The sequence below is a fragment of the Phyllobates terribilis genome, unplaced genomic scaffold (assembly GCF_046119375.1).
Source record: "Phyllobates terribilis strain yellow unplaced genomic scaffold, ASM4611937v1 Scaffold_4__5_contigs__length_816908805, whole genome shotgun sequence".
NCBI classification, from domain to species: Eukaryota; Metazoa; Chordata; class Amphibia; order Anura; family Dendrobatidae; genus Phyllobates; species Phyllobates terribilis.
This window is the reverse complement of record NW_027362764.1, coordinates 80,743,821-80,857,648: the sequence shown is the minus strand read 5'-3', so window position 1 is coordinate 80,857,648 and position 113,828 is coordinate 80,743,821. Positions and strand designations below refer to the sequence as shown.

General features: G+C 44.6%; 2 protein-coding genes across 4 annotated transcripts; one reads left to right on the top strand and one right to left on the bottom strand.

Annotated features, from left to right (window-relative positions):
* Positions 1-25,697: 25,697 nt before the first annotated feature.
* Positions 25,698-71,951, bottom strand: YME1L1 (YME1 like 1 ATPase). The gene is made up of 19 exons (XM_073677562.1): positions 71,790-71,951; positions 56,339-56,470; positions 54,953-55,118; positions 53,775-53,867; positions 53,477-53,586; positions 52,786-52,936; positions 51,761-51,844; positions 51,355-51,437; positions 50,594-50,684; positions 50,063-50,215; positions 48,917-49,049; positions 48,247-48,309; positions 39,255-39,367; positions 37,680-37,835; positions 34,985-35,136; positions 33,814-33,940; positions 33,660-33,733; positions 28,221-28,307; positions 25,698-27,850 (listed from the first exon to the last, which is right to left on the bottom strand). Exons 1-19 carry the CDS (start codon positions 71,820-71,822, stop codon positions 27,707-27,709), a joined length of 2,145 nt encoding a protein of 714 aa, XP_073533663.1. The 5' UTR covers positions 71,823-71,951; the 3' UTR covers positions 25,698-27,706.
* Positions 71,952-80,101: 8,150 nt separating this feature from the next.
* MASTL (microtubule associated serine/threonine kinase like) lies at positions 80,102-106,181 on the top strand. Of its 3 annotated transcripts, none has more exons than XM_073677560.1 (13): positions 80,102-80,410; positions 86,060-86,197; positions 87,183-87,322; positions 88,234-88,322; positions 89,501-89,607; positions 96,227-96,368; positions 97,044-97,216; positions 99,123-100,283; positions 101,809-101,935; positions 102,093-102,107; positions 103,548-103,661; positions 104,803-104,904; positions 105,758-106,181. In XM_073677560.1, exons 1-13 carry the CDS (start codon positions 80,216-80,218, stop codon positions 105,913-105,915), a joined length of 2,661 nt encoding a protein of 886 aa, XP_073533661.1. In that variant the 5' UTR covers positions 80,102-80,215; the 3' UTR covers positions 105,916-106,181. The 3 variants fall into 3 exon arrangements, with proteins under 3 accessions (XP_073533661.1, XP_073533660.1, XP_073533662.1); XM_073677559.1 differs by having other exon boundaries at positions 102,042-102,107; XM_073677561.1 differs by lacking the exon at positions 102,093-102,107.
* The last annotated feature ends 7,647 nt before the right edge of the window (positions 106,182-113,828 follow it).

Sequence of the window (113,828 nt, the reverse complement as noted above, 5' to 3'; positions counted from 1 at the left end):
TCCCTCATCTGATGATGCCCATCGCCATTTCATCCTCCACTTCTTCCTCAACAGTTTCGCTGCTACAATGCGCCCTGGTTAATCCCTCTCCCCCACCCTCCCATGCCTGCCGCCTTGGTGCTGCCGACCGTCTGGACTTTGGAGATGTTATCCATTCCGCATACGACTCCTCCTCTACTTCCTCCACCTCCTCTTGTGCCACCACCTGACTCTGAATTCTGTTTAACGTGTGCTCCAGCATGTAAATCACCAGAATAGTCATGCTGATAACGGCATCGTCAGCACTAAACATCTTAGTCGCCATTTCAAAACTGTGCAGAAGGGTGTGTGGCGCCCCTGAGGGTTCAGTCGCCACAGAGGTACTGCATCTCTCCCAGAGGTGTGGTATCTCACCCTCAGGTAAGGAAGGAGTATGGCTCGGGACCCTAACACCTGCATCCAACACATACCCGCAGTGGGGGGTAGGGCGAGATTGCTCCTAAGGGAGAGCACAGTCCCAGGTCCCTAGCTGGTTTGAGGGTCCTATGTAGTGGGTGTGGGTGGAGAAAGCAGCTTAGGGGAGCACATGACAGGGAGAGTATTAATAGGAAGCCATCTTAGAAAGAGCAAGCCAGTCAGAGGAGGAGAAGTGACAGGAGCAGAGGCTCTGCATGAGCTCTGCTCCGGAAGCGGGCCTAGCCTGGGAGGCCCAGGACTGAAGGAGAGAAGAGACGAGTGGGAGCAGGAAGGCTCCAGGAACCGAATTGACCCTAGGGGTACGGGCTGTGCAGAAGGCCACTCGTACGCCCGCTGCTACCAGGAGGTAGAGGGGTCAGGCCAGATAAGGGGAACCGATCCCTCAACTAGCGGAGAAACAGCAAGGCTCAACTAGAAACCGGAGGCTGCAGCATTTCATGTACTGCAGGCCAAAGTCCACACCAGTCTCACTAAGAAGGTAGCCACATAGGACCCAGGGGACGGAACACACGTCGCCCGCCAAGGCCCGAGGATACCGGATAGAAGTGTCACTGGGTGTGAGGTGCAGGGAGAAGGCCAGAGAAAGGACACACAGAAGGGGGTCCTGCTAAGTACTCCGGAGCTATCTGGGGGGGGACTGAGCCCCTCACTGAGTACGCACAGCACGACGGGGGAGATTGCTCTGGTACCTGTAATCTGGACTGCAACAACTGTGAGTAAAGATCTTGGGACTGCATCACACGGACTCTGTGTTCATTACTGACTCCCTGCACTACAACCACCATCATCGACCCACACTGCCCTGAAGCTACACTCTTCCTGTAGGGAGTAATAATACCATTGCTGCAAAACCACCAGCTTCAGAGGACTGTTCCGCAGCGGCAGCCCCTTTGGCCGCACTCCATAGGTGGCGTATTCGGACATTATAAAACCCATATATACAAATTACCCTTGGATTGACCGCCCAGGGTCACGGACTGGGTCACCGCCACAGTGACTACAACCCCCAGCGTCTACTGGCCTGGCTCCGGGTACCCCACGGCCCAGGGGGCGCGTCAACTTCATAGGTCCCTGATCTGAGACCACTCTTGCAGCTTGATTTGCCCCACCTCTGGATCTCGTTCGCCCAGGCTATATGTCAGAACGTATTGCACCAGGGCTTGTCGGTGCTGCCACAGTCGCTGCAACATGTGCAGAGTTGAATTTCACCGTGTCGGCACATCGCATTTCAGCCGGTGAACTGACAGGCCCAACGACTTCTGTAGAGATGTAAGTCGTTGAGCTGCGGGATGCGAACGGCAGAAGTGAGCACACAGCGACCGTGCCCTCTGCAGAAGGCCATCTAGTCTGGGATAGTGGGCTAAAAATTGCTGGACAACCAGGTTCAACACGTGAGCCATACAAAGCACGTGTGTGACATTGCTCAGGCGAAGGGCCGCACTCAGGTTTGCAGTATTGTCGCACACGGCCTTCCCTGGTTGCAGGTCCAGTGGAGACAACCATTCATGAAACTGGGTCTCCAGAGCTGACCACAACTCCTCAGTTGTGTGACTCACATTTCCCAGACATTTCAAAGTAAACACCGCCTGATGCCGTTTATCCCTGCTGCCAGCATAGTAAGGAGACGTGCAAGATTCCTTCTGCGCAGTTAGAAAGCGGGTGGCATTACCAGACAGGCTTTGGGTGCAGGTGGAGGACCGAGAGGAGGTTGAGGAGGCGGAAGCAGTGGAGGAACTTCTAGATAAAGAGAATTGAAGTACAACTCGTGGGGACGGCAAGACTTGGACAGCAGCCCCTTGTCCTGCTGTCACCATAGTTACCCAGTGCCCAGTCAGCGACATGTAACGCCCCTGTCCATGCCTACTTGTCCAAGTGTCTGTGGTGAAATGCACCCTGTCACACACAGAGTTTCTCAAAGAAGCGGTGATGTTGTGTGCGACATGCTGGTGTAGCGCAGGAACATCTTTCTTTGAGAAGTAGTGCCAACTGGGCATCTGGTACTGGGGCACTGCGACGGACATAAGGTCTCGAAAATCCTCTGTGTCCACCAGGCGGAAAGGCAGCCAACAGCTTGCAGATGGTGAAATTCAACCTCAGCTTTGTCATGGCTAGGAGGAAATGGTCATTTACTTGTCCACATCTGAGGGACCAAGGGCTGGCTGTTGTGCTTAGACGGGGTTGAGTTGGGTGTCCCCGGCAAACTGCCGGTCTGTGAGGAAGATGCAGGCGGAAAAGTTAGGTTGCCTAGATTCAAAGGTGGTCCTCTCGATGTCGGAGAGCGCTCAACACCAGCTGGTGTTTCCACTTCCAAATGAAATGATGACCTGCCAATCACACTGGCTGTTGCGGGTAAAGAGGTGGCAGGTCTGTGTCCAAAAACATGTGTGACTGCTGTCCCCCCCAGTCACAGAGGATGAAGAGGCTGCGGATGCACACGATGGGGCAGACGTTGGTTGGCCCGGCCCGCTAGGCCGCATTGTAGCACAGTGAGCTTCCCACTGCAACTTGTGCTTCATATCCATGTGGCGGTTCATGCATGAAGTACTCAAACTATGGATTTTTTGGCCTTTACTTAGCTTTTGGTGACAAATATTACAGATTACACAAGTTGGGTCATCCTTATCGATCTGAAAAAATGCCCAGGCTATGCAAGGCTTAGAGCCCATGCGACCTGAAGAGCCACTACGACTTGTGGTCAGAGGCAGAGTTGTGGTTGAGGATGCAGTTGTTGACGTGCTTCCAGTACTCCGTCTCTGTTCAGGAAGGCGCAACCTAACCTCGTCGTCAATAGCATCTGTGACGCCCAGCTGAGCTTGGTATCACAGATCCTAGAAGAGTGCATTGATGGAATCCTCCACAAGAGGCCCCCATAAACATTCACACATCTCCACCTTCCACCTCAGACCAGCAGAGGGAGCCAGTTAGGGATATAAATAGGGAAGGTGGAGCTAGGCAGTTCATTTCCTCTGAAGAGTTCCTGCAATAGAGAAGCCTAAGAGAGGTCAGTCTGCAGTGGAGCTCAGTCTAGTCTAGAGAACTCAGTTAATAGTTCAGCAGTGGAGCACGAGGCTCCTGCTAGCTAGATTCAGGAAGCCCAGTTAGAGCTTAAGGTGTGCCGGCGCCATAAGATCGGTGAAGCGCGGCAAGCTGCCGTTAGTGTGTATAGCCTAGTGAGGGCCCGAATAGGCCGAAGGCGAGGGGAGAGTTAGTACATAGGGGGAAGAAACTTAACCAGCTCACGCCGAAGCATTTACCGGACACCGGATCCGAGCTTATCAGGATCTCTATGACCCAGTAAGGCATAACCGGAATCCCTGGAGAACTACAAGTCACAGGATCGCTAAGGTGCTGATACGTAACAGAGCCAGGAGACGCTTAGGCCCCGCATACTGGGAGCGTGAACTCCAAGACAACGCCCTACCACAAGGTCAGCCAGCGCAGGACAGAGACAAAAGTTAGGCCTAGCTCCAGGCAGGTCAGAAACTTACTACGCAGAGGCAAGAAACAGGAGGCCTTACACCCGCTCATTGGGGAGGATCCTGATATGCACCCTTCACCCTACAGTGCTCCGGGATGTGCCTGAATTTCCACCAGTAAAAGGTACTGAAGTGACTACCGTGTCCGTTCCCGTTCTTGCTCTGACCCAGCTGGGTCTCGCCTGTCCAGCATTCCCCCTGCATATGCTTTTCTGAGGCCTGGCTCCACCTGTGGGGAGCTATACCATCGAGCTGCCTTATCACCGGCCTCAGTGGACGGCTGCAGCGCTGGTGCTTCTCACCAGATACCACAGGTGGCGTCACGAACTCTTATAAAATTAACAATTATCCACCCTTTTAAAGAGTGACCCCAGGGTACGGGCCCGGGAGCCGACCACCTCGACATCCCCAAGGCCAGGCAAAGGCTCGGGTACCGAGTCATCCTCATCCCCTGGGCTAGTCACATCCTCCTCCACCTCCTCTGCTGACCTCATCAACTGGCTGACTGTGGGTTGACAGTAAGTGGGATTTCCAACTTCGTCATCATCACCCTGTGTGTTCTCACACCCTTCATCCTCAGAGCCAACCTCTTCCTGCCCTGACCGAAAAGTCAAGTTGTCGCTCCAATCAGGTATTTGAGTCTCATCATCATCTTCATCATTGTCTCCACAAACAGGAGTTACAGTTTGGGAACGAGGGTCTACATTATGCTCAGAACCTTCTTCATCTGGTCCTGGATCCGACTCAAAGATTCTGGGCATCAGTGCAGATCATTTCCTCGTCTGGATTAACAGAAGCTCTGGAGTAGACCTCCGTTTCACAGGCTATACTATGAGTAAACAGCTGTGCAGACTCAACCATCTGTGTTACCCCATACTCAGATGGGCAGCTGGAGTCTTGGGAGCTGTGAGGAAGCAAGTGCGATTGGGGTGACACCTCTGAGGACTGGAGTATTTGTGATGTTGAAGTTGAGGTGGAGGAGAGCCCACTTGAAGAAGCACTTGATATCCGTTGAAGCACCTGCTGTTTTTGTGCCTCATCTGGAATTTGTAGCGATGGGCGTGTCCGTAAGAAAGGGATCGTATCACATTGTCCACGAAAAGAAGTGCAGATGTTACCCGCCCCCACCGCGGGGGCTCTCGACCCACCAGCGGCCAGGCACCAGTATTGGGAGAGGGGGGCTGGCCGTCAGGGTCCACCGTGGCTCTGGCACAAACCTGGCGACACGGAGGTCGCACGGGCTGGAACAGACTGGCCGTGTCGGCTTGGCACTCCAGCGTAGTCCCTCTGCCCGCTCGTGCCCGTAACCTCGAAGGGATGCGCAAGCGGCTTTTCTTCCCAGGGCTGTTCCCCGCTCAGCAGGAACGTGGAGGAGCTCAGGTCGGCCTTCCACTCTACTCCCTTAACTCCCTCGCCCTCTTTCCTTCTTCCGTTCTCCATCTAACCCCTAGGCTCTGTGGTGTCCGCTCTCCCTCCAGCTCTCTCCTTCTCATAGGTGGACTACCGCGTGTATTCACACTGTGGCGAATATTTTGGGCCCAGGCATAAGAAGTTGTCGAGGTAATGGATAATATGTGTCCCCTTAGAAACGTCCATGACAACCCATTCGAGGAAGCAACTAAACGCCTCAAATAGTGAGCAGGATCTGGACCACCCCATGGGCAAACAGCGATCTATATAGTATGCTCCTTCCCAGAAGCAGTCCAATAGGTGGACACTATTCGGAGGCACAGGTAGTAAGTACCCGGAACACCGCATCAATGTCTGTTTTGGCCATTAGGGTGACCCTTGCCAACTTCTTGATCCGCCTGATTGCCTTGTCAAAGGATGTACAGTATATACTACTGTACTTGGTTCCGCATCGATGTTGTCGTTTACTGACCTGCCCCTTGGATATGACAAATGGTGGATTAGTCCGAATGTATTGGGTTCCGTTTTTGGCACAACTCACAACGGGGATACCATTACATCTTGAAAGGAAAGTGTTCTGAATGGAACTGCCATTCTACCTAAAGATATTTCTTTTTTTAATTTTCTTGTCACGGAGTCTGGGTGTTGGTAGACTGATTTTAGATTTTTACTCCAGCCTTTCTTGATTTTAGAAGGGCATGACATGCCTATATCTGTGTCTCCCCCTCCTATTACTCCTCCACCTCTTTTCTTTTCACATGACTATATGTACTTGTCACTTTTCCATGTGTTAGTTATGTCTTCTGAGCAGTTTTTCAGCTTTTGGACACCTTTGAAGTGTTTTCTATGTGTTTCTATGTGTTTTTGTTTGCCTGCCATTGGTTTTAACAGTGTTCGAAGGTGTTCGAAGGTGTTCGACGAACCGAACCGAACTCGAACACTACGGGGGTGGCTCAACTCTATTTATAATGCAATGTTGTGGCAGAAAAAAAATGTAATTCTGGTGTTTCGACTTTTTTTCTAGTTACGCAGTTTACCGATCAGATTAATTGATTTTAGATTTTGATACATCAGACTTTTACGAATGCAACAATACCAATTATCTGTTTTTCAATTTTTTAAATGGTTTTATTTTTAATGGGGGCAAAAGGGAAGTGATTTTAACTTTTGTATTTTTTTATTTTTCATATTTTTACATTTTTTTCAATTTTAACAGTATTTATTAGTCCACTTAGGGTACTTGAAGCTGCGATCATCTGATCGCTTGTGCTATACATAGCAGTGCATTAGAAAATCACGATCTCGTATGAACAGTTCCATGAAAAATACCCAAAGGAAAAATGCCCACAGTAAAAAGCCCATAGCTATAAATGCCCTCAAGAAAATTGCCCACATGGAAAATTGCCCACACGGACAAAATAACAACAGTTTATTAAACACATGGGTGCATGCCAGTACAGCCACGGTCACTTTGTACACAGGCTCTGGAGCGACATAACATATTACAGGTTGGGGTGGTGATAACGTTATATCAGTACAGCCGGGGTTACATTGTACACAGACTCCGCAGCAATATAACATATTACAGGTCGGAGGGGATGTGATAATTTTATATCAGTAAAGCCGGGGTCAAACCGTACACAGGCTCTGGGGCAATATAAAATATTACAGTTCAGGGGATGATAATAACGTTATAGTGGTAAAGCCGGGGGTCACACTGTACACAGACTTTGGAGCGATATAACATATTACAGGTTGGGGGGGTGATAACGTTATATCGGTTCAGCTGGGGTCACACTGTACACAGGCTGTGGAGCGATATAACATATTACAAGTTGGGGGGGTGATAACATTATGTCAGTACAGCCGGGGCCACACTGTACACAGGCTTTGGAGCGCTATAACATATCACAGATCGGGGAGTGATAATAGCGTTATATTGGTACAGCCGGGGTCACACTGTACACAGGCTATGAAGTGATATAACATACCACAGGTCGGGGGGGGTGATAATAATGTTATATCAGTACAGCCTGGATCACACTTACACAGGCTTTGAAGTGATATAACAAATCACAGGTCGGGGGGGTGACAAATTGTGTTATATTGGTACAGCCGGGGTCACACTGTACACAGGCTCCGGAGTGATATAACATATTACAGGTCGGGCGGTTGATAACTTTATATCGGTACAGCCGGGGTTACACTGTACACAGGCTCTGGAGTGATATAACATATTACAGGTCGGGCGGTTGATAACTTTATATCGGTACAGCCGGGGTTACACTGTACACAGGCTCTGGAGTGATATAACATACTGCAGGTCGGGGGGGTGATAACATTATATCGGTACAGCCGAGGTTACACTGTACACAGGCTCCAGAGTGATATAATGTAACAGGGGTCAGGGTGGTAGTCATGCCTGAGGGTGACCTGTTCTTTATCATCCCAGACCGCTACAGAAATATGGGGACCTTTAGGCCCTTGGGGTTTTACTGGGTGGTTGTGTGTTACCCTTTTTTCCGTCTGAGACTTCTCCCGTTCCTGGATGGTCATCAGCCCCCCGAGACTTCACAAGGAGACCAGACCAGTTCCATACAAACAAGTCTCTTTTACTAACAATTAAACTTGCTCCCAAGGAGTGACAGAAAAAGCATCTTCACATGAAACATTGATGCATTTCTTATGGTTAGGAACAGTGTTACAGTTGTAGAAATAGGGACTTTCACTGTACTGAAGTTTAATTCACAGTCCTCCATCTTCCAGCCCGCTTCCTGGGAACAAAGTAAGAATACACCTCTTGCTGTACCTTAGTTAAAGCGGACCTATCACCTCCACACATATTATGGTATATTACAGTAAGGAGACTGTAGATATAAATAAACATGAAATAAATTACCTTTGGAAGAAATACTTGTGTTATGAAATAAGAGAATCACAGTTATGGAGCGGCCATCTTGGGATTGGCAGCTCAGCGTGCTGTGCTCTGAGACACGCCCCCAGAGGCTGGTTGCTAGGCAGCGCCTCTGGTCAGCAGCAGCATAGTGACCCTAAGAGCTTATTTATCAAATGGTTGTAATAGAAAGGGGGACAATCTATATAAAGGGGTCTCCCGTCTATATATACTATGTGTAGAGCCAGCGAGAAGACTACAGAGTCGGACACCACCGCCGCTGCAGCTCTCTCCTATGGTGGCCTACATTTCTCTCATACCCCGCGACCTGACAACAGATCAGGTGGAGGTGCTGGACTGCTTCTTTCAACAAAATGTACTTTTCAGGTTATCCCCCCTGTACCCTCCCTAATCTTCCCGTCTTTTGAGGCCCACTCAGTCAGACTCTACCGGCCCTTCTCCCTGCGAGTGGCGGTTGTCTATCGCCCCCCAGGTCCCCCCTGTCAATTCCTGGATCACTTTGCTGCCTGGCTTCCAAATTTTCTATCCTGCGACATCCCCACGATAATCATGGGAGACTTTAACATCCCAATTGGCGATCCTCTTTCCCCATCTGCCACGCATCTTTTATCACTAACCTCCTCCTTCGGCCTTTCACAGCTTGCTAATTCTCCTACACATGAGGACGGGAACACATTGGACCTGATCTTCTCCCGGCTTTGCTCAGTACATGACTTTACTAACTCTCCCCTTCCACTCTCTGACCATAATCTTCTTTCATTCTCTATCAAGAACTGTGACTCTACTCAAGACACTCCCACCGTCCACACTTATAGAAATTTACGCGCCATTAACACCCAGAAATTTATAAAAAGGTTGCAATCATCATTGGCCCCAATCTCCTCCCTCTCATGTCCCGACTGTGCATTGAAGCATTATAACAAAATAATGCTATGCGCCCTGGATGAAGCCGCACCTCCTACACAAAGAAAAATTTGGCATAGACGGCGACAACCCTGGCACACGCCTCAAACACGTCTTCTCCAGAGGTACTCCAGGTGCACTGAACGGCTGTGGAGAAAATCAAATCTTCCCGAAGATTTCCTCCACTATAAATTTATGCTGAAAACATATAACTCTGCCCTTCACCTCTCCAAACAAACCTACTTTAACAACCTCATAATCTCACTTTCCAATAATCCTAAACGACTCTTTGACACGTTTCATTCTCTCCTCAATCAAACAACACAGGCCCCGACCACCGACCTCAGCGCTGATGAGCTGGCCAAATATTTCAAAGAAATTCTCTCCCAATCCCCAAATGTTATGCATGCTCCCGCCCGCCACATTGTATCCTGCTCATTTTCTGACTTCGAACCAGTCACGGAAGATGAAGTGATCAGGCTCCCTGCATCTTCTCACCCTACCACCTGCACCAGTGACCCTATTCCCTCACATCTCCTTCAGTCCCTTGCTCCAGCTGTCACCACTCACCTAACTAAAATTTTCAACCTTTCCCTCTCATCTGGTATCTTTCCCTCTTCTTTTAAACACGCCAGCATACAACCATTACTTAAAAAACCATCCCTCGACCAGAACTGCACGGCCAACTACAGACCTGTTTCCAATCTTCCCTTTATCTCTAAACTCCTGGAACGCCTGGTCCATTCCCGTCTAATCCGCTATCTCTCAGACAACTCTCTTCTTGACCCTTTACAATCTGGTTTCCGCTCTTTACATTCTACTGAAACTGCCCTCACTAAAGTCTCTAATGATTTACTAACAGCTAAATCTAATGGTCACTACTCCCTGCTGATTCTCCTGGATCTCTCTGCAGAATTTGACACTGTGGATCACCAGCTCCTCCTCACTATGCTCCGCACTATTGGCCTCAAGGACACGGTTCTCTCCTGGTTCTCCTCTTATCTCTCTGACCGCTCCTTCTCTGTGTCTTTTGCCGGCTCCTCCTCCTCCCTACTTCCTCTTACTGTCGGGATTCCTCAAGGATCAGTCCTAGGCCCCCTTCTTTTCTCCTTATACACCGCTCCTATTGGACAAACAATCAGCAGATTCGGTTTTCAGTACCATCTCTATGCTGATGACACCCAATTATACACCTCTGCTCCGGACATCACCCCTGCATTACTACAAAAGGCCAGTGATTGTCTTTCTGCTGTGTCTAACACTATGTCCTCCCTCTACCTAAAACTGAATCTGTCAAAAACTGAACTACTCGTATTTCCTCCCTCCACTAACCTACCTGTGCCCGATATTGCCATTTCCGTTTGTGGCTCAACCATTACTCCCCAGCAACAAGCCCACTGTCTTGGGGTCATTTTTGATTCAGATCTTTCTTTCACTCCTCACATCAAATCACTCGCTCGTTCATGTCATCTACACCTCAAAAACATCTCAAGAATCAGGACTTTTCTCACCTTTGACTCAGCAAAAACTCTTACTGTAGCTCTTATTCATTCACGTCTTGACTATTGCAACGCTCTACTAATCGGTCTCCCTCTTACTAAACTCTCCCCTCTCCAATCCGTCCTGAATGCAGCCAGGATCATATTCCTCGCCAACCGCTACTCAGATGCCTCTTCCCTGTGCTAGTCATTGCATTGGTTGCCCATCCAATATAGAGTTCATTTTAAACTTATCACGCTTACCCACAAAGCGCTCCATGCTTCAGTACCCCCCTACATCTCCTCCCTTGTTTCAGTCTACCACCCTACACGTGCCCTCCGTTCTGCAAATGACTTGAAACTAAAATCCTCCATAATCCGAACTTCCCACTCCCATCTCCAAGATTTCTCGCGTGCTGCGCCAATTCTCTGGAATGCACTACCCAGGACAGTTCGATTAATTCCCAATACCCACAGTTTCAAGCGAATCCTAAAAACACATTTCTTTAGACTGGCGTATCACCTAAACACACTCTGTCCATCCCAGCTTTCCCCCATATTAAAATCTTCTTCAACTTCGGGTTCAAACCAACCATGCACTCAATAGCCTCTGTCAGGACTGCACACATACTGGCTGGCGACCAGTCCATGTATTATTATATATCCTATTCAGTATATCAAGGCTGCATTATACAATATATGTACTTTTTACCTTTCGTGTCTCCCCCACTTCCTCATAGATTGTAAGCTCGCGAGCAGGGCCCTCACTCCTTTCGATATGAGATATGCTTATTCTGTATTGTCTGTATAAGTCCCCCCTAAAATTTGTAAAGTGCTGCGGAATATGTTGGCGCTATAAAAAATAAACTATTATTATTATTATTACAGAGTAACCACAGCATGTATCATATATCTCTCTACATCTATAGCAAAAAAACAGCAGGCAGCACTCCAAAAGGTCTTTGAAAAAATATGGACTTTATTAGCCCGATGTGGTGACGTTTCGGTTGCGGACAACCTTCATCACTGCACCGCAACCGAAACGTCACCACACCGGGCTAATAAAGTCCATATTTTTTCATAGAACTTTTAGAGAGCTGTCTGCCGTTTTCTTGCTATACTGTCTATAGTCTGTTTAGGGGCCTTGCACCCGATATTTTGAAGATATGGTGCTGTTCTAATTTTGACTCTCTATATCTATAGATTTATATATAGCGCAACTTTATGTAACTGCACATTATGGTTGAGCCCCTCCATCTATATATATATATATATATATATACACACGCACACGCGCACGCACACACACGCATTATATATGTACAGTACAGACCAAAAGTTTGGACACACTTTCTCATTTAAAGATTTTTCTGTATTTTCATAACTATGAAAATTGTACATTCACACTGAAGGCATCAAAACTATGAATTAACACATGTGGAATTATATACTTAACAAAAAAAAGTGCGCAACAACTGAAAATATGTCATATTCTAGGTTCTACAAAGTAGCCACCTTTTGCTTTGATGACCGCTTTGCACACACTTGGCATTCTCTTGATGAGCTTCAAGAGGTAGTCACTGGAAATGGTCTTCACTTCACAGGAGTGCCCTGTCAGGTTTAATAAGTGGGATTTCTTGCCTTATAAATGGGGTTGGGACCATCAATTGTGTTCTGCAGAAGTCAGGTGGATACACAGCTGATAGTCCTACTGAATAGACTGTTAGAATTTGTATTATGGCAAGAAAAAAGCAGCTAAGTAAAGAAAAACGAGTGGCTATCATTACTTTAAGAAATGAAGGTCAGTCAGTCCGAAAAATTGGGCAAACTTTGAAAGTGTCACCAAGTGCAGTTGCAAAAACCATCAAGCGCTACAAAGAAACTGGCTAACATGAGGACCTCCCCAGGAAAGGAAGATCAAGAGTCACCTCTGCTTCTGAGGATAAGTTTATCCGAGTCACCAGCCTCAGAAATCGCAGGTTAACAGCAGCTCAGATTAGAGACCAGGTCAATGCCACACAGAGTTCTAGCAGCAGACACATCTCTTCAACAACTGTTAAGAGGAGACTTTGTGCAGCAGGCCTTCATGGTAAAATAGCTGCTAGGAAACCTCTGCTAAGGACAGGCAACAAGCAGAAGAGACTTGTTTGGGATAAAGAACACAAGGAATGGACATTAGACCAGTGGAAATCTGTGCTTTGGTCTGAGGAGTCCAAATTTGAGATCTTTGGTTCCAACCACCGTGTCTATGTGCGACGCAGAAAAGGTGAACGGATGGACTCTACATGCCTGGTTCCCACCGTGAAGCATGGAGGAGAAGGTGTGATGGTGTGGGGGTGCTTTGCTGGTGACACTGTTGGGGATTTATTCAAAATTGAAGGCATACTGAACCAGCATGGCTACCACAGCATCTTGCAGCGGCATGCTGTTCCATCCGGTTTGCGTTTAGTTGGACCATCATTTATATTTTAACAGGACAATGACCCCAAACACACCTCCAGGCTGTGTAAGGGCTATTTGACCAAGAAGGAGAGTGATGGGGTGCTACGCCAGATGACCTGGCCTCCACAGTCACCAGACCTGAATCCAATCGAGATGGTTTGGGGTGAGCTGCACCGCAGAGTGAAGGCAAAAGGGCCAACAAGTGCTAAGCATCTCTGGGAACTCCTTCAAGATTGTTGGAAGACCATTTCTGGTGACTACCTCTTGAAGCTCATCAAGAGAATGCCAAGAGTGTGCAAAGCAGTCATCAAAGCAAAAGGTGACTATATTGAAAAACCTAGAATATAAGACATATTTTCAGTTGTTTCACACTTTTTTGTTAAGTATATAATTCCACATGTGTTAATTCATAGTTTTGATGCCTTCAGTGTGAATGTACAATTTTTATAGTCATGAAAATACAGAGAAATCTTTAAATGAGAAGGTGTGTCCAAACTTTTGGTCTGTACATGTGTATATATATATATATATATATATATATATATATATATTTATTACACGGTAATACACACACATTGCATATAGGTATAAACAATACACACACTGCACACATATATACACATGCTGAGCATATATACAGTATATATATACAGTGTATACAAGTAGTATTCAACCCCCTGCAGATTTAGCTGGTTGACGCATGCGGAATTAACTTGGCATTGTGACATTTGTACTGTAGATCAGCCTGGAAGTGGGAAATGCACTGCAGCAACTTTTGTTTTTGTTTTTTTTTGTTTTTGTTTTTTTAAAACGTTAAAAGTTAATTCAGAGTGTCATTTATTATTCAACCCCTCAAACCACAAGAATTCTGTTTGGTCCCCCTAAAGTATTAAGAAGTAGTTCAGGCACCAAGAATAATGAGCTTCACATGTGTGGATTAAAGATCTCTTTTGCCAGCCTTTTCTGACTATTTAAGACCCTCCCCAAACTTGTGAACAGCACTCAGACATGGTCAACATGGGAAAGACAAAGGAGCATTCCAAGGCCATCAGAGACAAGATCGTGGAGGGTCACAAGGCTGGCAAGGGGTACAAAACCCTTTCCAAGGAGTTGAGCCTACCTGTCTCCACTGTTGGGAAGCATCATCCGTAAGTGGAAGGCTTATGGAACTACTGTTAGCCTTCCACGGCCTGGACAGCCTTTGAAAGTGTCCTCCCGTGCCGAGGCCAGGCTTGTCCGAAGAGTCAAGGCTAACCCAAGGACAACAAGGAAGGAGCTCCGGGAAGTTCTCATGGCAGTGGGGACATTGGTTTCAGTCAATACCATAAGTAACGTACTCCACCGCAATGGTCTCCGTTCCAGACGAGCCCGTAAGGTACCTTTACTTTCAAAGCGTCATGTCAAGACTCGTCTACAGTTTGCTCATGATCACTTGGAGGACTCTGAGACAGACTGGTTCAAGGTTCTATGGTCTGATGAGACCAAGATCGAGATCTTTGGTGCCAACCACACACGTGACGTTTGGAGATAAAGTCCACATGAGACACCCAAAGAACCTAGATAACTTGGAGAAGATCTGCATGGAGGAGTGGGCCAAGATAACTCCACAGACCTGTGCCGGCCTGATCAGGTCTTATAAAAGACGATTATTAGCTGTAATTGCAAACAAGGGTTATTCCACAAAATATTAAAGATAGGGGTTGTATAATAATTGACCCACACTTTTATGTTTAAATTTTAATAAAATTCAACTGAGCAACATAACTTTTTGGTTTGTAAGATTTATGCTTCTGTTCATAAAACCTACTCCCGTTTGCAGTTTGAAGGCTCTAACTTATTTGCATCTTATCAAACCAGCTAAATCTGCAGGGGGTTGAATACTACTTGTAGGCACTGTATATATATATATATATATATATATATATATATATATATATATATATATATATATATATATATATATATACACAGTTATATGAAAAAGTTTGGGCACCCCTATTAATCTTAAGCTTAATGTTTTATAAAAATTGGTGTTTTTGCAACAGCTCTTTCAGTTTGATATATGTAATAACTGTTGGACACAGTAATGTTTCTGCCTTGAAATGAGGTTTATTGTACTAACAGAAAATGTGCTATCTGCATTCAAACAAAATTTGACAGGTGCACAAGTATGGGCACCCTTATCATTTTCTTGTTTTAAATACTCCTACCTACTTTTTACTGACTTACTAAAGCACTTTTTTTGGTTTTGTAACCTCATTGAGCTTTGAACTTCATAGCCAGGTGTATGCAATCATGAGAAAAGCTACTTAAAGTGGCCACTTGCAAGTTGTTCTCCTGTTTGAATCTCCTCTGAAGAGTGGCATCATGGGCTCCTCAAAACAACTGTCAAATGATCTGAAAACAAAGATTATTCAACATAGTTGTTCAGGGGAAGGATACAAAAAGCTGTCTCAGAGATTTAACCTGTCAGTTTCCACTGTGAGGAACATAGTAAGGAAATGGAAGAACACAGGGACAGTTCTTGTTAAGGCCAGAAGTGGCAGGCCAAGAAAAACATCAGAAAGGCAGAGAAGAAGAATGGTGAGATCAGTCAAGGACAATCCTCAGACCACCTCCAGAGAGCTGCAGCATCAACTTGCTGCTGATGGTGTCACTGTGCATCGGTCAACTATACAACGCACTTTGCACAAGGAGTAGCTGTATGGGAGAGTGATGCGAAAGAAGCAGTTTCTGCAAGCACGCCACAAACAGAGTCGGCTGAGGTATGCAAAAGCACATTTGGAGAAGCCAATTCCTTTTTGGAAGAAGGTCCCGTGGACTGATGAAACCAAGATTGAATTGTTTGGTCATACAAAAAGGCGTTATGCATGGTGGCAAAAAACACAGCATTCCAAGAAAAACACTTGCTACCCACAGTAAAATTTGGTGGAGGTTCCATCATGCTTTGAGGCTGTGTGGCCAATGCCGGCACCGGGAATCTTGTTAAAGTTGAGGGACGCATGGATTCCACTCAGTATCAGCAGATTCTTGACAATAATATTCAAGAATCAGTGACAAAGTTGAAGTTACGCAGGGGATGGATCTTTCAGCAAGACAATGATCCAAAACACCGCTCTAAATCTACTCAGGCATTCATGCAGAGGAACAATTACAATGTTCTGGAATGGCCATCCCAGTCCCCAGACCTGAATATCATTGAACATCTGTGGGATCATTTGAAGAGGGCTGTCCATGCTCGGCGACCATCAAACTTAACTGAACTGGAATTGTTTTGTAAAGAGGAATGGTCAAAAATACCTTCATTCAGGATCCAGGAAATCATTAAAAGCTACAGGAAGCGACTAGAGGCTGTTATTTTTGCAAAAGGATGATCTACTAAATATTAATGTCACTTTTCTGGTGAGGTGCCCATACTTATGCACCTGTCAAATTTTGTTTGAATGCAGATTGCACATTTTCTGTTAGTACAATACACCTCATTTCAAGGCAGAAACATTACTGTGTCCAACAGTTATTACATATATCAAATTGAAATAACTGTTGCAAAAACACCAATTTTTATAAAACATTAAGCTTAAGATTAATAGGGGTGCCCAAACTTTTTCATATAACTGTATATTTTACACACACACTGCATATATGTTTACATACAGTTTTCAAATGCACCATACACTCATGCATGCACTTTTCACATATATGTAGACATATCACGCATGAATACACACAATTATACATACACTGACCATATGAAAAAAATAACACACCTTCATTTCTGGCACATACAGGTGCATCTCACTAAATTAGAATATCATCAAAAAGTTAATTTATTTCAGTTCTTCAATACAAAAAGTGAAACTCATATTATATAGAGTCATTACACACAGAGTGATCTATTTCAAGCGTTTATTTCTGTTAAAGTTGATGATTATGGCTTACAGCCAATGATAACACAGAAGTCATTAACTCAGTAAATTAGAATAAATAACAAAATATACCTGCAAAGGCTTCCTAAGAATTTAAAAAGGTCCCTTAGTCTGTTTCAGTAGGCTCCACAATCATGGGGAAGACTGCTGACTTGACAGATGTCCAGAAGGCAGTCATTGACACACTCCACAAGGTCCCAGAGTCTGGAGGAAGAGTGGAGAGGCCACAATCCAAGCTGCTTGAGGTCTAGTGTGAAGATTCCACAATCAGTGATGGTTTGGGGAGCCATGTCATCTGCTGGTGTAGGCCACTGGGTTTTATCAATACCAAAGTCAGCGCAGCCGTCTATCAGGAAATTTTAGAGCACTTCATGCTTCCCTCTGCCGACAAGGTTTTGGGAGATGGAAATGTCACTCTCCAGCAGGACTTGGCCCCTGTCCACACTGCCAAAAGTACCGATACCTGGTTTACACACAACAGTATCCCTGTGCTTGATTGGCAGCAAACTCGCCTGACCTTAATCCCATAGAGAATCTATTATAGAGAATCTATGGGGTATTGTCAAGAGGAAGATGATGGACACCAGACCCAACAATGCAGACGAGCTGAAGGCTGCTATCAAAGCAACCTGGGCTTCCATAACACCTCAGCAGTGCCACAGGCTGATCGCTTCCATGCCACACCGCATTGATGCAGTAATTGATGCAAAAGGAGCCCCGACCAAGTATTGAGGGCATTTACTGAACATACATTTCAGCAGGGCAACATTTTGGATTTTAAAAACATTTTTCAAGCTGTTGTTATCAAGTATTCTAATTTACTGAGATAATGACTTTTGTGTTTTCATTGGCTGTAAGTCATAATCATCAACATTAACAGAAACAAATACTTGAAATAGATCACTCTGTGTGTAATGACTCGATATAATATAGGAGTTTCACTTTTTGTATTGAAGAACTGAAATAAATTAACTTTTTGATGATATTCTAATTTAGTGAGATGCACCTGTAGCTTCCTCAGCTTTTAGTTTCAGTTGCTGGTAACATCTTTCTCCTCAGCCCGCTAATGGTGGCAGTGGGGGAGGGTCACAATCACTAACTACTCCAGCAGGCTTCAATGCTTGATAATGTGAGCATGGGAAACCGGAGGTGAAGGAGGAAACAGGAGAGCAGTCTCCAGCTCACTGCCTGGTGAGTTATGGAGCACAATCAGCACATACCCAGAGCTGCACGCTGGACTGAACACATCCAGTTCAGTCACTGTGCCTGCTCTCAGACCGGCAGACTGCAGTTCACTTTCCTTGATGCACTGCATCATGGGAGAGTGAGGTCAGCACAGCAGAGAAGGGGGAATCCCCTGCGTGACTGCAACTTCAGCTGAAGTCGGCTCAGTTGAATCAGAGGCTCCTGCCAAGAAAGGGAGTTTTTCTCCCACTTGGTATATGCCTTGTTTATAATATTTTGGTCAAATTCAAAATGTTATTACATCTGCATTTAATTTAAATAATAAACATTTTGGTGATGGGGCACTTAAAGCGCACCTCTGTCTCGCTGTTTTCATCTTCCTGATTGCAGCGTTTCAGACCCGGCTGACACAAGCGTGTTCCCCCCAGAGTCCCCTAAGGATCTCCTAGAAGCTCCCGGCTGGGTTTCTCCTAGACCTGCCTGCTTAAAGATCACTGTTGTCTCTATTTGATTCTTCTCTCTTCTGCTTGTCGTTTCTGCTGTTTCCTTTCCACACTAGTAAAAAACACGGCCCAAAGGGTATCTTGTCCTCTTGACTACACACATCACCTGCTCCTTTCTTCTCTACCCCAACACTGACTCAACTTCCTCTTTCTGTCACTAACCCCCAATCCCCAGTATGGGCTTGGCCCTACAAATAACTCTCACACAACTGTCTCTGTTGCTGGGCAGAACATTAACCTTTCACCCAGTTCTGTACAAGAGTGAAAAGGAAGACAATGACATCTTGTGGCCGTTGGTAAGTATTGCAGCTCACAGGAAGATAATCTAATATATATATAATCGTGTTATCCCATCTGTCTGTCTGTCTTTCCTTCTGTCCAGGAAATCCCGCGTCACTGATTGGTCCGGCCGCGGCCAATCAGCAACGCGGGATTTCAGAAAAAGATGGCGGCCGTTAGCGGCTCATCTGCCGCACGGAGGTGAGCAGCGATGCAGCCGGGAGATGACTGGCGCTAGCCGGTCATCTCCCGGGTGCTAGCAGCAGAAGGACCCCGACCGGCGGCGCCGCTGACCTCCATGCGGCAACCGTCGGGAGATCAGCGGCTACGGCTGGCAAGTGTGAAGGAAGGACCGGTGAGCGGCACCGCCGGTCCGGATACTTCTGCTGCGAGCAGCCAGTCATCTCCCGCGTGCTCGCAGCGGAAGTACCCGCACAGATAGCGCCGCTCCCCAGTTCTCACTAATACAATTCGCTGATCAGCTATTTTGGCGCCAAATTTAAACACCGCTCTGCTAATTGGTCGTGACCGCCGGCCGCGACCAATCAGCGATTTGGGCACCAAATTTAAACACCCCTCTGCACAGAGGTCAGTGGCGAAGTACCCCGACCGGCGGTGCCGCTGACCTCCATGTGGCTACCCTCGGGACATCAGCGGCTACGGCTGGCAAGTGTGAAGGGAGGACCGGTGAGCGGCGCCACCGGTCCGGATACTTCTGCTGCGAGCAGCCAGTCATCTCCCGGGTGCTCGCAGCGGAAGTATCCGCACAGATAGCGCCGCTCCCCAGTTCTCACTAATACAATCAGCGATTTGATGAAAAGTAAGAATCTGGCACTCCCAATTTCTGTGAAAAGATTTCAAAAACAATTTTTTATTATCATGATTCATTAGAGTTAACGTTTCGGCCTCATTTGGCCTTCATCAGAACTGTGAATACAATTGACAAGAAATACATACGAGTATAAATTCCATGTTTCAACATATGTAACAGACAGTTAATACATATATGAATCAAGTTTTAAAGGAAATAATTACAAAGACAATATACGGAAAACAGAAAAAAAAGAAATAATCAAAACTAGTTCTTAGTATAGAGCGTAGGGGCTGCATTCAGTGATAGTGATTCACAGGCATAGAATAAAGCAATAAACATTGCAGACAAACTAATAATAATGTATAGGACATTGGTTACCCAGGATCTCTTCCATACAACCCTGGTGAGTAATGCCTGGCTCCAGAGGCTGCATAGAAGTACTACAATATGATTATTTATACATGTATAATGAAATTTGTTATCTTACACTGTTTCTTGCAGCCACTGGTTGACTCCCCTTGTATCCATTGGGCAAATCCTGGGTAACCAACGTCCTATACATTATTATTAGTTTGTCTGCAATGTTTATTGCTTTATTCTATGCCTGTGAATCACTATCACTGAATGCAGCCCCTACGCTCTATACTAAGAACTAGTTTTGATTATTTCTCTGTTTTCTGTTTTCCGTATATTGTCTTTGTAATTATTTCCTTTAAAACTTGATTCATATATGTATTAACTGTCTGTTACATATGTTGAAACATGGAATTTATACTCATATGTATTTCTTGTCAATTGTATTCACAGTTCTGATGAAGGCCGAATGAGGCCGAAACGTTAACTCTAATGAATCATGATAATAAAAAATTGTTTTTGAAATCTTTTCACTGAAATTGGGAGTGCCAGATTCTTACTTTACATTAATTGGAGTGGAATCCTATCTGAGCACCCATAAGTTTAAGGAGTGCCACGTATCCCCCTTTTTTTCAATCAGCGATTTGGGCGCCAAATTTAAACACCGCTCTGCTGATTGGTCGCGACCGCTGTCTGAGGACTTGAGAAACCAAATTGTGAGGAAGCATGAGCAATCTCAAGGCTACAAGTCCATCTCCAAAGACCTGAATGTTCCTGTGTCTTCCGTGCGCAGTGTCATCAAGAAGTTTAAAGCCCATGGCACTGTGGCTAACCTCCCTAGATGTGGACGGAAAAGAAAAATTGACGAGAGATTTCAACGCAAGATTGTGCGGATGGTGGATAAAGAACCTCGACTAACATCCAAACAAGTTCAAGCTGCCCTGCAGTCCGAGGGTACAACAGTGTCAACCTGTACTATCCGTCGCCGTCTGAATGAAAAGGGACTGTATGGTAGGATACCCAGGAAGATCCCACTTCTTACCCTGAGACATAAAAAAAGCCAGGCTGGAGTTTGCCAAAACTTACCTGAGAAAGCCTAAAACATTTTGGAAGAATGTTCTCTGGTCAGATGAGACAAAAGTAGAGCTTTTTGGCAAAAAGCATCAACATAGAGTGTACAGGAAAAAAAAGAGGCATTCAAAGAAAAGAACACGGTCCCTACAGTCAAACATGGTGGAAGTTCCCTGATGTTTTGGGGTTGCTTTGCTGCCTCTGGCACTGGACTGCTTGACCGTGTGCATGGCATTATGAAGTCTGAAGGCTACCAACAAATTTTGCAGCATAATGAAGGGCCCAGTGTGAGAAAGCTGGGTCTCCCTCAGAGGTCATGGGTCTGCCAGCAAAACACACTTCCAAAAGCACTATAAAATGGTTTGAGAGAAAGCACTGGAGACTTCTAAGGTGGCCAGCAATGAGTCCAGACCTGAATCCCATAGAACACCTGTGGAGAGATCTCAAAATGGCAATTTGGAGAAGGCACCCTTCAAATATCAGGGACCTAAAGCAGTTTGCCAAAAAAGAATGGTCTACAATTCCAGCAGAGCATTGTAAGAAACTCATTGATGGTTACTGGAAGCGGTTGTTCACAGTTATTTTGGCTAAAGGTTGTGCAACCAAGTATTAGGCTGAGGGTGCCAATACTTTTGTCTGGCCCCTTTTTGGAGTTTTGTGTGAAATGATCAATGATTTTATTTCTGCTTCATTCTCTTTTGTGTTTTTTCCTTGCAAGCAAATTAAATGAAGATAATAATGCCAAAGAATTTGTGATTGCAATCATTTTCAGGAAGAAACTGGGTATTATCTGACAGAATTGCAGGGGTACCAATACTTTTGGCCACCACTGTATGTTCTTAAATAGCAGTGGCAAGGTAACACTCTGTTACTGACCCGCCTTAGTCCGAAAGGACTGTTGGCAGGATAGGCAACCACATAGATCTGATGCCATTAGGAAGTGGGCAGGAGTTGGCAGTGGCTAGCCTGGGTAGACGCGCCATAGGTATGGTCGTTGAGCGGGTGGAACACCAGGTATGCTCCCTAAAGGAAGCTCTACTGGTGTGGACATGGAGGACAGAGTGTTCTGACGCACTGTAAGAGTGGCAAAGTATCGAACAGTCAAGATATGGGCAACTACTCCTTTATAAAAATAATAACTCTGGAGACACCTCGGTTCTGACTTACTATCGCTAGTAGGAACAGTGTGAGGGCACAACCTTGGTGAATTGAGGACCTGTCCGTAGGGAAAGGCATAAAACAACTCCTGTGTGTACCATAAACAAGGTAACCTGCTATAGGCAAGGCACCCTGCAGGTACCAGAATGGTAATTGACCAGAAACCGTAGGCTGCATTAGAATTCAGAACGGTAACTGCTCTGAACACCATTTCCTGAGTATACCTCATTCACAGGGCACTCAATCAGATCTCTTCATGATTGGAGGTGAGAGACACTCTCGAGAAGAGATTGGTCCTTGTGGAAGAGGTTCGTCTTCCTTGACTTAGGCGTGCTTGACCGTTGATACCGGGCTGTTCATCATGTCTTGTGACCTGGAGGGACAGGTTGGAGTCTACATCAGAATCCGACTCGGGTAGCAGGGTGGAGAGGTCCAACTCTAAAACTCTCTGTGAAAGAGAAGCAAGACATGGGAGTAGTCCTAGATTATGTAGGAAACAAGGGGAGAACAGACGTAAGGCTGGAGGGCACCTGCTCCCTGGAACTCTGCGCGACCTGCTGTAAAAGCAACCATCTGATACATCTTGGGAATAATCAGAGCAGCTGAGGCAGATGGCTTGTTAGGCAGTTGCAAAGGGACCTCTACCAAACGTTGGTGAGGTGGGTTACGAGATGCAATCAGGCGGCAACCATCGGAATACCGCATCGATCCTGGTGGCGGGGAGCTCTGGAGAGAACTGTGTGCTTGGGGTTGTTGCGGTCGATGCACGGAGATTCCTGCTGACCTATGGATACTGGTACCCTAATACCATAAGTCTTAGCATGGTCTGTCTCACAATCTGTACAGTTTTGGGATGTCCCATGAAATGTCCCACAAACGCTATGGTTTTGGAATGAAATGTCCCACAAACGCTATGCTTTTGGAATGAAATCGTGTCACAAACTCTACGGTTTTGGAATGAAATGCCCCACAAACTCTATGGTTTTGGAATGAAATGCCCAACAAACTGTATGGTTGTGTAATCAAATGTCCCATAAACTATTTGGAAGGTTAGGAAAAAAAGGGGGACTGGGCCCAAGGGGCCGACGGCCGGGACAGGGCCTACCTTATACTATGTGGAGGACCCCCGGTGTTGATTTCCCGTGGGCTAACGGTAGAAGCAGTGCCAGGAGCCGAGGCTGAAGAGGCAAGGAGCCGTTGTGACAGAGGCCGCGGCTGGGAGACGGAGGGCGTGACTGTAGCTGAGCCGCAGCTCGCGGCTGGTACTGCCATGGGGGCCACGACTGGCGCTGCGACGGAGGCCGCTGCTGGCGCTGCGAAGGAGGCCGCAGCTGGCGCCGGCGGCTGGCACGGCGAGGGGGCTGCGGCAGTTGCTGAGGGGGACGCAGCTAGCGCCATGATGTAGGTCGCAGCTGGCGCCGGCGGCTGCGGCAGTCGCTGAGGGAGACGCGGCTAGCGCCATGATGTAGGCCACAGCTAGCATTGGATCGGAGGCCGCAGCTGTCGAGGAAACGCGGCAGGGCTAGCGCTGTGACAGGGCCGCGGTAGGCGACGAGATGGAGGTCACGGCTGGCGCTGTGACGGAAGCCGTAGGTGGCGAGGAGACGCGGGCGGCGTTTGGCGGTGTGGCGCAGGCAGCGTCTGTAGCTGTGAACCCGGCTGCGGCAGGCGCCAAGATGGAGGCCGCAGGCCGCGCGAGTAATGGCGCAGGCGGGAGAGGGTGGGGGCGGAGTCGAAAAAGGGTGCACAGAGAGCCCGCGCTGAGGAAAAGAAAAAACAGCAGGGATTGGATAGAAAAAAGGGGTTAGGAAGAGTCCGTAGCTCTGACGGGCTAATGGTGCGGTGTGGGGGCGTGTGAATGGAACTAGGCCGAAGCCAGGGCCTAAATTTTGAAAGAGGGCTGGCAATGAGGAAAGTGACTGTTCTCTGATGGGACCTGAACCCACAATTCTGTGTCCAGAAACCTCTTAGAACGGGAACAGTTTCCAGCCGGCTGTCCTGTGGAGCTCCCGCCACCTGAAGAAAGGACTGTAGAAAGGAGGGTACCTGTTTTCTGGAGAGGCCCCGACTCCTTCTTCACAGTCCTGAAGACAGCATCAGGAGACCGCCGGTAGAGGGAGGTTCGCTGGAATAGGAACGTCTTCCTTCCGGCACCGCCGCAGTCCCCGGCAGTGCAAAGACGGTGTCGACCCTGGGTGAGGGGAGGATCACTAACTAGTGATCACCGTCTTTCTCCCGGCCCGCTCTGAGGAGGAGGCTGGGGTGGGGAAAGGCAGGACCATAAGCCACGAGTCACCCCAAAAAGGTTCAGAAGAGTTAGGGGGAAAAAAGGGTCCTGCCTGTTAGACAAGAGAGTGGACGATGTGGGCGACACCACATTGTTCTCTCTGTCCCAAAAGGTGGGAAATCAGGGTGAGCTGTTACACCCTGTTGCCCGAAGTCACAAGCTGTATCTGAAAAAGAAAGGAAAAACATTAATAAAACACAACAAGATGGTAGAGACGGGTCTGAACGCAGACCCATGTCTTGCCTCCTTGGACACTAAGCAAAAACTGGTTAGTTCACTCCCAGTGCGGGTGTAGCCTGCTGGGGAGGAGTTAGCCTTTTTTTTCTGCCTAGTGTCAGCCTCCTAGTGACAGCAGCATACACCTATGGTTTCCTGTGTCCCCCAATGAAGCGATAGAGAAAAGAAAAAAAGGTTCACTGGGACCCTACAGATGAAGCAGACAGGGGTCTCATGTCCCCCTCTTGAACGGAGCAGCAGTAGTGCAGCAGTGGGGGTCGCTCCATCCATTATCTATGAAACTGTCGGAGTATATGCAGAAAAGGATTCCCTGCAGCAGTGTAATGCTCATGACATCTGAAGGATGATGGCAGAAAGGGAGGGATTTGATTTTTTCGTATTATTTTTTTTTTTATGAAGGGTGGGAATCAGCTGAGCCCACTGCTCCTTCCCCAAAATATTCCACGAATCACTTCCACACAGATAAGTCACAGGCTGTAACTCCAGGAAAATATCAGGCCGTCAAAGGCCTCGTTCACACGTTCAGTATTTTACATCAGTATTTGTAAGCCAAAACCAGCAGTGGGTGATAAATACAGAAGTGGTGACGTGTGTCTATTATACTTTTCCTCTGATTGTTCCACTCCTGATTTTGGCTTACAAATACAGATGTAAAATACTGACCAAATACTGAACGTGTGAACGTGGCCTAAATGTGCTTCTAGTGTTGAATGGCCAAGGAGACATATGATACCCCATACATTTCATATTACACATTTTCAACTATGAAAAAAAATAAAATGAAAATCAGATAAAATCCACACATTTCACCATAAGAATTTAGATTTATTTACATATTTAAAGATGCATCATTTACCTCAATTTACACAGGCAGGAATAAGTGTTACATTCCACTTCTGACTGAATAGTAAGCAGTTTTCCAGGAGATTCGCCATATACAGGGTCTTGGGTGGCAGCTATACTCACACACAGCTTATAGTATGCATTTATATATTTCATTAAAAAAAAAAAAAACACATGGTGTGTGGAAAAGCCCTAAAATATCATCCGCACATTAAATAAAATGCAATTTTGTCAGTTCAGAAATTAAAATAACTTTACGCTGATACTCAAGAACACACTGAGAATAGCTTTGAGCCATATATACATTTTAGTGCTGGGCATTACTGATAACATAAAGGGACCTGCAGAAACCCAAAGCGGGACACCTTGCCTTCCTTTAAACTGAAAAGAATGAAGCCAACTTCTCATTGCCTCCTCCACTTCACAAAGATCCCCCTGGTTCAGGAGTTATAATATTACCACTTACTTTGGCTCAGATGACGATTGCACCAGTATAGATGAATGGATCCATAGAAGACGTAGAGAATGATACATTCAAGACAATCCCGTCTTCCTCCTACACATTATCCCCAACAACTTTGCCTTATGTAGTGAATTTATAAGGACTGTAAGCCAATGGGTGCAAGACATTCCCCGATATACTTTACTTCAGAGACCTCACAAAGTCAAAAAATACATTGGTGGGGGTCTATATTTTGATAAAGTTGGCAGACCTTGATGGCTTTTTTAATGCTTTTGTACCTGACCAGAGACTTTAAGAAGGGGTAAATTTTTGGAAAACCCTGTCTGAAGTTTATCCAGTGGGTAGATGACACAAGATGCTATAAAAGGGAAGAGTTCTAATCAAGTTGGGTCCTCATAAAAAGGTAAAAAAAAAATTTATGTATACAATTTCCTCGATAATATTCCAGATGTTAAATACATGATGTCGGCTGCATAGTTTAAAAAGTTATCACAGTTTTCAAAAGCCCTTCAGGAGCACTACACTAACCAGCACCCCCGGGGTTATGTGTTGTGAGGGTATGCCTCTCCTGGCCGAGGAGAACAAAGTGCTAATATAGAAGAGCTGCACTATTCCCGGGAAACGAGCTTCCTTTACTTATTGCTTCCATGCAGGTGGAAGACCAACAACTTCCAAACTTCTTTAAAACTCTGTAAAATGTCCTTCCAAGTCTATATATCATTCAGGCAGTACGCCGGCCCCTTAAAATACCATCTCAGTATGGTCATATATTGGATAAACTAAAATTTGACTGTCTTAATAGAGAAAAAAAAAAAAGACTCATTAATTACTATAGAACCAGATAGACTGAACAGAAGTGTGTCACAATTCTCAACATGGCTATAAACTCACTTCTAACCTGTAAGAAATGACAGTAACATTAAAGTGGTACTTTGGTTTCAATAAATGAATTATTCCGGCTATATCTTTATGTATCAATACCTCACAGTTTAAGATCTCAGTTTCCAAAAACATCCTTAATTTCCCAAAACCATAATACCCCTTTAAGTCTTCCGTGCCCATGGTATCATTAAGATGTACATAGCTATTTTTTTTTCTGTGCTTATTATTTTTTGCTTATGGATACAAGGATCACTTGGTCAATCTCTCGTTCCTCCTTCCCCGACCCCTTTATATGTCATAAGCAGTGCAGTTAGTAAATATTACAATACACCTATAGGAGGCAGTAGCTGATCAGGCACCAAGAGGCCGTATACTGTGAAGGACGGGTGCATCTGTACAGAAGTGATGGAGGCAGCCATACTGACAGTGCACTGGACAATAAACCACTTATATGATGCAGTGTGAGTTTTCTGTATGGTCAGTTACCTATATAACCTGCCCTGAGGTTCTTTCCCTCGCAGAGATTTTTTGGCATATCTTAAATAAAAAGGAGTATGCAATATAAAGAATGAGTTCTGCAGAGACGATAAAACAATCAGGAGCTCAGTCCTTTACACTGACAATATCATCTAGCATTCAGCTTCTTTCCTTCCAAAACCATCCGAATTTCTTTGGCGTCCAATGTTTCGTACATTAGTAACGCCTCGGCAAGATTTTTGTGCTCCTTTGCATGAGTTTTCAGAAGGTTTTTCGCCCGTTCATAGGAATCCTAAAAAAATAAAATAGTCAACTCCACTTTTAGATGAACAACACACAGTATAAAGATTATGCTAATTCACAGTACTGGTTAAACACAAAAAAAAGTTTAAATCACCCGTATATTTGGAATACTGCATCTATGAAAGCCCAATATATTATGGTATAAAAACTTTTTTTTTTTTTTTTTTTTTGAGTCATCATACTTTCAACAGAAAGTGTGCAGGGTATTGCAGTAGCTTAAATAACAGCACAGACACAAGACACCTCCGTTCTGATTAAAAAGGTGGTGTAAATTACACATGCCACCCTGGGTCCCTGGCACAATGGACTTTAGCCTGACTTTATGGATCATGAATAAAATCAAAATGTGCCCATTTTACCTTTAAGAGTGTCCTAACTTCTTGCTCTATGGCAGCTTGTGTCTCCGGACTCAGTTTTCCAGTGTCAGAATAAGTCATTACCCCAAGCTGAAATATAAGAGTCAAAGCAGGGTTAGTACACTCTAGCTCCAGCTTAATGAAAAAGTCAAGGAGTTGTCTATGCAAATCCATCTTCATACACTGAGATCACATGCATCACAAGGTTAGGCCAACTGTTCCAAAAGGAAGTGTTAAAAGGAAAAAAGGGGGTTTGGTACCGTGTTAGCCAGTTGAAAAAAAACAAGATAATCTTGTAGTTATGATACCTTTTAATGGCTAACAAAAATAAAATAAACAATGTTACAAGGCAAGCTTTAATAATAATAATAATAATTTTTATTTCTATAGCACCAACATATTCCGCAGCACTTTACAATTTTAGTGGGGGACTTATATAAACAATACAGAATAAGCATATCTCATATCGAAAGGAGTGAGGGCCCTGCTCGCAAGCTTACAATCTATGAGGAAATGGGGGAGACACAAAAGGTAAAAGTGTACATATATTGTATAATGCAGCCTTGATATACTATATAGGATAAATAATAATACATGGACTGGTTGCCTGCCAGTGTGTGTACATTCCTGACAGAGGCTATTAAGTACATGGATGGTATGAACCTGAAATTGAAGAAGATTTTAATATGGGGGAAAACTGGGATGGACAGATATTGTGTTGAGGCAATACACCAGTCTAAAGAAATGGGTTTTTAGGGTTCGCTTGAAACTGTGGGTATTGGGAATTAATCGAACTGTCCCGGGTAGTGCATTCCAAAGAATTGGCGCAGCACACGAGAAATCTTGGCGACGGGAGTGGGAAGTTCGGATTATGGAGGATTTTAGTTTTAAGTCATTGGCAGAACGGAGGGCACGTGTAGGGTGGTAGACTGAGACAAGGGAAGAGATGTAGGGGGTACTGAAGCATGGAGCGCTTTGTGGGTAAGTAAGCGTGATAAGTTTAAATTGAACTCTATATTGGATGGGTAACCAATGCAATGACTGGCACAGGGAAGAGGCATCGGTGTTGGGGTTGGCGAGGAATATGATCCTGGTTGCTGCGTTAAGGACAGATTGGAGAGGGGAGAGTTTAGTAAGAGGGAGCCCAATAAGTAGAGAGTTGCAGTAGCCCAGACGGGAATGAATAAGAGCTACAGTAAGAGTTTTTGCCGAGTCAAAGGTGAGAAAAGTCCTGATTCTTGAGATGTTTTTGAGGTGTAGATGACATGAATGAGCGAGTGATTTGATGTGAGGAGTGAAAGAAAGATCTGAGTCAAAAATGACCCCAAGACAGCGGGCTTGTTGCTGGGGAGTAATGGTTGAGCCACAAACGGAAATGGCAATATCGGGCACAGGTAGGTTAGTGGAGGGAGGAAAGACGAGTAGTTCAGTTTTTGACAGATTCAGTTTTAGGTAGAGGGAGGACATAATGTTAGACACAGCAGAAAGACAATCACTGGCCTTTTATAGTAATGCAGGGGTGATGTCTGGAGCAGAGGTGTATAATTGGGTGTCATCAGCATAGAGATGGTACTGAAAACCAAATCTACTGATTGTTTGTCCAATAGGAGCAGTGTATAAGGAGAAAAGAAGGGGGCCTAGAACTGATCCTTGAGGAACCCCGACAGTAAGCGGAAGGAGAGAGGAGGAGGAGCTGGCAAAAGACACCGAGAAGGAGCGGTCAGAGAGATAGGAGGAGAACCAGGAGAGAACAGTGTCCTTGAGGGCAATAGAGCGGAGCATAGTGAGGAGGAGCTGGTGATCCACAGTGTTGAATGCTGCAGAGAGATCCAGGAGAATCAGCAGGGAGTAGTGACCATTAGATTTAGCTGTTAGTAGATCATTAGAGACTTCAGTGAGGGCAGTTTCAGTAGAATGTAAAGAGCGGAAACCAGATTGTAAGGCTGTGTGCCCAAGATGCGTTTTTTAAGCGTTTACGCAGCGGCAAAAACGCTGCAGAAACGATTAAAAAGCGCATAGTAGAAGGCCTGCCATGGTCCCCAATGATAATCCGCATGTGCTGTGCACATGCTGCGGAAATTTACTCTGCGGATTATCATTGTGGAAAAAAACGCAGCATTACCAATTATTTTGCGGAAGCGCTGCGTTTTCGCCACCATTGACTTGCATTGAAACGAATGGATTACGCATCACTGCATATGTAGATGCGCATTCCATGCGTTTCAATGTGCGGATGGTACCCGGGTGTGGAGGACAGGAGACTCTCCTCCGGACCCGGGTACCATAGAACCTGTAAAAAAAGAATAAAATAAAAAATAAAATGTTATATTTACCTTCTGATGGCCCCCGCTGCGCTCGTCCTCCCATGCCGGCAGCTCGCGATGGACTTAAGGACCTGCGCTGATGTCATAGTCATGTGACGGCAGGTCCTTCAGTGCAGTGTACCGTGATCTGCCGGCAAGGCTCCGGGGGACTTCAGAAGGTAACTATAGATTTATTTTTTTTATTTTTAACCATTCTTTAGGGTCACACTATATAAATCCATGCCGGCTGTATGGATTTATATAGTGTGACCAAGTTGTCAAGCACTTTTCCAAGTGATGCTAAAATCGCTTGGAAAAGCGCTTGATAACCCGCATGCAGAAATGCATGCAAAAACGCTTGACAAACACTTCTACCTGGCGGGAAAAACGCATGTGCAATCCGCATGCGTTTTTCCTGCCAGGGAGATGCGGAAACGCTCAGGAAAAATCAGGAGCATTTCTGCATCGTGGGCACATAGCCTAAAGGGTCAAGAAGAGAGTTGTCTGAGAGATTGCGGATTAGACGGGAATGGACCAGGCGTTCCAGGAGTGTAGAGGTAGAGATAAAGGGAAGATTGGAAACAGGTCTGTAGTTGGCCGTGCAGTTCTGGTCAAGGGATGTTTTTTTAAGTAATGGATGTATGCTGGCGTGTTTAAAAGAAGATGGAAAGAAACCAGATGAGAGGGAGGGGTTGAAAATTTTAGTTAGGCGAGTGATGACAGCTGGAGAAAGGGACTGAAGGAGATGTGAGGGAATAGGGTCACTGGTGCAGGTGGTAGGGCGAGAAGATGCAAGGAGCCTGATCACTTCATCTTCCGTGACTGGTTCGAAGTCAGAAAGTGAGCAAGATACAATGTGGCGGGGGAGAGCATGCATAACGTTTGGGGATTGGGAGAAAATTTCCTGTTGGATATGGTCAATTTTTTCTTTGAAATAATTGGCCAGATAGTCAGCAGTGAGGTCGGTGGTCGGGGCCTGTGCTGTTTGATTGAGGAGAGAATGAAACGTGAAGCTTTCTGGACAACTTGGGTCCCTTCCTCAGGCGTGATATGGCAAGGTATATGAAGAAACACAAACATATGCACACAAAGAAGGCAAAAACAAAAGAGGGAAAGAAAAAGAAAAAAAAAAGAAAAAGCAGAAGCACGGCATAATAAATTGACATTTACATAAACAAAACAAACTGAGCTTGGAGAGTGAGTTCTTAATTAGATTAGTGGTGTGAACGTTTTATGGTCCCAATATCCATATAAGATCATAGGCCTGGTGCTCTCACTGTCTCGGGAGCATATTCCTCAGATTTTGTAGGGAGACATAAATCCTCCTGACAGATTTATTCCAATGTGGAGGGTGTGAAAGACCCTAATCAGTTTATATTCCCAGACGCTTCGATGTTTTTGTGATTTAAAGTTGCCTTTTAATATGACAACTTTCAAATTGTTGTGACCTGGACGACAGAAATGTTTGGTCGCCGGTACATTTTTTTTATTTTTTCTTTTAATCTGTAATCGTGTGGCGATGAGACCTCATCCTTGCTCTCAGTTTCTGTCCTGCTTCTCCCACATAGAGACCCCCAATAGGACATATAGTGCACAAAATTAAGTACACCACATTGGAAGAGGAACATGTGAATGTCCAGGGAATCTTATAGTCCTAATGTGTGTTGAGAATCTGTACCCTGTCTTTGGTCTCTACATGGGTAACCTCCAAATTTAAGAAACGTCATGATCCGAAGTTCAATGCCCTCAGATACACCAAGAGGAACTTTTCCTTGCAATGTGAAAAGCTGCAAAACCTGCACCCATGTAGAGACCTGTGCAGAGAGGGGGAGGAGGTGATCTGTGACCATCACATATTGTGAATAGTCGCTCCTGTGCTATTGGTGATTAGTATTCATCATCATAGGCAGGAATTCAAAGTGATTTCTATATAACATGAAGCGAGTGGAATGTTAAAGGATATGGACGTCTTCAAAGCCTTTTTATTTATTTTTTTTATTATTAACACTTAAATGCATACATTTTGGACACATTTGTTAAAATTGCGTTTCCTTACAAATTTTGCATCCAAAAAATTATTTTTTCCCCAAAATACATGCATTTAAATGGGTTGTCCAGTGAAGATAAGTTATCAAGAATCATTATATCTATATATCTATATCTATCTATATATCTATATCTATCTATATATCTATCTATCTATATATCTATATATATATATATCTATATATAGTGAGGTGAGCTCTACCCTCACCTATTGTATCCTCACCCATCCCTTGTAGATTGTGAGCCCGCGGGCAGGGTCCTCGCTCCTCCTGTACTAGTCGCTGACTTGTATTGCTCAAAATTATTGTAATTGCTTGTGCTTTGAATACCCCTTTCACATGTAAAGTGCCATGGAATAAATGGCGCAATAATAAGAATTATTATTAATAATAATATATACACAAACATACACACACATACATATATATTATGTACGCATATGTTGCACAACATATGTAAACATACTTTTTTTTTTAAGTCGTTTCTAGTGTTTTTTTATTATTTTATTTTGTGTCCCTATTGAACTATTTTGGATTTAAATATTATATATAAATTCTAAAATCTTGCCGTTTTCACACTAGCCGCTGATTTTATAGGATTTGGACTCCGTTTGGAGGTTTGGTTTTTTCATATTTATTTATAATAAAATAAAATATAAATAAATATGAAAAAAAAAGAAAAACTCCAAAAAGGAGTCCAAATCCTTTAATATCAGTGGCTAGTGTGAAAACGGCAAGATTTTAGAATTTATATATAATATTTAAATCCAAAATAGTTCAATAGGGACACAAAATAAAAAAAACACTAGAAACGACTTAAAAAAAATATATATATATTTTTACATTTGATTTACACAAAAATGATACATTCCCTTTACGTCGGTCTAACAAACAAAATGCAGCACCAACATCTCAGATGGGATATCATCAATTTCTTCTCTATGGAAATGGGGAGAAGAGAAGATCAGATCATTTTCTCAAATGCCTCCTTGTATGACAATGGAAAGAGTCATTCCATGTACGGCCAGGTCTAGTGTGCAGTGATTTCCACACATAACTCCTATATATAGAAAGGTAGAAGAGACATTCGGTACCTTTTCACTCATTCCAAATCTTGTTACCATCAGTTTTGCTATTTTTGTTGCGCTGTCGAAGTCGCTAGAAGCACCTAAAAGCATAACAAGAGACATCAGATGTGTAAAGCTGCATTCTGCGTAATAACTAGACTATGCTAAGAGAAAGAATTACCTGTAGTTATGTTCTCAGGTCCAAAAATTATTTCCTCAGCCACTCTGCCTCCCATGCTCACATCCATCTGAGCCAGGAGCTGGGACCTGGTCTCACTCCATCGATCGTTCTCTGGCAGAAGAGACACCTAAAGAAATGAGAAATAGCATTTTATTTGTATATACAGAACAGTGAAAAAGTTTTAGGCAGGTGTAGAAAAAAAATGCAGCACGGTAAGAATGCTGAAAAAAGAAAAGAAAAAAGAAGCGTTACTAGTTTGCAAAGTGAATGAACAAAAGTGAAATCTAAATCAGATCAATATTTGGTGTGAAAACTATTTCCCTTCAAAACAGCATCCAAGTTTCTGAAGGAGATTGGCGGGAAGGTTGCTCCAAACATGTTGGAGAACTGACCACAGATCTTCTGTGGATGTAAGCTTGCAAAAATTGTTATGTATCTTTAGGTAATCTCACAAAGATGCAATGATTTTGAGGTCAGTGCTCTGTGGGGGCCATATGATTACTTCCAAGACTCTTTGTTTTTCTTTAAAATAAAACTAGTAACACTTCTATTTCTGAAAGTATTCTTACTGACGCCCCCTACGTGCGTGGAGAAGAGGGACCTGGCTCCATATTGAGATCACTATCAAGGCAAACATATTCTTATATAATCACTCATTTCCCAGTCTGAACTAGCACTAACTTATAGGCCTTACTATAGAGAATTTGATTAGATCGTGTTCTGATTTAGTAGCATACCATCATATCATTGTAAAACTTTAGGTCTGGTATTTCATATAGCCTGGAGTCCCTCACAATTGGAGGTGCGGTTTTAATTTTATGTGTTTTATGTCCATCTATCTTTGTTAATAAAATTATTTATTTTACCAGTTTGCTGTTACTGTTTGGTTTATGATCAACTTGTAGATATTTTGACTAAACGTTTTGATATTTATGTCTATTTCCCAGGCAGCAACTTTAGATTACATTTTCTAGGACAATGGTGGTTTTTGATTATAAGTATTCTTACTTTGCAGCATTTTTCCACACCTGCCTAAAACTTTTACACAGTACTGTATATTTACACACACATTTTCATGGAAAAACAGGAGCAATGCAACACAGTTCTATTGAAAGACTACTCAAGAACTCCATTTTTACAGCAGGAGAGCCACCAAGTTTGCATTACTCACATGACCGAGCGTCGGACCCCGTGGCATGATTGTCGCCTTATTGATGGGCATTGCATCTTTGGTAAAATAAGCAATTATAGCATGCCCTGACTCGTGATAGGCAGTAATTGTTTTATTCTTGTCATCGATCTCCACACTTCTCCTTTCAGGCCCTGAAAAAAAAAAAAATTATAATAGTATAAAAATATAGATGCAGATTATATATTAATACAATCTACATTAGTGAAAGCTACAAAACATGTGATAAAGGTAAAAACAGACATCTTGGATCCCATGTAAGATAGAAAATGGCAAAAAAAAAAGGAACACACCAGTCAAAATGAATATGCTGCATATGTGCAGGTCACAAGAGGGCGATACATTTCACAGGAATTAAAAGAACTCCAAATTTTCTGTCATGTTTTGCCCCCCCACCCACCAAGGCCCTGCACTAGGCATAACATAGCATCTGTAAGTTAAATGTATATTGCTATTTTTATTAGGCATTACTTAACCTTAAAGGGGTATTCCCATCTCCAAGATCCTATCCCAATATATAGTAGGTGTAATAATAATAATAATAATATTAGCAAATATCTCCAATTAGAAATGTAGTATAGTTTTTCTGCTTCGCTATGTCTCTTTCCTCATGTGCAGGCATCGCAGGACCTTAGGGATCCATGGTTACGTCCACTGATAAAGTGACAGCTAGCTGCTAGTGGTCGTAACCGTGGATACCCAAGGTCCTGTATTGTCTACACATGAGGTAAGTGGCACAGCGAATCAAAAATACTATACTACATTTCTAATTGGAGGCATTGGCTAATATTATTATTATTACACCTACTACATATTAGGATAGGATCTTGGAGATGGGAATACCCCTTTAAATTACTTTGTTGCTATTGATGGCCTATCCTTAGAAATGGGTCATCAATATCACACTTGTACAGGTCCATCAGCAAGCATACAACACCCTGCTGCAAATGGATGACTAATGGTGGTGCCAGACCAATTTAAAATTGGTGACCTATCCTTTCAAACTTTTCAGGTTGAACTCGACACACAATGTAACAGTGACTGCAGAGTGGAATAAAACTCTTTATTGTGCCTCACAGTTGCAGAGATATTAGCATCTAATTATTTGGCACCCAATGAGTTAAAAAAGTAGAAGTTCCGACAGTTTTCACTGGGGGAGAATGTACTTCTTCCCATGTATGATGCTGACCAATCATAAGCCGGCAGCAATACGCAAAAGGAAACTAGAATACACCCCCACCATAGCTTAGACCAAGTTTCTCAGTGTGTGATGTAATAAAGAAAAAACCTGGGAGTCTGAACTGAAACATATATTGTTGTGCATGCAAAATGTAAATGCATGTTCACATAGGCCATTAGATAGAAAAACAAACAAAGATAACAGCACAATACTCAAATACCCAAAAGGTAAATGGATAAATCACAAAGTGCATAAAAATAATGATAAATAATAAAGGGTTAGGACTGTCGCATAAGGGTTTCCGTGACGTGGCGGGATAGCTTTTACATTATTTTGATCAAAATTTATGTTAACTAAATACCCTTTGCGATTTATCCATTTAACTTTTGGGTATTTGTGTATTGTGCATTTGTCTTTGTTTTTTTTTGTGATCTAATAACAGCCTTGATCTCCTAGTCTACCCTCCTGCATGATTCAGTGTGGTGGGAGTGGCAGCACGGCTGAGTTTAGTTGTGTCACATTACAAACCCTTCTGTCATAGCACTGTCAGCTCAGCTGTACTGCCCATCCCACATACTGCCAACAGGAGGTTGCTGAAAGTGTCAGTATCACACTTGTGTCTGTTGTGCTCAACTTGTACTCACTCTTCAGTGATATCAGTGTCATTACATCTCACACAGAAGTAGCCCAGAACAGGCAGGTTACTCCTGTATGACATTTAATGACAGATCTGATTTCACTGCAGAGCGATTACAAGTTGCTTGAGCACAGCAGACATAAGTGTGATACTGACACTCATTAATGAGGAGTAATGTGACTAAGCTAAACTCAGCTGTGCTGCTTCTCCCCCTACACACTCATGCAGGGGGATAGACCAGGAGATCAGAGCTGTACCATTACAGCTCACAAGGAGAAACATGTTCTTTCCTTTAAGTGTTGATGCTTGCTTATAAATGGTCAGCATCATGCAGGGAGAAGTATTTGCCCCTAGTGAAAACTGTCTGATAATACCCACTTGGACTTATCAAAAGTTAACTCCTTAAGTGCCAAATACTTTGACTGTTATCTCTCTGCAACAGAGAGGCTAAATTAAAGAAAAATAAATGTTTTATTCCACTCTGCAGACACTATTACAGCGTGTATCTAGCTCAACATGAAAAATTTGCTGAAAGGTCCTCTTTAAAAGGGATAGTAAAGGTCCCATATGCTGTATTAGAGAGGGTACCACCTTAAGGAATTCATAATATTAGCCCATTTGGACAGCCAGTCCAAAAAGTAGCTCCTGGTATGGAGAATTAATGTGAGCATGTATCAGATGCCCCATCATGTGTATGGCACCATGTAATACCACATCACCGGCAGAGGATGCAGAATTGTGCGGCCACTTATGACTTCCACCAATCTGATGCTTTTACATTCCAAGTAAAGACCATGACAGGCCATCAGCATAGCTTAGCTAAACTTTCCATGTCATGTATGTAGAAGCACATAACATACCCATGAGTATTTTATCCTTGGCGAACTCCAGCTCCCTCATGGTAACCATTTCTTTTCCATCCACAGCAGCTTTAAGAGCAGCCTGGTTAACCAGATTCTCCAGCTCGGCTCCAGAAAATCCCACAGTGCCACGAGCAATTATTTCAGCATCAACAGCTAGAATAGCGAGATAAACAATTTTAACATTTCTATTTCACATGTCAAAAGGGGCTGTCCTGTCAAAAACAAAATACAGTATTAATGTGTGTAATGTGAAAAAAAATGAAAGTTATACACTTGAATTAAGAAAGGAGCTGTGATCTGAAGACAGTCTGGCTCATTTTCATAGTTACGCCGACCCCTGATATAGCCAATGCTAAAAAAAAAAAAAAAGGTGGCTGGCTTAGCAGTTGAAACGAGCCCGCCAGCCAGCCCCCTTACAGAAAACTCTGGTCATGCTTTCTGACACGAATAGGTCTCCTGTATCAAAACGAAGGCAAAAAAAGAGGTGTCAGGACACAGGAACTGCACCAATATTATAAACGTGAGGCATTTTTCTTAATACAGACTCCACTTTCTTGTGCGTCGGAAGGTGACAAACATTGACGGAAGTCACATCTGCACATACCTGTCAGCACACATACCTGTCAGCACACATACTGTACCTGTCAGCACACATACTGTACCTGTCAGCACACATACTGTACCTGTCAGCACACATACCTGTCAGCACACATACACGACTCCCAGGAATTGCGCACACGTCCTATTCTAAAAAATGGGATAGGAGCCGGATATCTGGCAGGCATGTGCAGACATGCAGACCTTTAATGCTGGTGACTGCTATTATCACCACTAAAATGAGGGTCTATATGAACTCCCATTGAGCAATGGAGGCCATATTGAGGATCACTAAGTAGCTCAAGATCAGATGTTTGTTGAATTTTTGGAGGTGGTATGATCGTGTTTTCTCTGTAACTGGGATAAATATCATTCCCAGTAGCATGGGGAATGTAGCAGCAATGTAAAAAAAAAATAAAAAAAATAAAAAAAGTTATATTATTCTTACCCATTAAGGTAAAGATAGTTTTGGAGACCATTTTGTTAGAAATAAAATAAAGAAAGAAAAAAGGGACATGGCTGAACCCCAGAGGACCAAAAACAATACATCCCCTACATAATATAAAGACCCTGCCAGAAATGTCAAAATGAGCTGGTCTTGAACTGGTTAATGAGGTTTCATGTTTTTTTATTCTTATGTGATTAATTTGACTATTTACCCCCCAGATAAGATCTTTGGAAGTTGCAGTGTTTGGACGGCACGTGAATGCAGCGACCTCTATGGACAGGCGCATACACTGGTAAGAGTAAGGGACTATTATGTCTATGCACAAATAACATGATATTAATATATGTATGCAGATGGTGCTCCAGGCAGTGTAAATGAGCGTGGCTATAAGAAGAAATACTACAGCCTGTTCAGACACATCAGGTGCTCACTAATCATTACAGCTTTTTTTTTTTTTTTTTTTTTTAAGTTCTATAGAAATGTACTACTCATGTTGCACCATGTTGTCAGTAAATGTGAAAACTTACATTGGTCATACTTGATTTTACAGAGATACCATTTCAGGATTTCCGTGCGACCCTTCACGTCTGGTCTGGGGACGGTAACCTGCATGTCAAAACGACCAGGGCGAACTAAGGCACTATGCAGAGGAAAAAAAAATAATTAAGATAATATATAAACCTCATATTTCCAATGTTGCATCTACCAAGTTACACGGGTGGCAGAAAACCCATCCTGCATTAGTCTGCAGACTGCTCAACACTGCGATATTGTTCAATACCTTTGGTCCATGCAGTGTGATGGTTCTGATGGTCAGTACTGCACAGTTGTGAGGCCTCCGCTATGGCCACTTGTACCCATTGGGAACTCCAGGATTAAAAAACCCAAAACAAAAAAAAAAAAAAACACATAGCTGCTTCCTTCCAGAAACAGTGCCACACTTGGCAAACACTATTTTACATGGTAGCTCAGCCCCTATCACTTCTATGGAGCTAAACTATCATTTAAATTATACAAAGTAACATGACATTAAGTCATATGGTAATCAAAATATATGAAAATCTTTAACACAGCAAACAGAGTTTTAAAATCACGCCCCTAAAAAAACATTTAACAACAGAGGTCAGTGTGGTATACAGATAGTATTCTGACACACAGGTAGACAGATACAGAGTTATACAGTAGTATATCAGTACATGTAAATTGATTACACAAGCATAACTGGCTGTACAGGCTTCACGATGGTTATAATTGTATTTATAAACACCAAAACATGATCAGTAAAAAATTAATTAATTATTGTAACAATTCATCACACATTTAAATCACAAATGCCATTATAATGAATTGTCAGTAGTGTTGAGCGATACCTTCCAATATCGGGAAATATCGGATCGGATTGGATCGGACCGATACCGAAAAAGTATCGGATATCGCCGATTCCGATACCGGAAACCAATGCAAGTCAATGGGACAGAAATATCGGAATGAAAATAAACCCTTTCTTTCCTTGTAGGTTAATTCTACATGAAGGAAAACAACTAAGAATAATGTAGAATGTATTGGGGGAGGTGGGGGAGACAATAAAGGCATAGAGGTTTAGCCCAATCAAATGGAATAGCAGGAATTAATATTTTTTTTAAGACGTTCTGAGTTATGGAAATATTGACTATGCTAAGTATTTTTATATTTTGTCAGATATTTATGTTTCACTACTTCCATGCTCTTCACCTTCTTTTTTACTTCTCCCACACTTTCTCCTTCATCATCCTCAGCATCTTTTTCATCCACTTCTTCTTCACCTTCTTCATCTTCTTCTTCTTCACCTTCTTCGTATTATTCTTTTTTTTTTACATTCTTCATATTCTACTTCTTCATCATATTCTTATTTGTGGCAGGCAATCCTGTAGTTGTTATCTATAAAAGGTTGGACATTACACCTTTCGTTCTGACCGTCACAAAAGATTTACAACAGGATTTGTCCGCGTTCAGTTTGGCCTGCAGCAGCAGGTCTTTTCCAGGGGCACCACGAGGAGGAACGGACTCACCCCCATACACTGCTTAGTCATCTTCTGCTTATAATTTAGATATTATCTTTTGCTCTGATTTTTACTCTTATGCTTAATGTTCTTCCGCTTTTTGTTCTGCAGCTTCTTGTATTTCTGCTTCTTGGTTTTCTTTCTCTTGTTCTTCTGTATCTTGGTGCTTGTCTTCTCTTCTTTGTCATCTTGGTCAACTTCTTCAGGGTCATCTTCTTGGTCTTCTTCTGGGTTGTCTAAAGGGTCGTCGTCTTCGGGGGTCCTCGTCTTCTTCGGGGTGGTCTTCAGGGTCCTCGTCTTCAGGGTCGTCGTCTTCTTAGGGTTGGTCTTCAGGGTCCTCGTCTTCAGGGTCGTCGTCTTCGGGGTCCTCGTCTTCTTAGGGTTGGTCTTCAGGGTCCTCGTCTTCAGGGTCCTCGTCAGGGAGATCTAGAGTGATTACCAAGAACCATTTCAAAAAGCTTGAACTTGGAAATGTAGCAGAAGGTACAAGAAAGCTGAGGAACTACCGAGGACCAGCTGACGGTACTGGAACCCGGATGGGTAGCAGAAGGTACAAGAGCCAATGGAACTGCCGAAGACCAGCTGACGGTACTGGAACTTGGTTACTAAGCAGGACGTACCTGTGCCAGAAAGCACTACCAAGGACCAGCAGACGTTGGTGGAACTTGGATACCGAGAAGGAGGCACCTAATCCAAAGGCACTGCCAAGAACCAGCTGACCGTACTGGAACCCGGATGGGTAGCAGAAGGTACCCATGTAAAAAAAAGTTCGAGGCCGCGAGCCGGCCGCAGTTACCAAAACCCACAGTCCTACAGGGGGTGCTTGTCCTATTGGCACTATGGAACCAGCCTTCATTGCCAGATCCCGCAGCCCACATAGGAGTCACCTAAACTGCAGGCACTATAGAGTCGGCTAACCCGACCGCAACACGACAGGACAACGCATTGAAGGCAAAGTGACGTTGACACTACCCGGAAACAGCTGGTGTGCTGGAACCAGGCTGGGCAGGAGGGAGTACCCATGCCAAAGTCACTGCCGAGAACCAGCTGACGGTACTGGAACCCGGATGGGTAGCAGAAGGTACAAGAGCCAATGGAACTGCCGAAGACCAGCTGACGGTACTGGAACTCTGTTACTAAGCAGGAGGTACCTGTGCCAGAAAGCACTACCAAGGACCAGCAGACGTTGGTGGAACTTGGATACCGAGAAGGAGGCACCTAATCCAAAGGCACTGCCGAGAACCAGCTGACGGTACTGGAACCCGGATGGGTAGCAGAAGGTACAAGAGCCAATGGAACTGCCGAAGACCAGCTGACGGTACTGGAACTCGGTTACTAAGCAGCAGGTACCTGTGCCAGAAAGCACTACCAAGGACCAGCGGACGTTGGTGGAACTTGGATACCGAGAAGGAGGCACCTAATCCAAAGGCACTGCCGAGAACCAGCTGGCGGTGCTGGAACCCAGGGTAAATACTAAAAACAGAGTGGAGCCAGAGGTGTAATTGGAGCAACTTTAAAATCTGTAGTAGTGAGAATGTGGACAGAGCAGGAGAATTTGCCGGACACACAGCAGGGGAACAGCTGACGTTACTGAACCCCAATAACACGGCAGCAAGTGTTGACTGTGCAGACGGCACTTCCAAGCGCCAACTGGCGGTGTTGGAGCTCAGGGATTACAGTTCAGGTGGTAGAAACATGAACACAACAGGAGACCTGGATACTGTTGCCAACCAATTATTTATTCTGGAAGAGGACTGGCAAATTCATGAGAGATCCAGGCCTTGTTCATTTTGAGAAAAGTAAGCCGGTCAACGTTATCGGAGGATAGTCGCATGCGACGGTCTGTTAGTACACCACCTACGGCACTAAAGACGCGTTCCGATAATACACTAGCAGCAGGGCAAGCTAGCACCTCCAATGCATACTGACTAAGCTCTGGCCATGTATCCAGCTTACAGACCCAAAACTTGAAGGGAGAAGAGCCGTCTGGGAGTACACTAAGAGGGCAAGACATGTAGTCTGTCACCATCTGACGGAAACGTTGCCTCCTGCTGACTGGAGCCGTCTGTGATGGTGTAGACATTTGTGGCGGCGGGGACACAAAACTTTGCCACATTTCGGCCATACTGGTCTTGCCTTGTGCTGAGGCGCTGCTTCTGCTCCCTCTTTGTGCAGAGCTTCCTCCACTGCCTCGACGCACTGAGCTGCTTTGTAAAGCACTAGCAGCACTGCTCTCGGTTGGAATGGAGAACATGATGGAATGCACCAGTGCGTCTTGGTACTCCCGCATTTTACGCTCCGGGTTCAACGGTGTTATGAGGCTTTGTAAGTTGTCCTGGTAGCGAGGATCTAGGAGGGTGGACACCCAATAATCAGCAGTGTTGAGAATGTGGGCGATGCGGCGGTCGTTTCTCAGGCACTGCAGCATGAAATCAACCATGTGCTGCAGACTGCCAACTGGCCAAGAAACGCTGTCCCCTGCTTGAGGCATGATCTCTGCCTGCTCTGCATCACCCCACCCTCGCTCTAGATACTGACTACTAGAGCATTGTGTACCTCCCTCCTCTGGACAGATGTCTTCCTCATCCATTGACTCCTCCTCATCCTCCTCACAAAGTGTCCCCTGCCTAGGCCTTTGTGAGGAACCACGTTGCGCAGACTGTAGAGAAGCAGATGGCATTTGTGACTCCTCATCCTCCACCTCTTCCAAAACCTCATCCCTTAGTGCTTGCAGTGTTTTTTCAAGCAGGCAGATAAGGGGGATAGTCATGCTGACTAGTGCATCATCTGCACTCGCCATCCGTGTGGAATAATCGAAGGCACGCAAAACGTGGCAAATGTCCGTCATAGAGGCCCACTCAGTGGTGGTGAAGTGTGAACGGCGCGCAGTGCGACTTGTTTGCGCCTGCTGCAGCTGGTACTCCATTACTGCTGCCTGCTGCTCACACAACCTCTCCAACATATGTAACGTTGAATTCCACCTGGTGGGTAGGTCACATATGATGCAATGTTCCGGAAGACGTAATCGGCGCTGCAGAGCTGCAATGCGTGATCTTGCGTTGCTGGAACGCCACAAGTGAGCGCACTCTATGCGGACCTTGTGAAGCAGTGCATCAAGATCCGGATAGTCCCTCAAAAAACTCTGCACGACCAAGTTGAGCACATGTGCCAGACATGGGATGTGAGTGAGGTTGCCTAGGCCCAGAGCTGCCACCAGATTTCAGCCATTGTCACACACTACCATGCCTGGCTGGAGATTCGCTGGCACAAACCACACGTCGCTCTGCTGCTTGATGGCATTCCAGAGCTCCTGCGCTGTGTGGCTTCGATTCCCCAAAGAAATTAATTTTAATACGGCCTGTTGACGTTTGGCCACGCTGTGCTCATATTGGTCATCATATCAGGTAACCGTTCACGGGTCGATGAGAAGGTAGACCGTGACGGCTCCTGCAGCGCTGATTCAGAGGAACTGGAGTATGAGGAGGAGTCAATGTGTACAGACTGGATTCCTGCAATCCTTGGAGTTGGCAGAACACGTACAGCGCCACTCTCAAGATCTGTACCCGGCTCCACAACATTTACCCAATGGGCAGTGAGGGAAAGGTATCGTCCCTGTCCATGCTTACTGGTCCACGCATCGGTGGTCAGGTGGACCTTGCTACTGACGGCGTTTTGTAGCGCATGTTTAATTTTTCCCTCCACATGACGTTGCAGGGCAGGGACAGCTTGCCTGCTGAAATAAAAGCGGCTGGGCACGTTGTATTGCGGGACAGCCAATGCCATAAAGTTACGGAATGTGTCAGTCTCCACCAGCCTGAATGATAGCATTTCAAGGGCCAGTAGTTTAGCAATGCCAGCATTCAGAGCCTGTGCTCGGGGGTGGTTTGCCGACTATGGGCGCCTTTTCTCCCATGCCTGTGCTAACGATGGCTGTAGACTGGCCTGGGAGTGTGAGGATGACTAGGAAAGTGGTGCTGTGGGTGGAATTACACTGTGTCTCTGTACGACAGTGCCAGAGATTCTTCCATGGCGATCCTGTGAGGAAGCCGAACCAGCTGTGTGTGAGCTGGAGGAAGAGGCTACAACACGAGCTGAAGAGGTGGTAGGTGGCGCTGTAGGTTGGCCTTGGTCTTCAGTGTGTTTTTGTAACTCCACCACGTGCTTGGTCCGCACATGTTTCTACATATTTGTGGTATTGAGGTTGCTGACACTTTTCCCTCTTTTCACCTTCTGATTACACAGCTTGCATTTGACAAAGCAAATGTCATCTGCAACTGTGTCAAAAAAGGACCAGGCACTGCAAGTCTTGGGAGCGCCCGCTTTGGATTTTGGAAGAGCCATGCTCCTAATGGGTGCCGAAGTGGAGGCTACAGGCAACCAAGTCTGCCCCCTCCCTCTCCCTCCTTTTTGGGCTGTTCGGGGAATCTCTTCCTCAGAGCTGCTCCCACCACCTTCCTGTCCCTCACGCCATGATGGGTCAAGGACCTCATCATCTACACCACCCTCTTCAAACAACAGCTTCTCCTGGGTAGTCTCGACAGCACAGTACGCACCAGAAAGTGGCACCTGAGTCTCATCATCAGATGCGTACTGAGGTGTGCTGCTGACCATAGGCACTGGCCCACCCGCCTCTTCAGATTCAGAGAGACAAAACGGTTGCGCATCACTGCATACTACCTCTTCTTCAAATTCTCGAATTCTGCTTGGCTGGCCCCCTCTTTCCAAGCCAAGAGATTCAGAGAACAGAAGTAGAGATGGCTCCTGTCCAGGGCTCTCTGACTGCCTGGGCAATTTGGCAGGTGGTGAAGAGACAGATGGGTGCTCTTCAGTGCTCAGGACCTGAGAGGATCTGGAACTAATTGAAGTCGATGCGTTAGCTGCCATCCATCCGACAGCGGCTTCAATTTGGTCCTCCCGCAGCAGTGGGGTACGACTAGCTCTTACAAAGCTGCGCATAAAGGACTGTTCCCTGGTAAAACTGGGGGATGCTGAGTCACTGGTGCCCGCAGCAGGCACAGAATCCCCACGTCCTCTCCCTGCAGGCACAGAATCCTCACGTCCTCTCCCTGCAGAAACTCCACGCCCACGCCCACGCCCACATGCCTTATTCCCTGCCTTCTTCATCTTGGTAGACTGATAAAGATAGGCAGAAAGGTACTAAGGGCTTAGTGTGCTTATTCCTGAACAGCTGCTAACAGGTATAAGAAACACTAATTTTATAAAGTGTGGACTAGACTTTAATATGAGCTAATGTGGCCTACACAACTGTAAAGTGGAGTGTATGGTGAACTTTATTTAGGTTTTTTTTGTCACAAAAAGACACTGGATGTGCCTAAAGATGTAATAACGATAGTATCACAAACTTTTTGTAGCTATTACAATGTAGGAAGGTAACCTACAATGCAATAGATGAGGCTACAAAAAATAGGCTAATACTAATCTGGCTGGGGCTGCAGGGCCCAATGCTGCAGAAAGGCTCCTCTAACTACTCCTATATAGTGTGTGTTTGGAACCAATTTAGCTGAATACGGATGGAACCACCACACTAATAGGAGATATCAGGAAAAATTATGAATTGGCAAAAAAGAACAATGTATGAGGCAGTGACACACACTGAGTGCACTACAACCAGACGTGGTTGAAGCACACACTACAGGGTGAGCTGCACTCACACACCAGACCTTGCAGACAGCGGTGAACAGTGCAGATGCAGAGCACTGTGCACTAGCGCTGCAAGACCAAAAAAATTTCTCCATCTACTCCTATATAGTGTGTTTGGAACCAATTTAGCTGAATACGGATGGAACCACCACACTAATAGGAGATATCAGGAAAAATTATGAATTGGCAAAAAAGGACACTCACACACAGAGACCTTGCAGAAAGCGGTGAACAGCACAGAGAACTGTGCACTAGCGCTGCAAGGCATAGCGATTTATAAAGTAGCTTGGGTAAAGCAGAATAGACCAAATAGGTAGCTAAAACTGTCCCTCAGAACAACAGCGTCCTATCCCTAACTGAATTCACAGCAGAGTGAGCTCAAAATGGCGGTGGCGGCTTTTATAGTGCATCATGACATCATTTCAGCAGCCAATCACAGCCATGCCATTAGTTAAGATGCCTACATGCCTAACAGGATGTGCCCACACTTCTTAGGATCCTCATTGGCTGAATAAAATGAAAATGGCTCATTGCATTATGGGAACTTCCGAATTCCGGTATACGATATTGCAAAAGTATCGGAATTAAGTATCGGAATTCCGATACCGTGAATATCGGCCGATACCCGATATTTCAGTATCGGAATGCTCAACACTAATTGTCAGTCTTTCCTTAAAACAATACAGACTGTGTGCCATATTAGCGATGCCACACTACCCAGTACCCATACGCGCGTTTCGCATCCTGCTTCACTGGGGGGTACTGAGGCAGTGTGCTGTCCTGACCTATATAGCAGGAGGGTGGGGGAGGAGATAAGGCAGCCGTCTATCATGCCCTGGCGGCAATCATATATACAAAGTTTTACCCATAATCATATATACATTTTTATGAATTGTCATTTTGCTGCCCATTATGTCTATAAGAAGAGTGGAGGAGGTATATTATCATCATTACCGTACATTGTGTATCTGGGCGCATCCATAGCGTACGGTAATGATAATATACCTCCTCCACTCTGCTTATGGACATAATGGGCGGCAAAATGATGATCCATAAAAATGTATATATGATTATGGGTAAAACATTGTATATATGATTCCCGCCATGGAATGATAGGCGGCTGCCTTATCTCCTCCCCCACCCTCCTGCTATATAGGTCAGGACAGCACACTGCCTCAGTACCCCCCAGTAAAGCAGGATGCAAAACGCGCGTATGGGTACTGGGCAGTGTGGCATCGCTAATATGGCACACTGTCTGTATTGCTCTAAGGAAAGACTGACAATAAATTCAATATAATGGCAATTTATGCCATGGCATTTGTGATTTAAATGTATGATAAATTGTTACTATAATTAATTTTTTACTTCTAATGTATTTATAAATACAATTATAACCATCGTGAAGCCTGTACAGCCAGTTATGCTTGTGTAATCAATTTACATGTACTGATCTACTACTGTATAACTCTGTATCTGTCTACCTGTGTGTCAGAATACTATCTGTATACCACACTGACCTCTGTTTTTAAATGGGTTTTTTAGGGGTGTGGTTTTAAAACTCTGTTTGCTGTGTTAAAGATTTTCATATATTTTGATTTCCATATGACTAATGTCATGTTACTTTGGATCATTTAAATGGGAGTTTGAGAATTCTAATCAGATTTGGGTATCTCCCCGTATATTACTAATGGATATGTATATCCTGGTAGTGCTAATTAAACTTCTATGGAGCTAAGCTGCAATACCAAGTATACCATTTTGTTCTAGTCATGTTCATTCTCTTTAAGAAAATACATTCTAATCAGAGTCTGATACGTACTTGTCCAAGGCTTCTGGGAAGTTTGTGGCTCCAATGATTATGACGCCTTCATTGGGTTTGAAGCTGGAAAACAGGATAAAATACAAAGATCTGGGCTTAATCCTATATGCCCAACATGAGGAGCCAAACACTCTGCATGCAAGAATTGAGGAAAGCTGGGAATACTTGGGTCTGACTGCTAAATACAGTAGTTATTTTAGAAAATCTATACCTCAATATCCTTCTATGTGCTCTGTGTAAAGATACAAAGATCTTGAGAGTCCATGTATAAGCCTTTGCTATGTTCATGGCCACTGTAATGGCAGAATCTGTCCCTATAATTCTATATATGGACCAGTAGACATCAGAAGCCTCTATAATGAATTTCTTCTTCTCCATGAAACAGAATGCCATAGAGCGTGCCTTGACTTTTTCCTACAAAATTCATGTTTCAACTCCCATTTATTATATTGATAAAATGCACTTCAGTTAATAACTGGCGTTAAGAAACATCCAGATGGGGCTAGACTAATGTGTATCCTGATAAAACATACACAATGGAAATTTAAGTTCCTGCAGCAAAATAGCAATAAGAACATTTCATGATGAAATGGCTTCTTCAATAAAGAGCAGAAACCCAATATCATGATATAAACTAATATTTAACTTTGTACGCTACTCAAACACATACCCATCCATTTCTGCAAGCAGTTGGTTTATAGTTTGTCTAGAATATGGGTGCATGGGGGATTCAATCCTTTTACCACCCACAGAATCCAACTCATCTATAAATATGACACATGGAGCATTGGTCTTGGCTTCCCCTTTACAGAAGAAAAAGGGAAAAAAAAAAAAAGAAGTTAAAATTGAACCACAAAATGCAACAATGTACTACTGCAAACCCTTCACTATGCTGCAAATAAGAAAACGGATGGTCAAAAATCTATAAAGCGTTGCGAGATTTTCAGCTGTGGAATATGAATTCCCTTCTCTTGCAGCTTTGTAATTTTATATCTACTATTGATAAAAAGCTATTTATGCAGTTACAAAAAAGTTACATTGAGCCAAATGGAAAGATAAGAACACGTGAAAAAAAAACCACCACAATTCTGGGTTATGATGTCAGGAAAAGGTGTATGATCTAGGCATCTATATGTGGTCCATCTAGGGGCTATATTGAAAGTTGCAGTCAATAAAGTGCTTTGCTAGGTCTGAATCTATTGAATTCATAAAGTGAGAAAATGGATTCCTTACATTATGTTTCCAAGCGGCATAAAATGCAGCAGCTTTTCTTGAGTATTTGCAGAAAATCAGCTGTTTTACAACACATACAATTTTAAGAAAACTCATGCAGACACTGAGAAAAATAACCACCATGTAATTAGACAGAAATCTGCACATTTCAAATCCACAACATATAAATTTATGCTGAGGACGTCAGTACGCGTTTCACCCGTTGCACGAGGGGAGAAATGTGCGTCTCTTACTAATTTCCCAAATTTTGGATATCACTTTGACATCCCCACTGTGGGAGGTCCGCAGCAAATTGGGATGTAACCTTTACAAAATATGTGGAAAAATAAAGGTTGATCGGAATAGGGTATGTAATCAGTTTGTGATATGCAGTGCTCGTATGGTGCTGCATCGCCCTTGAATTTTGCCTTGCACACCGGTGCTCCTGGCCACCCACTGTCTGCCGGGAATGGAAACTGGCGCTTGAGCTGCAGTTCCCTGCACAGTTTAGGAGGCTGATGCCGCTGTGCAGCAAAAAAAAAAAAATGTGAATAGGGCGCAGCGCTCAACTAGCACTGCTCCACCTACTTATAAGTGTACGTACTGAATAGATTTCTAATGCGACTTGCTCCAACGCCTACAAACATCTCATCAAATTCAGAACCAGAAGCGTAATAGAAAGGGACGTCAGCTTCTCCCGCCACAGCACGAGCAAGGAGGGTCTTCCCAGTACCAGGTGGTCCGACCAGAAGGATGCCTAGAAGAAACAGCTAATTATTAAGGATTTAATTTTTACCATATCCTAGTGCATAATACATTAAAAAAAAAATAGTAATCCACAAGCCTGGCTCATCACCACCATGTTCTAAACATCAAATACTATTCTAAGCAATCCCTATCAAACACACCCGAATATTATAGGATAAGTGTAAGTGAAGAGTTTGCGAATAAAGAGGAATAGATTATATATTTATTTTTTTATTGTAAACTATTGGAAATGTCACCCCCATTCTGTAAAACAGAACAATGTGTGGATCATTCTCCCAGCTCATTTATTAGTCCCAAAGCGCAGGGGAAATAGTAATTTTTCCTCTATGACTACAAGTGTGATTGTTTATCATCGAAGGTTCCTTACCTTTGGGAAGTTTGCCCCCTAAAACTGTAAATTTCTGAGGATTTTTCAAGAACTCTACCACTTCTTGTAACTCTTGTTTTGCCTCTTCAACCTGTTCATACACAAATCCATGAATATTCCAAAAATTCTGATAACAGTTTAGAACAAATATATTGTTTCTCTTACTTAGAACTAAAGTAGAGTTTATTTGAACTCCGTTTGCATCATGTCAGTCTATGGTCATGTCTGGTGCATCCAATGCACTGCAGCGATGCAGTGTTAACAGGGCTTTAATCACATATCAGTCAATACTGCAGAATGATTAGGGGGCTATTCGCGCATTTGGAGTACACAACAGATAGGGGTCTTGAGCTATTACCATTAATTGTTCTTTCAAAGTTAAAGGGAACCTGTCAAATGACGCCTGATTGAACCATTGGCAGAATGAACCAGACACCGGCTCAGTCATTACAAATATGTATGTTTTACTCCGAAACGCCGCTGCTTTAGTACAAGTCATGGAGGTTTGTCCCCCACTGACTTCTCCACTTCCATTCAGTCCCCCACTGACTTCTCCACTTCCATTCAGTCCCCCACTGACTTCTCCCCTTCCATTCAGTCCCCCACTGTCTTCTCCTCCCTCCATTCAGTCCCAACTGACCGGAAAATTGCCCAGCACACTTGCTTGAGTAATACTTGAACACCCATAGAAGTGAATGGAGAGAAGCACATCTGTGGGACCACCCCTCTACTCCCACCAGCACCACATCATCTGTACTCACCCCTTTTACATGTTCAAAAGTCACATTTTTCATCTGAATGGGATCCACAGCTGCATCCAGGCCGGATGTTGCTCTGAAACGAACTGCAAGAAATAAAATATCACAAAATAAAATGTAAGCAATCGTTTTAACTATAAAATCTATACGCTTAAAAAAATAAAAAAAAAAAAAAGTTAGTCATAGTCACAGTCACTTACCTCCAACTAGGGTATTAGGGCCTCTGGGCATTTCTCAGAGGCCCTAATACCCTAGTGCCATTCATATTCATACACTTCCAGTAGGAATAATAAAAGAATGTCAAAGTGCAAAGTTCTAAGAAAAGTTGTGCCTGCATGTTTTTTTTCAGGCATAAATTTGAAAAGGCACAAAGATTTAAAATACAGATTTTTTTTTTGCTGTAGCTCACCTGATAAAAATGGGGTTTTGGATAAACCATAGATGCCAAGTAACAGCACGGCCAGTAGGATATAGCGGGTCCTTTTCAAGGATTCTTAAAAGAAAGACATAATGACTTCCTAATTTAATGTTGTGAATAAAGCAAAGAGGAGACTCAGGAACCATAAGATACAGATGTGATAAAAAGTTATAAAATAGGATGAAATCAGCAGTAAAAACAAGCAGACGACCTTCTGACGAGTATGAGGCTTGTGTAAGATACCTGGACATTGTGACATTCATCAGCCACAACAATCCCACATATACCCAGAAGCTATTATCAGATGGTCCCCATAGAAATAACATTCACATAGGGACAGCACTACCAGGAGAGTTACGGGGAATACAATGATCATTTGGCCAAAAGACCAGCAGACCAATAATGGCTGTCACTAAAGTCCCCCATACACATGAGATGACAGTCATCCAAACCTGCAGACTTCTGGGAGACCGGCCATCGTGTATCCAGACCCTCCCTGAAAAATTACATCGGGGGGGGAGGAAGGATTTGGCGGGACGAATTTCGAAGGTCGAGCCTTTTATTTTCAGGGGAGAGAATCTGGTACCAGAAGTGTTTGGCAGTGGGTTTCTTCCATTGAAAACACATGAACGTTCAGCCAACTGCTCAGGTGTATGGGGGAGTTGAGAGGGATAGCCGTCTACAAACAAAAAAATATCTGATGTGTATGTCCATTTTAGAGAGAATTTGACAGATAGTTATTACACTAACAACCCTCCTTGCTGTATCATGAGCCTTATAAAAACTTACTACCCCTCAGTACAGAGCCCCGGCCATTTTTATTAGTCACGATGACAGGAGCTGCAAGGCAATGCACATTTCAAAGGGGGGGACACAGGAACATCCTTTGGGTGGTGTCGGCCTGGTGGTCAGACCCCCTCCCCCTTCCCACTATCCAGCAGTTATTCCCCATTTTGTAAATAGGTGATAACTCCTTGAAACAGAAATACCACTATAAAAGCCTGCCATTCCCATACCCGTGGTCCTCTGGGTGAGCGCTTGAGCTTTTAGGAAACCCTCTGCAAACCCATTCTTAAAAGCATCCTGTTGTCCTTCTGGGACATTCTTATTTTTAACGATCTTCTCTAGGTTTTCTACATCTGGGACCCGATCTCGCATCAAGAATCCCTAAAAAATATATATATAAATAAATAATAATTATTAAAATACAAAATTATAAAGATTTTCATAAGCAAAGCACACACAAAAAACAAAGATTAACCTCTTCATGACTAAGCGCGTTTGGGCCTTAGAACTTGAGCGGCCGTAAATTTTTAGTTTGTTTTTTTTTAGTGAAGGGGTAGTATGAAAATTTGTAGCTTTATTTTTTTTTTCTTTTACATATGACATTTCAAAATTGCTAAAATCAGGGTCATATTTAAATTGTTAGCATTCATATACCAGTTTTTTTTTACATCCACAAAGAAAACAAGAAGCCCGGGGCAAGCACTCACGCGACGGCAAGAGCAGCATCTGAACAGCATCATGGTAAGCGCAGCCTGGGTCGTATGTAAGGGCTTTATTTTTTGTCAAATAAGGTTTTTAATGGCTTCTATAAAACGACATATTGGGGTCATAAGTGAGTTCAACCACCAATTCATTACACAGCTGTTGTGACCATCACAAGGTCTGCACATCATATAAAGAGACTGCGCTATCCATACGTACCTTCATGAATGAAGGAGCGGCGTTTTCAGTGGCAGCGATGCGCTCGGAGGTGGACTGCAGGCGTCTGTCTCTGGTTTTCAAAGTCTTGAATCCTCGAGACTGTATGTAACCTGAAAATAGTTTTGTAAAAGTCACATCATTAGCCGCAGATATTACATTAGCATTTGTATCTTCCTCTATAGACTTTCTGCTGATGCTTGACATTGCGGTCCCTAATATATACCATTTTAGCATATATGTGATCATTTCAAAAGGAAAAGAAACAAAATCAAGTCTGGAAATATAGAATTCTATTTACCTGGCCAACGCTGGAGGTCTGTGCTGACTTGTTTTAGTGGACTTGGCTGTTGTATAGAAAGTGGTCGCAAAGCATGGAAAGTATTGGGGTATCCTTATATATATAAAAAAAAAAAAAAAAAACACAATACAGTGAAATTAATACAGGTTGTGCCTCCAGCACTTCTATTGTAAGTTAGATGACCACACGCTTGCAGAGATCAGTCATGGTCATGTAGCCGAATCCTAAGCGGCCGCTGCAGTCCAGCACATACAGGGACTTTACCAGAGAGGTGAATCCCGATAGTTTTCACCAATCAGGTTGTCTATGCTTCCCCAAACTTTTAAAAAAAAAAAAAGGGGTTTTCTACTTTCAGGAAAGTGGACCCAAAATGATCTAAAATACACAAAATAGCAAAGAGAACAGGTACTCTCCCCTCTGTGAGGTAGACGGCACGAGCTGAGCTCTGTGACTGGCTACAGCGGTCACGCACGCTGTCGATGAGACGTCAATGCTGAGACGGCACTGGAGCCAGGAGGGAGAGTACCTGCTCTGTTTGATATTTTATGTATTTTACAGAATTTGAGGATTATTTTCCTGAAAGAGGAAAACCCCTTTAAAAAATAAATCTGGCGTCACATTTTTTAACCTTAACGTACAGAACTAAATCTGCAATGTAAAACTGTAAAGAGCTTCTCAGTCATTTCTATAAATGCACACACAAGGATGACACTAGTTAGGGGGTGCAATAAGAATATAGATGTATTTACCTGTTGTTCACTACTTGCTGATTTGCCAATAACATATAATCAGAAGGAATATGTAACCAGTGCAGCCGATCACTGGCAGCAGACATGATCCTCTACAGCCAGTGATGCAGCTGCAGCGGTGCCACGTCCGGGTAGGAAGTACAGACTGGCAGAGGACCGGGCAATGTTAGTGCATTACCAGGAGGGAATCGGTGAGAACAGCATTTCTGCTCTACTTTTACTTCTCAGACACTGATGAGGTGGGTCAACACTCACAACAGCAGACCCCTGGTAAGTGCGCTCAGCTGTATTCAGAGGTACCACAGGAGTGAATATAGAGAAAATGTGCGAATCAGGGGTCTCCTCTCCATGTACAGCAGCCATGACACAAGCCAGGACCAGGGGAGGGGTTCAGACTATAAAACTTTGTGAAGTTTAACCAGCACTCACCATTTTTGTTTTCAAAGAAAGACTCGGCAGATACGTGTGATGTGTGCCAGCTGGGGGAGGTTTTCTTGTTATCGGAGAAGAAGCCGGGTAGAAGCTTGTTCAGAAGTGTATCAAGATCTGTAGTCCTCAACTCAGACAAGCCCAGGTCCCTGAGGTTTAAAAGTGGCTGGAGGAAAAAAAAAAAAAAAAAAAAGTTTGATGCCAGGATGACAGACAGATTGGCCATTTATTTATTTTACTCACTTCTATAGCGCCATTAATTCCACAGCACTTTACAGACATCATCATCACTGTCCCCATTAGGAAATCTAGATTGTGAGCCCTATCAGTATGTCTTTTGAGTGTGGTAGGAAACCGGAGAACCCGGAGGAAACCCACACAAACACAGGGAGAACATACAAACTCCTTGCAGATGTTGTCCATGGTGGGAAGTGAATCCAGGAACCCAGCGCTGCAAGGCTATAGTGCTAACCACTGAGCCACCATGGCCATTAACATTTACTGCTAATTTTAAAGCATTGTCAACACGTGTTGAAAAATGCAGCAGATTTTCATTTGTCTGGATGGATTCTTATTATTGTGTTAATTTGCAAAGTTACTTATATTTACAAACACTTAGCAATACCACCCCTTTGTTAAAAAATCTTTTCTGCTCTCAAATTTAGTGCTCGTTGCCTAGGTTACCGGCCACCTCTGCAGTCGATCAGGGGTGACCGATGTCCTAGGCAAGAAGATAAGCTTTTACAAGTGCTTTGCGCTGCTCTGAAGTTAGCCAGATCTCTGGAACCAGTCAGATCCAGTGCCCCTGAGCTCCTCCTATACTGCAGAGGCGAAGCATCATCAGATAGCGCACTGTTCAGACCAGCAGCTGGGCCAAACTGTCAGTGTTCAGGAGCACCACCCCCCGGCAAGCAGGAAGTCAGGAGAAGGGGAACTTTTGAAGAACAAACACGAGGCAAACCCTTTAAAATAGTTAGCCACTTTCAGATAAATATTAAAACCTGTGTAATATAGCTATATTATTTATTAATGAAGGGAGACAGAGGGGCAGATAATGACAGAAATTATTTAAATCCACCTTATTGGACATTTATGCCTCTGATGTAAGGTTACCTTAAAAGGGGTCGTCTAATACTCCTTAAGATTGGGTCATCAACATCAGATCAGTGGAGGTCTGATACTCACACTGCCACCAATCAGCTTTTTGCAGCTCAGACCGAATGTGCAACTACGTAGTCAGAACACCACAGCTCCACTCACAGTGTTGAGGCCGTTCTGGGGTACTGCAGCTCGGCTCTTACTGAAGTGAATGGGAGATAAGCTGCAGTAGAGGACAACCCCTTTGACCATGACGTACAGGGAATTCCCTGTGAGAATATTACCTACCTCAGTGCTGTATGTTTCAGTGTCGGGAGTTGCTTCACGCTGCAGAACTTGAATGGAGGATGAGCTGGGAAAGTACACAGCAGTCTTGGGAGAGTGGAAGGCTGTAATGAGGTGGCTTAATGGGATTGTAACCTATAAAGAAGGAAACAGGTCAATATGAAGGAGTCCAATATGGAGATAAAATGCATATATATTTTTTAAAGTATATTTAACCCTTCTGTGAATGCATAAAGTCTTGATAGCGGACAGGACAGGTCCCTAGTCATTAACATCTCTGCAATCAGTGTGCAGAACACAGGATCCAGTGATGATCTGACTGCTGAGCCCTGAACACTGCAGTGGTGACAGTAAGTCAGCTTGTTCACCATCATGGATAGGAAAGGCCAGGTGATGAAAATTTCCCAGCTTTATAAAAACCCAGCCTCCTCTAACCTTGTGCCAAAAAACAGAAGCCATGGATTCTTCTAAGCAGCTGCAGAGCACTCTGAAAATGAAAATGGTGGAGGCCCACAAAGCAGGAGAAGGCTCTAAGAAGATAGCAAAGCGTTTTCAAATTGCCTTTTCCTCAGTTTGAAATGTAATTAAGAAATGGCAGTTAATGGGAACAATGGAGGTCAAGATAAGGTCTGGAAGACCAAGCAAAATTTCAATGAGATCTGCTGGTAGTATTGCTAGAGAGGCAAATCAGAACCCCTGCTTGACTGCAAAAGACCATCAGAAAGATTTAGCAGACTCTGGAGTTGTGGTACATTGTTCTACTGTTCAGAGACACCTGCAGAAATATGGCCTTCATGGAAAAGTCATCAGAAGAAAATCTCTCCTGCGTCCTCACCATAAAATTAAGCATCAGAAGTGAGCAAGGGAACATCTAAACAAGCCTGAAGCATTTTGGAAACAAATCCTGTGGACCGATGAGATTAAAATAGAACTCTTTGGCAGCAATGATCAAAAGGTATGTGTGGAGAAAAAGGGCACAGAATTTCAGGAAAAGAACATCTCGCCAACCATTAAGCATGGGGGAGGATCAATCATGCTTTGGGGTTGTGTTGCAGCCAATGGCACGGGGAACATTTCACGGGTAGAGGGAAGAATGGATTCAATGAAATTTCAACAAATTCTTGATGCAAACATAACACCATCTGTAAAAAGCTGAAGTTGAAAAAAGGATGGCTTCTACAAATGGATAATGATCCTAAACCCAGTCAAAATCCACAATAGACTACCTCAAAAGGCACAAGCTGAAACTTTTACAATGGCCCTCACAGTCCCCAGATCTGAACATCATTGAAAATCTGTGGCTAGACCTCAAAATAGCAGTGCATGCAAGACGACCCAGGAATCTCACAGAACTAGAAGAATTTTCCAAAGGAAGAATAGATGAAAATTCCTCAAACAAGAATTGAAAGACTCTTGTCTGGCTACAAAAAGCGTTTACAAGCTGTGAAACTTTCAAAAGGGGGCGCTACTAGGTACTAACCATGCAGGGTGCCCAAACTTTTGCTTCGGACTATTTTCCTTTTTGCAATTTTTAAAATGTAAAAGATGACAAATATATATATTTATTTTTTTTGCCTAAAGTACAAAGGAAATGTATCATCTTTAACTTTAGGCTTTTTAAAGATCATTTCATCTTCAACTTGCTTGAGACTATGTGCCCACGATGCAGAAATTCTCCGAATTTTTTCCTGAGCGTTTCTGCATCTCCCTGGCAGAAAAAACGCATGCGGATTGTACATGCGGATTGTACATGCGTTTTTCCTGCCAGGGACATGCGGATGTGAAGCGTTCTTCACTTGCATTTCTGCATGCGGGTTGACAAGCGCTTTCCAAGCGATTTTAGCATCACTTGGAAAAGTGCTTGACAACTTGGTCACACTATATAAATCCATGCAACCGGTATGGATTTATATAGTGTGACCGAAAGAATGTTAAAAAATAAATATATACTTACCTTCTGATGGCCCGCGGTGTGCTTCTGTCTGCTTGCCGGCAGCTCGCGGTACACTGAAAGGACATGCAGACGTCAGCGGTCGCGTGACCCGTCACATGACTAAATTACATCATGGCAGGTCCCTGAGTCCACTGCGATCAGCTGGCAAGCCAGGACAAAGATACCGGGGGCCATCAGAAGGTAAGTATAATGTTTTTTTTTTTGTTTTTGTTTTTTTACACAAGTTCTATGGTACCCGGGTCCGGAGGAGAGTCTCCTCTACTCCACACCCGGGTACCATCCGCACATTAAAACGCATGGATTCCGCATGTACAGATGCAGTGATGCGGATTCCATGCGTTCCAATGCAAGTCAATGGCGGCGAAAACGCAGCGCTTCCGCAAAATAATTGGTAGTGCTGCGTTTTTTTCCACAATGATAATCCGCAGCGGAAATTTCCGCAGCATGTGCAAAGCACATGCGGATTATCATTGGGGACCATGGCAGGCCTTCTACCATGCGTTTTTTAAGCGTTTCTGCAGCGGAATTGCCGCTGCGGAAACGCTTAAAAAACGCATCATGGACACACAGCCTAACTGTTCACAAGAACAGTAATTTTCACCAAGGGTGCCCAAACTTTTACATGTCAGTGTGTGTGTGTGTGTGTGTGTGTGTGTGTGTGTGTGTGTGTGTGTGTGTGTGTGTGTGTGTGTGTGTGTGTGTGTGTGTGTGTGTGTGTGTGTTGCTCAAAAAAATAAAGGGAACACTCAAATAACACATCCTAGATCTGAATGAATGAAATATTCTCATTGAATACTTGGTTCTGTACAAAGTTGAATGTGCTGACAACAAAATCACACAAAAATCATCAATGAAAATAAATGGTCCTCCCAGACCTGGACTGAAGCATCCGCCAACTCCTGGACAGTCTGTGGTGCAACGTGACGTTAATAAATTTGATTTCCATTGATGATTTTTGTGTGATTTTGTTGTCAGCACATTCAACTTTGTACAGAACCAAGTATTCAATGAGAATATTTCATTCAGTCAGATCTAGGATATGTTATTTGCAATTCTGTCAGATAATACTCAGTTTCTTCCTGAAAATGATTGCAATCACAAATTCTTTGGTATTATTATCTTCATTTAATTTGCTTGCAAGGAAAAAAACACAAAAGAGAATGAAGCAAAAATCAAATCATTGATCATTTCACACAAAACTCCAAAAAAGGGCCGGACAAAAGTATTGGCACCCTCAGCCTAATACTTGGTTGCACAACCTTTAGCCAAAATAACTGCAAAGAACCGCTTCCGGTAACCATCAATGAGTTTCTTACGATGCTCTGCTGGAATTGTAGACCATTCTTCTTTGGCAAACTGCTCCAGGTCCCTGATATTTGAAGGGTGCCTTCTCCAAACTGCCATTTTGAGATCTCTCCACAGGTGTTCTATGGGATTCAGGTCTGGACTCATTGCTGGCCACCTTAGAAGTCTCCAGTGCTTTCTCTCAAACCATTTTATAGTGCTTTTGGAAGTGTGTTTTGGGTCATTGTCCTGCTGGAAGACCCAGCTTTCTCACACTGGGCCCTACATTATGCTGCAAAATTTGTTGGTAGTCTTCAGACTTCATAATGCCATGCACACGGTCAAGCAGTCCAGTGCCAGAGGCAGCAAAGCAACCCCAAAACATCAGGGAACCTCCGCCATGTTTGACTGTAGGGACCGTGTTCTTTTCTTTGAATGCCTCTTTTTTTTTCCTGTACACTCTATGTTGATGCTTTTTCCCAAAAAGCTCTACTTTTGTCTCATCTGACCAGAGAACATTCTTCCAAAACGTTTTAGGCTTTCTCAGGTAAGTTTTGGCAAACTCCAGCCTGGCTTTTTTATGTCTCGGGGTAAGAAGTGGGGTCTTCCTGGGTATCCTACCATACAGTCCCTTTTCATTCAGACGCCGACGGATAGTACGGGTTGACACTGTTGTACCCTCGGACTGCAGGGCAGCTTGAACTTGTTTGGATGTTAATCCACCATCCGCATAATCTTGCGTTGAAATCTCTCGTCAATTTTTCTTTTCCGTCCACATCTAGGGAGGTTAGCCACAGTGCCATGGGCTTTAAACTTCTTGATGACACTGCGCACGGAAGACACAGGAACATTCAGGTCTTTGGAGATGGATTTGTAGCCTTGAGATTGCTCATGCTTCCTCACAATTTGGTTTCTCAAGTCCTCAGACAGTTCTTTGGTCTTCTTTCTTTTCTCCATGTTCAATGTGGTACACACAAGGACACAGGACAGAGGTTGAGTCAACTTTAATCCATGTTAATTAGCTGCAAGTGTGATTTAGTTATTGCCAACACCTGTTAGGTGCCACAGGTAAGTTACAGGTGCTGTTAATTACACGAATTAGAGAAGCATCACATGATTTTTCAAACAGTGCCAATATTTTTGTCCACCCCCTTTTTTAGGTTTGGTGTGGAATTGTATCCAATTTGGCTTTAGGACAATTCTTTTTGAGTTTTTTCATTGAAGACAAATTAAATGAAGATAATACCAAAGAATTTGTGATTGCAATCATTTTCAGGAAGAAACTGAGTATTATCTGACAGAATTGCAGGGGTGCCAATACTTTTGGCCACCACTAATATATATATTACACATACACTTTTGGAAAAGTAGTAAGAAAAAAAAAAAAAAATGAAAGAGCAAAAAGGAATATGGTTGACATTGCTAATCGGGTGCAATTATTCTGGGAGTAGTACTTACCACCGTGTATGAACAGAACACGTATGTGGTTTATGACAACATGTATGGAATATCAGATGAGAAAGTGTTAATAGCGGAATGTGGTTGTTACACAAGATCCCAAACCTCTGACACAGAAATAGAGAAGAGATATAGTGTAACACAGAGGTGGGTAAGGTCACAGTAACAGGGTGCAATCACCTGATCCGCTGTCATATTACCTCCTGACACAGACATGCCAGCAACACCACAAGTCAAAACAGAGCAGAGCAATGTAAAGAGACACCGGCAATGATTATAGAGGAAGCGCCCGGAGCGGAGAACAGAAGATCTGTGCGGGGTGTCAGAAACCCATCAACTGATCTTCATGAACCCCAGCAATCAGTGGGCTACTGGGTGTCAGATAGGTCATCAATATTATATCCCTGGACAAGCCCTTTAAGGACCAGGCCTTATAACTTTTTTGGGGGCATTTTGATTGTTGTATTTCAGATGCCATCAATTTGTATCATCGACACTCATGTGAGAGAAATTATTTTGAGCTACATATAACTCAAATAATTTTTATTAACTCTTCATGGAAAGGAAGAAAAAAAAAAACAGCAATTTCTGCTGTTTTTATGTTTTTCACATGCTGCACAAAATAAAGTCCAGACTTTGTTCTTTGGGTCAGTAGGATTACAGCAATATCAAATTCATATAGTCTTATGTACTATAAAAACACTGTTAAAAAAAAAGGAATACTTTGTTTTTGTGTCGCCATATACTGTGAGCCAAAAGTTTTCTGCTGCGAATTATCATTGTGGAAAAAAAAGCAGTACTACCAATTATTTTGCGGAAGCGCTGCATTTTCGCCGCCATTGACTTGCATTGGAACGCATGGATTCCGCATCACGGCATCTGTACATGCAGAATCCAAGCATTTCAATGTGCGGATGGTACCCGGGTGTGGAGGACAGGAGACTCTCCTCTGAACCCGGGTACCATAGAACCTGTGAAAAAAAGAATAAAATAAATGTTATATTTACCTTCTGACGGCCCCCGCTGCGCTCATCCTCCCATGCCGGCAGATCGCGGTGGACTGAAGGACCTGCGCTGACATCATAGTCACGTGACGGGTCACGCGATGCTGATGTCGGCAGGTCCTTCAGTGTACCGTGATCTGCCGGCAGCCAGGACGGAGCGAAGAAAGACTGCGGGGGCCATCAGAAGGCAAGTATAGATTTATTTTTTCATTTTTAACCATTCTTTAAGGTCACACTAAGTCCATGCAAACAGCATGGATTTATATATATAGTGTGACAAAGTTGTCAAGCACTTTCCAAGTGATGCTAAAATTGCTTGGAAAGCGCTTGTCAACCCGCATGCAGAAATGCAAGTGAAGAACGCTTCACATCCGCATGTCCCTGGCAGGAAAAACGCATGTACAATCCGCATGCGTTTTTTCTGCCAGGGGGGATGCAGAAACACTCAGGAAAAATCCGGAGAATTTCTGCATTGTGGGCACATAGCCTAATACAAATTCTAAGTAAAAAAAAAAAAAAAGAGTGGCCATCATTACTTTAAGAAATTAAGGTCTGTCAGTGTGAAAAATTGGGCAAACTTTGAAAGTGTCCCCAAGTGCAGTTGCAAAAATCATCAAAGAAACTGGCTCACATGAGGACAGCCCCAGGAAAGGAAGACCAAGAGTCACCTCTGCTTCTGAGGATAAGTTTATCCGAGTCACCAGCCTCAGAAATTGCAGGTTAACAGCAGCTCAGATTAGAGACCAGGTCAATGCCACACAGAGTTCTAGCAGCAGACATCTCTTCAACAACTGTTAAGAGGAGACTTTGTGCAGCAGGCCTTCATGGTAAAATAGCTGCTAGGAAACCACTGCTAAGGACAGGCAACAAGCAGAAGAGACTTGTTTGGGCTAAAGAACACAAGGAATGGACATTAGACCAGTGGAAATCTGTGCTTTGGTCTGAGGAGTCCAAATTTGAGATCTTTGGTTCCAACCACCGTGTCTTTGTGCGACGCAGAAAAGGTGAATGGATGAACTCTACATGCCTGGCTCCCACTGTGAAGCAAGGAGGAGGTGGTGTGATGGTGTGGGGGTGCTTTGCTGGTGACACTGTTGGGGATTTATTCAAAATTGAAGGCATACTGAACCAGCACGGCTACCACAGCATCTTGCAGCGGCATGCTATTCCATCCGGTTTGCATTTAGTTGGACCATCATTTATTTTTCAACAGGACAATGACCCCAAACACACCTCCAGGCTGTGTAAGGGCTATTTGACCAAGAAGGAGAGTGATGGGGTGCCACGCCAGATGACCTGGCCTCCACAGTCACCAGACCTGAACCCAATCGAGATGGTTTGGGGTGAGCTGGACCGCAGAGTGAAGGCAAAATGTCAACAAGTGCTAAGTATCTCTGGGAACTCCTTCAAGATTGTTGGAAGACCATTTCCTGTGACTACCTCTTGAAGCTCATCAAGAGAATGCCAAGAGTGTGCAAAGCAGTCATCAAAGCAAAAGGTGGCTACTTTGAAGAACCTAGAATATAAGACATATTTTCAGTTGTTTTACACTTTTTTGTTAAGTATAGAATTCCACATGTGTTAATTGTATTTACTGGTATAATGAGAACATGCATTTAACATTAGAGCAACAACTAAATGAGCCTGGAGTCAATGTTTGGGGTGATATTTCAAGTTTTGGTGTTTTAGGACCAATATTTTTTGATGGAACAGTCACAGGAGTTAAGTATCTCGAAATTCTGATGAATCAAGTTGTTCCCCAGTTACAGCAACAGCCTAATTCAAACGACCTTTATTTCCAACAAGATGGGGCCCCTCCACATTATTCAAGAGTAGTCTGCGAGTATCTTGATGAAACATTTCCTAATAAATGGATTGGCCGAAGAGGCCCACTTAATTGGCCGGCACGTTCACCAGACTTGACCCCAAAGGATTTTTTCTTTTGGGGAGTACTCAAGGACCTACAGATCACTACCCGTTCCTGCTAATACATGTGGGGACAAATGACACCACAAGAAAAGACCTGGAAACCATCTGCAGTGACTTTGAAGACTTATGCATGAAAGTGAAAGAATTGGGAGCGCAGGTGGTCTTCTCATCCATCCTCCCAGTGGATGGCCATGGAACAATGAGGTGGAATAAGATTCTACAGGTGAACAACTGGCTACGTCGATGGTGCCGTCAACAAGGATTTGGATTTCTGGATCACGGAATGAATTACCTATATGATGGACTACTTGCTAGAGATGGGGTGCACCTTACGAAGACTGGAAAACCTGTATTTGGAAGTCGCCTTGCTACACTCATCAGAAGAGCTTTAAACTAGAACAATGTGGGAAGGGAAGCAAAAGGCCAGAAAAAGCCATACAGCTGACAAATACTATTGAGATCTCTGCTACTGGAAGTGGAAAGGAAGAACAAAGAGAAAAAAATAAAAATATGGGAGGAAGAGAAACCAATCACAAACTAAAATGTTTTTATACAAATGCACAAAGCATGGGCAACAAACAAGGAGAATTGGAACTACTAACGCAGGAAAAGAAATATGATGTCATTGGAATCACTGAAACTTGGTGGGACGATACACATGATTGGAATACAAGGCTAAAAGGATACAACTTGTTTACAAGAAACAGACTTGATAAACGAGGAGGAGGTGTCGCATTGTATGTTAGAAAAGCGTATATCTGCACAGAGATTGAAGCTTCAGAGACTGGGAGTTCTGTGGAAAGTGTTTGGGTAAGAATACAAGGAGAGAACAACGGAAATGACACCATTGTAGGCATTTACTACAGGCCACCTGGGTAAGCTGAAGATATGGATGAACTCTTTATGTATCAAATGACCAAGTTCTCCAAAAAATATGAACTAGTGGTCATGGGAGATTTCAACTATCCAGACATTTGTTGGGAATCTCTCTCAAGTAAAACTAACCGGTCAAGCAAATTCTTATCCTCTCTTGCTGACAACTCTATCTTCCAAAAGGTAGGGGAGAAAACAAGGGGATCTGCTACTTTGGATCTAATCCTTATAAACAAGGAGGAAATGGTTGAGGAGGTAAAAGTGTCTGGGACCCTAGGAGGCAGCGATCATGCTATTATAGAATTTTGGATAACTAGAGGAGGAAGACATGTGAAGACTCAAACTTCAAGGTTAGATTTCAGAAAGGCAGATTTTAAGCGACTCAAAGAGAATAGGAGGGATCCAATTGCTGGATGTCCTTAAGAACAAAAATGTCCAGGAAGGATGGGAAATTTTTAAAAATGAGATTCTCAAAGCGCAATCGTTAACAATCCCGAAAAGTAGGAAAAATGGGAAGCATTTAAGGAAACCAGGATGGATGAACACAGAACTTAAACACATGATAAAAAGAAAGAAAGAAATGTTTATTAAATGGAAAGAGGGAGGCATATCTAAAGAAGATTATAATGCAGTCTGCAGATCCTGCAGGGCACGTATCAGGTTAGCTAAAGCTGACAATGAATTAAGGTTTGCAAGAGATGTCAAAAGCAATAAAAAAAGATTTTGGGGGTATGTCAAAAGTAAAAGAAAAGTCAAAGATGCTATAGGATTTTTACAGGATGAAAATGGTGAAATGGTAAGAAAGGATGATGAGAAGGCCGAACTTTTTAATTCCTATTTTGCATTTGTTTTCTCTCAGAAAGAAAATGTAACATCAACTGATCTTCACTGTCCTATTAAAGGAATAGAAGAATCCAAGTTATCTGTAAACAGAGAGATTGTGAGGGAATATTTAGCTAACATAAATGAGTTCAAGTCTCCAGGTCCAGATGAATTACACCCCAGAGTACTGAAGGAGATCGTAGAAGAAATTTTAGATCCACTCTCCATAATCTTTGAAAATTCTTGGAGAACAGGAGAAGTCCCAGAAGACTGGAGAAGAGCAAATGTTGTTCCTATCTTCAAAAAGGGTAAGAAGGTGGACCCAGGAAACTGTAGGCCGGTGAGTCTGACTTCTATACCAGGAAAGATCTTTGAACAAATTATTAAACAACATGTATGTAAGTACCTGGATAAGAACGAAGTGATTAACCAGAGTCAGCATGGGTTTGTAATTAACAAGTCATGTCAGACTAACTTAATTTCCTTCTATGACAGAATCACTGACTGGGTGGATCAGGGAAATGCTGTAGATATAGTATATCTTGACTTTAGCAAAGCATTTGACAAAGTATCTCACACCATCCTTATTGAAAAAATGACCAAGTATGGAATGGACAAGGCAACTGTTAGGTGGATTCATAACTGGCTTAGTGATCGGGCTCAAAGAGTGGTCGTAAATGACTTCACATCCAGTTGGATGAATGTCTCAAGTGGGGTACCACAGGGCTCTGTCCTGGGACCTGTATTGTTCAACATCTTTATCAATGATTTAGATGAAGGAATTGAGGGTAAACTGATTAAATTTGCTGATTGCACAAAGCTAGGAGCGATAGCCAACACTAGAGAAGAGAGAGAGAGGATTCAAAAAGACCTAAATAAACTGGAGCAGTGGGCTGTAACCAACAGAATGGTTTTTAACAGGGAAAAATGCAAAGTACTACATCTGGGCAATAAAAATGAAAAAAGAATATACAGAATGGGAGGAATAGAGCTAAGCAACAGCACATGTGAAAAAGACTTACGTATACTAAAAGATCATAGACTGAACATGAGTCAACAGTGTGATGCAGAACTGGGATGTATTAACAGAAGCATACAGTCTAGATCACGTGAAGTCATTATCGCACTTTACTCCTCTTTGGTCAGACCTCATCTGGAATACTGCGCCCAGTTTTGGGCACCACATTTTAAAAAAGACATCGACAAACTGGAGCAAGTTCAGAGAAGAGCGACAAGAATGGTGACTGGTCGGCAAACCATGTCCTATGAGGAACGGTTACAGGATTTGGGAATGTTTAGCTTGCAAAAAAGAAGACTGAGAGGAGGACTTAATAGCTATCTACAAATATCTCAAGGGCTGTCACATTGAAGAAGGATCATCTTTATTCTCATTTGCACAAGGAAAGACTAGAAGCAATGGGATGAAACTAAATGGGAGGAGACAGATTAGATATTAGAAAAAACTTTTTGACAGTGAGGGTAATCAATGAGTGGAACGTCTTCAAACAGAGGCTGGACAGATATCTGTCTGAGATGGTTTAGTGACTCCTGCATTGAGCAGGGGGTTGGACACGATGACCCAGGAGGTCCCTTCCAACTCTACCATTCTATGATTCTATGAAAATCAAAAAGTGTCAGTGATTTGAAAAATTACATAAGAAATGCATTTCAAGAAATTAATACCCAAAGAGACTTGTGCAAAAAAGTCTGTCGAAGTGTAAGAGGCGACTTCAAAGCTGTGCAAATTGTAATGGAAAACAGTTTGAGCACCTGCGTTGATAAAATTTAAGGGCTTTTGTATTATTGTTCAGAATAAAATTTAATTGTCAATGTTATGCTTGTGTTAGTAAATATAATTTTATATATAAATCAAAATAAACGTTATTTTCTGGCCACCTACTTTTAGACATATATATATTAGACAAAGCATTTCTGGAATTGTTTTTCAGACTTATTTTAAACGCCATTTAACATGTGGGATATATAACAAAATAGTTTTAGGCTATGTTCACAGTAGACTTTTTTTTATGCAAATATTCAGCTGCATTTTACAGTACCAGCAAAGTCTATGAGATTTCAGAAATCTCATGCACACAGCTTGTTTTTTTTCCTCAGTATTATGTGCTTAGCATGTTTTTGGCAGAATAGAGCATGTCACTTTCAGTGTTTTTCAGCCATTGAAAGCAATGAGTGGTACAAAAAAACGCTAAGAAAACGCCTAGTGTGAACGTTTTGCTGGGCTTTTAGTGAAAAAAAGAAAGTACAGCAGTTACTTAGCTCTGGGGCCAGTATCCTTGGCCCAAAATCATGAGCGCCTCTTGCGCTTACTGGGCACTGCAACGTCATAATGCTGCATGAGACATAGATATCAGTCATGGAGCACAAGCCAACAGGTTCTCATGGTGGATATACACATCCTATGGAGCTAGGGGGTAATACAAACTATTGGGGCAAACTTAGAACCACACAAAGTGCAACCGCACATTTACAAAAGTATTAATGTGTCAAGAGACATATCAGGATTTTTCACCAGTGTGGACCAAGAGCTGAGACCCCCACCAATCGCAAAGGTTACTCTCTTCACAGACTTAAGACGGGCTCCGTGGAAAGTCTATGGAGTCCTACAGTCTCTGACCAGCTCAATGCTTCTGCTCCTTTGATCTCAGCACCCGGAACCCAACATTCAGTATTAGGGATACAGGGAACAAATCTTTTGTAAGTGGCTTCATTTGTGTAAGCAGGGTGCCATCTGGAGTACAGCTGGTTGCTGCTGGAAGCACTGCCATCAAGGAAACTGCTTTGCAGCTGAATATTTCCTATGCATATCACTACATGGCATGTGTGTAAATCAATGGGCCTCATCTGTGTAAATGTAATGTCCAACGTTGATCTTTGATAAGGCAGAGAATGTGATAAGTTACATTGGTAACCCCTATTACTCCAGCACAGGCCGCCCCGCTTGTCTTTACCAGGACAGGAATGAGACGTCATCAGATGGCCTCATATGATGTCCCAATCACTGACCTCAGCACTTAGGTGACTGAAGAACGGGACGCCATTGATTTCTGATCCAGTGGAAACAACCAGATCAGGCAGTGCTCGAGAGGCTGGGAAGACAGCTGACTAGGACGGCTTTGTGTTTTATTTAATCACATTCCCTTGTGGAAGTCAGAGAACCCCTTTAAACTAAACTTTCATAACTTCTGCTTTCTGAGGTTACATAGGAGTGAGCATTTCTGCTGTGTCACCAGTCATCTGAGCTGATCATAAATTAAGTCAATGAAGTAGGAGCTCCAGCTGAGCCGGCATGTCACCGACTTGATTTATGATGAGCTCAGAGGACTTGTGATGCGGCATAAAAACACTCACTCCTGTGATAAAACAGGCAGGGAAATGTGTCAGCTCAGATAGTGGCAGCTGCGAGCCCCTGCCGCTTCTTCTGTATACTCACTTATAATAAGTGACGTATGCTTACCCCCCTCTGGCCAGGTGCATTAATATGTTCCCATAGTAATGTACATCCCCTCCTATATACACCGATATATACCGGTGCGGTGACCTGTGACCATAATAATGTATGTCCCCTCAGAGACCCCCGTATACACTGATATATACCGGTGCGGTGACCTGTGACCATAAGAATGTACATCACCTCCTATATACACCTCAGAGACCCCCCCCCCCCCCCCCCCGTATACACTGATATATATCGGTGTGGTGACCATAATAATGTATGTCCCCTCCTCTCTACTCCTCAGAGACCTACGTATAGACTGATATATACCGGTGCGATGACCTGTACGTCCTCTCCTATATCCTATATACACCTCAGAGACCCCCCCCCCGTATACATTGATATACATCGGTGTGGTGACCATAATAATGTATGTCCCCTCCTATATACTCCTCAGAGACCCCCCCCCCCCCCGTATACACTGATATATACCGGTGAGCTGACCTGTGACCATAATGTACGTCCCCTCATATATACCCCTCAGAGACCCCCCGTATACACTGATACATACCGGTGAGGTGACCTCTGACCATAATAATGTACATCCCTTCCTATATACTCCATACAGACCCCCATATACACTGACATACAGGTGCATCTCACTAAATTAGATCATCAAAAAGTTAATTTATTTCAGTTCTTCAATACAAAAAGTGAAACTCATATTATATAGAGTCATTACAAACAGTATGATCTATTTCAAGTGTTTATTTCTGTTAATGTTGATGATTATCAATGCGGTGACCATAGTAATGTACGTCCCCTCCTATATACTCCTCAGAGACCCCCGTAGACACTGATATAGACCGGTGCAGTGACCTGTGAGCATAGTAATGTATGTCCCCTCCTATACACTTCTCAGAGACCCCCGTAGACACTGATATATACCGGTGCTGTGACCATAGTAATGTACGTCCCCTCCTACATACCCCTCAGAGACCCCCGTATACACTGATATATGCCGATGCAGTGACCTGTGACCATAGTAATGTACGTCCCCTCCTATATACACCTGGGACCCCCATATACACTGATATATACCAGTGCTGTGACAATAGTAATGGTACGTTCCCTCCTACATACCCCTCAGAGACCCCCGTATACACTGATATATACCGGTGCTGTGACCATAGTAATGTACATCCCCTCCTACATACCCCTCAGAGACCCCGGTATACACTGATATATACCAGTGCGGTGACCTGTGACCATAGTAATGTACGTCCCCTCCTATCTACTCCTCAGAGACCCCCGTATACACTGATATATACCAGTGCGGTGACCTGTGACCATAGTAATGTACACCCCCTCCTATATACTCCTCAGAGACCCCCGTATACACTGATATATACCAGTGCGGTGACCTGTGACCATAGTAATGTACGTCCCCTCCTATCTACTCCTCAGAGACCCCCATATACACTGATATATACCAGTGCTGTGACAATAGTAATGGTACGTTCCCTCCTACATACCCCTCAGAGACCCCCGTATACACTGATATATACCGGTGCTGTGACCATAGTAATGTACATCCCCTCCTACATACCCCTCAGAGACCCCGGTATACATTGATATATACCGGTGCTGTGACCATAGTAATGTACGTCCCCTCCTACATACCCCTCAGAGACCCCCGTATACATTGATATATACCGGTGCTGTGACCATAGTAATGTACATCCCCTCCTACATACCCCTCAGAGACCCCCGTATACACTGATATATACCAGTGCGGTGACCTGTGACCATAGTAATGTACGTCCCCTCCTATATACACCTGGGACCCCCATATACACTGATATATACCAGTGCTGTGACCATAGTAATGGTACGTTCCCTCCTACATACCCCTCAGAGACCCCCGTATACACTGATATATACCAGTGCGGTGACCTGTGACCATAGTAATGTACGTCCCCTCCTATCTACTCCTCAGAGACCCCCGTATACACTGATATATACCAGTGCGGTGACCTGTGACCATAGTAATGTACACCCCCTCCTATATACTCCTCAGAGACCCCCGTATACACTGATATATACCAGTGCGGTGACCTGTGACCATAGTAATGTACGTCCCCTCCTATCTACTCCTCAGAGACCCCCCGTATACACCGATATATACCAGTGCGGTGACCTGTGACCATAGTAATGTACGCCCCCTCCTATATACTCCTCAGAGACCCCCGTATACACTGATATATACCAGTGCGGTGACCTGTGACCATAGTAATGTACGCCCCCTCCTATATACTCCTCAGAGACCCCCGCATACACTGATATATAAGTATGGCTGCGGTATCAGACAGTTCTCTAGATGGCAGTACTATTTATGAAGGTGCAGGTGACTGAGGCGGCTCTTCTGTGTGGCAGTGATACATGACAGGAGGCGGCTGCCATTACTGACACCTCATCCACAGAGGCGCAGCCGTATACCCGGGGAACAGGTCACTATGGAGCACGGAACTAGCAACCTCCATCCACACAGAGTGATGTGTCATTACTGGTGTCCGGCCGGTAACTGACTCCAAGTCCCTGCGTGACAGGTGACGTCGTCACACCACCACTACGTCACTCGAATCAGACACAGCGCCACCACGTGACGTCACTCACCTGCGGCTGCACCGAGTTGCTGAGCGAGAACATGGTGTCCGCACACCGGGAATCGAGCCCGGGTTAGTGTGAATCTCCGGCCACTTGTCAGCTACCCGGCGTGATGTAACAAAGGTGACCCGGATAACCCGGCTTTCAGGAACTTCCGGGTCGATTGCGTCACTTCCTATTCTTTCTAAGCACGGGTAGCCATAGTGACTGCACAGCGTGGTGGAAGAGTGCGACACCTAGTGGTGACATTCGGCAGTGACAATAGATGGCTGTGTGCTCAGTTTTCTGTACTTTGAAGAATGCAGCAAACTTCAAAGGGAAATTACCAAAATTACCATATACATTCTGCAGGACTGTCACTTAACTCTTTCATAGCCAGGAGATTTTTCAAATTTTTTTGTGGTTTTTTTTATCATTTATTTCTCTGTTTTTCAGGATGACATAATTTAAAAAATATATATATATAATGCCACCATTGATTTTTAGGTTTTGTTTTTTAACGGCGTTCATTGTACAGTAAAAACATCTCAACAACATGATTCTCAGGGAGAATGCGATAACAAACTAGTTTACTTTTAGTTTAGTCGTTACAAAAAATATGTTTTGTGTCGCCATTTTTCAAAATCCATAGTTTTCTTAATTTTTTTCCATGGGCTTGTATTCTGTTTTTTTTGCATGGCAAGTTGAAGTGTTTTTTTTAAAGATTGCAAAAAAAACACAAACTTTTTTTTTTCATTTTTACTTTTTGGTCCCATGTGGACCCTCTCATTGCTTATTCTGTATATATCAATACTCCAGTACTGCAGTAGGTTGAAGAAATAATCAAATCTATGCGTATTTGATGCGGAATTTCCGCAGCGGAAACGCTTGTAAAACGCTTGTTATTCCGCACCCCATGGTCCCCAATGAGAATCCGCAAGTTCTATGCCCATGCTGCGGATTTTTCCGCAGCGTTTTTGATGCGCACAAAAATCCGCAGCATGTCAATTAATTTTGCGTTTCCGCAAGCGGAAATGCCTTTTCAATGCATTAAAAAACGCAAGGTAATTCCGCATGTCGAAAACACGCGATAAACGCTTGCGAAATTCTGCATGCGTTTTTCCGGGAAAGGACATGCGGAAATGAAGCGCAAATTTTCCGCTTCATTTCCGCAACGTGGGTACATAGCCTAATACTCATTTGTCTCTGATGTCTTCATCGCTCCGTAGCGCCTCCTTATGTGACAGGGCCGCATCTTTCTGCCCCGTGCATAAATTAAACTATTCCCTTCTTGTCATGTGACCCAACAATCTCAATTAAGTAAACCATTCTCTTCTCAGGTCTCCACTGAGAACCAAACTCACAACCACCATGTTCACAGGCATTAGTTCTAGCGATGAGCCCCTGCCCACATAGAGGTAGATAGGAGAATTTGGTAATCTTCAGCTGTATTTCAGTCAGTAAACCCGGAAGCAGATTATACATGTACATAGAGATACATTATATACAGCAGTGTACTTCTATGTATTTGTATTCCACAGGTGAAGAAAAAGTCAGATTTTTTGTACCTATAATACTACTAAAACTAATGAAAATCAAAAGTCATTTTCTCTTTTACTGAGTCTCCCTGGGACTCAAACCAATAACCTCTATAATTGCAGGCAGGAGCTAAAGTTATTTAGCCACAGACGCTGGTGATGCCACTGAGAGAATTTTCTATACTTGATCTCAGTGGCGTACCGCCAATGGCGGCAGACCACGCCACTGCTATGGGGCCCGTGACCGCGGGGGGCCGTGAGCCGAGGGGCCCCAAGCAGCGGTGGGACCCAAGCAGCGTGGGGACGAGTTGTATAGGTGAGTATTGGTGGATAGTGGTGGGGGGAGGGAGGTTGCGGCGGAGCGGAGCACATCACGTGTGCCCGCCGCTAAAGGGACATGAATATTCCCTCTTCTCCACTCCCATGGGCGTGGAGAAGAGGGAATATTCATTCTCTTTAGTAGTGGGCACGGAGGAGCGCTGAGTCACAGCTCCTGCTGACAGTGCCTGCTACTAAAGAGAATGCATATTCACGCTTCTCCACGCCCATAGTCCTGGCGTGGAGAGGATTGAATATGCCGGCAGCAGCAGCTCACCTCGGGATCTGAGAATGCGCGTTGCTCAGATGCTGACATGAGCTGCAGCAGACAGGACGCAGCGCTGGAGGAGAGGTGAGGAAGGAAGGTGAGTATTAGTGTTTATTTTTTTGTGTGTGCAGTGATTGGGGGATGAGGGGGCCATATATACCAGGATTGGGGGTTTGGGGGGGGCCACACATACCAAGATTGGGGGATTGAGGGGACCACATATACCAGGATTGGGGGATTGAGGGGGCCACGCATACCAGGATTGGGGGATTGAGGAGGCCACACATACCAGGATTGAGGGATTGAGGAGGCCACGCATACCTAGATTGGGGGATTGAGGAAGCCACACATACCAGGATTGGGGGATTGAGGAGGTCACACATACCAGGATTGGGGAATTAAGGAGGCCACACATGCCAGGATTGGTGGATTGGGGAGACCACACATATCAGGATTGGGGGATTGAGGAGGCCACACATACCAAGATTGGGGGATTGAGGAGGCCACACATACCAGGATTGGGGGATTGAGGAGGCCACACATACCAGGATTGGGGGATTGAGGAGGCCACACATGCCAAGATTGGGGGATTGGGGAGACCACACATACCAGGATTAGGTGATTGAGGAGGCCACACATACCAGTATTGAGGTATTGAGGAGGCCACACATACCAGGATTGGGATATTGAGGCCACACATACCAGAATTGAGGGATTGAGGAGGCCACACATACCAGGATTGGGAGATTGAGGAGGCCACACATACCAGGATTGGGGGATTGAGGAGGCCACACATACCAGAATTGGGGGATTGAGGAGGCCACACATACTAGGATTGGGGGATTGAGGAGGCCACACATACCAGGATTGGGGGATTGAGGAGGCCACACATACCAGGATTGGGGGATTGAGGAGGCCACACATGCCAAGATTGGGGGATTGGGGAGACCACACATACCAGGATTAGGTGATTGAGGAGGCCACACATACCAGTATTGAGGTATTGAGGAGGCCACACATACCAGGATTGGGATATTGAGGCCACACATACCAGAATTGAGGGATTGAGGAGGCCACACATACCAGGATTGGGAGATTGAGGAGGCCACACATACCAGGATTGGGGGATTGAGGAGGCCACACATACCAGAATTGGGGGATTGAGGAGGCCACACATACTAGGATTGGGGGATTGAGGAGGCCACACATACCAGGATTGGGGGATTGAGGAGGCCACACATACCAGGATTGGGGGATTGAGGAGGTCACACATAACAGGATTGGGGGATTGAGGAGGCCACACATACCAGGATTGGGGGATTGAAGAGGCCACACATACCAGGATTGGGGGATAAGGGGTGCCATATGTACCAGGATTGGGGGATGAGGGGTGCCATACGTACCAGGATTGGGAAATTTACTATTAGCTGCTGCATTTCCCACCCTAGGCTTACACTTGAGTCAATACGTTTTTCCAGTTTTTTTGTAGTAAAATTAGGGGCCTCGGCTTATACTCGGGTCGGCTTATTTAAAATATACGGTATTTTTAAAATCAGTGAGTACGTGATGTCCATAATACTGCAGGACTGTGTCGTGCATTATACTATATGGGGGCTGCATTTTACCCTATGGAGTGTGTAATATACTGTATGGAGGACTGTGGGGAGTGAATTATATTCTATGGAGGACCATGGGAAGTTCATTATACTATATGGAGGATTATGGGGGGCGCATTATACTATATGGAGAATTATGGGGGCGCATTATACTATATGGAGGATTATCAGTGGCGTATTATACTATATGGAAGGCTATGTGGGGCCATTATAATATTTTTAGGGCTATGTGGGGGGCCATTATACTGTTTGGAGGGCTAGTGAAGGCCATTATACTGTATGTAAGCCCATTATAGTGTATGGAGGGCTCTGTGGGGGTCACAGTTGGGGGATCATACTGTGTTTCTGTCACCATACTTTGCCTTGGGAGTTGAAGTGGGGTACTGTAGGGTCATTATACTGTGCATGTGGAGGCTAATGTGGAGGAATGCACCATGGGGTATCATACTGTGTTTGGGGAGCACTTTTGTTGGCATCATACTTTATGGGGAAATGAAAGAGGGATCTAGGACTTTAGCAGGAGGAAAATTACTATGTAAAGGCTGGAAAGTTGTGAGATCTGCTCTTCTGTGACACAGACAAATATTTCTTTATTTATTTGGGGGGGGGGCCCAATTAGAGCTTCTGCTATGGGGCCCCATGATTTATATGTACGCCCCTGCTTGATCTGTATTGCAGCCCCTAACCCTACAGGCAGATTGTACTGAGACATAGAGATACATTGTATATAACAGTGTATTTTTATGTCTCTGTATTCTAGACAGAGAACAGAAGAAATCATTTTTTCTCCCTATAAAATATGAAAAAAAAATTATGAAAAACGTTCCTGGGGCTCACGTGCGGTTGTTATGTCACGTGAGCCCTGCACCCAGTCACCGATGGCGTCAGGGTCCCCAACTTAAGACGTAGGAAGTCAGAGCTGCAGATAGCCACTCACTTCCTCTTGATTACATATGAGTCTGAAGGTGGGGACAGTGACGCCCCCTGTGATAGGGCGCAGGGCTCACATGACATAACATTCGCACGTGAGCCCCGGGAACGCGAGTGCTGACACCGTTGGAACGGGGCTGGCACGGGAAGTGAGTATGAATGTTTTTAGTTTAAAGGGGGCAACCATTCAAAGTGATAAGGGGTTATCCTAGTAGTGGACAACCCCTTTAAGATTATGTGGTCATTTTGACATTGATTATTCAGGGTAAGTACACCAGCCTCATCAGGTCTACAAACAGTATCCCTCAGACACTGGATAGGATATAATTGTTAAACTGGGATGGGGCCCCCACTGATCTCCTGTATGGAGCAGTTTTATCCCCAGTTCTCCTATTCTTGCAAGACCATTGACATAAGTTGAATAGAGGAAACGGTCAACAATCTAAGTCTACAGCACTGAAAATACTGTGATTAAAGCCCCCACGGCTGCACTCGGCTATCTACGCCCTAGAAGATAACCCTGGGGGGCCATGTTCCCATGATGAGCTTCTTACACTTCCAGCAAAGTGGATGGGATTTATAGAAATCACCTGCCCACTGTGCTATTATTTTACGGAGTGTGTGTTTCCAATCCGCAACATGACAATTTCTCTTGCAGGTACGCTGAGTTTTCTGTGCAGATTTTCCCCATAGACTTGCATTAGATGGGAAAATTCTGCAGGAAAAAAAACACACGTTTAAGTGCATTTCTGCGGCGAAACTCATCCAAAATGTGTGTGATCCACATCTAAGTACAGTACAGACCAAAAGTTTGGACATACCTTCTCATTTAAAGATTTTTCTGTATTTTCATGACTATGAAAATTGTACATTCACACTTCACAGGTGTGCCCTGTCAGGTTTAATAAGTGGATTTCTTGCCTTATAAATGGGGTTGGGACCATCAGTTGTGTTGTGCAGAAGTCAGGTGGATACACAGCTGATAGTCCTACTGGATAGACTGTTAGAATTAGTATTATGGCAAGAAAAAAGCAGTTAAGTAAAGAAAAACTAGTGCCCATCATTACTTTAAGAAATGAAGGTCAGTCAGTCTGAAAAATTGGGAAAACTTTGAAAGTGTCCCCAAGTGCAGTTGCAAAAACCATCAAGCGCTACAAAGAAACTGGCTCACATGAGGACCGCCCCAGGAAAGGAAGACCAAGAGTCACCTCTGCTTCTGAGGATAAGTTTATCCGAGTCACCAGCCTCAGAAATTGCAGGTTAACAGCAGCTCAGATTAGAGAACAGGTCAATGCCACACAGAGTTCTAGCAGCAGACACATCTCTTCAACAACTGTTAAGAGGAGACTTTGTGCAGCAGGCCTTCATGGTAAAATAGCTGCTAGGAAACCACTGCTAAGGACAGGCAACAAGCAGAAGAGACTTGTTTGGGCTAAAGAATACAAGGAATGGACATTAGACCAGTGGAAATCTGTGCTTTGGTCTGATGAGTCCAAATTTGAGATTTTTGGTTCCAACCACCGTGTCTTTGTGCGACGCAGAAAAGGTGAACGGATGGACTCTACATGCCTGGTTCCCACCGTGAAGCATGGAGGAGGAGGTGTGATGGTGTGGGGGTGCTTTGCTGGTGACACTGTTGGGGATTTATTCAAAATTGAAGGCATACTGAACCAGCATGGCTACCACAGCATCTTGCAGCGGCATGCTATTCCATCCGGTTTGCGTTTAGTTGGACCATCATTTATTTTTCAACAGGACAATGACCCCAAACACACCTCCAGGCTGTGTAAGGGCTATTTGACCCAGGAGGAGAGTGATGGGGTGCTACGCTAGATGACCTGGCCTCCACAGTCACCAGACCTGAACCCAATCGAGATGGTTTGGGGTGAGCTGGACCGTAGAGTGAAGGAAAAAGGGCCAACAAGTGCTAAGCATCTCTGGGAACTCCTTCAAGATTGTTGGAAGACCATTTCCGGTGACTACCTCTTGAAGCTCATCAAGAGAATGCCAAGAGTGTGCAAAGCAGTCATCAAAGCAAAAGGTGGCTACTTTGAAGAACCTAGAATATAAGACATATTTTCAGTTGTTTCACACTTTTTGTTAAGTATATAATTCCACATGTGTTAATTCATAGTTTTGTTGCCTTCAGTGTAAGGGTATGTGCACACGATGCAGAAATGCTCAGGATTTTTTCCTGAGCGTTTCTGCATCTCTCTGGCAGGAAAAAACGCATGCAGATTGTACATGCGGTTTCCTGCCAGGGACATGCGGATGTGAAGTGTTCTTCACTTTCATTTCCGCATGCGGGTTGACAAGCGCTTCCCAAGCGATTTTAGCATCACTTGGAAAGTGCTTGTCAACTTCACACTATATAATCCATGCAGCCGGCATGGATTTATATAGTGTGTGATGTCAAAAAATAAAAAATAAATCTATACGTTACCATCTGATGGCCCCCGGTGTCCGGCTTCATCGGTCCCGGCTGCCGGCAGTGAAGACTGTAGGACCTTCCGACGTCAGCGTCACGTGACCCGTCACATGACTCTGACGTCAGCGAAGGTCCTTCATTCAACCGCGAAGTGCGCGGGAAGCCGGCAGGACGCAGCGCGGGCCGTCAGAAGGTGAGAATATATATATTTTTTATTTTATTCTTTTTTTTTTAATGGTACCTGGGTCTGGATGCGAGTCCTCTCATCCACACCCGGGTACCATCCGCACATTAGACCGCATGAAAAGCGCATCAACATATACAGTGATGCGGATTCCATGCGGTCTAATGCAAGTCAATGGCGGCAAAAGAGCAGCGTTTCCGCAAAATTAATTGACATGCTGCGGAAAAATCCGCATCATGGGCACAGCACATGCGGATTTCCATTGGAGAACATTGCTGCCCTTCTACCATGCGTTTTTCATGCGTTTCCGCAACTGCAAAAACGCCGCGGAAACGCATGAAAAACGCATCGTGTGAACTCAGCCTAAATGTACAATTTCCATAGTCAAGAAAATAGAGAAAAATCTTTAAATGAGAAGGTGTGTCCAAACTTTTGGTCTGTACTGTATATCAATAAAGTTTTGTCAAAGCAAAAAAAAACAGGAAGTATCAAAAATAAACCAGCAAAAAGAGACAAAAAAACGCTATAAAAAATGGGAACAAAACGCACACTAATGCAATGAAAAACGCAAGTAAAATAATTTACATAATACGGGGAGAAATTCTGCAGCGTCAAAAACTCAGCAAAAACTCATTTTGGGTAAGGTAGCAGGTTTTGCTTTGAGGCTAAAACTGACACCTCTGAGGAGTAATTTTGGAGACATTTAAGTTCCCAGCAGAAGGGAATGGGGCTATGGCTGATAAGATGAATTTGCTGGGAAAACGAAATCCATACGGAATTGTTATATAAGCAATTGCCTCGAATATAGTACAGGTTCCCCAGATGTCAGGCTGGGGCAATGGCTGCATGGAGCGGCTAATCCTCAGCTCACTGTGAACATCAGTCATAGGATCAAGTAGAAACTTGTACAATTTTCAAAAACAAACATGTGGGCAGCTGCCCTAAGTAAACATGGCCGCCATGCGTCTAGTTAAATGTCTAACAGGGGCGTGGTTAAAAAAAAAACTCTTTACTGTGATTTGTCCGTATCGGCCGTTCTGGTCACAATGCTAGAACGTTATTGGTAGGAAAGGTTAGTGACGTAGGTGGAGGCGTGTCTCCTGTTTAAACTGTAGCGGCGGCGCTGCTGCCGAGGTCCTGGGTGGGCACATAGAGGACAGAGCAGGCCGGTAACATGGGGGTAATGGGAGCCCCCGAGGTGGCGGCGGAGGATAAGGGGCAGCTGTCCATGTGCGGGGAGAAGAAGTTCACAGTGCCGCAGCCGCCGTCCATCGAAGACTTCTCCATAGTGAAGCCGATCAGCCGCGGGGCTTTTGGGAAGGTTTATCTGGCTCGTAGGAAAATCAGCAACAAGCTGTTCGCCGTGAAGGTGAGAGACACGAACATAGCGGGCAGCGGGGCATGCTGGGAGTTGTAGTGCACAGTGCTCCCTGGGAAACTTGTGCAATGACTCCCAGCATGCCTTGCAACGACTCCATTGGGTCTCAGAGCATGCTGAGAGTAGTAGTGCACAGTGCTCTGGGAATCTAGTACAGTTTCTACTCCCAGCATACCTTGTAGTGGCTCCATTGGTTGTCAGGGCATGCTGGGAGTTGTAGTTGTGCCACAGCTTGCAGACCCCTTGGATGACTGGAACACCTAATTAAAGGGATGGGCTGATTAAACCAATTATCATTAGTCCCCAGTAGAGGGACCCACTGATGATGAAGACTGGCTCCGGACTCCCACATTTAAAGGGTTACTGCCAAACTTTTGCATTATCCCCCAACCATAAGCTAGGGGATAACATACTGACAGCGGGGGGCCGACTGCTGGGACCCCCAGCGATCCTAAGAAAGGGGCTGGGTGCACATGATCGGCTTCTACTCCGTCCATCGTGTATGGGACTGCCGGGTGCAGAGCTCCACTGTTTCCCATAGACAATGAATGGAGCGGATCCTGAGCACACGCCCCTCCGCTCCATTCAAGACCGGCCTCTTCCTGATGGATGGAGGTCCAGACTATCCAGCGATCAGTTACCCCCAATCCTTGCAATTTTGGAAAAACCCCTTTAAATGGATGTGGTCTCACATGCACAGTCGTCTATAGCCGCCTGACTCCGATAGGGCGGGGCTCGGGACCTCCAGCCTCCTGTATTTATTTACTGTCCTGAAGATCAATGATGAATGTTTTTTTTCTATGGGCTAATTCCAATTTAAAGGGTTTTCTAATACTGCAATACTAGTGACTGGTCATCAGTATGAGATTGGTGGGGGTCTGACACCCGGCACCCCCACTGATCAGCTGTTATCAGCGGATGTAAATACTTCACAGCCTCTTCATGGACCCTGAACCTGAAAAGGCTTTTACACTTTCTTCAGCTGATCACTGGGGGCCCAGAGGCCAAACCCTTGTGCGCATAACGTCATACATAGCGATATGCCATTAGGAGGGGAATACCCCTTTTAAAGGTATTGACTGGTTTAAAGGGGTGTACAAAAATTATCCTCTATCCAATGGCTATCTGATAATTGTTTGATCTGTGGCGGTTCCCTTTACTTGCCTGTGTACTGCTCCTACAACACTGCTGTCTGATCATGTGGCAGTTTGGGGTCTATGCCCCCCGAGTTATCTGGGTGATGTTGTGCATCACTAGTCTTGATATGAACATGATGTGTGACTGCGAAGCACAAAATGGGACAATTATGCTGAAGTATCAAACATTACTGAAGGTCCCGTGTGACCCCTGTTACTATACAGCCCTTATAAATCACCAGTGCATTAGGGATTGTGCTGGACACAATGTAATCTTGATTGTACAGTCAGATAATCATATTTACGGCCTCCATACACTCTCCTATCACTTAGGACAATGGCTGGGATACAATGCACAAGGTCTCCTGGCCATTCAGAATAACTTATTTGGGGAAAAATTTAGTTTTGATTTGGTGGAAAAATGGTGAAAATGAGGCTAATTTGGACTTATGGAAAGTGTCCATGCAAGCAGCCTATGACCAGGAGCTGTCACTTTGGGATACTCTTTTAGGGTATGTTCACACATCGCTTTTTTGCCACCACAAAACTGCAGTGTTTTATGGTATCCAGCAAAGTGAGTGAGATTTCTGAAATAAGTGGTAAAAGCAGGAGGCCAGCTCAGCAGACCATCGCCTCTGCCATGAGCAAAGCAACTCGGGATAGAGCCGGCTTAAAGGGAGATAAAAGTTTGACATTTTATCAGTGGATCATATTGTGGTGGTTGCATCCATGGACTGTCCATAAGAAACATCACCAACGCGTTTCCTGGTCATACAGCGGCCTTATTCACACAGTGCAGTATGTACACCATGGATAAGGGAGCTGCACCGAAACGCGTTGATGTGTCTTATACAACCCCTGGCAAAAATTATGGAATCACCGGGCTCGGAGGATGTTCATTCAGTTGTTTAATGTTGTTGAAAAAAAGCAGATCAGACATGGGACAAAATTAAAGTAATTTCAAATGGCAACTTTAGGGCTTTAAGAAACACTAAAAGAAATCAAGATTAACAATTTGGTACTCAGTAAGGGTAATTTTTTTCAGACCAAGCAGAGGGAAAAAATTATGGAATCACTCAATTCTGAGGAAAAAATTATGGAATCGCCCTGTAAATATTTATTTCCAAAACTAACACCTGCATCAAATTAGATCTGCTCGTTAGTCTGCATCTAAAAAGGAGTGATCACACCTCGGAGAGCTGTTGCACCAAGTGGACTGACATGAATCATGGCTCCAACACGAGAGATGTCAATTGAAACAAAGGAGAGCATTATCAAACTCTTAAAAGAAGGTAAATCATCACGCAGTGTTGCAAAAGATGTTTGTTGTTCACAGTCAGTGTCTAAAATCTGGACCAAATACAAACAACATGGGAAGGTTGTTAAAGGCAAACATACTGGTATACCAAGGAAGACATCAAAGCGTCAAGACCGGAAACTTAAAGCAATATGTCTCCAAAGCAGGAAATGCACAACAAAACAAATGAGAAACGAATGGGAGGAAACTGGAGTCAATGTCTGTGACCGAACTGTAAGAAACCGCCTAAAGGAAATGGGATTTACATACAGAAAAGCTAAACATAAGCCATCATTAACACCTAAACAGAAAAAAACAAGGTTACAATGGGCTAAGGAAAAGCAATTGTGGACTGTGGATGACTGCATGAAAGTCATATTCAGTGATGAATCACGAATCTGCATTGGGCAAGGTGATGATGCTGGAACTTTTGTTTGGTGCCGTTCCAATGAGATTTATAAAGATGACTGCATGAAGAGAACATGCAAATTTCCACAGTCATTGATGATATGGGGCTGCATGTCAGGTAAAGGCACTGGGGAGATGGCTGTCATTACATCTTCAATAAATGCCCAAGTTTACATTGATATTTTGGACAGTTTTCTTATCCCATCAATTGAAAGGATGTTTGGGGATGATGACATCATTTTTCAAGATGATAATGCATCCTGCCATAGAGCAAAAACTGTGAAAACATTCCTTGTAAGAAGACACATAAGGTCAATGTCATGGCCTGCAAATAGTCCGGATCTAAATCCAACTGAAAATCTTTGGTGGAAGTTGAAGAAAATGGTCCATGACACGGCTCCAACCTGCAAAGCTGATCTGGCAACAGCAATCAGAAAGTTGGAGCCAGATTGATGAAGAGTACTGTTTGTCACTCATTAAGTGCATGCCTCAGAGACTGCAAGCTGTTATTAAAGCCAGAGGTGGTGCAACAAAATACTAGTGATGTATTGGAGTGTTCTTTTGTGTGTTTGTTTTTCATGATTCCATATTTTTTTCCTCAGAATTGAGTGATTCCATGATTTTTTCCCTCTGCTTGGTCTGAAAAAAATTACCCTTACTGAGTACCACATTTTTAATCTTGATTTCTTTTAGTGTTTCGTAAAGCCCTAAAGTTGCCATTTGAAATGATTTTAGTTTTGTGCCGTGTCTGTGATCTGCTTTTTTTTCAACAACATTAAACAACTGAATGAACATCCTCCGAGCCCGGTGATTCCATAATTTTTGCCAGGGGTTATATTCAGTCCTTGGATGCAGCCATCATATTATCATCCACTAATAAAAGTTTGCCATTTTATCTCCATCCTAGATTTCTTAAATGGGGAGTCCACTACTTAGACAACTCCTTCTCATTCCTCATGTTTGGCCCTGTGTTTTGCTTCAAGCTTTAGTGGCATAACAACCGCACGTGAACACAAGTGACGACACCACTGGAACTGCGCCGGCACCGGAGGTGAGTGTGTTTTTATTATAACCAGGTTAAACATGAGGAATGAGAAGGGAGTTGTCCTGGTAGTGAACAACCCCTTTAAATCTAATTCACATGCTGCTTATTTTTTCCTTGCAGATCTGAAGCAGTTTATTCTTTTAGTGTTTTTATAGCATTTTTCACCCATTCAAATGAATGAGGAAAAAACACAAAAAACGCATTTACTTTCTGAAATATTTTACCTGCCAGCACTTCACTATTTGCTGCAGATTTTTGTGCTGCAAATACTAAGTGTGCACCCCTCTCCCCCCCCCCCCGTCCGGTCTAAAGCGACAAGTCCGCAGTCACTCTGACTGCAGACTTGTGACTTTCAACATCGCTCTCACTGTGCACTGACAGAATTCTCTTATGTGATCACTGGGAACGGCGGTCATGTAATTACAAGTATGTGATATGTATCCTCTCAGCCACAATCTGACTAGACTTTCCAGCCTCGCTCCATACACTTGCATTGTACGAGGCCTCACCCATCTAGTCGGATTTTTCAGAGTCATTTTTTAAATGAAGAAATAAAACCGTTTTGTTCCAATGGGAGTCACTGGCTGAATTCTGATTAGTGGAATACATGAAGGAATATTCCCAGCACATAAAATGAAATAAAAGCGACCCAAACACTGGTTCTGTAAGGCCTCATTCACATGTTCTTTTTTCCATGTACAAGCTCTTTCAGTGGCTTGTTTTCAGAGAGATAGAGAATACATACCCATTAAAAGGAATCTGTCAACACATTTTGTTATGTATACAGAGAGCAGCATGATGTAGGGGCAGGGTCCCTGTTTCCAGTCATGTGTCACTTACTAAGCTGTGTATTGCGGTTTCAATAAAATCCGTGTTTGGAGATTCACTGCTGGACTAGGTGTCTCGTGCCTCCTAGTCTGACCATTCTCCATTTGTGATTAGCAGCTTTCTGCCTATGCACAGTGTACACAGAAAGCTACCAATCAGTGATGTGGGCGGGGTTATACACAGCTCAGCATTCCGAGCTCTGCTAGATCTGCAGCAGAGAAAACTGATTTGTATCATAACTGCTGCATACAGTAATCTAAGCGACACATCGCTGGAATCAGGGTCTCTGTCCCTACATCATGCTGCTGTCAAATTACATAGTAAAAACCTGCTGACACAAATTTTCTTTAAACACCCATGTAGGTCTCTATAAAAAAAAACAACATGGATGGCATCCACAGGCTGTCCCTTTTTTTTTTTTTTTTTTTTTTTTAACTGTTTAATGGGTAGGAAAAGCTTGGAAAGGGGGGTGTGGTTTTTTTTGTTTTTTTTTTTCTGCATACAATACTTCTAAGTGATGCCTAAAACATTTTGCGCTGAACAGGACTAGGTCAGAATCTGAAAGTAGGAGACCATGTTAATATTCACTGGAAGCACGTTTGTTCCAAAATTGCTTTAGATTCTTACTATTTAGCTTTTCTTTCCTCTGTTCTTCGCCCGGTATTTGCAGGACAGTCCTGTGCTGCGCCGCAGAGAACCATGTGGCAGAACCTTACGCAATTTTCAGCGAGTCCAGGTGAAGCAACGAAACAAAAATTGTGCCTGACCTGGAAGTGCTGCAAAACTTTGATAAGTTGCACTAAAACATTTGCAGTTTTGCTGTTTCGGCTGCCGGGCGGCGCACTAGGACCGAACAGCCGCTATGAGAAAAGCGGCAATTAGATCTAATGCATTTTTTATTTAATAATGTATTTTCTTTTTGCCAGGTGGTAAAGAAAGCTGATATGATTAATAAGAACATGGTGCATCAGGTTCATGCGGAGAGGGACGCGCTCGCCTTAAGTAAAAGCCCTTTTATTGTACATTTGTATTACTCCCTGCAGTCGGCCAACAATATCTACCTGGTAAGTGCCCAGAGGCCTCACTGCTCCCATCGTTTGCTCTCTGTTATCTGTTCTACAAGCCGTGCACATAAAGTGTTTGCTCTATGAATAAAAACCTTAGTGGAAGGATTACTGTAATCCTCATTACGTATTGGAATATTACTGCTCATCCATTCGTTTCTTCTTCGAGTCTGTTCCAAGCGATCCAGCGGCTGAATCCGTAATCTGTGGCTGTCGGACGGCATCCCGGAGAACATGCGCCGCCTCTCCCGTCATGGCGTGACGTGACACTGCAAAGATGCCACAAATTATTGATCCAACCCCCGGACTGGATCCTGAAATTGATTGGGTCACATTAAAGAGGTATCCCCAGAGCTGAAAGTTATCCCCTATGCATAAGATAGAAAATAGCTTACTGATCACAGGGGATCTTATTGCTGGGACCTGTTTCTGGATCCCAATACTGCACAGCCCCATCTTCAGTGGAGAAGATGGGTCCATGTTTGACCTCCGCTCCATTCATTGTCCATGTGATTGCTGGAAGAAGCTGCATGCAGTGCTGTACTCCGCTTTCTCCAGCAGTCCTATATACAGTGAATAGATCAGAGGTTTAGCACGTGCGGCTCTGCAGAACCGGATTCGTGGGATCCAGAGGCCCCTTCTCAGGTTTGCTGGGGATCCCAGTGTTTGGACCCTGAGTAATCAGTAATTTGTCCTATGGACGGGAATAACTTTTTAATTCTAGGAATAACTCTAGTAGTCTAATAGTCTCACTCTTCCTCTGCATTTTTTTAGAAGTACCATACAAATGAATTGAGAGAGCCACATAGAGTGGCCATATTTTTATTCCACGCAGAATAGAACATCTATGAATGTCCCATCATTACAGGAAATACCACAACCCCTTTAATCCAGACAAACAATTGTTTTTTGTGGATTTTTTTTTTTTGTTTTTCATACATACCATCATGAATCCATGATTAATAACAGCAATGTCTCCTACCAGATAATGGAGTATCTCATTGGAGGAGATGTGAAGTCGCTCTTGCACATCTATGGTTACTTTGATGAGGATATGGCAGTGAAGTATATCTCGGAGGTTGCTCTGGCCCTTGACTACTTACACAGACATTCAATAATTCACAGGTAAAGACCATTATTTCACAGTTAACATATTGATTGCTGGGGGGCGTCCGACTACTGGGACCCCCTACCAATCCCTATAACAGGGCTCTGAAGAGTCCTATCTGAATAGAGCGTGTGGCTCCTCCACTTTATTAATTCTTCATGAAGAAACTTTCTCCGGCTGTCCCATGGAGAATAAATGTAGCAGAGCTGAGCATGTTCAACCTCCCGTCAGACGGGGCTCTGCAGAGCGCTGATTGGTGGGGATCCCAGTAGTCGGACCTCCAGCAATCAATAAGCTATTCTCTATGCTGTCGATAAGGAATAACTTATATACTTGATACCGTCGAATCGAACTTGATACAATCTGCCACTGTTTTTTTTTTTCTTTAAGAAAGCAGCCATGTGTAAATCTGTAAAACCCCTTTAACATTTCCTTAGACCGTCACATTCCGCAATACTTGCAATTGTCTATATTGAAAATCAAGTACCGTGCTTCAGTCCTGCTCTGGATAATGGGACCCCTGGGTTTTAGAAGGGGTACTAAGGCAATGTGACCAGCCGGTGTGCAGTTGCATTGCTCAATGTTTGGATGACCCCTTTCTGTTGCACTTTGGTGGGATACCTTGCTAGTCTCCTGCGCCCCTCTCAGTACCTGCCCCTCTGCGCCATAGCACGTCAGGCGACTGCAAAAACCAATCACTGGATGCATCACTGGTGCCGATCCTGCTGTCCTTTATAGTGGAACGTCCCTTTTAAGATTTTCCCTTCCGTACTCTGATCAGAAACCACATTGCACAAGGCAGATTTTGCCGTTTTTATATAGAACATTGCGTTCCTCCTGTGTAATCTCTGCAGGAGTTTTGTTCCTGTTCATATTATAATCCATGTTAATCTGAGCAATTCCACATTCTTCGTGTTTTTTTACGCAGGGACCTTAAGCCGGACAACATGCTGATTTCTAATGAGGGTCACATTAAGCTCACAGACTTTGGACTCTCTAAAGTCACTCTAAAGAGAGGTAAGTCTCCACGTTCCACATTACCTCGTATTAGAGCATCATGGCTGTGACTGCAATTTACAGACTTAGTCCTCATGCAGACGTCCGAGCAAGGACTGGCCGCGGCCCCAGCGTCACGGCTTCATAGGTATATATGTATCTGTCACACTCTCAGGTCTGGAGACCGGCGGTCAGTCCATGCTTGGACAAATTTGCACGGTGTCTGCATGAGCCCTATAATTGCGAATGCCGTGATCCTCTTATAAACCTTATATTATCTGTTGTTCCCTGTTATCAGCTTGGAAGTGCAGAATGTCTGTCCCCACCAGCACCGTTCCTTTTACCTCGTCTCCAGAGCTTATGTAGATTCATGTCTGCACATAGTAAGGTGTTTCCCAAACTCCAGTCCTCACGGGTCCCCATCACATCTGGATTTCCTTAGTATTGTACAGGTGATGGAATTATTATTAAAGGGGTATTCCTATCTCCCAAGTTTCTATCCCAATATGTAGTAGGTATAATAATAATATTGGCAAATATCTCCAATTAGAAATGTAGTATAGTTCTTGTGATTCGTTATGTCGCTTACCTCATGTGCAGGGCATTGCAAGAGCTTAGGTATCCATGGTTACGACCACTCATAGTGATAGTTAGTTTGTTAGACAGCTCTTAGTGGTCGTAACCATGGATACTTGAGTATGCCGCGTGGCGGACTGTGTGGGGCCCATTTATGCCGCGTGGCGGACTGTGTGGGGCCCATTTATGCCGCGTGGCGGACTGTGTGGGGCCCATTTATGCCGCGTGGCGGACTGTGTGGGGCCCATTTTGCCGTGTATACTGGTCCAAGTTTTTAATTTTGGCCCTCTGTTTGACATTCCTGATCTAAGGAAATACTGAAAACCTGATATTTTAGGGGCCGTTAGGATGGGGCTTTGGAAACGCTGATATAGCAGGTTCAGTGCTTTTTCAGACTCCATTCGTAGCCCTACAGGGTCAGTTATCAGGAGGACCGGCACAGGGATTATGGTGTCTGGACTTTACCTGTACTTATACAAATGTCATTATTGCGTAAGATTGTGAGACTTTTTGCAAAGGAACATAGAATTTGTATATAAAGCTTTTATAGTGTTTATTTGTGTTTTTTTTTGTGTTAGACGCATTTTATTTATTCAATATTTCTTTTATTTTTATTTTATAAGAGATTAATATGATCGATATTCTTACAACACCTTCGATGGCCAAACCTAAGCAAGACTACTTCCGGACTCCGGGACAAGTACTTTCCCTTATAAGCTCTCTGGGATTTGTAAGTACTTCTGTTAATGACATTTCTGTGACTAAATAGAAAAAACTGGTCGGTAATGATCAAAAAGGTCGTTGCTTCTTCACTGGAGAGGTGGTCTGTTACTGATCGCTGGGGTCTGACTATTGGAAGCCCCCCACTGATCCAGGGGCTGTGCTGTGTACAGTGTAGTTGAAGCCATCCTCTCGCATGCACGCCGCTACTCCGATCATTGACTATAGGACTGCTGGAGATGGCCTGACAATAAGAGGGCATTCAGATGTCCGAGACCAGACCCCCATTGCACGGACTGGCTGCATGTCTCCAGACAGCCTCATAGAAATATATATGAAGATATCACTCTCATGTTGGAAGCAAACGGCAAAAAATTAGACTGGTTCCAACTTTTCACAACTTGCTTGTTGCAATACTAGGAGGGTCATGATGCAACCTCATTCACTTGGCTTATACTGCGATGGAGCAGCGACATGCACAGATATTTGGCTGCACAACTTGTGGTGTTGGCAAAGTCACTGTGTAAGCAGAGTCTAAATGGAGTGCGGCCGTCACTCTGTTCGAACAAGGCACTTCAAAGCCCAGTTCTTTGGATCGGTGGGGACCCCCAGTGACCAGCAAGTTTTCACCTATTATCACCTATCCATAGGATGTGAAGTTGGGACAAGCCCTTTAAACTTTCAACAACAAGAATATTACCCTAGTGCACATATGTCAAACTCTGGCCCGCAGGGTGAGTATATTTGGCCCGTGATGCCATTATACTGTGTGGGGGGGGGGGGCTGCGTGGGGCCCATTATACTGTGTGGGGGGGGGGGGCTGCGTGGGGCCCATTATACTGTGTGTGGGGGGGGGGCTGCGTGGGGCCCATTATACTGTGTGTGGGGGGGGGGCTGCGTGGGGCCCATTATACTGTGTGTGGGGGGGGGGGCTGCGTGGGGCCCATTATACTGTGTGTGGGGGGGGGGCTGCGTGGGGCCCATTATACTGTGTGTGGGGGGGGGGCTGCGTGGGGCCCATTATACTGTGTGTGGGGGGGGGGCTGCGTGGGGCCCATTATACTGTGTGTGGGGGGGGGGCTGCGTGGGGCCCATTATACTGTGTGTGGGGGGGGGGGCTGCGTGGGGCCCATTATACGGTGTGTGGGGGGGGGGCTGCGTGGGGCCCATTATACTGTGTGTGGGGGGGGGGCTGCGTGGGGCCCATTATACTGTGTGTGGGGGGGGGGGGGCTGCGTGGGGCCCATTATACGGTGTGTGGGGGGGGGGCTGCGTGGGGCCCATTATACGGTGTGTGGGGGGGGGGCTGCGTGGGGCCCATTATACTGTGTGTGGGGGGGGGGGCTGCGTGGGGCCCATTATACTGTGTGTGGGGGGGGGGGCTGCGTGGGGCCCATTATACTGTGTGTGGGGGGGGGGGGCTGCGTGGGGCCCATTATACTGTGTGTGGGGGGGGGGGGCTGCGTGGGGCCCATTATACTGTGTGTGGGGGGGGGGCTGCGTGGGGCCCATTATACTGTGTGTGGGGGGGGGCTGCGTGGGGCCCATTATACTGTGTGTGGGGGGGGGGGGCTGCGTGGGGCCCATTATACTGTGTGTGGGGGGGGCTGCGTGGGGCCCATTATACTGTGTGTGGGGGGGGGCTGCGTGGGGCCCATTATACTGTGTGGGGGGGGGGGCTGCGTGGGGCCCATTATACTGTGTGGGGGGGGGGGGCTGCGTGGGGCCCATTATACTGTGTGTGGGGGGGGGGGCTGCGTGGGGCCCATTATACTGTGTGTGGGGGGGGGGGGGCTGCGTGGGGCCCATTATACTGTGTGTGGGGGGGGGGGCTGCGTGGGGCCCATTATACTGTGTGTGGGGGGGGGGGCTGCGTGGGGCCCATTATACTGTGTGTGGGGGGGGGCTGCGTGGGGCCCATTATACTGTGTGGGGGGGGGGGCTGCGTGGGGCCCATTATACTGTGTGTGGGGGGGGGGGCTGCGTGGGGCCCATTATACTGTGTGTGGGGGCTGCGTGGGGCCCATTATACTGTGTGGGGGGGGGGGCTGCGTGGGGCCCATTATACTGTGTGGGGGGGGGGGGGGGGGGCTGCGTGGGGCCCATTATACTGTGTGGGGGGGGGGGCTGCGTGGGGCCCATTATACTGTGTGTGTGTGGGGGGGGGGGTTGCGTGGGGCCCATTATACTGTGTGTGGGGGGGGGGCTGCGTGGGGCCCATTATACTGTGTGTGGGGGGGCTGCGTGGGGCCCATTATACTGTGTGTGGGGGGCTGCGTGGGGATTACAATTTTTTGTTAGGGGGATTGAGGGAGGTGGGTACAGTAGGGTCAGCATACTGTGCGTGTGGGGGTACCATACTGTGTTTGGAGACACTTTTGTTTGCATCTTACTTTAATATCTGTATTCAAGGTTTTTTTTTTATCCTTTATTACGTATTTATATTAGGCCATTGGGCCATATGCTTTTTACTACTCTTACATAAAATATTGGAATACTATAATATTTTATCCTAAAATCTATTAATTAAAATGTACTGTTTTTTTGGGACCACTCATTTACATTTGTTTCCATATGAAAAAGTTCATCGTTATATTTGATAAGGAAAAACTTCCTCAATTGTAGACATTTTTTAATAAATATCAAGGTTCGTCCGCGACTTTGTCCAAGTTTTTAATTTTTGCCCCCTGTGTATTTCAGTTTGACATCCTGCCCAAGTGCACGTGGTCAGATTAAAAGATGTTGCATGTTAAAGAATGAAACAACATGGGGTACATTTACTCTGGCCGATTATTGTGAAGGAGCAATCCTGGAAACACTCATTTCCCTGTAATCGGCCAGTCTAAACAGGCTGCCAATCAACAGACGAACAAGAAAAACGCTTGTTGTCGGGTGAAATTATTAAATTTGCTTAAAATTTTCCTACTATTCCGGAGTTTATAATTAGAATCAACTGGTTATTGGATTTGAAAAGGGGCATTTAATTAAAAAGGAATGTTATTAAAAAATGTGAAAAGCTTTTAGCCCCAGGGATTGATGAATCAGGGTTGGCAGCAAGAGTTAGAGATACCGTTTAGGTCATTTTTGAACACTAGGCCTATGCAGTGCAGTATAAAAACGCCACGTGTGAACAAGCCCTTAGCCTTTATTGTAAAGCCTGTATGTAATCGGACTTTGCTATGATATAACTTTTATCTCTCTTTTGTCTCATAAACTTACTAGGGAAAGCGCAGGACCAGGCTACACAGGTTTTATTTGCAGTAATTATGGAGGCACAATGATCTGCATATACAGTGCCTACAAGTAGTATTCAACCCCCTGCAGATTTAGCTGGTTGACACATGCGGAATTAACTTGGCATTGTGACATTTGTACTGTAGATCAGCCTGGAAGTGGGAAATGCACTGCAGCAAATTTTGTTTTTGTTTTTTTAAAACGTTAAAAGTTAATTCAGAGTGTCATTTATTATTCAACCCCCTCAAACCACAAGAATTCTGTTTGGTCCCCCTAAAGTATTAAGAAGTAGTTCAGGCACCAAGAATAATGAGCTTCACATGTGTGGATTAAAGATCTCTTTTGCCAGCCTTTTCTGACTATTTAAGACCCTCCCCAAACTTGTGAACAGCACTCAGACATGGTCAACATGGGAAAGACAAAGGAGCATTCCAAGGCCATCAGAGACAAGATCGTGGAGGGTCACAAGGCTGGCAAGGGGTACAAAACCCTTTCCAAGGAGTTGGGCCTACCTGTCTCCACTGTTGGGAGCATCATCCGTAAGTGGAAGGCTTATGGAACTACTGTTAGCCTTCCACGGCCTGGACAGCCTTTGAAAGTGTCCTCCCGTGCCGAGGCCAGGCTTGTCCGAAGAGTCAAGGCTAACCCAAGGACAACAAGGAAGGAGCTCCGGGAAGATCTCATGGGAGTGGGGACATTGGTTTCAGTCAATACCATAAGTAACGTACTCCACCGCAATGGTCTCCGTTCCAGACGAGCCCGTAAGGTACCTTTACTTTCAAAGCGTCATGTCAAGGCTCGTCTACAGTTTGCTCATGATCACTTGGAGGACTCTGAGACAGACTGGTTCAAGGTTCTATGGTCTGATGAGACCAAGATCGAGATCTTTGGTGCCAACCACACACGTGACGTTTGGAGACTGGATGGCACTGCATACGACCCCAAGAATACCATCCCTACAGTCAAGCATGGTGGTGGCAGCATCATGCTGTGGGGCTGTTTCTCTGCCAAGGGGCCTGGCCATCTGGTCCGCATCCATGGGAAGATGGATAGCACGGCCTACCTGGAGATTTTGGCCAAGAACCTCCGCTCCTCCATCAAGGATCTTAAGATGGGTCGTAATTTCATCTTCCAACAAGACAACGACCCAAAGCACACAGCCAAGAAAACCAAGGCCTGGTTCAAGAGGGAAAAAGTCAAGGTGTTGGAGTGGCCTAGTCAGTCTCCTGACCTTAACCCAATTGAAAACTTGTGGAAGGAGCTCAAGAATAAAGCCCACATGAGACACCCAAAGAACCTAGATAACTTGGAGAAGATCTGCATGGAGGAGTGGGCCAAGATAACTCCACAGACCTGTGCCGGCCTGATCAGGTCTTATAAAAGACGATTATTAGCTGTAATTGCAAACAAGGGTTATTCCACAAAATATTAAACATAGGGGTTGAATAATAATTGACCCACACTTTTATGTTTAAAAATTAATAAAATTCAACTGAGCTACATAACTTTTTGGTTTGTAAGATTTATGCTTCTGTTCATAAAACCTACTCTCGTTTGCAGTTTGAAGGCTCTAACTTATTTGCATCTTATCAAACCAGCTAAATCTGCAGAGGGTTGAATACTACTTGTAGGCACTGTACACACGTGTTCAAAATTGTTGGTACCCCTCGTTTAATTAAAGAAAAACCCACAATGGTCACAAAAATAACTTGAATCTGACAAAAGTAATAGTAAATTAAAAATCTATGGACCTGAACAAATGAAAGTCAGACATTGCTTTTCAACCCTGCTTCCACAGAATTTAAAAAGAAATTAAACTCATGAAATAGGCCTGGACAGAAATGATGGTACCCCTGAAAATAATGTGACAAAAAGGGACATGTTAAATCAAGTTGTGTCCACTAATTAGCATCACAGGTGTCTACAATCTTGTAATCAGTCAGTGGGCCTGTATATGGGGCTACAGATGCTCACTGTGCTGTTTGGTGACATGGTGTGTACCACACTCAACATGGACCAGAGGAAGCATAGGAAAGAGTTGTCTCAGGAGATTAGAAAGAAAATTATAGACAAGTATGTTAAAGGTAAAGATTATAAGACCATCTCCAAGCAGCCTGATGTTCCTGTGACTACAGTTGCACATATTATTCAGAAATTTAAGATCCATGGGACTGTAGCCAACCTCCTTGGATGTGGTCGCAGGAGGAAAATTGATAACAAATCAAAGAGATGGATAATACAAATGGTAACAAAAAAGCCCAGGATAACTTCTTAAGAGATTAAATGTGAACTTCAAGCTCAAGGAACATCAGTGTGAGATCGCACCATCCGTCGTTGTTTGATCCAGAGTGGACTTCATGGGAGATGACCAAGGAGAACACCATTGTTGAAAAAAAATATCATAAAAAAAGTCAGACTGCCAAACTACATGTTGACGAGCCACAAATCTTCTGGGAGAATGCCCTATGGACAGATGAGACCAAAATGGAAGTTTTTGGCAAGGCACATAAGCTCTATGTTCACAAACGGAAAAATGAAGCATATCAAGAAAAGAACACTGTCCCTACTGTGAAACATGGAGGAAGCTCTGTTATGTTCTGGGGCTGCTTTGCTGCATCTGGCTCAGGGTGTCTTGAATCTGCAGGGTACAATGAAATCTCAAGACTATCAAGGGATTCTAGAAAGAAATATGCTGCCCAGTGTCAGAAAGCTTGGTCTCAGTCACAGGTCATGGGTCTTGCAACAGGATAATGACCCATAACACAAACCAAAAAACATCCAAGAATGGCTAAGAGGAAAACATTGGACTATTCTGAAGTGGCCTTCCACGAGCCCTGAACTAAATCCTATTGAGCATCTTTGGAAAGAGCTGAAACATGCCGTCTGGAAAAGGCAACCTTCAAACACGAGACAACTGGAGCAGTTTGCTCACGAGGAGTCGGCCAAAATACCTGTCGAGAGGTGCAGAAGTCTCATTGACAGTTACAGGAATCGTTTGATTGCAGTGATTGCCTCAAAAGGTTGTTCAACAAAATATTAAGTTAAGAAGAACCATCATTTCTGTCCAGGCCTATTTCATGAGTTTAATTTTTTTAAAAGTTCTTTGGCAGCAGGGTTGAAAAGCAAAGCTTTCATTTGTTCATTTTCATAGATTTTTAATTTATTATTAGTTTTGTCAGATTCAAGTTATTTCTGTGACCATTGTGGGTTTTTCTTTCATTAAATGAGGGGTACCAACAATTTTGACTACGTGTGTATATGCCAAACAAAATGATATTTTTAATGCAGACTATTTTTTTATTCTGATGCATTGGAGTATATCCTGTCTTGTCCTCCTTTTTATGTCTATATTTTTATTTTATTTTTTAACCTTTTCTTGTTTCCTGTTGTAATAGCATACTCCAGTCCGCAGTAAGGTGCAGGGACCGGCTCCCTCCGTGACCCCGACGTTTAGTGAGCTGTCTCAGAGCAACTCTACCCCTCTCTTAATAAGAAATAAAGACAATTTGGGGAAACCCAGCAAGCTCCTAATATCATGTAAGTGGTTTGTGATGGACATTTTAAGTGGACCACATTTCTGATAGTCAGCACTTCTGTGGCCATTACATGCAGTATTGGTGTATTTTTTTGCAATTTCCCATCCATTCTGCATTATTTGCAGTGTAAATCCGTTCTCCATACACTAATACAATAGAGAGCTTGTTTTGGCCTTGTGCTTATATGCAGCAGCCCAGCTGAATACGTAGAAATGCAGTGTAAAGCATGGGGGCAAGCCGCAGCCTGTGACGATAGTTCAGGTGTATCTAGTTGTTTTGTATCACTAATTATCTCCTATGGAGTTGCAAGTAACTATCTTTTGAAAGAGTGAAAAAAAAAAATCTTAAATGGTCATTTCTATCCTAATGTATTGCCTATCCCAGGGATAGGTGATTACTTATGGATCGACTGCTGGGGCCTCAATTATTCCCAAAAAAGGGGGCTCTGAAATGCCCTTTCGGAATATTGTGGTGGTCACTCACATGCTCCATTCTCTATGGAGAAAGCAAAGTGTCGCTCCATTTGATCAGCGGGGGTCCCAGTATTCACCAATCCGCATCCTTTTGGATAGGTGCTAATGAATGATGGGAACGACCCTTTAATATGAATCAACATAACGATAGGTTCCTGCGAGTCTTAGGTTCAGGACTGCTCATTCTTTCCTTTTATTTTCAGGTCCCGAGGTAAATACATCTAGCCCTAGCATGCCAGTGAAATGTCTGACGCCCAACCTGCTGAAGTTAAGGGCACGGGTTGGAACGTCCAGCACCAGCAGCCAGTCCCGGTTATGCTTATCAAGCGTGGAGTCCGATTATTGCAGCAGTCCAAGATGGGAGAATGGAAACCAGGTTTGGATTATACTTTTACTTTTGGTCTTTTTTTTTTTTGTTAGAGGAGTATTCTTTTCTTATACAGTGATGACCTATCCCTACCATACACCATCATGTTATACAGTGGGCACAGAAAGTATTCAGACCCTTTTAAATTTTTCACTTTGTTTCATTTCAGCCATTTGATAAATTCTAAAAAGTTAATTTTTTTTTCTCATTAAAGTACACTTTGCACCCCATCTTGACTGAAAAAAAAAAACAGAAATGTAGAAATTTTTGCAAATTTCTTAAAAGAAAAACTGAAACATCACATGGTCATAAGTATTCAGACCCTTTGCTCAGACACTCATATTTAAGTCACATGCTGTCCATTTCCTTGTGATCCTCCTTGAGATGGTTCTACTCCTTCATTGGAGTCCAGCTGTGTTTAATTAAACTGATAGGACTTGATTTGGAAAGGTACACACCTATCTATACAAGACCTCACAGCTCACAGTGCATGTCAGATCAAATGAGAATCATAAGCTCAAAGGAACTGCCCAAGGAGCTCAGAGACAGAATCGTGGCAAGGGGTCTGAATACTTTCCGTACCCACTGTAATCACTGGAGACCTGACCCCTCTGCTGCTAGCTTCACAACCAGGGGACCAGAAACGTCGCTGCCATGTTTTCCTATACTAGCTTTATAAACAGGACCGAACCAAACTGGATGTCCTAAAGGACGCCCTTCACATTTATATGCACTGTCAGTACTAAAATGTATACGGAAATGTCAATACAGTGGTTGGTGGTATTCCCATGTTGGTAATTGATGGCATCTTACCAGGACATGCCGTCACGTAAAGGGGTTGTCAAAGGTGGTTGGTCTCCTAGGTAAGGAAGTGCTGCTCTGGCTGAATTCGGTGCCCCTGCTCTCCTCCGATGCTGCACCGGCCACATTTTGGGTCAGTAGCTCAGCCGATCTGCAATCATTAGGAGCACATAGATTCACGGGAGGCAGAAGAAAGAGGCGCTCCGAACAATAAAAGATGAGAAAACCCCTTTAATGAAAGCGGAGGGTCTGACCTCTAAGACCCCCCCCCTCCACTAATCTTGAGAATAATTAAATTGTGACATGGATACAGCCCTGTTTGAGTTCTTTTTCTGCACATAGATGCTCTTGGGCCACATACAAAAAACTGAGCTATGACCACCTTTGTTGTCCGGATAAGTGGGGGTCCCAGACGTCAAAGCCCCAGTGATCATTAGGTAGCAATGTGCCATGATGAACTAAGATAAAATTGTAAAGTGCTTGTACAAAAATAAAAAAAAAAGCAAATTTCCTTTTATCCTTTACAGCTCGTTGCTTAGCCAGGATTCCCCAACTCCAGTCCTCAAGGCCCACCAACAGGCCATGTTTTCAGGATTTCCTTAGTATTACTCAGGAGGTGATTGCATCACCTGCACAGGCAATAATTCCATCACCTGTGTAATAGTAAGGAAATCCTGAAAACATGACCTGTTGGTGGGCCTTGAGGACTGGAGTTGGGGAACCCAGGCTTAGAGAACGGCCATCTCTGCAGTCTTATCGGCCGTGGCCATTCTTCTAGGCTAGGAGCTCATGCTTGCCAGAGCGCTAGTTCCAGCCAACTTCACTACCCCTGCGCTCTTCTGATGCCGCAGAGGTAAAGATGTATCTGCTTGCGTCCCTCAGAGTCCACAGTTCACACCAGCAGCATGGTTGCAACGCTGGTGTGAACTGTCAATTGTCAGAAGCGTACCACCCCTTCAAAGTAGGAGGCCGGGGTGCGGTGCACACTTGAAGAAAGATTAGACAAACCCCTTTAAAATAATTAAATTGTGGCTCCAACAACCAGTTTTTATTTAATAGTTTTTCTGAACGTCACAGCACTAATGTTCAGGATCTGTTTTTTTTCTGTCTCCAGGATTTAGAGGCTCCGCGCTTTCTTAGCTCCAGCCGTTTAAGGAATAGTACATCTGATAAGTCGCTGAGCAATCTTCCGATAGGAAAAGTTTCAAAGTGCATGAAGGACCTGGAGTCGGCCATCTCCCCTATTGTTAATCACAGAAATAGTAAAAAATCGGACGTTCAGAATATTAATGACCTGGAGGACACTCCCTTTGCTGGCCTGAACGCAAAAGGTTTAATAAGGAAATGTCTTTATGACCCGAACACTGAAGAAGAAAAGGAGAACTTGGACGCGGATGGGCAACTAAAAGAATTGCCCAGCTCTCCAGAATCTCCTCCTTGGTTAGCAAGTTCCTCATTGGATCCCCTAAAGTACAGCAAAGATGTAAATGCTGATCGAGTCGGAGTCAAAAGAAACTTTTCGCGTGTTGAAATTAGCCCCAAGGAGGGTCTTATGGAAAAGAAAACCAATTCCCAGTATAAACGAGCCTACAAACTCTCCGGGGTTGAGGACAACCCAAGTTCAGGTCTAACTATGGAGATTACGTCATTGTTTTTTGGTGACCTCCATAAAAACATGGAGAAGGACGATAAACTCACAAATCACTTTGTCCCTGCTCCAGCTTCTCCAGAGAAGCGCTGCTCGAGCAATACAGTTGCCAAAAATTTATTGTGCGAGCTAAATGAGAATTGTGAGCAGAAGAATGATGCCTGGAAAGCAAGTCCGGATAAGGAGTTGGAACCCTTGGCCAATATGTCTCTTGCAGAACAACCACTGGAGAAGGAGCCGTCCAATGTGGATAAAAGCATGAAAGAGCTGTCTTTTGAGTCAGAAAGTGATGCGAACGTCAGCTGCTCGTTTCAGGAAGCGAGTGCAGGCCCAACATCTGAAAATGAGGAGCGAGGGGAAGGCAGGGCTTTAGATCTTGGTTTATCAGGACTTGCCAATATTTCTTTGGCGTCTCCTGCCACAACTCGGACATTAAATAGGAGTAAAAGAAGAACTGTGGTGGCTTTCAGGAGCTACAACAGTCCTATAAATGGGTCAAACCTCTCCGAACCTTCTCGGATAAGTATTGGATCTGTGGACAAAATACACTTTTCTTTGGGTTATACAGGATCTTATCCGATGACTGCTACTCCTGCCCAAAAGGACAGAACGTGCAAGAACTCCCAGGTATAACCCGCTGCGCTTCATGTATAGCGATAGAGTAATGGTATAATAGTCTGTGCACCAAAGGAATAATGAAAGTATACAGTAGTGTTCAAAATAATAGCAGTATGTTCAAAACCATGAGTTGAGCACAAAATCATGAAACTGTTTTTTATTTCCCTGCATTGGGAACATTGCACAATATTTTCTAATTCAAAACATGAAGAGAAATGTTTATAATTTTTAACTACTCTACAGAAAATAACAAAAAATGAACATGGGGCTGTTCTAAAAAATAGCAGTGTCTCAATTTGTCTTTACAAACTCACAATATGTACTTTTTTTTGAGGATTTGTCATTCCTGTGCAATGTTAAACCTAGAACGCATGACCATAAAAATCTACATTTTCACATACCTGGGGCCTTTTAGGCCCGTGTGCAAATAACATGGAATAACTCAAACAAAAATGACAAACAACTATATACCTGAGTAATACCTAGAGTTTCAAAATTCCAACTAAAGTAATCTTGCAGAAAATAGAAAACAATTAACAGGGCGGGCCTGCGAGGCCCCAGGTATGCGTTCTAGGGTTAACCTAATATTTAGTTGTATACCCACAGTTTTTTAGAACTGCTTCACATCTATGTTGCATAGAGTCAACCAACTTCTTGGAGTGGAACCAAAAATTTTGCTTGTTTAGTGTCATTGTCTTGTAGAAACACCCATTTCAAGGGCATATTCTCTTCAGGGTAAGGCAACAGGACCTCTTCAAGTATTTTAACCCCTTAAGGACCCTGGGATTTTCCATTTTTGCATTTTCGTTTTTTGCTCCCCTTGTTACCAGAGCCATAGCGTTTTTATTTTTTTGTCAGTTTGGCCGTGTGAGGGCTTATTTTTTGCGGGACGAGTTGTACTTTTGAACGACATTACCATATCGTGTACAGGAACAAAAATTCCAAGTGCGGTGAAATTGCAAAAAAAAAGTGCAATACCACAGATGTTGTTTATTTTTTTGTTTTGTATTTTAGCAATCTCAATGTTTAGGTAAAGCAAAATGAAATCAGCGTTTTAATCTTGGGGTGCCGCATATGAGCTGCCCAGCCGGCCGATATCTCGCTCACAGAGGTGTGGTGGTCTCTGTAGTGCTCCTTCCTTACATCACGTGGTGACTTTGGGCATGCACAGTGATCAGCCAATATGCCACTGCCCTGGCGTCACACTGTGCAGACCCGAGTCTGACCGGCCGAGCGCTTCCCTTTGTAATATCACAACAGCTGTGCTGCGCTATGCCCGGACGTAGAGGTACATGTACAACAAACTTCTGCCTGTGCGCCCAAGTCCTGCATGTTCTCTCTAAATTTGAACATAAGAGATCAATTGATTTTTTATATATATATATATATATATATATATATATATATATATATATATATATATATATATATATATATATATATATATATATATATATATATTATATAATATATAATATATATATATATATGGGAAAAAAATGCATTTTCTGTGGGTTTTTTTTTTTTTTTTAAGGGTCAAGTAGAAACCCCTTACAGAACACCAAAGTCTGTGCGCCGAGGAGCAGCGCAGGCAGAGAATGAGAAAATCCTTGGGACACCAGACTACCTGGCTCCAGAGCTGCTGCTGGGAAAATCGCACGGTGAGTTTCTCTAGTGCTTGGCCTGGTGGGTGTAGTTGCACATTTTTGCCATGCGTCTGTTAGTGACTGTCCTAGTAATATAGGATTATTGGTCTCTTCTGCGCAGGTTATTTTACTTTTTATCGTCCCCGTAACATAATGTTTTATTTGCACACAGGATTTGTGGTGTCCGGTAAGTTAACCATTGCCGCTTTGGTAGCAGGAGGCTGCTTTACACAGTCGGGTGACATTTACTTGGCGAACAAATATGCTTCAACTGTAAAGTTTTGGTTTCAAAGAGCTAATCGCATGCGTTCAAAAGATACCGACATCCCTCAGTGCAACTCTGGGCAAATATTCCAAATTGGTTAATTGGATTCTCAGGTTGTGTAATGTATCAGGACTAAACTCCAGGTTTCCAATGAAATGGCTGCAAGCTACTGGGCTGTACAGAAGATCCTGCCAAAATGACCCAAACGCCAGTCCACTACTATCGAGAATTCCCCCGTCTATTTAAAAGGTGGAAATAAGATTTTTTTTTTTTTTTGTAAATACTTCCTACGGTCATTGTTGCCTGTGAGCAGTGCTATTGCTGACCGCTCACGGGCATCACGTGACCCGGCTCTGACATCCGCTGATGTCAAGTTCTGGCTGCGGCCATGCGTGACCCAGTGACGCGCGTCCTCCTTATTGATGGGCTGTGGGATAGGTTTCACCACACGTCACAGCCCAGCATCCACCACGCGCTTTCCCAATGAATGCAGATGGGGAGGTCACCTGGCTCCAACTCCTTTAGAAGGTAATCTATCAGCAAGTTTTTGCTATGTAATCTGACAGCAGTGTGATGTAGGGGCAGAGACCTTGATTCCAATCACTTAGTTTACTGGGTGCAGCAATTGTGATAAAATCACAGTTTTCTCTGCTGCAGATCTAAGATTCTGAGCTGTGTATAGCCCGCGCACACAACATCTTTCTGTGTACATTTTATAGTGACCGCTGCTAATCAGTACAGGTAGTATGGTTGGACTGGGAGGCACGAGACCACTTGTCCTGTAGTGATGATATCCTGCTGATAAAACACTGATTGTATTGAAAGAGCAGAACACAGCCCAGTAAGTGACACCTCACTGTTATCAGGGTCTCTACTAATACATTATGTTGCTCTCAGATTATATAGCAAAGACCTGTCAGATTACCTTCAATTGATCCCTACTTTTTTAAGCCCCTATAGTGTACAGATTATGGGAAACTTGCATTTTGGGAGCTGATACATTTATATTACCCTAGTTACTATATTTTCTTGCAAATCATGAAAACTTGCTGCGAGTTGCACACGTGGGAAGGATCCTCTTTCCGACCAGGTGTATATTTAGTTTATTCTGGCAGCGGGGAAAAAAAATTGAGCGATTCTGTTCAGTGGCCGCGCGGCCAACAGCTTTACAGTTAGTCTGGCATTAGCCTCTGTGCTAGCTGGGACCTTTTATGCTTTCTCGCCAGCTGTGCCAGAATGTGCTTGGTTTGGCTGCTGGACGTAGAAGGGTTAATGACGGCTTGACATTTCTAACACGAGACGCTCGGGGATCCGAATGATCTCCTCTACTTTCACCGACTCTGACCAAATGTATTTCTTTAGGACCGGCCGTGGATTGGTGGGCCCTCGGAGTTTGCCTCTTTGAGTTTCTTACTGGCATACCCCCATTTAACGACGAGACCCCCGCTCAAGTGTTCCAGAACATCCTAAAGAGAGGTGCGTTTTATCACACTGGTCACCTGGATCACATCTCCAGAAATAATGGTGCCAATGGGTCTCCTAACACCATGAAAGCCACGGATGGTTTTTAATAAGGTGGCTTGTAATACCTCGTCCTATTTTGTGTGTTCACCTGTTTTTGCCATGAGTTGTGGTTGTGATTTCCACATATTTTTGATTGATCGAGTGCGGCTTCTTAATAGGGTGCCATTTTTATGTGCAAATGTACTCCAAATTTTGCAACATTTTGCTTTTAAAAAAGGTGCAAAAAATGGTAAAAGAGCATTTTTGCTTGAAGGGATCATCAGAAAATTATGCATTTTAAATCCAAGTTTGTGTTTCGTGGTTGTGGGGTTTTTTGTTTTTAAATTTTGCTTGTTCTTTAAAAAAAAAAATTAAATAACCATGTAATTTTGACACTGGCCACTTGGGGCTTTTTAAGTAAGAGTTTTCAGCAGGCTCATTGTCATCACAGGCAAGTAACTCCTATACACAGCTGATAACACAGGATCTACCAATCACTACAGATTAGATATTAGAAAAAACTTTTTGACAGTGAGGATGAGCAATGAGTGGAACAGGCGGCCACTAGAGGTGGTGGGTTCTTCTTCAATGGACGTCTTCAAACAGAGGCTGGACAGACATCTGTCTGAGATGATTTAGTGAATCCTGCTTTGAGCAGGGGGTTGGACCAGATGACCCAGGAGGTCCCCTCCAACTCTACCATTCTATGATTCTAAGTCACAACTCTCCTGCTTCCCCTCCCTTCACAATGACCTTTGCACGTGCTCATTAGATACAATACAAAAGATAGTGGCTGAGGTTGTTCATTGGTGGCTATGTACATGTGTTGTTTTCTGAAATGGGAAGTTGAGTGGAAAAAAAAAAAGCCCCAGTGGCCGATGTGGAAATTGCAAGATTTTTAGTTTATTTTTTTAAAATCAGATTGTGAGATGGAAAAGAAAAAAAGTATATTTTTTGTTAAGACAAAAACCTCATTTAAAATTAATGAACCACATGTGTCGTTTTAAAGAATTCGGCTCCAAAACAAAAAAAAAAAAAAAAACAATGAATACCAGAAGACAAAGTAGAAAAATTCCATTAAATTTTTTATTTTTTTTATTTTTGGCGTTTACAGATATTCCTTGGCCAGAAGATGATGAAACCCTTTCAGTTAATGCTCACAATGCAATAGATATTCTCCTCACCCTCGACAACACAAAGCGAGCTGGATTAAAAGGTAAAGGAGTTTTTTTTTTTTTATATTCTGGATATAAACCTACAAATGTATCATCTGCAGTAGCTATTTACAAAGGACAGTGATTCTGCTTTTCTTACTCGCCAGTCAGCGGGCAAGAGATAGCCAAAATATATGGGTGCCTTAAGCCACCACAGTGGGAGCCCAGGGCTTATAGGCTCCATTACACATCACGGCTGCTGTTTAAAGGGAACCTGTCACTGGGATTTCAGCCATTAAACCACCAGAATCTCATTATGCTGCTGAGAAATAGAAATGTGCCCTTAATATCTGTTGTATCAATGTGAAAAGTCTGGTGACATCTGGCACATTGAAACAAAGTGTAATAACCTTGGTTTCATCAGGGCAAGTGCCGCATGTTTTTCTTCAGGACTTATACAGCAGAGTGTTCTCCACATTTATGGACTATTTTTGATTAATTGCATGTTTGCTTTTTTTTTGGCTAAAAATCATTTTTACAATTGGACTTCATTAAAAAAAAAATGTTGTACAGTTTGCCTTCTATAGTCGCTGTACTAGACTGTCTATTGCTGGCTGCAGAATGAATGAGTTAACTGTGAACCCATCAGTGAGTTCGCTATGACTGACAGTCTTCTGTCTTTCTAAGCTATCAGAAGACTTTATAGCCAGTGACCACCAGGTTCCCTTTAAATCCTTAAGCCTGTGACATACGGCTGCTGAGTTTAGAGCATTAGGCTGTATTTGTACATAGGGTTGCATTGCATGCAGTTACTGTAATAATTTAAAAAAAATATGCATGTTATATTTTCACCCTCTAATGATTGCTTATATAATGCTTCTGGGGTTTTTTACACACTTCTTTTTTTTTTTGCAGAACTTAAGGCTCATCCTTTCTTCCACGGCATAGATTGGGAGAACTTGCAGAACCAGCCCATGGCTTTCATTCCTCAGCCGGACGATGAAACGGACACTACTTATTTTGAAGCCAGAAATAATGCCCAGGATCTTAAAGTGTCTGGGTTCAGTCTGTAGGACTTTATGCTCCTGAACCGTTTCCTTTCATTATCTATGAACAGGAACACTGCCCATATTAATTCCTGTTTTTAGCTTTGCTTTGGGCTACCAAGTTTTGTCATTTTAATTAGGCGTGTGATATTCCCAAATGTATGAAATAATGGGACATCAATGTGGATCTTATGGCTTGTAAATAGCTTGGCTTTGAAAGCTGCGTTCTCTACCTGTGCACCTTAAATTAAGCCTAGGACCGCAATTGTAAAATAAAGTAATATAATTATCAATTGTTACTTTTTTTTTTTTTTCCACACTGAACTCTCTCTTTCAAAAAAAAAACTTTTAATGTGTTAATCAAAAATTAAAAAAAAAAAATGATAATGGTTGCCATTACATAAATCCATAGTGCAAGCTAAGATAATAAACTTTAATATATCTTATCAGAGAAATATACTTCTTTCCCTGTCTCCTGAACTCATAATTCACTCTAAAATCTATCTTATTGTGTTGGAAGTGCCTCTTCTCAACGAGATGACAGGCTTCAATTGGTAGGTGTAACCTATGGGTATGTGAATTTGAGAGGAACGGAACAGGCACTCTGTCTGCTGCAGCTTTCTAGTAAGTGTTAATCTCACCCCAGTGCCGAATTCACAGCTGCACTGCGCCGTACTGTTGTAGAATGTTCTCCATGCTGTTGATGTTTCTGAACTTGTGCTATATGGAGAGAGATGTGAGCCGGAAGGTAGATTGAACTATGTGGCCACGCTAATGGTGCACTAAGCACTTGTGCTTTGCTTGAACAGTCATTTTGTGCTGACAGATTTTCTTTAACTTAAAGCTGCTTTTTTGGCAAGCTATTCATTTAAAACCTACACCAAAAAGAGGCAAACTACAGCATCATAAACACTAAAAAAAAATTAATGCGTTTCCCCAAAAATAAGACCTGGTCCTATATTTTTGCTCTGGAAGATGGCTAAAGGCTTAATATAGTATAGCAAAGCCAGGTAAGACTGGGTTAAATCCTAACCCTGCAGGTCTTGATTACATGCACCTGGTGAGCTTTGACAAAGAAACAGGGCCTGTGTTCACTAGGTGTGATGAATGAAACAGTCAAGTGTGCTGCTGGTGAGAAACCAGCCAAAATATGAGCTGTAGCTGAGCGAGAGAGAGAGATATATCAGGGCCTCTCTCTGAATGGAGACAGCATGGGTCAGCTAGGAAAGCTGGGCAGTCTGTGTGTTCCACTTGCAGAATAATTTGTGGCAACTGCAGCCTGTTCTATGTAAACTGTGCATGGAGTTGAATACTTGTTTGGTGTTGGAGCTCAGGCTGAAGATATTACCGAGACATGGTAGGAACGTGCCTCTTATTTGAGTAAAGTTTGCTCTGGGAGAAAGGACTGTAATCTGTTTGGGTGAGCTTACACTGACATATCTGCCTACTGAATTAATTGTTTATTTGCTGTGGTACCTTTGTGCTCAAAAGAGGCTGTTTTGTAGGTCTTGAATCCCTTGGAGTTTTATGAAATCAATAAAACTGCATGTTTGGACCAAACCGCATTGCCTGTGTGAACGCTACCCAATTCCTACCTGATAGTGGATCCCTAAGATAAAAAAAATATATATACACTCACTGCACACACGTGTGTGTGTGTGTGTGTGTGTGTTTATGTATAAAATATATATGTTTACACACACACACAGCACATACTTACACATGTATATATGTACATACCAGTCTGTCCTTAATACAGGTAATGAGTGCAGAGTAGAAGGGCAACTTAAAGAAACACTAACAGGTCTGTGAGAGCCAGAATTCTTGCTGGTTGGTAGGTGATCAAATACTTATTTCATGCAATAAAATGCTAATTAATTATGTAAAAATCATACAATGTGATTTTGTCTTTTTTTTTGGATTCTCTCACAGGTGAAGTGTACCTACAATAAAAATTACAAACCTGTCCATTCTTTGTAGGTGCGAAGACTTGTAAAATAGTCAGTGTATCAAATACTTTCAGCAGCAGAAGGGAAGGAAGGGAGACACAGATCCATTACTAGTGGGTAAGCGGAGCCCCACAGGATAGTTCACCTCATATTAGAAAAATTGACGACCGGCCCCTCCAGCTTAGGCTCCTCCTACTCCATGTCCTTCAGTCTAAAATTTGAGGTCGCAGAGGATAGTCGCTGCCTTTGCAGCTCCTCAGAAAAAAAATGTATTTTATCATTTCCGGAGAACTGGAACCCCCGTGCTCTAGAGGTCTCAGGGGGTCTTGGCGCTGCCGGCCCCAGGGGCTACAGGGCGCTCCCTGGCGGAGACGCACACCGCTTCTGTGGGGTCCCTGTGCGCTCCGCCGTGGGGGGGAGCAAAGGGCCACGGCGCCACACATCCCTGGGGGTCCCTGTGGCGCTCAGCTGGGTAAGTGCTCTCAAGGTCTGAGTGCTTCAGCGGCTGCGGCCGGCAGCCGCTGTTACTGTTACAAGTGGTGACTGCTGTTTTGTCCTTGCTGGAAGGATATCACCGCTGCATACGGCGTTTGTGTAACTCTCTGCTAGCAGGGGAGCAGGGACGGAGGAGCCGCGGGCTCCGTTAGTATGCGGCGGCGGGGGGCGTGGCTTCGCGCCTCTCTGCTGCCTGTCATCTTAGCCTCAGGCAGGAAGCGCCCGGAAAGCGCGCGCTGGAGCTGTCCCAGCCCCTTCTTCTTCCGGGTACTAAAGCCGGCGTCCATTACCTCGTGCAGCGCCTCCTGCTCCCTGCTCCCTGCTCTCTACACCACCAGACACCGGGAAGAGCAGTCACCGCGGCCAGAAGATTCCTTTTTCTCACTATTGCAGCGCAGAGCACCTTACTGCTGGCCTGTTAAGGCAGACAGGGTGTGCTATATCCGGCGCTGCTACCTCTCTGCTGAGGAGGCTCTGGGACTCGCACACCTCTGTCCTTTTAAGGCAAAGGTGCATTGCGTGGTCAGCAGCATTAACCCCTTCTGAACGGGGTCTGGCCTCATCAGGGCAGTTAACCCTTTCTGGATGTGCATGCTTCTGGGATCAGAGGGTGCATCACCCTAGTCTGTTAGGTTAACTTTTGCTCTGCAGGCAGCTGGGGTAGCTCTTCTCCCTCTAAGGAGGAGCTTTAACCCTTCAGTGCTTGGTGATTTTTTTGTGTAGGAACAGGCTGTGGTAGCGGAATCACACATCCTCGGTTACTGTACCCATTGTAAGGGGTTATTACCGCCTTATCCGCGACGCTCGCAACTGTGTGGGGGCATGTCGGATCAGGGACCAGGGGGCGCGGACCTCTCTCCCGGTCCGCTTCAGGATCGGTCACGCGTATCTGATACGCCGGGGTCTTCGACGGCATCAGGTTTGACACCGGTCGGGGATCTCAGTGATGTTAAAGTGGAGGCGCTCACACGCTCCATTGACAGTCTGTCTGACCTCCTGGGTCATTGGGTATCAGCTAAGTCCCAACCGACGTCACGAGGCAAGAAGTGCCACAGGCCTGTGGTGGCGCTGTCTCCTCCGCGCAGTGCGTCGGAGGCTTCGGGATCACCGACAGACTCTGCTGGTGAGATCTCCGATTCTGATGAAGAGGATCGGCAGGGTCGCTCTGCTTCGCTTTCGGGCCGCGTGGACGCTTTTATTGGGGCTATGCGGGAAGCGTTACGGCTGTCTGAAGAGGTGACGAGGCGCCCTGGCAAGTCGGCCCGGCTGTATCAGGAGTCGTGTCGGGCTCGTTTGAGGCTGCCGGCGCACGATGAACTTAACGAGGCGGTGGAGAAAGAACGCCTGTGTCTGGATAAACGCTTCCAGGGGATGCGGTTTTTTGATGCCCTGTATCCCTGCTCCACGGAGACGATCGCTAATTGGGTCCCCTCTCCTGAAGTGGACGTGCCATTGTCTCAGCTGAGCAAATCCTCTTTGCTTCCTGTTAAAGAGAAGGCGAGTCTACAGGAACCGCTGGACAGAAGGACTGAGTTAGCGGCGAAGTCCATCTATGAGGCTGTGGGTCATAGATTCCGAGCGGCCTTGGGGGCCATGTGGGCTGGTGAGGCTTCTCTGTGGTGGTTGGATCAGCTGCGGACGGCGTGGCAAGATGGGACTCCGCTGTCTGAGGTGGAAAGGCTCTTCCAGCTGTTGGAAGAGGCGGCCCGATATGGCAGGGACGCAGTGCTGGATACTACTTCGGTTCTGTCCAGGGCTCAATCCTCGGCCGTCACAGTCAGGAGAGCACTGTGGCTTAAACAGTGGACTGGAGACGCAGTATCCAAACAAGGTTTGCTGAGTCTGGCGTACAAGGGCGGTCAGCTTTTTGGTTCGGACCTCACGGAGCTGATTGCCAAGGCCAAGGATACGGCTTTGCCGCAGCGGAAAGCAGCGGCTTCTACGTCTGGCAAGTCAAGTGCCGGTAGTGGTCGTCAGTCCTTTCGGCCCAGGGGACGGTTCGGTCAGCCCTCTTGGAGATCGGGTCGTCCCTTGTCTTCCGGAAAGAAGACCACCCAGAAATCCCGTACACCCTGGAAACAACATTTCCGTCAGGACAAATGGGAGGTTGACAAAAAGCCCGCTAAGGCGGACTGACGCCAGGAACCCACTCGAGGGCTCTCGGGTGGGAGGTCGTCTGCTACAATTTGGGTCGATTTGGGCGTCCCACGTATCGGACGCCTGGGTGACGCGGGTTATGTCGGCAGGCTATTTCATAGAGTTTCATGCTCTACCCCCGGACAGGTTTCGTCAGTCACGCATCCCGTCCGAGCCCAAGCTGGCTGCCGCACTGCTGCGGGAGGTAGACTCTCTTCTGCAGCAGGGTGTGGTGGTTCCGGTTCCGCCGGAGGACCGGGGAAGGGGGTTTTACTCCAACCTTTTTGTGGTCCCCAAAAAGGAGGACTATTTTCGCCCCATTCTGGACCTCAAAGAATTGAATTTTCATGTCCGGACCCGGAAATTCCGTGTGGAGTCTCTTCGCTCTGTCGTGGCGGCCCTGTCGCAGTACGATTTCTTGGTGTCGATCGACATCCGCGACGCCTATTTGCATGTCCCTATCAGCAGGGCTCACCAGCGCTTCCTGCGTTTCGCCATAGGTCAGGCCCATTACCAGTTTGTGGCCCTACCATTCGGGTTAGCCTCGGCGCCCAGGGTTTTTACAAAGATTCTGGCGCCGCTCATAGCGCTCCTTCGAAGGCAAGGAGTTACGGTTCTCCCCTACCTGGACGACCTGTTAATTGTGTCGCCCACAGCGGAGGAGGCGGTGACAGCTCGCGATCTCTCCCTTCAGCACCTGGAGGACTTCGGTTGGCTGGTCAATTGGAAGTAGTCATTGGAGCCGTCGCAGTCAATCCTGTTCTTGGGGATGCATTTAGACACGGTACGGGCAGTGGGGTCCCTGCCTCCGGACAAACAAGCAAACCTTCGTCACCATGTCCAGGCTATGAGGTCGGCGATGGCGATGTCCCTTCGGAAGTGTATGCGCCTTCTGGGCCTGATGGTGGCGGCAATGGAAGCGGTACCGTTTGCACAATTTCATTCCCGGGGTCTCCAAGATCTTATTCTGACCCATTTGGATCGATCGCCGGCTTCACTGGATCGCTGTGTCGGTATCTCCCGCAGGGTGCGAGAGTCTCTTGGATGGTGGTTACGTCTGGAGGCTTTATCCCTGGGGAAATCCTTCCTCCTCCCACGGTGGTCGGTCATTACCACCGATGCCAGCCTGACTGGCTGGGGGGGGTTTGAACGATCTCTGGGTTCAGGGGGTCTGGTCGTCAGAGGAGTCGTCTCTGCCGATCAACATCCTGGAGTTGAGAGCGATATTTCTCTGCCTCAGACATTGGACGGTTCCTTTGAGCGGTCTGGATTCAGACGGACAATGCGCGTATATCAACCATCAGGGCGGGACGAGGAGTTCCAGACTCATGATGGAGGTCTCTCGGATCCTGGTATGGGCCGAGTCCAGGGTTCCAGCCATGTCTGCGATTCACATCCCAGGAGTGCTGAATATCACGGCGGACTTCCTCAGTCGCGAGCAGGTGGATCCCGGAGAATGGAGTCTTCATCCGGAAGTTTTTGCACTGCTGTGCTCCCATTGGGGGACTCCCCAAGTGGACTTGATGGCATCCAGGCTGAACGCCAGGATTCCGACGTTCATGTCCAGGTACAGGAACCCGGAGGCTGTGGCGGTAGATGCTCTAGTGGCCCCGTGGGACCAGTTCGATCTGATCTACGTGTTTCCGCCGGTATCCTTACTTCCTCTGGTGATCCGGCGGATCAAACTCGAACGAATTTCGGCGATTTTGGTGACGCCGGATTGGCCGCGGAGGGCGTGGTATTCAACCCTGGTGTCTCTTCTGGCGGCGCCTCCGTTTCCACTGCCTCTTCGCCCGGACCTGTTAACCCAAGGGCCCATTCGCCATCCGGACCTGAAGTCACTTCGTTTGACGGCGTAGCACTTGAGACTGAGATCTTGACCCGTCGTGGGTTTTCAGCCGAGGTCATTGCCACCTTGCGGGCGGCCAGAGGTCCAGCTACGACTAGAATTTATCACAGAACTTGGGAGGCCTTCTATTCATGGTGTTCTGGATCGTCAAGGAACCCGAGGGTTTTTTCCATTCCCAACTTCTTGGCTTTTCTGCAATGTGGTTTGGCCAAGGGTCAGGCGGTTGGTACCTTGCGGGGTCCGGTATCTGCACTATCCGTGCTTTTTCGGAAGGCTATTGCCTCGCGCAGGGATGTGCGTTCGTTTTTTCGCAGGGTTGCACGTCAGTTTCCGCCTTGGAGGGCGTTTGTGGCTCCTTGGCGGCTCAATCTAGTCTTGAGGCTCTTCAGCATGGGCCGTTTGAGCCTATGGATTCAGCTACGCTTTACTTGCTTTCTTGGAAGGTGGCCTTCCTGGTGGCGGTCACCTCTTTGAGAAGGGTTTCTGAGTTGACGGCACTGTCTTGCTCGCCCCCTTTTCTGGAGTTCCACTCGGATCGCGTGGTGCTTCGTACCCATTGCGATTTTCTGCCTAAAGTGGTGTCGCATTTCCACGTCAATCAGGACATCGTGTTGCCCTCCCTCTGTCCGAAACCGAAGAGTCCAAAGGAGCGGGCCTTGCACTTGTTGGATTTGGTGCGGGCATTGAAGTTCTATCTTACAATCACGCAAGGGTTTCGGAAGTTGGACTCTCTTTTTGTGATTCCTGCTGGTCGTCGGCGTGGTCAGCGGGCTTCCAAGGACACTATAGCTCGGTGGATACGTTCGGCTATCCTGGAGGCGTACCGGCTCAAGGGCGAGCCTTGTCCGGTTAAGGTTCGAGCTCATTCCACGAGAGCTGTTGGTTCGTCGTGGGCTTTTCGTAAGGGGGCCTCGGCAGCGCAGCTCTGCCGGACGGCTACCTGGCGCTCCGTTCACACTTTTACTAAATTTTATAAAGTGGACGTGAGTGCTTCCGCCGATGCGGCCTTGGGACGCAGGGTCCTGCAGGCGGCGGTTTAGGTTATCTCTTTATCTCGTTTTTGGCGCTTGTTGCGCGCTTACCTAAGTTGTTGGGGTGTTGGCGATTCTGCCACTGTTTCCCACCCTTGAGTTCTGGACTGCTTTGGGACGTCCCACTAGTAATGGATCTGTGTCTCCCTTCCTTCCCTTCTGCTGCTGAAAGACGGATTTTGGTAAGACCTTACCTGTAAAATCCTTTTCAGCGAAGGAAGGAAGGGAGACACAGCACCCTCCCAGGGCCGAAGTGTATTATTGTTTTCCAGATGCGGCGCGACTCCTCTCTGATGGCGGTCATCTGGGCGGGGGTTGGCGCGCTAGGGCTCTGTTCCAGCATTGCCAGCTCATCGCAGTTGTCAGGTCCAGTGAGTAGTGCCTGGGACTGTGTGTTTTTTCTGTTATATGCATAACCTGTTCTCTCGCATTTCTGAATTTTCGGAAGGGGTTGTGTTGTTCCGCTGGTGTTATCTGCTC

Bases quoted from the DNA above. Each gene is read 5' to 3' on its own strand.
- YME1L1 (XM_073677562.1), bottom strand. From the start codon at position 71,822: ATGTTCTCGCTCAGCAACTCGGTGCAGCCGCAG. The intron at 49,050-50,062 runs GTACGTACACTT...TCTTCTGTAAAG, and splicing joins TCGCATTAGAAATCTATTCA to GGGAAGCCAAGACCAATGCT. The intron at 33,734-33,813 runs GTAATTCTTTCT...TTATGCTTTTAG, and splicing joins ACCTGAGAACATAACTACAG to GTGCTTCTAGCGACTTCGAC.
- MASTL (XM_073677559.1), top strand. From the start codon at position 80,216: ATGGGGGTAATGGGAGCCCCCGAGGTGGCGGCGGAGGATAAGGGGCAG. The intron at 100,284-101,808 runs GTATAACCCGCT...TTTTTTTTTAAG, and splicing joins GAACGTGCAAGAACTCCCAG to GGTCAAGTAGAAACCCCTTA. The intron at 102,108-103,547 runs GTAAGTTAACCA...GTATTTCTTTAG, and splicing joins CACAGGATTTGTGGTGTCCG to GACCGGCCGTGGATTGGTGG.